Source organism: Phyllobates terribilis, unplaced genomic scaffold, assembly GCF_046119375.1.
Source record: "Phyllobates terribilis strain yellow unplaced genomic scaffold, ASM4611937v1 Scaffold_11__3_contigs__length_659146591, whole genome shotgun sequence".
Lineage (NCBI taxonomy): Eukaryota > Metazoa > Chordata > Amphibia > Anura > Dendrobatidae > Phyllobates > Phyllobates terribilis.
Window position 1 is genome coordinate 266,302,857 of NW_027362771.1, and position 144,179 is coordinate 266,447,035.

Sequence of the window (144,179 nt, forward strand, 5' to 3'; positions counted from 1 at the left end):
ATATCTGGTTTGTTATAAAATTGAATAACCGTCTCCTGTACTTCAAGCCTAGAACTAAGTGTTTGTTTCTTTGGTGTTTCCAAATTTAAACCTATGTCTGCAACAAGTTTTGCAAGCACTGATTTCTTTTTTGAAGGAGATTTAGGTAGTGCATTACAGGTTTTTTTAAAAGCCTTTCCATATGCCTGGGGCGAGCGATAAGTTCCACTTGAAGTTGATGGGACTGCAGTGCTGGTAGTATGTTCCCTTACATTATCTGATTTGTTTCTCTTCCTGTATTTAGCCTTCCTTAACCTCTCTTTCCTTCTCAAAATTTGTAGATCAACTGTATTTTGATTTTCCTTTTCTAGTTTACGTTTTTCTCGCATTCGAAGTTTATTGCTCTCGCACTTTATCTGCATTTCTTATCCTGTACTGCTTAGCCCTTTCTTTGTCACTGACATTATTTATTTTCCCCATGCTCTGAAAAATACAAACCAATTAAAACTACTTTTATATTATCTTAAAAAAATTAGAATATTACAGAATACCTTTGGGTTCCCTTACACGCATCAACCATCGGCAGAAATTGGTGCTGCCGGCGATTGATGCGTTATCTGCCTGTTAGTGTGCGCTCACACACCTGGCACTGAGCGATAAGTCGCTCAATCGACTTGTGCTGCTGCTAATCAGTTGCTCTTCGGGGGTGTTGCTATGTTAGCTAAGAGCCAACAAGCCATAGGACCTTTGGTGATGTCATGGATCATGTGAGCGATTTGATTGGCTCAAAAGGGTCATGTGCCGCTTTCAGCCAATGAAATCGCTCATGTGACCCGTGACATCGCCAGGTCCTCCAGCCTCTTAAGAGCTAAAAGCACGGAGAGTTCTGCTGTCGATTATATCTTCTAAAAAAAAAATATCGCCCAACAACCCATCCCATTCATAATGAGATAAGACACACTTGTGATTTTTTGGCTCTGCGTCAATGGAGAGAAAAAAAAAATCATCAGCGTGTCCTATCTTTCGGCTAGAATCGCTGCCCCTGTGCTAACACAATTTGAACAATTTACTGAAAAATCACCAGAAAATTGTCAAAACCCAGAGATCGCATGCGATAAAGCGGTGTGAAAATCGCAATCACCTGTGTACATTAACCCTTAGAGCGTGAGTACCTGATATCTTAATTCCACAACTTTGTAACATCGAGACAGCGGCTTGTTGCAGCCTGTAAGGGCTAAAACACACATGTATTTTCGGTTCGTCCGAAAATCGGGAGCATGTCCGAATTTAATTAATTCGTCCGAAAATACATTTTGAACTCTGTTTAACCCCATTCAAACACATGGGTTTGAATGGGGAGCTATTCTTCACAGAAATTTGCATGCATTGTTAATTAATGATGCAAAATTCTGACACACTCAGGGCAGTGTACAGAATTTGTTTTAGCCCTAATCCCCTTGAAATCCATAGGTTTCAATGGTGTCCGATAGTGCGCCGAAATTCGGTCCGAATTTCTGATCGAAAATCGGAACACACTTCGCCAGTGTGTTTTAGCCCTAAGGGTGCCCTTAGTTACTTATCCACCTGAAACTTTCCTCTTTGTTCAGATTTCCTCCAAAAAAAAATAGTTAATCAGTTGCAATATGGAAAATAAAATAACAATATAACCATATAGGCAGACGACAACTGATGAAGATAAAATTTCTCATCCATCATACATGAAATGTCTCATGTAGGTAGTGTGACAACTGAAGGGAAAAAAATGTCCCGTGCATCACACACAAAATGTCCCGTGCATCACATTCACAATTAGTCATTTTTTAAGTGTATATTTAGGAATTTTTTAAAAAAGGTTCAAGCAATATCAAGAAAAACTATCATTGCAGTCCAAGGCTGAATATGGCTGTGAAAAGCTTCTTCAAATCACAGAAGTAATGAATTAAGGCAAGTAATAAGCTTCTTGCTCATTTCTCTGAGTCCCGTGCATCACGCATATTTTATGTATTTTTTAACATTCCTTTTTTGATATAAGAATTTTTCTTTTCCTTAAAATGGAATAACAGGAAGGTGTAAAAACTAGTAAAAGTGATTAATCAGTAGACATAAAATAATCTAGGATGTTATATTCATTTAATTACATGTGAATGTCCCGTGCATCACGCAGAGAATCACCCACATGCGTGCACACACAATATCACAGACACACACATACACACAATCTCACACAAACACATTTACACATTTTCTTACACTCTCTCTCATACTGTCTGACACAAACACTCTGTCACACACACTGACATGCTCTTTCACACACTCGTACACTCATGCACACACATTTTCTCACACTCCTACACACAGACACAAACACATTCTCTCACACATATACACACTTTCCTACACACAGTTACATGCTGACACACTCTCACACACTCCTGCACACACACACACACACCTATACCCTCTCACACACCTACACAAACACTCTCTCACACACAAAAACTCTCTCACACACATCCTGACACACATTCTTTCTCTCACACACTCCTACACACAGACACGCTCCCTCCCACATACAAACACATTCTCTCACACAAACACACTGTCATTCACACACACACTCACACAAACACTCACACTCATGAACACATTCTCACTCAAAAATTCTGCACTCTGTCAGACACAGGCACTCACACTCTGACTCAAACACACTCTCATACACACACTGTCATACACACACTCATCTCACATTCTCACTCATAAACACATTCTCACACACAGACATACTCTCTATCACACACACTCACACAAACACCTACACTCTCATAGAAACACGATCACACATACTCTGTCACACGCTCACACCTACACACACATTCTCTCACACATATTCTCACACACACTCTCGCACATAGCTACACATCCCCATTGAAAATAGTAGCTTCAGCAGAACACTGTAAACTTCATGTCATGCATGAACAATTTTAGCTTAGCGTTTTCCTATCATTGCTGCATGGAATTTCTATTCCATGTCTGGCAGAGTTTACCTAAACCACTAGATGGCAGCTGTGTATAATATAACCCTGATTCAAACCATGTACAATATACATCAGGTCCAGCACTATATACTCTGAAAATAAGCATTATATACTCTGAAATAAGTATAGGTAGAGAAGAGAACATCCTAAGCACTGGACCATAGGTCCTTTGTGTGGTGGCCTAGATATATCTGTACACAATTGATTAGTACATATGGTCTTAGCTGTATACTATTATCACTTAGGTGAATAATTGAGAACCAAAAGAACCTGTTTAGGCTCAGCAGTTTTCTCACAACAATGCAGCCATGTTAATGACAGACTTTGCAAACGTGGATAATATGAATGGATGCTACATAATGCAGAGAAGTTTATACAAAACAAAAATTTAACAAAAAAAAAGGAATAGAAAAAATAATCTTATTTTTTTCGACTGCTTATAATAGAAACCTTGTATGAAATTTTCATGATCGTTAAAAAATAGCTCTCTTCTGAACCAGGATCAAACACTAGAATGAATACTCACAAATTTATTGAAATGTGTTGCCAAAAAAGGTATATCACTAAGAGATATTTTGTCTTCTAGTTTATTTGTAGAAAAGAAACCCAATAGAACATGGCTTTCACAAAGTTTTTTTTTACATGTGGCAGCGAAGATACAATGTTTGGAAATATTAATCACATTGTTCCAAATAAGGTAATTAGTTGCTAGATGCTTTATATATATCATATACAACAGCTCAAAAATGGCTACTGGGTTAAAGAGATTCTAGCTGAATTGAATTGAAATGAAATATTTATTGAATCAAAAAAGATAAAACCACATACAAAGAATAAGAAACAGGGCAGGAAAAGTCACCGACTGATACAGAAGGAGAGAGGACTCTGCCCATGAGGGCTCACAATCTACATAAAACTACCAGTGTCTCAGGAGCTGCCAAACATTTTATCGATGTTCATAACAAGAACCTACAGTTTAATACCTTTTATTGCTTTGAAAAGATCAATAAACCGATGAGAGGAAGAGACTGGGTAAAACTTGTTCATAAAAGAGAAGTAACCTGGATTTTAAATCTGAACACCAGGATACCTAATGGGTTAAACTGGAAAACAGATTTGTTCTGTATTTATTGAAGTTATTCATGTTTATATTTTTCTGTATATTTTTTTTGCATTCTGATTATATACCATTTTGTAACATTGGAGTGTGTAATCCATTAATGATATACAGTGGGGAAAAAAAGTATTTAGTCAGCCACCAATTGTGCAAGTTCTCCCACTTGAAAAGATGAGAGAGGCCTGTAATTGACATCATAGGTAGACCTCAACTATGAGAGACAAAATGAGAAAACAAATCCTGAAAATCACATTGTCTGATTTGGAAAGAATTTTTTTTTAAAATTTTGGTGGAAAATAAGTATTTGGTCAATTACAAAAGTTCATCTCAATACTTTGTTATATATCCTTTGTTGGCAATGACAGAGGTCAAATGTTTTCTATAATTCTTCACAAGGTTGGCACACACTGTTGCTGGTATGTTGTCCCATTCCTCCATGCAGATCTCCTCTAGAGCAGTGATGTTTTGGGGCTGTCGCTGGGCAACACGGACTTTCAACTCCCTCCAAAGGTTTTCTATAGAGTTTAGATCTGGAGACTGGCTAGGCCACTCCAGGACCTTGAAATGCTTCTTACGAAGCCACTCCTTCGCTGCTCTGGCGGTGTGCTTGGGATCATTGTCATGCTGAAAGACCCAGCCACATTTCATCTTCAATGCCCTTGCTGATGGAAGGAGATTTGCACTCAAAATCTCACGATACATGGCCCCATTCATTCTTTCATGTACACGGATCAGTCATCCTGGTTCCTTGGCAGAGAAACAGCCCCAAAACATGATGTTGCCACCCCCATGCTTCACAGTAGGTATGATGTTCTTTGGATGCAACTCAGCATTCTTTCTCCTCCAAACACGACGAGTTGTGATTCTACCAAACAGTTCTACTTTGGTTTCCTCTGACCATATGACATTCTCCCAATACTCTTCTGGATCATCCAAATGCTCTCTAGCAAACTTCAGATGGGCCCGGATATGTAATGGCTTAAGCAGGGGGACACGTCTGGCACTACAGGATCTGAGTCCCTGGCGGCATAGTGTGTTACTGATGTTAGCCTGTGTAACGTTGGTCCCAACTCTCTGCAGGTCATTCACTAGGTCCCCCCGTGTGGTTCTGGGATTTTTGCTCACCGTTCTTGAGATCATTTTGACCCCACGGGGTGAGATCTTGTATGGAGCCCCAGATCGAGGGAGATTATCAGTGGTCTTGTTTGTCTTCCATTTTCTAATTATTGCTCCCACAGTTTATTTCTTCACATCAAGCTGCTTGCCTATTGCAGATTCAGTCTTCCCAGCCTGGTGCAGGGCTACAATTTTGTTTCTGGTGTCCTTCGACAGCTCTTTGGTCTTCACCATAGTGGAGTTTGGAGTGTGACTGTTTAAGGTTGTGGACAGGTGTCTTTTATACTGATAACAAGTTCAAACAGGTGCCAGTACTACAGGCAATGAGTGGAGGACAGAGGAGCCTCTTAAACAAGAAGTTACAGGTCTGTGAGAGCCAGAAATCTTGCTTGTTTGTAATTGACCAAATACTTATTTTCCACCAAAATTTGAAAAAAATTTCTTTCCAAATCAGTCTCTCATAGTTGAGGTCTACCTATGATGTCAATTAAAGGCCCCTCTCATCTTTTTAAGTGGGAGAAATTGCACAATTGGTGGCTGACTAAGTACTTTTTTCCCCACTGTATTTTTGTCATGGAGTTATTGTTTTTGAGGAACATGCTGTAATAATGTGATTTATCATGCACACATGTGAACTTCATTCCTGAATGGCTCATGGTTAGTACGCATGCTCTATAAGACCAATCATTCTCTCTGTCCATGATTAAGGGTGGTAACTTATGAAAGGAGTATGACGTGTACCTATTATAATTTTTTTTAAATAAAGAAATTGATTTTATTTGTTGGCACATTTTCTGAAAATTTTTCATGATTTGACTCTGAGCCAGTGAGGAATCTAGAGCACCCATCACACAAGGGACACATACTTAGCTTTGTGGGCATAACATGCTGTTACAAATTCATTTTTCTTACGGCACAGTCAGACGGCCATGTAAAGCTGACTAAGATCAGACTGCAATGCTCAGACTTGGATGCGGCTCTCCCAACCCGAGCGTGACAGCTGCGTAGAAATGTAAGACTCTGTCAAGCTTGGGTCAGGAGAGCCGCAGGTCAGACCATACATTGTGGTCCAATCTCGGTCCGATTTATACTGCCGTCTCACTGCGCCCATATGCATACACTTTTATCAGTAACTGCATAAAATGGAACAACTCTTATATATTCTTCTATGTACCATATTAGCACACATGTCCGGATAAATGCAAGCTTTGTGTATTCACGTACTAAATTTTTTTGCTCATGAATATAGTCAGGTCTTTCCTTTCTTTAGGCCAAAATGTTATGTGGAGTTGCTGGAACAATAAACAAAGTTTAACTGGGCATTTATACTATTATTTTACATAGAGGAAGATAATTTATAATTAGAGACAGAATTATGCGACACTAGTCTGAGTTAGTGGCCTCGGTGCTACTGTCTTATGCATTATATGGAGAAAAGTAATGGCACACACTTATCCATCATTGAATTTTGGTTTTGCAGTTGGTCCCATTGCCATAGATGTATAAGATTTAGCCCTGGGTCATGCAGTCTGCCTTTACTAACATTTGTGAAAGAATCTGTCACTCTAAAGAGCTCAGTTAATAAGGGCCTGTTACTGTAATAGGATGTCACTGTTGTAACCAGTGTAACACTCTAGATGCATTGTAGGACGGCATGGCCGTGACATAGGCAAAAACAGTCCATATAAGGGGAACCTGGGGCTTTATTTTCAGCCAAAGTGTAGCAAACAATAAAGCAAGCAAAAAAACAACAAAGACTTGCCTGGCTAAGCTCTAACTAATACATCATACCTCTGACTCGCGCTACCAGGGATATGTGCAGGCTTGGCTTTCCAGTAACTCGTATTTAGCTATTTAACCGCCGTGCATACCCTTCTCAGAAGTACACCATATTACTCTGGAGACTGTCCCCTTCTGAAGGTTTTCTTCAGCCTTTTATGTATCTGTAATGAGGCGATCTCCCTCAGCTAAGTGGTCTAAGGCTATGTGCGCATGTTCAGGATTTGAATGCAGAAAATTCCTTAAGGTTTCTGCATCTCTTGGCAGGAAAAACGCTGCAGAAAAAAACTTGCATTTTGCCGCGATTTTGATGCGTTTTTTCATACATTTTTTTATGCGTTTTTGTACAGAAATGAATGCTTTTTGGAGCTAAATAAAGATATTTGAAAAAAGAAACGAGGGACATCGCTTTAACTCTGGATTACCTTCAGACCTGGGGTGAGTATATTGATTAATTTAAATGATTAAAGAATGTGTCTGTTGTATTTCAAAAAAAGTGTTTTACTCTGTGTTTGTGTTCATTTAACACTTTAGGCTACGTTCACACACTGCGTATTTGCTGCTTTTTTTTACGCGCGGGTATTTTCCTGCAGTTTTACCTGCGTTTTTTTTCGCAGGTAAAAAAAACACCTCCATTCACACACTGTGTTTTTTGCTGCGTTTTTTTACGCATGCGTTTTTTCCTGCAGTGTACACTACAAAGACAGACAAAGTTTGTTGAAAAAAAAAAGTGTCATTGATGGTAAAATAGTGGGATTTCCGATTCCTGTTTTCCCTAGGCCTGCCCCCGTGTGACGTCACATCCTTAATTTCTCCTGCACCTCCGTAAAAAAAAGCGCTGGAATTACGCAGTGTGCGAACACCGCTGCGTAATTCCATCGCTTATAATGGGCACAATATGGGAGAAAGCGCAGGCCGCGGTGCGTAAAGAATTGACATGTCAATTCTGTACGCAGCTGCGATTTCGCGCTGCGCAAAATTACACAGTGTCTGAACGGCAAAGTGAATTTCCCATTCACTTTGCCGGCAGACACAAGGCACATTGCGTATTTTGAAAAAGTGTGCGCAAAAAAGCGCGCAAAAATACGCATTGTGTGAACGTAGCCTTACTTAGGTTTAGGTTTTTCATCACTAAACAAAAGAGCTAGGTGTCAGCTAATCTCATAAACCTTAATCTCGTCAGCATTCCCATTCATGTCATTTCTGAGGCAGATGAGAGCTGCTATTTTTAGCCTAGGAAGGTGCGATTAGGCAAACATGATCCCTGGCTATTAATAACAGTTCATAGCTGTTTGTTTAGCCACTAGGTCCCCACGATCAGAAACCAGCAGCGCTTTGGACGCAGCGTATGTATTTTAGCTGCATCCAAAACGCTGTGTTCTGATGCCGCACTTTTGTTGTCAATACATGCGAATCCACCACATGTAATGACACTTCAATCGGTCAAAATCTGAGACTAGCGTCTCCGCTATAGAAATTGACATGCTGCGAGTGAGTTTGGGTATGTGCCCACGATCAGGAGCCGCTGCGGGTTTGAAGCTGCGTGTTTATGCAGAGTCAAACCCGCAGCGTCAAGATGTTACAGCGTAGTGGAGGGTATTTCTAGAAATCCCATGTCCACTATGCGTACATCTGAGGCCTGCGATCATCAGTGGACACTGACATGCAGCACTTTTTTCAGCACTGCAGCATGTCAAATTCTCTTGCGGAGTCGCTAGTCTCTGCAACAGAAATTTGACCACTACAATGTATTGAATGTGGTAAATCCCCATGATTCAATGAACATATATGGATTTACCTGCGTTCAGTAGAACGCAGCGTTTTGGACGCAGCAAAAATATGCTCCGCCCCAAGCGCTGCTACGTCCGTATTTTGGGCACATAGCCTAAAATGAAAAAAATGGCATGAGCTCCCGCGTTATTTCACATCCAGTAGAGGAAAATATTAGTAGCCGGGGAAGGGGCCATTAGCCAAAAAAGTTCCCTGGCTATAAATAACAGCCCACAGCTATTTGCTTAGCCTTTACTGGCTAGGTTACAGGGTAACCCCAGAAAAAATTGATATAGGGTCCCCCTATAAAATCTAACCAGCAAAGGCTAAACAGACAGCTGCGGACTGATATTAATAGCCAGGGAAGGGGCCATGGATCCTGGCCCCTTTCACTGCTAATAATATCAGTTCTCAGCAACCCCAAAAATGGTGCATCCACTCTTCCCACTGCCGTGTAGCGGTGGCGAGTGGGGTAGTAAGGTTGGGGGTTCATGTCAGCCTTGTATTGGCCCACCAGGTAGACCCATTGTCTCCGGTATGGGGGGTCTTTGTGAACCTGCCTGTCAATTTATTGATTTTTATTTACAGAAGTGTTTAGAAACTCTCCCCTCATTTGTGAAGGATACCACTGACATACTCAAGAGACTTGAGGGGATCACACTGAACGACGATATGTGGCTTGTCACCTGCGACGTGGAGTCCCTTTACACGTCAATATGCCATGACCACGGGATCAGGGCTTCAAGATTCTATTTAAGCATGACCAATTTGGACCCTGACCTAATTACGTTTATTGTGTCATTACTTCAATTTGTTTTGACGCATAACTTTTTTGTGTTCAAGGACCGCCCCTTCCTACAGCTTCAGGGGACGGCAATGGGGGCCACCTGTGCACCCTCATATGCTAATCTTTTCCTGGGGCTGTGGGAGAGGGATACGGTCCTTGGCATACCGGGTCACGAACATGTGATCTCGTGGTCAAGGTATATTGACGACATACTTTTTGTATGGCAGGGCTCCGCGTCGCAGCTTGACTTAACCAGCTCAACATCAATAACATTAATGTCAGGCTCACTTGGAAATATAGCCAGGCCAAAATTGATTTCCTCGACCTACTAGTCACTAAGTCTTCCGACGGTACCATTAGTACAGATGTTTTCAGGAAAGAGACATCTGTGAATGCACTCTTACATTTTGAGTCTTCACTCCCACCTAATTTGAAAAAATCTATCCCAGTCAGTCAATACTTAAGAGCACGCCGTATTAGTTCGGATAATACACGGTTCTGTGCTCAGGCAGCGGAATTATCTCATAGATTTACTAACAGAGGCTACAAATACCGGGATATCTGTAGAGGCTTCAACCGTGCCAAAGGAATTAACAGACAAACTCTCATCATGGGACAGGGCAAGAAAAAACCCCCCTTAACACATGCTCCTCCAAGATTTATCACTACCTTCAACACCAACTAGAAGGATATCAAGGGTATTCTACTTAAACATTGGTCAGTACTACGTACTGATAGGAGTCTACAATATGAGCTCCCAAGATACCCTTCTATTACATGGCGTAAATCGCGTACATTGGGGGACATACTCTGCAATAGCCACTATGTACCACCTAGAAGTAAGTTCCTGTTCGATAGCCCGGGCCCCCCCTGGGGCTGTTCTCCCTGTGGTGGTTGCTCAATATGTAAATACATTCCAAGGACTAAGTCCTTTTCAAATTACAAAAATGATAAGGTCTTTAAAATTATCCATCACGTTACATGTGAGACTGAGGCAGTAGTATACCATATAAAATGCCCATGTGGGCTTATATATATCGGTATGACCTCGAGAGCACTAAAAATAAGGATACAGGAACATATCCGGGATATCAAAAATGCAGCAAGATGTATTGAGCCCCAGTTATTAAAAACTATCCCCAGACATTTTTTTGAACAACATAGTTGTAACCCTAAGGGTCTCACGGCCTGCGGTATTGACCGCATCTACATTGGGATTAGGGGCGGAAACATAAAACAGAAACTACTTAAAAAAGAAACCAAATGGATGGTTACATTGGATACGCTTGAGGCCATCAGTTTCAAGTCTTTTTTGTAAATTCCTCTGAGTGCTTTTTTGTTTTAACCGCGGGAGCTATGTATGTTTTTATGGTTTTCTGTGTTTGATGCTGATTTGGATTTTGTTTATTAAATTTTTTCTAGTGTCAGATCCCCTTTTTGTCATGATTCCACAAGTGAATAGCCATTGGGAGAAGATAACTTATACGGTCCGTCTGTACCTCTTGGATCAAGCATTTCGACCGACCTGTCTTTTGCACAAGCACCTATAAAGAAGAATCTCACTGTCCCCATGAATGTGCCTGGACGATTATTTTGTATATTATGTCTGTAATTTACATTACCACTATTGGTCTCGATGTACGGTTTTTGTGTATGTATAGATACATACGTGCGGGAGAATATAGCTATTGTGGTCAGGGATGAAGATATTTAATCTGTGGATTGATGTTCCTGCACATACGGTGCTGATACAGAGACTCTAGCAATACTTTTCTAGTTGTGCGGGAATATGCCATTACTACATCTAGATATGACTATAGCTGGGTGGGGGATAGAATTGTTCCCGCACTCACAGTATTTGTATGTCTACCCTTAGTAGGCGTACATTACCATATGAACGTTTATGTAGGATTCAGTATTTATTATATTTGGATCGATTTGGTAGTTCATCCTGTTATTATTATTACGTCTTTATATTTTTGTTACCTTTTTCTGATACTATATCATTTCGGATCACATTCAGGCCAGCGTAACTATAATTATGATTCATTATTCTGAAGGCCGACATCTGCCATTTACCGCAGATATGGCATTTTCACTATACTTTTCTGATCCGATATGATGTTATCCCTTATAATTCTGACGATGCTGTCACTTGTGACTTATGATCCCCTGTGAATATTATCAAGATGTAATCATCAGTTTATAACTTTTACATATCACGTGCGCTGTACTATTTCATAGAATTTTCTGTATAGATGTCGGCATGGTTATGGCGTAGTTTTGCCGGTTCACAATATGTTTTCGTCACTTTTTCTTTCTTTTTTCTTTCTTTTTTCATTTACTGACAAATGTAGATTACATCCATGTGGGCATTGGTGTGCTTTGCTGTCTATACTCACCCAGACCTGACTTCTTCTCCCCCTTAGCGCAGACGCGCCTCGCACATGCGCTGTCCGAGCCGTGTGGCGTCGCTGGCCGGGCAGGTTGCCGGGGTGACGGGGGGGGAGACGCATCGCGTCCTCCTCCTCGTCATCCCCTGCTCGTGCCGGCCGGCCGCGCCACTGGGCGGGACAACATGACGAGTCGCGCGCCGATTCGGTCGTGGCTCTGACTCCCTCATTTAAATAGCTCCTGTTTTTAAACTTTAACCACGCCTCCTGACGAAGCCGGAAGGTGAAACGCACGTCAAGGCCACTGCACGGGTCCCACAGACACTCTGCTTCATCTGCGAGCATGGCACAAGGTAATTCCCTCACTCTGTACCCTTTTTAGTTGGTCACTTACATGTACAGGGATCCAACATGACTGCACATTATGAGCTTGACTTATTGCTGGCATCTAATCCAGCTGTCATTTAAACGCTTAGTATACATAGGGTCTTGCCTTATTACCTTTCTTTATGCCTTGCTCTCGCTGGATGGGACCTTTCTGTGTCTCTAAAACCTCTTTAGTGTGATAGATCCTCTATCACCTTTTTCTACATCACCATAGCAGCACCTTTCTCTACTTCATACTTTTTAGATGAATTGTATTTATGTCATATATTGATATTATCTTGAATAAAGTTTACTTCTTTATAAAAAACTGACTCCACAGTTTGTTTGGATTCCCATTAGATTTTAACCTTTCTATGGTGCACTATTAGTGGATCATCTAGATCTGGGAATATTTTTCTTGTTTTTTTTTGACTATTTTGGACGGATTTCACCTTTGAGTGATTCCCCTATAGGTTTATATATTGGCGGCTGACATGAAGCCCAGGTTAGTATAAGACGCCCCCAATACTAACCCCGTAGTAAGGTTTTTGATGTTTTTTCAAATAAAGACACAGCCAGAATAAAGTCTTTTATTTAAATAAAATTGCACACGGTTTTAATATTTTACTTACAATTAAAAAACACCTTATACTCACCTAATGCCCAATCCCTGAAGCCCTTGTCTCCTGTAAAAAAAAACCAACCATATCCCTCACCTGTCCACCGTCATGACGTAATCCCAGTGTCCCAGGACGACCCGGGTAATTTCTACAGCAGTCACACCATGAATCACTGATGTGACTTCTGTAATTACTCCTGTCAGTGTACATTGCCGCGCTGCTGGGGCTGAGTTCACCAGAGTTCATCAGCTGAAGATCAGCTGATAAGCTCCGGGGCCCTCACTTACTGCATAAGAGTTGTGGGGGAAAATTCCCATGCAGCACCGATGCTGTAAGTGAGGTCCGAGAGCTCGTCAGCTGATGAACTTCGGTGAACTCAGTCCCAGCAGCGCAGCGATGTACACTGCCAGGAGCGATCGCGCTGCTGTCAGTGTACCGCCAGGTGATCGGGTCGCCGTGGGACATCGGGAGGACAGGTGAGAATAAAAGGTGTTTTTTATTTTAATATAGATTTTTACTTTTTTTTTAAACACCACACAGACGACGGCTGAGGAGGCTATTTTTCCCTTTAGCCGCGCCTGCGGCCGTCGAATGATGGGAGGAGTAGTCTTCCCCGGGTACCATACTTTGTACATTTTTGCGACGTTTTTGACTTATTAACTTGAATTGAGTCAGTCAAATACCTGCGTTTTTGCTGCGGATTTGACTGACTCAATTGAAGTCTATGGATGAAAAATGCTGCAGAAACGTACAAAGAATTGACATGCTGAAGATTTAAATGCAATGTCAATCCTGGCAGGAAAACTCCTGATCATATGCACAGCACTTCAGGATTATCATTACATTAGCTGGCACACGGATTGCCTAGCATTTTTGGTGCATTTCCATAGCGAAAATGCATCTAAAATGCACAGTGTTCACATAGGCTAAGCCTCAAGTACTACCTGTACTGGAGTGGGAATGATGAGTCCTATTCCTCACTCCAATAAAAACCAGCCCGGAATTACAATGAATAAAACGGCTTAGCACCTTACCTGCTGCACCAACCTATACTACCCAGCTTTTAATATCTCGCCCAGCTTAACTTTCTGGGAGAGATTTACACTCCATACAGTATCCTCCGTGTCAGCCGCCTACACCAGTCAGTTCATGACATTTCTTCCCTCCTAAATATTCCATGATCTAGAGGCATACCATAGGTGCAACCTGTACAGCAACATGGGTGCTCAAGTGGTAAGAGGGCCACATCCACCTCCAAAGTAGTAATCACCTTTTGTCACAGACTCAAATAAGGGCACATATATTGTTCTTGCACAGGGGCTCTGTGTCCACCACAGTGATCTCCTGTGAGTGGTATTATTGGAAAGTGGAAGTATTTAGGAACCACATCAATTCAGCCACAAAATGGAGACCATATAAATATACAGAACGGGGTCACCGAATGCTGAGGTGTATAGGGTATAAAAGTCGCCAAAGCTTGCTGATTCAATAATTACAGAGCCCAAACCTCCTCTGACATTACCACTAGATCAAAAAGCGTGTGCCGGGAATGTCATGACATGGTTTTCCATGGCCCAGCAGCGGCATGCTAGCCTTATACTACCATGAACAATGTCAAGTGTTGGAAGGAGTGGTGTAATGGAATCTACTGCTGGACTCAGGAGTAGGGATGAGCGGGCCCAGTTAAAAGTTTGGTGTTCGTACCGAACAGTTACTGTTCTGTGCTAAACGCCGAAAACTGACTTTCCCCGGAAGGAGAGAGAGAGAGCAAAAGAGAGAGATTTTCTGGTTAAAAAGCCCGCGTCCCCAGTTACTGTCCGGTGCTAAATACTGAATACGGACTTTCCCCGGAAGTCTGTTGCAATGTTCGGAGAGAGAGAGAAATTTTCGGGTTTAAAAGTCCAGGTATCCATTGTTTTCAATGGAATAAAGTTTGGGTCGGGTACCAGAACCCAAAATTCCACCGGTCCGCTCATCCCACTCAGGAGCAGTGGAAACATGTTCTGTAAGTGTGGAAGAATCATACATGTCTATCTGGCAGTCTGATGTGCGAATCTGGGTTTGGCAAATGCAATGGATAACATTACCTACCTGTCTGAATTGTGCTACCTGTAAAGTTTTCTGGAGGGAGAATAATGCTATGAGATTGTTTTGCAAAAGTTGGCCTCTGCGCCTTAGTTACAGTGAAAGGAAATCTTAAAGTTTCAACATGCCAACACATTTTAAACAATTGTATGCCAACAACTTTGAAGGAACAGTTTGCGGAAAGTCTTTTTCTGTTTCATGACTCTGCCCCAGTGCAAGAACCCTAAAAGGCATGGTTGGGCAAGTTTGGTTTGGAAAACCCTGACTGGCCCACACAGAGACATGACACCAACCCCATCAGAGATTGTAAGCCAGACTCTCTTGTCCAACATCAGTGTCAGACCTCATAAATGCTCTTCTGGATAAACAGTTAAAAAATTCCAACAAACACCAAAATCTTGCAGAAAACCTTCTCAGAAGAATGCAAGCTGTAATAGCTGCAAAGTGGTGTGGAAGAGGTGGCGGCATCTCCACATTAATGCTTGTGGATATGGAATCTCCTGTAATGTGCTTGTGTCCAAATAGTGTATGTTACTGTCAATACTGCAAAAGTTAAAAACTAATGACAACTCCAAGGGAAAATGTCTTCCTGTCCTTACTCCAGTGTAGAAAATGAAAGCTAAAATGTGAGTGGTTCCTATGGACAACGCCACCTTTTTCTCATTCAGTCCCCTATCTGTACCCTGCTCCTTTAAAATGTAGTGCAGGGGTATTATCTAATCTTAAACTTGCAGTTTCTTGAACTTTGATCTATAAGCTGGATAGGATTTTCTGTTATCGCTAAAGTTAATGGTAATTCTATAATTATTAGTCAAAGTGCAAAGAAACACTATAAAAGGAACTGTTGGCTTTAAAATCAATCATCCCACAGCATTGTCTGGATTCTCCCCTACAACAAAACACCATGTGCTGCAACGCAAAATGCTGGCTAATAGCGGGATCAGTAATCGGGGGACTGCTGGCTATTCTTGGAGGGATCCTCTTCCCTGTTGGAGATATCATTATTAAAGGAGAAATAGACAAGGTACAGTAACTCCATCAGGCATAATGAAGCTGTGATGCTTTTCCTTAATACCAACACTATTGCTATAAAATCTTTTAAATCCTGATTTTCGGTAATTATATTATTTTGTGGGATCTTAGGTGAAATAAAATAGCATGCATTATACAAAATGTACTAAGCCATTATATTAGGACATTTATGTCAAGTCCCACTAACACAATTCTGAAAAGCATACAATGTATTACATAGAACAGTTTTCTGTAGAGAAGTAAATATATTTGCCATTGACTTTCCAAGCTGATTTCATAGTACAGCCGTTGGTGTTGTATCCATGTAATTTCTTGTCTGTGCTTTTTTTCACTTTTTCAGATTGTCTCCTTCAGGAAATTGAGATTTTTGGCTGTATTCATACATGATTGTTTTGTGTGATTTTTTTTTAGTTAAAGCCAGTGGTGAATAGGAAAAAAAGGCCATGTACAAAGGGGAAACTTGGGTTTTTTCACATAGTATTTCACTATCCTTTTCATATATCAGTCTGATTTTTTTCAAACTGAACCGATCAGTGGGTTTCTATCATGGTTAGGCTGCGTTCACCTCTGCATTATCAATTCCATTTTTCTGTTCCATTATAGAAGCAGAAAAACAAAATTCATGCACGGGACTGATCCATTACATGACAGACAGCACCTCATGGACCCAACCGACCATAATTGTGTTCATCAGGTTTCTGACATAGTGCCTGTTATTTTACTGGGATATTGCAGCAGGAAATCCGGTTACATGATTAACTGAGCTTTATTACTGATTTATTCTTTTGGTATTAGCTTCCTGTCATACAGATTTGTTTAATTATGGCTTTATTACCCCTGTATTTGCTTTGTTGTTATATTATTCCCATTCTAATGGATTGCAGTCTTCCTTTGTGTTAGTTAAATCGTATCTATTTGACTACATGTATACGACTGACCGAGTGCTGTCTGTGAAATAAATTGACCTCACACTGACCAATCTTATTCAATTAGGCTGTTCAAATGACGGTTGTCATAGATGGACCAAATGTCCATGTGAATAAAATTGCAGCACATACTATTTTCTTCTGTATTTCAGATGAGACTCGCCTATTCAAGTCTATGGGCGGGCAAATAAAATCGGATCCCATATGGATCATCAGTATTTCATCCAATTTTTATAACTGAAAACTGTATTTGATCTTGTAAAATGTATTAACTGCTGATGTATAAAAACGGATGTCATATGAATAACAATACAGATGTAAAAAGCAGACATATAAATGGCATACAAATTATAACACGGATGAAAAATCATCCATTTTTCCGCGATGAAATTCCGACATTTTTATTATACGCACATGTGAATTTAGTTTCAGAATTAGTAGAACAAGTCTTTTTTTCCCCAGAAAAAGTGACACCTTTGCTAGATGGTTAATGTCTGGTATTGCTGCTTAACCTGTATGTGGATGTGCTGTGATACCAAACATCACTCCTGGAAAACAGTGACGGTGTTTCTGAAAATCAAAGTCAGACTAGATTTTTCAATTTCAACAAAATTCTTCTAACATGCTTCACATAATAAACAGGTACAGGTGGTTTATTTAAAAGATGGCTAGCACGGTGGCCCAGTGGTTAGCACTGCAGCGCTGGGGTCCTGCAAGGAGTTTGTATGTTCTCCCCATGTTTGTGTGGGTTTCCTCTGGGTTCTCCGGTTTCCTCCCACACTCCAAAGACCTACTGATAGGGAATATAGATTGTGAGCCCCAATGGGGACAGTGCCCATAATGGCTGTAAATTGTCAGAATTGTAAAGCGCTGCGGAATATGTTGGCGCTATATAAATAGAAAGAAGAAGATGCATTTTGTTTCTGTAAGTTTTTATGTTTTTGGAGACAGTAGGCTGAGAACTTTCATAAGTCACCAACTTTGAGGCTATGTTCATGTGTTGTGTATGCTGTACCAATACATACATATATTCCACTCCTAAATCTATACAATGCGTATTGTATCGAGAAACTTGCCGAATGGCATCACATCTGTTTAATAATGTGTCAGAGTTTTAACCACTGTTTTATTATTTTATGAAAATTCACATATAGCATTTTTGTTGAAATCTGCCATTGTAGTGTTTCATGCAAATTTTATTTAGCTAAAGCCAGACATGAATGTAGAAAGAATAAGAAGAGTGTATGTTTCTTTTATATTCCACTTTCCTATATACCTCTGGATTTGGCTCAAAGAGCGGCATCAGGAAACTGCAATGGAATTTTTCCAAAAAACGCTGTTTGAAGTTAGTGCTACCCTAAGCTAAGTTGCTGAGAACGAGCTTGTTAGTCACAATTATTAAAAACTAATAAAATGTTGTTATGCAAAGGAGAAGCACATGTGGAAGAGATTTGGAGTAGGTGTAACATGTGTTTTAGATCAGTCTCCTAACGCTGTAATGTAGAAACTATAATATTAATAACAAAGAACAGTAAGCACAAAGCCTTTACACTGTAAAAGTAGCACCACATGATGAGTGCAATACTACATACATTTTTTGTGGCTGAGCTCAATTAAACTAATCTCAGTTTTTACTAATTATTTCATTACAAATTGGGTACGAGTCATGAAATGTATCAGTGATGTGGACATTGGAGAGCTAATGCCATGGTAGTTGGACAAGGACCGCTATGGTGAGAATAGTTACACAATGATTTATTGATAAATTGCAAAGACACAGATGCTTCTGTTGCTCTACCATCAAAGATGCAACGCTAATTGCAATAAACCTTATGTTTTATTAATTTTTCACGTGTCATGTTTTAGTTCTGGACTAGGACCATCAACAGATCATTGTGGGTTTTTTTTTGGTTTTTTTTATAACTGGCCCGGTTTCGGACTCAAATACTTTATGAAAAACAAAGGATTATTATTGCAATTACCCTTTGTTGCATCTCTAGTGACAGTGATGCAGAATCAACAACATCTCTTTTTCAATTGTCTCTTTCTTATCTAGTTAAACCTGTCCAGGCCCGACAAAAGATCGACGGCAGAACTCATACTGGGAAGAATTATACTGTACATATATGTCTAAATGCTAGGAAGGATCAAATCTGCAGAGATCAGAGATGCAAATCTCTCAGATGTATAATCCTAGTTATTCATTGCAAACTGAAAATTCCTTATTATGCTCTAGGGTCTCTCCCGACCTCTGAGCCAAATAAATGTAGGATGTAAAAAAAGATACCTCACCGCTCAACTAACTCGCCATGCACGCAGCTTGTCTTCTGGTCCTCTGCTCCACTTCTTTCTACCTTCCCCTGTAGCACACATCCTCTTCTGCCTTCGTCACTCAGGGACAGGGCGTTTGGTATGAGCCAGTCTCTGAGGTCACTCTGCGACAAGCCTCTTCAGTTTACATCATAATGTCATGACGTTAAGACGTGCATTGCCTGAGGCTTAGCACCAGCAGGACATCACTACATGCACCTTCATGGCACATAACGCAGGGACATCATAGGCCTTCTCAAATGCTTGCCCTGGAAGACCCGGCCCAGAATGCAGAAGATAGAAGAGGATGCGTGCAATAGGGGAAGGATAAAAGAAGAAGAGCGGAGAACAAGTTGGTGGGCTGTGAGGAGAATATTATTTTATTTAACCTTTTGTCTGCCCTCTGTGGTTCAGCATAATGGTGGCCACTATCTTGCTGAATTTGCCAGGACCAAACTGCAAAAAATCTGTATTCTGGTGAATATGAATTTCTGTAAAATTCAAGGAGCATTCAATTCCACATAAATAATTGTGCTCAGTTCTACTAAAAACCATTGCACTGTAGGTGAGTGCATCTACAGATAACTGTGCATGTTACCTTTCTGAGAGAGCGTTTTCTTCTTTTGTATGTTTGCATTGTATTCCTGTGTGATATGACAGACAGGAGACTAAAGTCTACCTCAGGTTTCGGTGTTTGTCCTGCTGCGCACATTTTCCATACTACCATACTTAGCACTCGTTACAGCAACACAGAGATAAAGAGAGATGTAAAGTACAGCTGCGGCTTCCTCCTTTCTCTCCTCTCTCGCTGTTTGCTGGATTATTGGAGATGAATTTGCTGGAGACTGCGGGGGAAGGGTTTCGGTCAGAGCTTTAACTCGGAGAAACTGGAGGCATAAAAAAAAAATCCACAGGCTTCTGCAAGGTGCATAAGATGATGCCTCTTTCTCCAATAATGTACAGCTCTGGCAAAAATTAAGAGACCACTGAATAGTTTTCTATTGGAAAAACTGGTGGAAAGCATGCCAAGACGCATGAAATCTGTGATTAAAAATCATGGTTAGTCCACCAAATATTGATTTCTGAACTCTTCCTGAGTTAAAACGTGAGTAATCTGAGGTCTGAAAGCACTGTTTCTTTTTTAGTATTTTGAAGCTTTATCATTTGCTGCAAATAAATACAAAATTTTTAGCTTTGAATTTCGGAGACATGTTGTCAGTAGTTTATAGAATACAACAACAATGTACATTTTACTCAAAAATATACCTATAAAAAGAAAAATCAGAGAAACTGAAAATTTTGAAGAGGTCCCTTAATTTTTGCCAGAGCTGTATATTGCAAAGTTTTGTAGTTTTGCATGCACTGTCATATTTCATATATAGTCCACCTTCACTTCCGCCAGATGTAAGACTGACCACACCGAATTGCCAATCCCTGGCCTGTTTTCTGTTACATTAACTATAATGTGCACACAATGTGTGAACAGAACCTCAGTGCTAAAATAAAATGTCTGCTGTACCCATGATTATTAGCGAGTATTAAGTATTTCTTTGTTTTTCACAGGAAGCTGTTATTGAAGAAGGAACAATTGCCTATGAAAACTGGGTAGTGCCCGGAAGTCCTGTTTATAGGCAGTTTTGGATTTTTCACGTTTTAAACCCAGATGACGTTCTAACTGGAGGAAAACCTAAATTACAGCAAAAAGGTCCATACACATATTTGTAAGTACACTTGTAAACTTATGCAGATTTTTATTATTTGAGAAACTGTTTTTGAAAATCACCATAGAAAATCCTTCTCAGGAACCATAATGAGGGTCTACATGTGACCAAACAAGAGACATTCCACCTTTTCATGCATTTCCCACATTTCAAGTTCAGAATCTGTAGGACATATAATCTACTGTTGATAATTGTGTGTTATGATAATTGTTTTTTTTTTCATTTTCACAATTTTTTTTCAAAGGGTCCGTCATGTACCAAAGTCTAATGTGACACAGAACAATAACCACACGGTGACGTTTTATCAGCCAAATGAGGCCGTATTTCAGCGAGATAAATCTATTGGATCTGACGACGATAAATATACAGTGCTGAATCTTGCTGTTGCTGTAAGTAAGCAATTTCCTTTAAGAACATCGAAACCTGTAAATGCCGTATGGAAACTGCTAAATTTTAAGATTTTTTTAATATAAAATATGCACCTTGTTGGAAATATGTTTATAATCAACAGCTAGATTCTGACTATTCATTCACTTCAACAAATTAATCTGTGCAAACTGTGTAGGGAATGTCGAGGTCTGTATAAAAAAATCCCTGACCCCTAGAACAGTATAATCGGAAAATAGTATGTTTTTTCTTTTTTAAATAAAATCCATTGTCATATGCCTATTGACTAATGCAGTGTACTCAAGATACTCATTTTTTAATACATTGATTGGATGCGTTACAGAGACAGCAGTTCTCTTGTACACTCTCAGTCTGAACAAACAAGGAAATAACCAAATATAGGCTCATTCATACATCTGAAAGTCTTCTCGTATGCTAAAAACGGTTCAAGTTTCAACAGTGTTTCTCATCAGAGTTTCTTCAGAGTTTGGTATGTGTATCGGTTTTTACCATCAGTTTGGTCAGAATTTTATCAGTTTTTCTTGGTTGAAAAAAATTGATGAAAGTTTCTCAAGCGTTTCCTATCAAACAGTTTGTGAAAACTGGACAGCACATGGAGTGCTGGCCGATGTAATTAAAGGGGTACTTTTTTTAAGTTGCCCAATGTATTCAACATGTGGGCATAAGCATCTCTGTAAATACCTTGTGTTGCAGATACTGCCTGTGAGTGGCGCTATCACTGGCTGCTCACAGGCATCACGTGACCCCCGGCTGCAGCCAACACTGACATCCGCTGATGGCACGACAAGTCCAGGATGCAGCCGAGGGATCCTCTTCCGCGTTCCACCGGTGGCTGCTGGGTTGTGGGCGGGGCTATTCCCCTGCGTCACACCTGGCATTTACCGCGCTATCTGCCTCTCCTCATTCATTGGGAAAGCGCACGGTGGATGCTGGGTGTGACGTGGGAATAACCCGGTCCACAACCCAGCAGCCTCCACGGGGATCCGAGCGCTGAGTCACACCTCAATAGACGGGACATCAGCACGGGGTCACGTGATGCCTATGAGCGGCCACCGACAGCCCTGCTCACAGGCTGAAACAGCAACACAAGGTGTTTACAAATATACTTATGCCCACATGCTGAGTACATTGGGCAATTTAAAAAAAAGTGCCGGACAACTTCTTTAAGGACCCACAGACTTGTAATTGTCATTTTCATCCAAAACTCTGATCAACATTAGACATACCTCTGTGATTTTTTTGTGAACCACTCGGTGTGAGGAAAAAATTGGGCATGTGAACTACTCTCTAAACTATCATAGGCATGAGTGCTATCTGTGAAAAAATGGTCCAGGAAACAAAGTAGACTTCATATAGTTTTATTATCAACGCGTTTCGAAATCTTCAAACTTCTTCATCAGGATATAACCATGTACAAACTGTTTGCATGTGTTTATATCCTGATAAAGAAGTCTGAAGACTTTGAAACACATTGATAATAAAAACCGCATCAAGTCTACTTTGCTTCCTGGACCATTTTTTCGGATCTCCATCAGCACCGCAGATGACCTATCTACTGGTTCTCTTCTGGTGTTTACAAGACTTTTTAACCACACTTATCCAACTGTGAAAAAATATGGAATCAATCAAAAGGGTATGATGATACACATGACGGCCAAAAGGCTAATGCAACAACAACCTGCCCATAATATCCATGTGGCTTGTACTTGTCTCCAGTTTGACAACGTAAACAAATGTGCCAAAACAGACCTGAAAAGTTAAATGTCTCAATTTAGTGTAATAGCTTCTTTTCAGATTTTTGGTTAAGTTTAGATTAATTACTTATGCCCAAAATAGGCAATGTAACAACAAATCCTAGGATTCAGGTGCACAGATTTCAAATGCGACAACAACCCACAGTATAATACCTACATAAAAAATCTAGGAGTATGAAGCCATGTATAAATTCAATACATTTTATTAAATAGACAACAAATCACATATTATATAAAAAATGAGGGGCAAAACAGGGGGTGGGGGTGATGTTATTGCAGAATACATCTGACCCAGGGCATTGGTGTGTAGATGGTAAATAAATATTCAAATTGATTCACCAAAAATATATGTTTAAATTTCATACCATCAACACATAAAGGAGTATATAGTCAATGCTATTAGTGTTCATATAAGGCATATAAGACCTTAAAAGAGGATTCCACTGGGCAGAACAAAGTATGGGAGACAGAGTAATAAGCACTTAATCAGACAAGTATGTCACATGTATGTCACATGTGGATAAATCAATCCTACAGGACAGTAATGACATTTTCAGATACTAGATGATCAAATCTAAATTATTACATCTAAATGCTGTTGTACCATCAATAATAATACACTTTTGCTTACCAGTCCTGACCCTGGGTAAATATGCTACTCTGGAACTACTTAAAGGTTGATCTCTGCATGCTTTGAGAAGGATCATGGGAAACATACATGTGATTATTGATACCTAATCTGGGCTCTGATGTGTATTAGTGATGGTACAATAGCATTTAGATGTAACCATTTAGACTTGATCATCTAGTATCTGAAAATGTTATTATTGTCCTGTAGGATTGATTTATCCACATGTGACTTACTTGTCTAAGTGCTTATTACTCTGTCTCCCATACTTTGTTTTGCCTAGGGGAATCATCTTTTAAGTTCTTTGAGCCTTATATGCACACAAATAGCATTGACTGTTATAACTTCGCCGTCGTACAGGTCCTTGAGGGGAGATATGTACCATCGAGGTTGGTAGCTTTGGTGATGTAAGCCCGGGAAAGCATGCTCCAGAACATATAGTGCTGAGAGAGTTAATAGGGAGTATCAGGGCCAGGTATTACGAGCAGTCAAAGAGATGGATGGGAGTGGCTGCTCACATATCCCCACCCTGGGGGCAGATAAAATGAAGACCAAGTGTTTCATTCAGTGTCTGAGACTGGAGGTGTGGAGACCTCCAGGGTGTTTTGGTTAAAGGATACTGACCTGAGCGGGTTCGCCCGCACTACTGTATGGACTGTTTATTTTCTGTTTTTCACTCTGTGCCGGAAAAGGCTGTCTTTTGTTTGCTTACGCTGAGCGGTTTATGCAGTCATAATAAACCTGCCGGGACATTTTAATGAAAACCGTTTCCTGTGCTTACCTCAACCGCAGCTGAGTGAGTACAAAACCCTTCACTGTATAGCCCTTTATGTGTTGATGGTATGAAATCTAAACATAGATTTTTGGTGAATCAATTTGAATATTTATTTACCATCTACATACCTATACCCTTGGTCAGATGTATTCTGTTATAACACCCCCCCTCCTGTTTTGCCCCTCATTTTTATAGTATATGTGATTTGTTGTCTATTTATTTAATAACATTTATTTAATTTATACATGGCTTCATACTCCTAGATTTTCTTTGGAGGTATTATTTAAGTCTTGAAAAATGAAGATAATCCAGCTCAACGAACCGTGAATAGGATTTTATTCACACAACGTGCATGATAGAGGACATGATTAGCAATACAGCTAAAAGAAATGTGACATCAACGCGTTTCGGGTGACAGCCCACCCTTAGTCATTATTTAAGTCTATTAGGAGAGCCTTTGATTCTTTAGGTCTAATGATGGGTATTAACCCACAGTATAGTTATGGAGTGTACGGTTGCCAAATTGGGCTACTAAGATAGATATGCAAAACGTTAAAAACTTTATATGTCTAAAAAAAATGCAAAAAAAAATTTTTTGGTTTGAATTTTCTCCTCCCAATCCAAAATCTTACGTAATCCTAAAAAGCTACATTGCTAGGGAGAATAGAAAGGAAGATGCTGCAATTGGTGGAGAAATGTCTTTTTCTATAGTGTATGTAAACTTCTGGTTTCAACTGTATGTAACTATGAAAAAGTCAGCAGCATTGTTGTGGTATGTGTAGTTGACTAGTAAAAGAGTTATGCAAAAATTAAAATGTGTCCTTTTTTTAAAAAATATTAAATAACACCCCGTTGACCAAAAAAGATGTGACAGGAAAAGCTAAGTAGGTTCACGTTCCAAAAGCAAGCTCCTTCAACAGGCCACTGTATTCTGGTTGGCATGTACAGACGTAATATTGTACTATAACAACAATTGTGTAAAAAATTAAATTAAAACTAGCATCCTTTGTAAGGTAGACAGTTGCATTTAAATTTCTGAATTGTGAAGATTGTTCTTTTGTCTGAAAAACGAAACACCCTGCCTTTACAAACAGAAAAATACAAAGAAATGCAAAAAAAAAAAATGTTGCTTATGGAAGCACACCTTCTATGACACACAAGCCTTGGTTTTAGTATTTTTCTTCATTAAAAAATTAGAGCTGAGGGGACTTACTTGCCCTCTATTTTTTTTGTAGTGCATCAAGAATGAAAAAAATAAGAGGTGTTGTTAAGGTGCTGTATTGCTGTATAACACGGATTACATCAACTCACAGTAACATAACTCTACAGGTCCAGCACCTCCCTATCATTTGAATTTATGTATTATTATTCATAGACTGAGACTACCATTCAAATTTTATATGTTTTTCAGCTCTGCTGTTTTAGACCATACTGTTATTTTATGCTTTTCTATCCCTATGTGGAATGCTGTGCGCAATGACTTCCTATCCCTAGGCTGTAAAAACCTAAATTCTCTGCTGGTTTTCTTGTACACATCTTTTATACTCCAGTGAGTCCCCTGTTTGGCACAGTCACACATATATCAATGTGAGCCCGCTCACTGGTAGATGCAACCTTCAGCAAAGTATGAAATTTCGTCATCATTTTTTTTTGCTACAGTTATATGAAAAAGTTTGGGCACCCCTATTAATATTAAGCTTAATGTTTTATAAAAATTGGTGTTTTTGCAACAGCTATTTCAGTTTGATATATGTAATAACTGTTGGACACAGTAATGTTTCTGCCTTGAAATGAGGTTTATTGTACTAACAGAAAATGTGCAATCTGCATTCAAACAAAATTTGACAGGTGCATAAGTATGGGCACCCTTATCATTTTCTTGTTTTAAATACTCCTACCTACTTTTTACTGACTTACTAAAGCATTTTTTTTTGGTTTTGTAACCTCATTGAGCTTTGAACTTCATAGCCAGGTGTATGCAATCATGAGAAAAGCTACTTAAAGTGGCCACTTGCAAGTTGTTCTCCTGTTTGAATCTCCTCTGAAGAGTGGCATCATGGGCTCCTCAAAACAACTGTCAAGTGATCTGAAAACAAAGATTATTCAACATAGTTGTTCAGGGGAAGGATACAAAAAGCTGTCTCAGAGTTTTAATCTGTCAGTTTCCACTGTGAGGAACATAGTAAGGAAATTGAAGAACACAGGGACAGTTCTTGTTAAGGCCAGAAGTGGCAGGCCAAGAAAAACATCAGAAAGACAGAGAAGAAGAATGGTGAGATCAGTCAAGGACAATCCTCAGACCACCTCCAGAGAGCTGCAGCATCAACTTGCTGCAGATGGTGTCACTGTGCATCGGTCAACTATACAATGCACTTTGCACAAGGAGAAGCTGTATGGGAAAGTGATGCGAAAGAAGCCGTTTCTGCAAGCACGCCACAAACAGAGTCGGCTGAGGTATGCAAAAGCACATTTGGAGAAGCCAATTTCTTTTTGGAAGAAGGTCCTGTGGACTGATCAAACCAAGATTGAGTTGTTTGGTCATACAAAAAGGCGTTATGCATGGCGGCAAAAAAACACAGCATTCCAAAAAAAACACTTGCTACCCACAGTAAAATTTGGTGGAGGTTCCATCATGCTTTGGGGCTGTGTGGCCAATGCCGGTACCGGAAATCTTGTTAAAGTTGAGGGACGCATGGATTCCACTCAGTATCAGCAGATTCTTGACAATAATGTTCAAGAATCAGTGACAAAGTTGAAGTTATTCAGGGGATGGATCTTTCAGCAAGACAATGATCCAAAACACCGCTCCAAATCTACTCAGGCATTCATGCAGAGGAACAATTACAATGTTCTGGAATGGCCATCCCAGTCCCCAGACCTGAATATCATTGAACATCTGTGGGATCATTTGAAGAGGGCTGTCCATGCCCGGCGACCATCAAACTTAACTGAACTGGAATTGTTTTGTAAAGAGGAATGGTCAAAAATACCTTCATCCAGGATCCAGGAACTCATTAAAAGCTACACGAAGTGACTAGAGGCTGTTATTTTTGAAAAAGAAGGATCTACTAAATATTAATGTCACTTTTCTGGTGAGGTGCCCATACTTATGCACCTGTCAAATTTTGTTTGAATGCAGATTGCACATTTTCTGTTAGTACAATAAACCTCATTTCAAGGCAGAAACATTACTATGTCCAACAGTTATTACATATATCAAACTGAAATAGCTGTTGCAAAAACACCAATTTTTATAAAACATTAAGCTTAAGATTAATAGGGGTGCCCAAACTTTTTCATATAACTGTATCCGTGCGAATCTTGTCAATTATTTTAATTTGCCGGGAACTGAGTTTTTCAGGAAATTCAACTCAAAGTTGATTCATAGGGTATCGATTTGATCATCTCTATGTAATACCCATAAACTATGTTAATGTGTTTGTGGCAGAAAGGATGAAGATGAGACTGATTTCTGCCACAGATATGCCAGTTATTTGCACATGGTTTAGCCATAGTGTGAGTCAATGGAACTAATCCATGACTATTCCATGGGGAATCAATGTAAATTGTGGATCTTCAATTCTACAGTGTTTTTATTAGTCCATGCTATTTTTTCTTCTGTTTGTGAACTTACGTTAGCTTCTGAATGTTGATGTATTCTGGTAAGATTTATGTGACAGATCCACACCTAAATACTAATTGAATCCTGCCCATGTGAACATGTAATTAAAATGTTGCCTTTGTCATGCATCCCTTTCTTGCCCACAGCAGCCTTCTTCTTGCCTCATCATTTCAGTATAATTCTCCAATCAGTTTCTGTTACACAACCTCGTCATCATCATCAAGATTTACTTCCATCTATTCTCTCCATCTAATCTAGTCTCTTTCTCCACTCCTGTCATATGTAACCCTGAACATATATTATGCTCACATGTACAGTTAAATAAAGTACTAATACACTGAATATGTTTTAGGCTGCACCTAATATGTTTCCAGAAATTCTGTCATTGGTGAATATATTTATTACTCGATCAAATTCATCATTGTTTCAAACAAGAAGCGTCAAAGAGATCCTATGGGGTTACACAGATCCTTTCTTGGAACAAATACCAGATGGTATTATAGCAGACAAAAAAACTGGAGTATTCTATCCGGTATGTATGAATTAATAATATAGACTGGGGTTGTAAAAATCTATCTATAATAGAAAATGCAAAGTTAGCCAGAACTTTCCAGGTGCTACAATTACAATACATAAAAGAAGCATCAAAAAGATGCATGTGGTACGATATACTGTATTGAAACGGCTAATTATTTTAAATCGTAGTTATAGTTATCATACGTTAGAGATAATTCAAACTGACTTTGCTGTGTTCGTTAGGCGAATATGTCAGGAAATCTCTCAGTTAACTCATCAAATATTACGCGATTATTCCATTCATCCAAAGGATGGCAAAGAGTGTCATTTACTCTCAAATGGCAATGGAGATGCACATTGGGAATTCCTGAAGTATACCTTCAATGAGTAGTGTGAATAGAAGGTTCTTATCGCACATTTTAACTATATTTAATAATACAATAATATTAATAAAAAACCATGGACAGATATTTATACATTACATCTTTAATTTCATCTGTAATCTTAGCCAAAATGATGGCATACAGACTCCTTGGAGATGATTTTTAAATCTATGGATTTTCAAAGTGGAATTCTTCCTTTCATTGTATAGGGTGATGTTTGCTGGGATTCTAAATCCAGTGTGCAACATTGCATACTCACCAAAATGGTCCAAAGAAAAACAATCAGGGGTGAATCAGGATCTGTCAGTCTTTAGGTTCATTGATGCACTTGGGGAATGATATCTAGACTGTCAGGTCCAATCCAACAGAAGAGCTACCTTATCACAAATTGTTGAAAAAAATAATTCTGCGTGTGATAGACAGGTGTCCGAAGACACAGTGCATCACAGTTTTCTGCATAGAGGGATTGCACAGTATTTATCAATGGCAGAGGCTTTTTTCAGCAGGATAATAAACCCTGCCACGTTGTAAAAACTGTTGAGCAATAGTTTGACATACAGTTCAAATCGCACATCTATGGGATCTATTGGAAAAGAATTTACAGAACTTAAAGGATCTGCTGCTAACATATTGAGGCCCCTACACAATATTAGAGGAGTGTAAAAATAGTATAAATATAGAGTATAAATTATTAGATAACTACAGTAAAAATAGTAAACCAAAGCCTACAAGAATAAATATTTTTTATCCTCTACTAATAATTTCTCCACTTTCTGTATGAACTCCTTATTAATTTACAAGATATCTACTTGTAGTCATTTAATAGGAGCCTCCATTCTTGAATTTCACAAGTAGGAATCTGTCCTGGTTATATTATGCTTAGATAGGTACAGAGCTCAAAACAGTTAGGTCATGGCTAAATGTGGCTGAATTTCCTTTGCAGATCCTGCCACAAATCCTTGGTGAATCTGTGGCATTCCACAAGTAAACTGCACAGTAAAGCCCCGTCACACTAAGCGAGATCGCTAGTGAGATCGCTGCTGAGTCACAAGTTTTGTGACGCAACAGCGACCTCAGCTGCGATCTCGCTATGTTTGACATGTAGCAGCGACCAGGCCCCTGCTGTGAGATCGCTGGTCGTGTTGAAATGGCCTGGACCATTTTTTGATCGTTGAGGTCCCGCTGGGTAGCATGCATCGGTGTGTTTGACACCTTACCAACGACTTCGTTGGCGACTCAGAACTGAGACACATAGGCGTGCATTTGCGTTGCATCGTTATACAGGTCGCTACGGGTCGCCGTATCGTTGCTGCGTCGTTGGGAAGATCTGACTGTTTGACATCTCACCAGCGACCACATAGCGACGCAGCAACGATCCCTGCCAGGTCGTATCATTGTCGGGATTGCTGTAGCGTCCCTTAGTGTGACGGTACCTTAAATCTGCAGTCTGTGTATCCATCACAGAATCAGGACAGATCGTATTCACCAGAAATAAAGAGGGGTTTCCCCTTTTCAACTATTTGTACAAATTTGTCCTTGCCCAGATAAAAATAAAAAAATCAGCTGGTAATTATGCTCCCGGGGTCCAGCGTTGTGTCTCCACTGCTGCTGTAGTGATTGTGTATAAGCTGCAATGGTGACATTGTTATGCACACGCCCGGGCTGAGCAGCGTGTGCGTGTGATTGTAGTGATTCCACTGGACCATGAACCGGAGAGTGCCTGGAGGGGCGTGACTAAGTATCTGGCCGATCCGACCAAGATGGCACGACGGCATACGACGCCAGTGCACCAGGGAGAAACCGGGCAGAGGGACCAGGTGCTACTCCAGGTCAAACTCCGGACACGGGGGTTGACCCACACAGGGATTACTGGATCAGGCTGGTTAGGCTGGCGCACAGACTGGGGGGTATAGGCAGGCACGACTGGTATGCAGGCAGGCGGGTAAAGGCAAGCGCAGCTAGAGTGCAGACAGGGAGGCACTAGCAGGTAGGAACACAGGCGGGATAGGACCCAGTACACACTGGGACTCAGGAACAATACAGGTAGAGGGGTACAGGCAAGCACAGCTAGAGTGCAGACAGGGAGGCACTAGCAGGTAGGAACACAGGCGGGATAGGACCCAGTACACACTGGGACTCAGGAACAGGCAGGTTAGGCTGGCACAGACTGGTGGATATAAGCAAACACGGCAGGTATGCAGATGGGTGGATACAGGCGAGTATGCAGGCAGGGAGGTACTGGCCGAAAGGACGGGCTGGAGCACAGAAAGGTTAAGACCCAGTACAGACTGGGTCACAGAACCGCAGATGCGGTAGACAACCACAGCAGAGAGGGAACGCCCGAAGCGGTGGGCAAGAACAGAGCAGGACGGGGCTGCAGGAGCAGCGAGCACAAGCAGGGCAGGACAGGACTGCCGGAGCAGCGGGCAGAAGCAGGGCAGGACAGGACTGCCGGAGCAGCGGGCAGAAGCAGGGCAGGACAGGACTGCCGGAGCAGCGGGCAGAAGCAGGGCAGGACAGGACTGCCGGAGCAGCGGGCAGAAGCAGGGCAGGACAGGACTGCCGGAGCAGCGGGCAGAAGCAGGGCAGGGCAGGACAGGACTGCCGGAGCAGCGGGCAGAAGCAGGGCAGGACAGGACTGCCGGAGCAGCGGGCAGAAGCAGGGCAGGACAGGACTGCCGGAGCAGCGGGCAGAAGCAGGGCAGGACAGTACTGCCGGAGCAGCGGGCAGAAGCAGGGCAGGACAGGACTGCCGGAGCAGTGAGCAAGGAGTCAGAGCAGGCTAGAACCGCCGGAGCGGTAAGCAAAGGAGTCAGAGCAGGCTAGAACCGCCGGAGCGGTGAGCAAAGGAGTCAGAGCAGGCTAGGCTGAGTAGGGGGGACAGGGCTCTGTTCACACGGAACAGACAGGAAGGGAAAGGCAGAGCCAGACACCCACAGGGTACTTGCAGTGAAGTAGCGAGTGGACCACAAACTCACAAACGGGAGTACAGAGACAACAAGCAGGAGTTAGGTATGAGTTCAGACTCTGCAGAAAAAGGAAGGGAACGGACATAGAGGCAAAACAGGTAAAGGATAGGAGAGAGTTCAGACTGGAACTGAGTGTACGGAGGAGACCGACACTGCAGCGGGATACAGGAGCGGGTCTGGGAATACGGCACCCAGAGAGGCAGGACGAACAGGCAAGGAGCGTGTTCAGACAGGACAGACAAGATACAGGAACAGGTCTAGGTAATCGGCCCCTAGAAGGCAGGAGGAACAGGCTAGGAGCGTGTTCAGACAGGCCTGGAAATACAGCCTCCAGGATAGGCAGACAAGAGAACACAGAACGGGACCTGGCACCTTCAGAGTGCAAGCACACACTGAATGAAACACTATGCTCAGGCAGGGATAGATGGGCGCAGCTGAGCTATATACCAGGTGACAGACAGCAATAGGCTGAGGACGCACAAGGGGTGTGACCCACAGCAGGTACAAAAAGCAGGAAGTGATCGGGCGCCGCCCTTAAGCAGCAGAAACAGACACAAACAGACAGCATGGAGGGAAGCCAGAGAGACATTCTGGACAGGAGATCAAGTGCGCGCTCTTGCACAGTGGGAGATGGACCACTATGCAAGGACGCCGCCAGGTATGTTACAGTACCCCCCCCTTACGCCCCCTCTTCTTCAGGCCTGCCAGAATCTTCCGCAGGGAATTCGAGGGCCAATTCTTCACTTCGAAGAGATCACTTCCACTGTCCACCGGAAAAACTGGTCTCCTCTGGGTAGCTAGGATGCTACCTCCCATCCAGCCACCCTTAGCAACAGACGAAACGGGTGGAGTACCAGGAACAGCACACAAGGAAGTCTCTTTCCACATATTTTCAGGTGGCACCCCAGAGGGTACAGGAGACAACTGGAAGTCCTCCACCGGGTTGGAGGGGGACAGAGACTTGGGGGTAATCTCTGCTTCGAGGTACATCTTGTCAAGCTCACAGGAAGAAATAGACGGGTTATCAGGTACATAATGAGGAAAAGTCACTGTCTCTTTGTTTTCTGGTGGTACCCTGGAGGATTCAGGAAACAACTGGAGGTCCTCCGCCGGGTCAGAAGAGTGCAGAGGCTCAGAGAAAACATCTGCTTCAGAGTACACTAGGTCGGACTCACTGGACGAAGCAGGCGAGGTATCGGGTACCGAGTATAGGAAAGTCTCTGTCCATTCTCCACCAGGTGGCACCCCGAAGGGTTCTGGAGACAACTGGCGGTCCTCCGCCTGGTCAGAGGGGTGTAGAGACTCACGGGTAACCTCTGCTTCAGAGTACACTAGGTCGGACTCACTGGACGAAGCAAGCGAGGTATCAGATCCAGGATATAGGAAAGTCTCTGTCCATTTACCACCAGGTGGCACCCCGAAGGGTTCTGGAGACAACTGGAGGTCCTCCGCCTGGTCAGAGGAGTGTAGAGACAAGGGAGTAACCACTGCTTCAGAGTACACTAGGTTGGACTCACTGGACGAAGCGAGCGAGGTATCAGGTACAGAGTATAGGAGAGTCTCTGTCCTTTCGCTACCAGGTAGCACCCCGAAGGGTTCAGGAGACAACTGGAGGTCCTCCGCCTGGTCGGAGGGGTGTAGAGACTCGGGAGTAACCTCTGCTTCGGAGTACACTAGGTTGGACTCACTGGACGAAGTGAGCGAGGTATCAGGTACAGAATATAGGAGAGTCTCTGTCCTTTCGCTACCAGGTAGCACCCCGAAGGGTTCAGGAGACAACTGGAGGTCCTCCGCCTGGTCGGAGGGGTGTAGAGACTCGGGGGTAACTACCACTTTGGGGTACCCATTGTCAGGCTCACAGGACGAAGCGGACAAAGTATCGAGTACCGGGTGTAGAGAATTCTCTCTCCATTTGTCATCGAGTGGTATCCCGGAGGATTCAGGAGGCAACAGGGGGTCCTCCGCCAGGTAGTAGAGGTGCACAGACTCTGAGGTAACCACAGCTTTGGAGCATCCTTGGACATGCACACCGGTTAAAGTGGGTGAAGCATCTGATGCCGGGTGCAGGAAGTTCTCCTGTGTGGAGTCTGGATGGGCAGAAGTCTCTTCGGGCAGGAGAACTGGTGCACTACCCACGCACATTACCCGTTGGGGCTTCTCCGGGATACAGGGAGATGAAGCTTCAGTAGGGACTTCAAGGTTGGGGTCAGGAGGTCTCAGGGAGGACAGACCCTGGCGTGACGGCTTGCCTCTACGTCTAGCACGTCTGGACTGCCTCTTGAGGTTGGGAGAAGTATTCCGGAAAGCGTAGTCACCCTGTGAGGATTCTGGGTGGGCAGTAGTCTCATTGGGCTGGAGGACTATTGCGCTACCCACACACATTACCCATTGGGGCTGCTCCGGGATATTGGGAAGTGAAGCTTCAGCAGGAGCCTCCGGGTTAGGATCATCGAAGACCATTAGAAAGGCCACCAGGAAGGCCATTAGGTCCAGGAGGATCGGATCCTGTGTTTCATATAGGGGGTTGATCCATTCCAAGGCATCACCCGCCAGGTAAGACATAATGAATGCCACCTTAACCCGATCGGTGGGAAAACATAGAGGGTAGAACTTGAAGTGTAGCATGCATTGCTCCACAAATGCACGACTTTGTCTAGGATCCCCATAATAACGTAGCAGATCCGCGGGAACGAGAGCAGATAGATCCATCTGGACGGGTGCGTAATTCGCCTGGAACTCAGCTAAAGGAAAAAAAAAATATTTATTTATTTATTTTAATGCATGTATTCGCTGGAAAACTTCTCAGAGAGCGAAGGCCGTGGGGCTCAACGGGAACCATGGCCTGAGCATGCTGTTATGCACACGCCCGGGCTGAGCAGCGTGTGCGTGTGATTGTAGTGATTCCACTGGACCATGAACCGGAGAGTGCCTGGAGGGGCGTGACTAAGTATCTGGCTGATCCGACCAAGATGGCACGACGGCATACGACGCCAGTGCACCAGGGAGAAACCGGGCAGAGGGACCAGGTGCTACTCCAGGTCAAACTCCGGACACGGGGGTTGACCCACACAGGGATTACTGGATCAGGCTGGTTAGGCTGGCGCACAGACTGGGGGGTATAGGCAGGCACGACTGGTATGCAGGCAGGCGGGTAAAGGCAAGCGCAGCTAGAGTGCAGACAGGGAGGCACTAGCAGGTAGGAACACAGGCGGGATAGGACCCAGTACACACTGGGACTCAGGAACAATACAGGTAGAGGGGTACAGGCAAGCACAGCTAGAGTGCAGACAGGGAGGCACTAGCAGGTAGGAACACAGGCGGGATAGGACCCAGTACACACTGGGTCTCAGGAACAGGCAGGTTAGGCTGGCACAGACTGGTGGATATAAGCAAACACGGCAGGTATGCAGATGGGTGGATACAGGCGAGTATGCAGGCAGGGAGGTACTGGCCGAAAGGACGGGCTGGAGCACAGAAAGGTTAAGACCCAGTACAGACTGGGTCACAGAACCGCAGATGCGGTAGACAACCACAGCAGAGAGGGAACGCCCGAAGCGGTGGGCAAGAACAGAGCAGGACGGGGCTGCAGGAGCAGCGAGCACAAGCAGGGCAGGACAGGACTGCCGGAGCAGCGGGCAGAAGCAGGGCAGGACAGGACTGCCGGAGCAGCGGGCAGAAGCAGGGCAGGACAGGACTGCCGGAGCAGCGGGCAGAAGCAGGGCAGGACAGGACTGCCGGAGCAGCGGGCAGAAGCAGGGCAGGACAGGACTGCCGGAGCAGCGGGCAGAAGCAGGGCAGGGCAGGACAGGACTGCCGGAGCAGCGGGCAGAAGCAGGGCAGGACAGGACTGCCGGAGCAGCGGGCAGAAGCAGGGCAGGACAGGACTGCCGGAGCAGCGGGCAGAAGCAGGGCAGGACAGGACTGCCGGAGCAGCGGGCAGAAGCAGGGCAGGACAGGACTGCCGGAGCAGTGAGCAAGGAGTCAGAGCAGGCTAGAACCGCCGGAGCGGTAAGCAAAGGAGTCAGAGCAGGCTAGAACCGCCGGAGCGGTGAGCAAAGGAGTCAGAGCAGGCTAGGCTGAGTAGGGGGGACAGGGCTCTGTTCACACGGAACAGACAGGAAGGGAAAGGCAGAGCCAGACACCCACAGGGTACTTGCAGTGAAGTAGCGAGTGGACCACAAACTCACAAACGGGAGTACAGAGACAACAAGCAGGAGTTAGGTATGAGTTCAGACTCTGCAGAAAAAGGAAGGGAACGGACATAGAGGCAAAACAGGTAAAGGATAGGAGAGAGTTCAGACTGGAACTGAGTGTACAGAGGAGACCGACACTGCAGCGGGATACAGGAGCGGGTCTGGGAATACGGCCCCCAGAGAGGCAGGACAAACAGGCAAGGAGCGTGTTCAGACAGGACAGACAAGATACAGGAACAGGTCTAGGTAATCGGCCCCTAGAAGGCAGGAGGAACAGGCTAGGAGCGTGTTCAGACAGGCCTGGAAATACAGCCTCCAGGATAGGCAGACAAGAGAACACAGAACGGGACCTGGCACCTTCAGAGTGCAAGCACACACTGAATGAAACACTATGCTCAGGCAGGGATAGATGGGCGCAGCTGAGCTATATACCAGGTGACAGACAGCAATAGGCTGAGGACGCACAAGGGGTGTGACCCACAGCAGGTACAAAAAGCAGGAAGTGATCGGGCGCCGCCCTTAAGCAGCAGAAACAGACACAAACAGACAGCATGGAGGGAAGCCAGAGAGACATTCTGGACAGGAGATCAAGTGCGCGCTCTTGCACAGTGGGAGATGGACCACTATGCAAGGACGCCGCCAGGTATGTTACAGACATCATGTCTACAGCGCTGCAGCTTATCACTGAGCTCATCAACCCATACCATCTACATCGGCAGAGCCACCAAGTTCCTTAAAGCCGTGAGAAATTGATACAAAAATGTTAGAAAAATGATATAACTTTTTATTGCAGAAAGAATAACCTTTATGGACTGGAACTGGAATTACATCATTTATGCACTTTATCAGATGATTATACACTGCATTAATATTTATTGTCTATAGTTAGTAGAACAAGTATAATTAAGTATTTATATGTTTGGTGTGCAAGTATTAATGTGCAGTTCATAACACTGATTTAATATATATATATATATATATCTTCACATGCATAGTACAATGGAACTGCAGATGGCCCTTATGTCATTAATAATGGAAAAGATGACATCAAAAAAGTTGCCTTAATTACCAGATACAAAGGACAGAGGTATTTTAATTGATTTGTTGCATTTTTTTTGTTTGACTTTTATTATTAAAATAAATAATACCTATATTAACTATACTGGCAATACTCTCACGACCGGTATACATTGTCTTATTCCTAATGTCCAAAATATGTAATGTAGTATATTAGCAAAGTGCCCAGTAGCCAGTTGTGCCTAGGAGGTCTGCTTCTTAGTAATCAGTGTTAAATTTAGTATTATTGAAAGGCACATTTCTGAGTGAGATTAAAAAGAATGAAGAAGTGAGGTCCCGAGGGCAGTACTCATTAAAACCTAAAGGTGGTAAATGATGTTCTCCTCTGTATGCCCCTTTAAAATGGTTTTCCACTGTAACAAAACTAGTCGGCCAAATGCTTTATGCCACATGCACACGTTGAGTATTTGGTGAGTTTTTTATCTAAGTATTTGTAAGCCAAAACCAGGAGTGGATAGAAAATGCAGAAGTGGTGACGTGTTTCTATTATACATTTCCTCTGACTGTTCCACCCCTGGTTTTGGCTTACACATACTGATGTAAAAAACTCACCAAATACTGAACGTGTGCACGTGGCCTTATACAGTGGGGAAAAAAGTATTTAGTCGGACACCAATTGTGCAAGTTCTCCCACTTAAAAAGATGAGAGAGGCCTGTAATTGACATCATAGGTAGACCTCAACTATGAGAGACAAAATGAAAAAACAAATCCTGAAAATCACATTGTCTGATTTGGAAAGAAATTTTTTTCAAATTTTGGTGGAAAATAAGTATTTGGTCAATTACAAACAAGCAGGATTTCTGGCTCTCACAGACCTGTAACTTCTTCTTTAAGAGGCTCCTCTGTCCTCCACTCTTTACCTGTAGTACTGGCACCTGTTTGAACTTGTTATCAGTATAGAAGACACCTGTCCGCAACCTCAAACAGCCACACTCCAAACTCCACTATGGTGAAGACCAAAGAACTGTCGAAGGACACCAGAAACAAAATTGTAGCCCTGCACCAGGCTGGGAAGACTGAATCTGCAATAGGCAAGCAGCTTGGTGTGAAGAAATCAACTGTGGTGTAATAATTAGAAAATGGAAGACATACAAGACCACTGAGAATCTCCTTTGATCTGGGGCTCCACACAAGATCTCACCCCGTGGGGTCAAAATGATCTCAAGAACGGTGAGCAAAACTCCCAGAACCACACGGGGGACCTAGTGAATGACCTGCAGAGAGCTGGGACCAAACGTTACACAGGCTACCATCAGTAACACACTACGCCGCCAGGGACTCAGATCCTGCAGTGCCAGACATGTCCCTCTGCTTAAGCCATTACATACCCAGGCCCGTCTGAAGTTTGCTAGAGAGCATTTGGATGATCCAGAAGAGTATTGGGATAATGTCATATGGTGAGATGAAACCAAAGTAGAACTGTTTGGTAGAAGCACAACTCGTCATGTTTGGAGGAGAAAGAATGCTGAGTTGCATCCAAAGAACACCATACCTACTGTGAGGCATGGGGGTGGCAACATGATACTTTGGGGCTGTTTCTCTGCCAAGGGACCAGGACGACTGATCCGTGTACATGAAAGAATGAATGGGACCATGTATCGTGAGATTTTGAGTGCAAACCTCCTTCCATCAGCAAAGGCATTGAAGATGAAACGTGGCTGGGTCTTTCAGCATGACAATGATCCCAAGCACACTGCCAGGACAATGAAGGAGTGGCTTAGTAAGAAGCATTTCAAGGTCATGGAGTGGCCTAGCCAGTCTCCAGATCGAAACCCTATAGAAAACCATTGGAGGGAGTTGACAGTCTGTGTTGCCAGCGACAGCCCCAAAACATCACTTCTCTAGAGGAGATCTTCATGGAGGAATGGGCCAACATACCAGCAACAGTGTGTGCCAACCTTGAGAAGACTTACAGAAAACGTTTGACCTCTGACATTGCCAACAAAGGATATATAACAAAGTATTGAGATGAACTTTTGTAATTGACCAAATACTTATTTTCCACCAAAATTTGAAAAAAATTTCTTTCCAAATCAGACAATGTGATTTTCAGGATTTGTTTTCTCATTTTATCTCTCATAGTTGAGGTCTACCTATGATGTCAGTTACAGGCCTCTCTCATCTTTTTAAGTGGGAGATCTTTCACAATTGGTGGTTGACTTAATACTTTATTTCCCCACTGTACATGCAAAATAACAAACACAGAAGATGCGCACCCTCCCCGGGTCCAGCTGGGTCTACAACGCTGCTCTGGTGTTTGTCTTTTGGCTGCACATCACCACTGTACCAATCACTGAACTCAGTGGCTCTGCCATTATAGTGGCTGTGCTGATGTGAATGGAAATATGCATATAAGTTGTAATTAGACATGAGTGAACCCGAACTTAAAAGTTTGTTCCGGACACTGTTTCTGGTGCCAATCTCTGGACACTGACTTCTCCCGGAAGTCCATTTCAATGTTCGGAGGTACGGGGGAAGGAGAGAGAGAGAGATAGAGGAGGCAAGTGGGAAATGATTTACTGGCAATGTTTGGTGCCAGAGTGGAAGTCTGCAGTGCAACTTTATGAGGCACCTGTGAGACCTGGTGTTGGCTCAGAGAAGGAGTGGGTCTGAGCTTGTCCCCCGAGGAAGCAATAAGTGGGCTAGAATCTGAGTGGATTGGTATTATACCTGATGGAAGTTTATAGATGGGTATACTGAAATTCTTGCATTGACCAAGAGTTTGTGTGTGCTATGGTGTAACAAAGCCTAGGTATCATCCCAAAAGATTTGAGCGGGCTGAGGGAAGGGTCCTGTGTACTTATTCACTGTACTGGACTTAAGTGAGGTCAAAACTGAGAGATACAGGTATGTGGTCTGTGTGATTGGTTTAGTCCTGAGAGGAAATGAGTCAGTGAGAGCTGTGTGAAATTTTTAGCCATGTGGGAAACCATAATGAGTCCAAAGTTTGACTTAGTGAAGGGGTTAACCATAAAAATCTGTCAGACACTCTCAGACAATCCTGGTGTAAACACCTTGTGGTTGACCAAACCAACATTGCACAGACATTGATGAAAACACACTAAAGAGAACTGCAAGGTTAAGGTTGTCAGTATTTAAGTACTTTGGCCTTAGAGAGTAACCGTTGTTTTAATTTTTATTTCATAAATCAATAGTACAGATGAAAATAAGCAACTTTGTAATATATGTTATCAGAGAAATCTGCTTCTTTCTCTGCCAGGACTGATCAGTTATTATCAAAATTCTCAATTCTGAGGTACAATGTATATTCAGTGAATCTCCCATTACTGAGATAGGAGATGGCAGCTGCTACTGATAAGATTCTATGTAGGAGGGAGGAGTGAGGAGCTAAAAGCAGAGCTGCGCCCTCCTCCTCCACCTCCTATTTACATAGGAGATGGTAACTACTACTGAAAAGATTCTATCTCCATAATGGTAGAGTCCGTCTTCACTGAATACAGATTTTACCTCAGAATTGAGACTTTTGATAATGACTGATCAGTCCTGGCGGAGTAAGAAGTACATTTCTCTGAGATATATTACAAAGTTGCTTATGTTCAAGTGTATTATTGATTTATAAAGTAAAAATTAAAATGACAGTTATTCTTTAAGTTTATTCTGCAACCCTCAAGCTTATTGCACCACTTCGAGTGTTTGCAACCATCAGGCATGTGTGCCTCTTCTGTGGTGAACAACAGTTCACTATGTTCTGTGACCATTCTGTAAGTGTAATTTCCTAAGTACTGTAGGTGTACACTTCCTGGCCTCTCATGGTATATTCAGTAGCCACTTACTCTTAACTAGTAGCATATACTATTATGTTTAAAATGAGTACTAAAAATGTGTTACTAAGTATGTGAGGTCTTGTTGATGTTGTATTGCATGCATAAAACATTTCCCGATAAGCCTAGCATATTAGCATATATGATACTAGCATCCTTTGTTTGCTCATTTATTGAAAACAATGCCCATTTATTGCCAATGCCCACAGTGCCTATTTATTGGAAACCAATAAAATATGTTCTATTACAAGGCATCTAGGATATGTTGTCTTGTGGTATGAACAATAGTAATTCTTAGATGGCTAGAAGTTTCTGTATGCTGCTAGTGTTTTGCACTGGTTTTACTACGATATAGCTATGTGTATAGAAGTGTTTTCCATTGTAAGGCTACGTTCACACACGTTGGGTTTTGCAGCTTATTTTGCTGCAGATTTTTATGGAAATTTTCAGCTGCGTTTTGCAGTACCAGCTAAGTGTATGAGAAACCAGAATTCTCTGTTCACACATGTTGTTTTTTTGCTGCATATTTTGGGACTTGGTTGTGTTTGTGGAAAATAGAGCATATCACTTCTTTTCAGCGTTTATGCAGCAGAAAAGGAACTTGCGTTTTTGCTGCGTATTTGCAGCTTTTTTTCAGTCATATGATGTAATGGGTTGTCAAAAAATGCAGCAAAAAGCGCACCAAAACCTGTGTTTTTAACGCCGCTGTTTTCCTGCCAGAGAAAAGTTAGCAGATTTGAAGCAGAAAAAAACACGTGTGTGAACATAGCCTTAAGGGTTATGGCTACTCATCTGACTCAAACTGATTTTTTTTCAGCACACTGTCCTTCTGGCAAGATAACTACTGTGATATGATAAATGGGACAGGTATGTGTATCAAAAATCTTGATGTCTAAATTTAGTGACAAAACACCTGAGGACAGTTTAGATAGTGGCGAGGAGAAATAATATGCCTCCTTTAATCAGTCTTGGCATCTCTCCTCTTAGAAACAGATTTGCAGTGAACAGCAACGTAAAAAGAATTGAGACCTCCAGTGGCTGTCACTTTTCGTAAACCAAGTGATTGGCGCTTTTGTTTTTTAAGTTTTTATTTTACTTTTCTTGCAGACATGAGTTATCACATTTTGTCCTCTCATTCTATTCATCAAATCAGAAATGACTCGCATACCCTGATTCTTTTGAGGCTTTTCTCCAGGCTTTTTTTCTGTATATACATGAGTGTTTAGAGTGTTTGAACTGCGCTGTCACAAAGTGTCCATATCTTGACGTCGTACTTTGCTAGCTTTCTCGGTATACATTGTTTGAATGGGCACCTACCTCGGAATGCCACAAATTGTTCCCCCACAGTGACATTTTCACCAGTATTGTATAATTTTGGAAGAATCTCTATCCATTTATCCCAAACGTCTCTAGTTATTAGAGGATTATCTGATGTTAGTAGAGGACAATTCTCCTGCCTGGGCAGAAGGCTGCAAGTTCCAAATTACATTTTTGTTTTTAAACTGAATTGCTTGCATCGGACTAGTTGTCTAATTGTGCCTCATCAGATCCAACTTCAGAATCAGAATTCTCGTAATCACTTTCCCCGCCACTTATGTGCTCCTCATCTTCGGACACTTTCTCCACTTTCTCCAGTTGGATATCTTCTTCAGAATCTGAGGCTTTGGCAAACTTTTACAATTCAGCTTCACTCAATGAACGTCTTCGCCACATTTTTATTCAACTTTCCAAATAATGGACACTCACGACTTTCACGGGGGAAAATCAGCGTTGTAGGATAAAATGGTACTATATAAATGAACAACAATAATAATAATAATAAAATAGCAACAAACACTAACCAGTGTAGCAACAATAAGAGCTTATATACTACAGCGAAGCAGTACTGTACTCAAAGCCCATCCATCTGCAGTAACTTGCTAATGTATCGAGCGCACAGACTTGCAGGAACTGGAGCAATCGTTAAACAATTGCAGATGCAATAAATAATCCACAATGATAATATAAATCGTTTATGTGACTGAAAATCTGGCGGGAGATCTGTATAAAACACTATCAGGTCTTATTGACCCGAACAGTATATATGTAACAATCATTATTTCATCCAAGAAGAGTTTAAAAAAAACATTAATAATAATAGCAACACTTACCCATAAACAAACTCACCTAACCATGATTTGCAGATCCTCATAATAAATAATCTGCAGCTTCACAAACTTTTTTTCAGGTCAAATAGACCTGAACCAGTACAGCAGGGTTAAAGAGTGAAGTCCTTCTAGTGGACTTTCACTCTTGCTAATGGGGGGTTCCACTGTGGGATTCCACTCCATGACACCTGCATCTCTTTATGAAATGAGTCTTTTTAGTTTTTTTTCTGATCTTGTTGAAGCCATAATTTAGAGATAAAACAACATATGCTTTATTCAACAGGTACAGAATGTCATGAAGCATGACGGCAATTTGCATGATTGCATATTCCCCCATCACCCATAATTTGCATAGTGCCCCCAGAACTAGCTCTTGTCATCACAGATATGAATTCATTTATGATCCACATGAAGCCTTAGGCCAACATGGTCACGTTTTGTGATTACTTGGGAGAAATAAGGCTTGAAGTTAGAAAATGAATGCTGGCATAGAAAACCTGGCAATTTGCACAGAATCAGGGGTCTAGGCTTTACTAGTACAAGAGAGTCAGGGGTCTAGGCTTACTAGTATAGGAGAGTCAGGGGTCTAGGCGTTGCTAGTACATCTGTTTTGTACAGCTATGAGTAAAGCTCTTAAATACAGTGAACAGAAATCAAAGTCTGTTAGGGCAAACATTACATTCTTGAGGAATGAAACCATCAAACATTGGATTAAGCTGAGAAATTTTGATGACAATTTAACATATGCTTTTGATTTTTAAAGCGCACCTGTCAGCAGGATTGTGCTCAGTAAACTACATACACTGCCACGTGGGCGCCATTACACTGATTAAAATGATACCTTGGTGGATGAAATCCATTCTGTGGTTGTTGGGTAATCTTTACTTTCAGTTTGGAGATAATGATAAGCTCGTGCTTCGGGGAGGCCTGTGGGGGGGCCCTACCTGGTGCTCTGCTTACTTATTCAGCTATATACTCTTATGACAGCTCACTGATCGTTCAGTGACCTGCCTCCTATTTAATATAATGCATCTAGTAGTGTGGGGTTAGGTAAAAAAAAAAGTTTTAATCAAGCAAAAATGGCCGCGGTGCCCGCACATGTTCTGTAGCAGCTATCGCTTGCCGATAGATGCTACTGCACACGCGCCACGGCCATTTTGTTGGAGCAAAAAAAATATTTTTTTGCTTGATTCAAGCTTTTTTTAACTAGCCCCACACTGCTAGATGCATTATGTAAAATAGGAGGCAGGTCAGTGAACGATCAGTGACCTGTCATGAGAACATATAGCTGAATAAGTAAGTTGAGCACTAGATAGAGCTCCCCCCCAACGGGCCGCCCCAAAGCACGGGTATATCATTATCTCCAAACTGAAAATAAAGATTAAACAACAACCACAAGACGGATTTCATCAACCAAGGTATCATTTTAATCACTGTAATGTTGCCCACCTGGCAGTGTATGTAGTTTACTGAGCACAATCCTGCTGACAGGTGCGCTTTACACAATTACCTGTTAAGAGATCTAGATTGCAATTTATATGAAAAATTACAAATATATTATAGAAGGAACTATTAAATTATTTGTAAATAGCCTAGATTGAAAGCATCATGGGGAACAGAAGAAACCTTTTTGATAGCATTTACTGTATTTAATATGTACATTTTTGTAAAACAGATGCAGCTTCTTTTCCTCCATTTGTGGACAAAAATGTTCGTCTGTTTTTCTTTTCATCAGAAATCTGCAGGTAAGAAATATAATGTATCTTAATATTTTTGAAGGTGATGAACACAGAACCCATTTGCTGAAGATATAACAAGCCATGCATTTTCCTTGTATCAGCTGTTGCAGGGAAAACAGTGACATAAATCAATGATTCAGATGAATAATCTGCATTTATAAAATGTAAATTATGACTTTAAGAAGGATGGATTTTTTTGTCAAAAGGGAATCTGTCAGTAAAATCAACCCCCCCACACCAAATGGAGTATATTGGCATTAGGCATGCAGGTTATTGAAATATAAATCCATAAACACCTTTATGTCTTCTGTTTCTGCAATCCCAATAAATTATCCTTTTCATTCACATACAAATGATGCATTAAGTACTCTGGGCGTGGCATAGCACTTAAGGACACTGTGCCTCCCCAGCTCGTTTCCCTGCCCAGCACAAGCCTCTTTTATACACAAAACACATACAATATTAAAGTTTTCATCAAAAATGCATCAATTTGCATATTTAATTTCCCAGAGGAGCAGGCAAGGCATTTAAGTTTCCTCATACTGGCATGCAAGACCTGGCATGTCACTCTCCACAAGGAGAAACCTTTCCCCTTAGATCCCAGCCTTAGCCTCTCTCCCACTCAAATCAAATCTCATGTTTTGCACTGATGAGGGGCAGTACCCCGAAACACCGTGTCTACAAACTGAGATTCTGATTTGGCTTTTATCCTAAGTCATATTTCAAGGCTCATTAAAGGATCGATATTAACTTGTATGACTGCTACATTCCAGTAGGTGGCACTAGAGTTCTAGACCTCTTCCTCTCTTGTGAGACAATTTGCATATTTAATTTCCCAGCGGAGCATGCAAGGCATTTAAGTCTCCTCATACTAGCATGTCACCCTCCACAAGGAGAAACCTTACCCCCTTAGATCCCCACCAAAAATTCATAAAACACATTTAAGGTACATAAACAGTACATCAAAGTAATATAGAAAATCAAATAAGCACTATAGTCAGCCTCCTTTAGAACATCAGGGCAGCCCCTGTTGTCTGTTGTATCTTACAACACCCATATTTTGAGAGTAGACTTAGGCCCTGGATGAGTAAACTTCGGTCCCTTTCCTTTGTACAAAACATACCTACATACCCCATAATCACTATGGATTACAGCATCACAGGGGTTAAAAGCAGTTTTCTTAGTTTCTTGCCATTGCCACAGGGTTGTGGTTGAAGATACAGTACTAGTATCCAACTCTACAAGCAAAAGTTTATCCACTATTACTGTATACAAGGGCTTGAAGCTCTATTCTACTGCCATGTATTAAGTTTTGGCTTTATGCTTATAGAACATTTAAGGCATCAGTATGGAAATATTGGCTTTCTAGATGAACTTCATCAGATGTAAATATTTCTAAACCATACGTTTTGTAACTTTAACAGATCCATATATGGTGAATTTGAAAAAGAATATACGCTAAAAGGAATTAAGCTGTATCGATTTGTAGTGCCACACACAGCTCTAGCCTCTCCATACGACAATCCAGACAACCATTGTTATTGCACAGATAAAGTTATTTCTAGAAACTGTGATGCTGCTGGTGTGTTGGATCTTCGAGCATGCCATGATCGTAAGTGTAGTGATAAAATGTGCTGTGAACTGTCAAAACAACTTGCAATATATCCAGGATATTCCTAAATTATTGTGTTTGAGCAGCAAGTCAATGGGTATTCACTTGGTCACAGGTTTATTGCGTATTTTCCCCATTAACTTCAATAGTTAGGTCAAAATATGCAATAACATGTATGAATGCAGATTTTAAACCCACTGATTTTTCTTTTTGCTTCTTTCCAGGATCCGCAGGAAAATCTGCACCAAACAGCACATTTTGGTATAGATTTACTCAGCGGATTTTAAAGCTACTTTACTCAGATTTAGGGCTCACTCACACGAACGATGATTCTCTCGGATTAGTTATGGTAATGACACTTGGCTCAAATCTAATCAGAGTTTGAGCCAAGTGTCATCTTGCTGTAATCCAGTTTTCTTGGATGAGAAAATCACAACACAGGTGTGGAAAAGAACTTAATTTCTCCGTTATCTTTGTGCGCGTACATCAGACTGCACTCGGATGTGATCTGAGTGCAGTCCAATGTTTTACACGCACCATAGACGTGTATGGGTGCACATGATCTGATTTGAGGAGCCGCAATTTTTTTTCTCATTCCGAGTCAGCATGAGAAAAAAAACAGCAGATCTGCACAGCCTCATAGTACACCATTGGGACGAGTGTTATCCAATAAAACACTGGATAGCACTCGACCATGTTATACGCTCATGTAAAAGTGTACACCATAAAAGTTGCATGCAGATTTCTTTTGGATTTCACGCCTCTACATTAAAGGGGTGAAATCCATTATGGAAAACACAAATCTGCAGTTCACTTTCTAGATGGAAATCTCAACCTTTTTTTAAATCACTGATAAAATGTAAAATGATGCAGATTTTGCAAATAGATGTAATAAACCATTAACATATCACTTCCTCTATTTTAGAAAAGCCTATATTCCTTTCCTTACCTCATTTCCTGTTTGCAAGTGACTTCATTTTGGAATCCCTTGATGGTTTGAATCGCAATGTGGAAGAACATCAGACATTTGTCGATGTGGAACCAGTAAGTTGAATTGCTATATATTATATGCTTCATTTTCACTGCAAATTCTCACTTTAAAAATTGTTTGTGCTCCAATAAATAGTATTCTAGACTAGAAATATAGAATTAGGAGCTAACATAATAAAACCTATAAAATATAAAAATAATGTATGTGATAACATAATATTAATATGTAATAATAAAGAATACTTATGAGTGCTTTAAACAGGGGCACACATAGAAATCATGGAGTCCCATAGCAGAAGTTCTAATTGCGCCCCCCCCCTTCCCCAAATAAGAATAAATAATAATTGTCAGGGTCACAGAAGAGCATATCTCACAACTTTCCAGCATTTACTGCTGAAGTTCTAGATTCCTCTTTCATTGACCCCATAAAGTATAATGCCAACAAAAGTGCACTCCCAAACACGGTATGATACACCTATGGTGAATTCTTCCACATTAGCCTCCACATGCACAGTATAATGACCCTACTGTACCCACCTCAGCTTCCAAGGCAAAGTATGGTGACCCCAGCACAGTATGATCCCCCAACTGTGACCCCCACACATCTCTTCATGCAGTATAATGGGCCTACATACAGTATAATGGCCCCACACCTCTCCACACTGTATAATGGTCCGCACTAGCCCTCCAAACAGTATAATGTCCTCCACACAGTTTAATTGCTTGCATACAGTATAATGGCACCCACTTATCCCTTCAATTATTATAATGGCCCAACATAGCCTTCCATATAGTATAATGGCCCCATATAGTCTTTCATATAGTGTAATGCACCCCCATAATCCTCCGTATAATGTAATGTACTCCCCATGGTCCTCCATAAAATATAATGCACTCGCCATGGTCCTCCATAAAATAAAATGCACTCCCTATGCTCATCCATAAAATATAATGCACTCCCCATGGTCCTACATACAATATAATGCACTCCCCATGATCCTCCATACAATATAATGCACTCCCCATGGTCCACCATACAATATACTGCACTCGCCATTGTACTCCATACAATATAATGCACTTCCCATGGTCCTCCATACAATCTAATTCACTCCTCATGGTCCTCCATACAATATAATGCAACCCCCATGGTCCTTCATACAATTTAATGTACCCCCCATAGTCCTCCATACAATATAAGGCACCCCGCATGGTCCTTCATATGATATAATCTATCCCTCATGATCCTCCATACAATATATTGCACTCACCATAATCCTCCATACAATATAATGCACTCCCCCCATGCTCCTCCATACAATATAATGCACCCCAAGCTCCTCCATACAAAATAATGCACTCCCCCTGGTATTCCATACAATATAATGTACTCCTGGTCCTCAATACAATACAATGCACCCCCATGTTCCTCAATACTCTTATAGCCACCAGTCACTGATTTTAAATAAATAAATACAATACTCACCTCTCCTCGTTCCAGCTGATGCTCCTGTCTCCTTAGCGTGTGGTGTGAAGCTCTGCACATCTCAGTACTGTGGGCGCACTGTAATGACATCACCATGGTTGCTGCACTGAGATGTCAGACGCCGAGGAAGAATAATGGGGGGGGAAGCATCTGCTGACGTTCCCTCCTCCATTATCATTTCTCTCGCTGACGGACAGAGGGGGGCCCGATGCGGGTGCTGACAGGTGGAGGGGGGGCTGGTGCAGGCGCTGACACCGGGTCCCCCCTCGGCTCACGGACCCCATAGCAGTCGAGTAGCCTGCCGCCATTGGCGGTATACCACTGGCTTTAAGGAAACCGCTGAGCAAAATACGCCACAGACAGGATAGTATAGGATGTATAAATACCTTTGCAGAGGTAAAAAGGTTAGACGGTGCTGCAATGGGGACTAGAGTTGGCATCCTCTCCGATAGCATGCCCATTCAGCCTTGATTGGCATCCTTCTCGGCACAGCGAGTGCCGCTGAAAAGTTCAGTTCAATCCAGGTATAACAGTACTCAGAATGTAAATTGAAGGCACATAATGGTGCACTGAACCATCAGTCATACGCAGATACAAGATAGTTTTTTATGCCAACTTATCTACTAAAATCTAGACTACGGGGATGATGTTCATAGGGGCTAAGTCCCCTACATACTGTATGTGTAAGTGGTTTAGTTAGCAGTTTGGTGTGACAGACTTCTTTTAAGGGCACATACTCATATGTGAGGAAAAAAACGTTCCGATTTCTGGACCGAAAAAACGGACGAGTGCCATGTGAGTGCTATGCGATTTTCTCACCTAGCATCTGTATGACATCCGTATGATATCCGTATGCAATGTGATTTTAACATGGGCTTGTACATACAGTGGTGGCCAAAAGTATTGGCACCCCTGCAATTCTGTCAGATAATACTCAGTTTCTTCCTGAAAATGATTGCAATCACAAATTCTTTGATATTATTATCTTCATTTAATTTGTCTTCAATGAAAAAACACAAAAAGAATTGTCCTAAAGCCAAATTGGATACAATTCCACTCCAAACCTAAAAAAGGGGGTGGACAAAAGTATTGGCACTGTTTGAAAAATCATGTGATGCTTCTCTAATTCGTGTAATTAACAGCACCTGTAACTTACCTGTGGCACCTAACAGATGTTGGCAATAACTAAATCACACTTGCAGCCAGTTAACATGGATTAAAGTTGACTCAACCTCTGTCCTGTGTCCTTGTGTGTACCACATTGTGCATGGAGAAAAGAAAGAAGACCAAAGAACTGTCTGAGGACTTGAGAAACCAAATTGTGAGGAAGCATGAGCAATCTCAAGGCTACAAGTCCATCTCCAAAGACCTGAATGTTCCTGTGTCTTCCGTGCGCAGTGTCATCAAGAAGTTTAAAGCCCATGGCACTGTGGCTAACCTCCCTAGATGTAGACGGAAAAGAAAAATTGACGAGAGATTTCAGCACAAGATTGTGCGGATGGTGGATAAAGAACCTCGACTAACATCCAAACAAGTTCAAGCTGCTCTGCAGTCCGAGGGTACAACAGTGTCAACCCGTACGATCCGTCGGCATCTGAATGAAAAGGGACTGTATGGTAGGATACCCAGGAAGACCCCACTTCTTACCCCGAGACATAAAAAAGCCAGGCTGGAATTTGCCAAAACTTACCTGAGAAAGCCTAAAACGTTTTGGAAGAATGTTCTCTGGTCAGATGAGACAAAAGTAGAGCTTTTTGGGAAAAAGCATCAACATAGAGTGTACAGGAAAAAAAAAGAGGCATTCAAAGAAAAGAACACGGTCCCTACAGTCAAACATGGCGGAGGTTCCCTGATGTTTTGGGGTTGCTTTGCTGCCTCTGACACTGGACTGCTTGACCGTGTGCATGGCATTATGATGTCTGAAGACTACAAACAAATTTTGCAGCATAATGTAGGGCCCAGTGTGAGAAAGCTGGGTCTCCCTCAGAGATCATGGGTCTTCCAGCAGGACAATGACCCAAAACACACTTCCAAAAGCACTATAAAATGGTTTGAGAGAAAGCACTGGAGACTTCTAAGGTGGCCAGCAATGAGTCCAGACCTGAATCCCATAGAACACCTGTGGAGAGATCTCAAAATGGCAGTTTGGAGAAGGCACCCTTCAAATATCAGGGACCTGGAGCAGTTTGCCAAAGAAGAATGGTCTACAATTCCAGCAGAGCATTGTAAGAAACTCATTGATGGTTACCGGAAGCGGTTGTTCGCAGTTATTTTGGCTAAAGGTTGTGCAACCAAGTATTAGGCTGAGGGTGCCAATACTTTTGTCTGGCCCATTTTTGGAGTTTTGTGTGAAATGATCCATGATTTGATTTTTGCTTCATTCTCTTTTGTGTTTTTTCCTTGCAAGCAAATTAAATGAAGATAATAATACCAAAGAATTTGTGATTGCAATCATATGTGAGTGAGATATATATTCTGTGTTTTGCATGTGTTGATTACTGTACATGTATTTTGTTGGTAAATTAAATAATTTAAAAAAAATGGCGTGGTGTCCCCCGTAATTTTATACTCTAGCAGAGGTTAAGCAGACAGCTGGGGCAAGATGTTTTTAGCCTGGGAAGGTGGTAATACCCATGGAGCTTCCCAGGCTACTAATATCAATCCCCAGCTGTATACTTAGCCTTTACTGGCTATTAAAATGGGGGACCCCCAAAAAAATTGATGTGGGGTCCCTCTATTTTAACAGCTAGCAAAGGCTAGACAGACAGCTGGGGGCTGATATTAATATCCTAGGAAGGGGCCATGAATATTGGCCCCCTCCGAGGCTAGAAACAGCAGCCCTCAGCCGCCCCAGAAATGGCGCATCCATAGGATATGCAAATTCTGGCACTTAGCCTCCGCTCTTCCCATTGCCCTGTGGTGGTGGAAAGTGGGGTTATAGGGTTGGGGTTGATGTCAGCTTATAATGCCAGCTGACATCAAGCCCAGGTTAGTAATGGAGAGGCGTCTATAAGACGCCCCCATTACAAACCCCATAGTGAAATGTGAAATAAAAATACCCACACCGTGTATTAAATATTTTATTTGAAATAAACACACAGACTCCTTTATTATTCTAAAATAAACCCTACTTACCATTACGCCCATTGCCTCTGAATCCTATGTCACCTGTAATAAAAAATAAAATAATAAACCAACCTCATCCTCACCTTTCCGACGTGAAGAACATAATCCATGTGTCCCGCAATGGGTCCGACTCTGCTAGATCTACAGTACAGACCAAAAGTTTGGACACACCTTCTGATTTAAAGATTTTTCTGTATTTTCTTGACTATGAAAATTGTACATTCACACTGAAGGCATCAAAACTATGAATTAACACATGTGGAATTATATACTTAACAAAAAAGTGTGAAACAACTGAAAATATGTCTTATATTCTAGGTTCTTCAAAGTAGCCACCTTTTGCTTTGATGACTGCTTTGCAAACTCTTGGCATTCTCTTGATGAGCTTCACCGGAAATGGTCTTCCAACAATCTTGAAGGAGTTCCCAGAGATGCTTAGCACTTGTTGGCCCTTTTGCCTTCACTCTGCGGTTCAGCTCACCCCAAACCATCTCGATTGGGTTCAGGTCTGGTGACTGTGGAAGCCAGGTCATCTGGCGTAGCACCCCATCACTCTCCTTCTTGGTCAAATAGCCCTTACACAGCCTGGAGGTGTGTTTGGGGTCATTGTCCTGTTGAAAAATAAATGATTGTCCAACTAAACGCAAAACGGATGGAATAGCATGCTGCTGCAAGATGCTGTGGTAGCCATGCTGGTTCAGTATGCCTTCAAATTTGAATAAATCCCCAACAGTGTCACCAGCAAAGCACCCCCACACCATTACACCTCCTCCTCCTTGCTTCACGGTGGGAACCGGGCATGTAGAGTCCATCCGTTCACCTTTTCTGCGTCACACAAAGACACGGTGGTTGGAACCAAAGATTTCAAATTTGGACTCATCAGACCAAAGCACAGATTTCCACTGGTCTAATGTCCATTCCTTGTGTTCTTTAGCCCAAACAAGTCTCTTCTGCTTGTTGCCTGTCCTTAGCAGTGGTTTCCTAGCAGCTATTTTACCATGAAGGCCTGCTGCACAAAGTCTCCTCTTAACAGTTGTTGAAGAGATGTGTCTGCTGCTAGAACTCTGTGTGGCATTGACCTGGTCTCTAATCTGAGCTGCTGTTAACCTGCGATTTCTGAGGCTGGTGACTCGGATAAACTTATCCTCAGAAGCAGAGGTGACTCTTGGTCTTCCTTTCCTGGGGCGGTCCTCATGTGAGCCAGTTTCTTTGTAGCGCTTGATGGTTTTTGCAACTGCGCTTGGGGACACTTTCAAAGTTTTCCCAATTTTTCGGACTGACTGACCTTCATTTCTTAAAGTAATGATGGCCACTAGTTTTTCTTTACTTAGCTGCTTTTTTCTTGCCATAATACAAATTCTAACAGTCTATTCAGTAGGACTATCAGCTGTGTATCCACCTGACTTCTGCACAACACAACTGATGGTCCCAACCCCATTTATAAGGCAAGAAATCCCACTTATTAAACCTGACAGGGCACACCTGTGAAGTGAAAACCATCTCCGGTGACTACCTCTTGAAGCTCATCAAGAGAATGCCAAGAGGGTGCAAAGCAGTCATCAAAGCAAAAGGTGGCTACTTTGAAGAACCTAGAATATAAGACATATTTTCAGTTGTTTCACACTGTTTTGTTAAGTATATAATTCCACATGTGTTAATTCATAGTTTTGATGCCTTCAGTGTGAATGTACAATTTTCATAGTCATGAAAATACAGAAAAATCTTTAAATGAGAAGGTGTGTCCAAACTTTTGGTCTGTACCATAGATGGCAGGCTGCATAGTAGCTGGATGCGACTATCTACTTTGCCATCCTGCAGAGACACTGAAGAGACACTGAAGAGCGCGTGCTTGCGCTCCTTAGTGACTCGCGGTGCCGGCATCTAGCTGAGCTGAGTTCATGTCATATGAATTTTATAGGTAAAATTGCAGGATGGCAGGCTTAGCGATGCTTAGTGGGGTAGCTGAGGGCTGGTGTTTCCAGCCTGAGAGGGGGCCAATATTCATGTTCAATATCAGCCCTCAGCTGTCTGCCTAACCTTTGCTAGCTGTTAAAATAGGGGGACGCCACATTAATTTTTTTTTGGGGATCCCCCATTTGAATAGCCAGTAAAGGCTAGGTATTACTCCCTTCCCAGGCTTAAAATATCTGCCCCAGCTGTCTGCTTAACCTCTGCTAGAGAATAAAATTACAGGGGACCCCACGCCATTTTTTTTTTAAATTCTTTAATTTAACAATAAATGACACGTACAGTAACCAAATCAGTCACGGTACTAATTATATATGTCACTGACATCTTTATATCTAACTATTCTATGTCTGTATATATCTTTTCTTTTTATTCTATAATGCTGGGTACCTCTGTGTTTTTACAGTACGCGGATGAAGAATTGTCGGGTTTCAAGGAGATGGGTGCGTGAAAATCGGACGGCACTCGCATGGTCTGAGTGCCGTGCGATTTTTTTCACGCACCCATTGACTTGCATTGGCGAGTCTCGTCCGAGACACGTGGCCACTCGCAGCATGCTGCGATTTTTTTCTCAGTCCGATTTCAGCCGAGAAAAAAATCGCAGATGAGATTTCACTCATTGATTAACATTGGTCCGAGTGTAATCCGATGTTTTATCGGATTGCACTCATCCAGTTTCCTCGCATATAAGTATAAGCCCTAAGTAAAAGAGTCATGTAATACTTTATTTGCATTTTCTTAACAGTGGGAAATTGTTTTCCTCTATTTCAGATTACAGGTTTTACTATGCATTTTGCAAAGAGATTGCAAGTCAATGTTTTTTTTAACCGCACAAGTGAAATCAAGTAAGTATACCTACAGTGTGCTTCATGTTGGAGTTAATTTCTTTATTGTAATTTTATACTTTGGCCATTTTTTCTTGTAGAACAGAAGGGGCTTTAATGTTGCACCTGAAACAGTATATATTCATTGCTTAGAGAATCCCTCCCGTGGAACTTTTTTCCCCCTAAACCTGTGTGTGTGTGTGTGTGTGTGTGTGTGTGTATACACACTGCTCAAAAAAATAAAGGGAACACTTAAACAACAGAATATAACTCCAAGTAAATCAAACTTCTGTGAAATCAAACTGTCCACTTAGGAAGCAACACTGATTGACAATCAATTTCACATGCTGTTGTGCAAATGGAATAGACAATAGATGGAAATTATTGGCAATCATAAAGACCCACTCAATAAAGGAGTGGTTCTGCAGGTGGGGACCACAGACCACATCTCAGTACCAATGCTTTCTGGCTGATGTTTTGGTCACTTTTGAATGTTGGTTGTGCTTTCACACTCATGGTAGCATGAGACGGACTCTACAACCCACAGAAGTTGCTCAGGTAGTGCTGCTCATCCGGGATCGCACATCAATGCGAGCTGTGGCAAGAAGGTTTGCTGTGTTTGTCAGCGTAGTGTCCAGAGGCTGGAGGCACTACCAGGAGACAGGCCAGTACACCAGGAGACATGGAGGGGGCTGTATGAGGGGAACAACCCAGCAGCTGGACCAGTACCTCCGCCTTTGTGCAAGGAGGAACAGGAGGAGCACTGCCATTGCCCTGTAAAATGTCCTTCAGCAGGCCACAATTGTGCATGTGTCTGCACAAACGGTTAGAAACCGACTCCATGAGGGTGGTATGAGGGCCCAACGTCCACAGATGGGGGTTGTGCTTATAGCCCAACACCGTGCAAGACGCTTGGCATTTGCCACAGAACACCAGAATTGGCAAAGTCGCCACTGGCGCCCTGTGCTCTTCACAGATGAAAGCAGGTTCACACTGAGCACATGTGACAGACGTGACAGAGTCTGGAGATGCCGTGGAGAGCGATCTGCTGCCTGCAGCATCCTTCAGCATGACCGGTTTGGCAGTGGGTCAGTAATGGTGTGGGGTGGCATTTCTTTTGAGGGCCGCACAGCCCTCCATGTGCTCGCCAGAGGTAGCCTGGCTGCCATTAGGTACCGAGATGAGATCCTCAGGCCTCCATTGGTTAATAAATTTGATTTCAATTGATGATTTTTGTGTGATTTTGTTGTCAGCACATTCAACTTTGTACAGAACAAAGTATTCAATGAGAATATTTCATTCATTCAGATCTAGAATGTGTTAATTGAGTGTTCCCTTTATTTTTTTGAGCAGTGTATATATATACATTTTCACCCACTCCTGGTTTTGTCTTACAAATACTGATGTAAAATACTAACCCAATACTGAACGTGTGAACACGGCCTAAGTGTGTTAATATAATCATCTATCGCTGTCTCCTCCAGTGCCATCCTGTTCTTCTTCTGAGTCATGTGATGGTAAATCAGATAATCCAAATTACTCTATGCTCTGTGTGAGCTGGAAGGTTTATTTGTACAAGGTAAGCTTATGGAGCCTTGTTCTGACGCTCCTTAAGCTTATTGTGTAAAAGCAACTTCTGGCTCACACAGAGCGCAGTGTGACCCGGAGAGTCTGCAAAGTGTTGTCGTCACTCAGAAGATGACCAGAACAGTGGTGGATACCGGAGAAGGCGGCAATAGGTGAGTATTTTAACACACTCACACTACTGTACATTCATACGCGGTGTACACAATAATTAGACAATTTGTATTTTTGATGATTAATTTTATTATTGAACAACTACAGCGCTGTCAGACAATCCATAAGGTTAATCCCGAAACCTAAATATTTAAGGAAGGTTTTGTCTTCCTTAGGAGAATATCTATGTGTGCAGAATTTTTGACAACTATTAGTATGCAAAATTATTATACAACTAAATGAATTAAATAAATGTTCCCATCTCAATTGTTTTATTTTCATCTGTTAAAGTGAGAATAATAACCAACCAACTCAAAATGTAAAATTTCTGACATTTAAAAAACATCATTGACCAATATAGCCCGCCCCCCACCCCCATTCTTTTTCAATAATAGTCATAATCCATTAAATCTGTCAGTTTTTTAATCTGTTAACAAACAACTTTTTGGGCATTAGCAAAAACAGCCTCCCAGACACTGTTCAGAGAGGGTGTACTGTTTTCCTTCACCATAAATCTCCCGCTTAAGAAGGGCCCAAAATTTCTCAGTAGGGTTTAGGTCAAGTGAGAAAGGAGCAATGTCATTATTATTTCATATTTAAAGTCTTTACTGGTTAGCCAAGCAGTGTAGTCCTTTGATGCCTGAGATGGAGCATTGTGCTGCATAAAAATCAAAAATTTTTCTTGAAAGATGGAGACTTTTTTGTCCCACTGCTGGAAAAAAGTGTCTTCTAAAACTGTCAGTAGGTTTAGATGTTGAATTTAAGTCCATCTTCATACATAAAAAAGTATAACTAGCAAATCTTTAATAATACCAGCCCATAGCAGTACTCCACCTCCACTTTGCTGGCATCTGAGTTACTGCTGACTGTGCCCTTTACTGATCTAGCCATGGGTCCATCTATCTGGTCCATTAAGAGTCGCTCCAATCTCATCAGTCCATAAAACTGTCGTTAGATATTTCTTGGCCCAGTCTTGACGTTATAACTTATATGTCTTGTTCAGTGGTGGTCGGGTTTCAGCCTTCCTTACCTTGACCATGTCTCTGAGCACTGAACACCTTGTGCTTTTGTGTCTTGCTCAGTGTTGGTCGGTTTCAGCTTTCCTTAGCTCGGCCATGTCTCTGAGCACTGAACACCTTGTCCTTCTGTGTCTTGCTCAGTGGTGGTCGGTTTCAGCCTTCCTTACCTCGGCCATGTCTCTGAGCACTGAACATCTTGTACTTCTGTGACTTGCTCAGTGGTGGTCGGATTTCAGCCTTCCTTACCTTGGCCATGTCTCTGAGCACTGAACACCTTGTACTTCTGTGTCTTGCTCAGTGGTGGTCGTTTTCAGCCTTCCTTACCTCGGCCATGTCTCTGAGCACTGAACACCTTGTACTTCTGTGTCTTGCTCAGTGGTGGTCGGTTTCAGCCTTCCTTACCTCGGCCATGTCTCTGAGCACTGAACATCTTGTACTTCTGTGTCTTGCTCAGTGGTGGTCGGATTTCAGCCTTCCTTACCTTGGCCATGTCTCTGAGCACTGAACACCTTGTACTTCTGTGTCTTGCTCAGTGGTGGTCGTTTTCAGCCTTCCTTACCTCGGCCATGTCTCTGAGCACTGAACACCTTGTACTTCTGTGTCTTCCTCAGTGGTGGTCGGTTTCAGCCTTCCTTACCTTGGCCATGTCTCTGAGCAATGAACACCTTGTACTTCTGTGTCTTGCTCAGTGGTGGTCGGTTTCAGCCTTCCTTACCTTGGCCATGTCTCTGAGCACTGAACACCTTGTACTTCTGTGTCTTCCTCAGTGGTGGTCGGTTTCAGCCATCCTTACCTCGGCCATGTCTCTGAGCACTGAACACCTTGTACTTCTGTGTCTTCCTCAGTGGTGGTCGGTTTCAGCCATCCTTACCTCGGCCATGTCTCTGAGCACTGAACACCTTGTACTTTGGTGTCTTGCTCAGTGGTGGTCGGTTTCAGCCTTCCTTACCTCGACCATGTCTCTGAGCACTGAACACCTTGTACTTCTGTGTCTTGCTCAGTGGTGGTCGGTTTCAGCCTTCCTTACCTCGGCCATGTCTCTGAGCACTGAACACCTTGTACTTCTGTGTCTTGCTCAGTGGTGGTCGGTTTCAACCTTCCTTACCTCGGCCATGACTCTGAGCACTGAACACCTTGTACTTCTGTGTCTTGCTCAGTGGTGGTTGGTTTCAGCCTTCCTTACCTCGGCCATGTCTCTGAGCACTGAACACCTTGTACTTCTGTGTCTTGTTCAGTGGTGGTTGGGTTTCAGCCTTCCTTACCTCGGCCATGACTCTGAGCACTGAACACCTTGTACTTCGGTGTCTTGCTCAGTGGTGGGCGGGTTTCAGCCTTCCTTACCTCGGCTATGGCTCTGAGCACTGAACACCTTGTACTTCTGTGTCTTGCTCAGTGGTGGTCGGTTTCAGCCTTCCTTACCTCGGCCATGTCTCTGAGCACTGAACACCTTGTACTTCTGTGTCTTGCTCAGTGGTGGTCGGTTTCAGCCATCCTTACCTCGGCCATGTGTCTGAGCACTGAACACCTTGTACTTCGGTGTCTTGCTCAGTGGTGGTCGAGTTTCAGCCTTCCTTACCTCGGCTATGTCTCTGAGCACTGAACACCTTGTACTTCTGTCTCTTGCTCAGTGGTGGTCGGTTTCAGCCTTCCTTACCTCGGCCATGTCTCTGAGCAATGAACACCTTGTACTTCTGTGTCTTGCTCAGTGGTGGTCAGTTTTAACCTTCCTTACCTCGGCCATGACTCTGAGCACTGAACACCTTGTACTTCTATGGTCTTGTTCAGTGGTGGTCGGTTTCAGCCTTTCTTACCTCAGCCATGTCTCTGAGCACTGAACACCTTGTACTTCTGTATCTTCCTCAGTGGTGGTTGGTTTCAGCCTTCCTTACCTCGGCCATGTCTCTGAGCACTGAACACCTTGTACTTCTGTGTCTTCCTCAGTGGTGGTCGGTTTCATCCTTCCTTACCTCGGCCATATCTCTGAGCACTGAACACCTTGTACTTCTGTGTCTTGCTCAGTGGTGGTGGAGTTTCAGCCTTCCTTACCTCGGCCATGTCTCTGAGCACTGAACACCATGTACTTCTGTGTCTTCCTCAGTGGTGGTCGGTTTCAGCCTTCCTTACCTCGGCCATGTCTCTGAGCACTGAACACCTTTTACTTCTGTGTCTTCCTCAGTGGTGGTTGGTTTCAGCCTTCCTTACCTCGGCCATGTCTCTGAGCACTGAACACCTTGTACTTCTGTGTCTTCCTCAGTGGTGGTCGGTTTCAGCCTTCCTTACCTCGGCCATGTCTCTGAGCACTGAACACCTTGTACTTCTGTGTCTTGCTCAGTGGTGGTGGAGTTTCAGCCTTCCTTACCTCGGCCATGTCTCTGAGCACTGAACACCATGTACTTCTGTGTCTTCCTCAGTGGTGGTCGGTTTCAGCCTTCCTTACCTCGGCCATGTCTCTGAGCACTGAACACCTTGTACTTCTGTGTCTTCCTCAGTGGTGGTTGGTTTCAGCCTTCCTTACCTCAGCCATGTCTCTGAGCACTGAACACCTTGTACTTCTGTGTCTTCCTCAGTGGTGGTCGGTTTCAGCCTTCCTTACCTCGGCCATGTCTCTGAGCACTGAACAGCTTGTACTTCTGTGTCTTGTTCAGTGGTGGTCGGGTTTCAGCCTTCCTTACCTCGGCCATGTCTCTGAGCACTGAACACCTTGTACTTCTGTGTCTTGCTCAGTGGTGGTGGAGTTTCAGCCTTCCTTACCTCGGCCATGTCTCTGAGCACTGAACACCATGTACTTCTGTGTCTTCCTCAGTGGTGGTCGGTTTCAGCCTTCCTTACCTCGGCCATGTCTCTGAGCACTGAACACCTTGTACTTCTGTGTCTTGCTCAGTGGTGGTGGAGTTTCAGCCTTCCTTACCTCGGCCATGTCTCTGAGCACTGAACACCTTGTATTTCTGTGTCTTGCTCAGTGGTGGTCGGTTTCAGCCTTCCTTACCTCGGCCATGTCTCTGAGCACTGAACACCTTGTACTTCTGTGTCTTGCTCAGTGGTGGTGGAGTTTCAGCCTTCCTTACCTCGGCCATGTCTCTGAGCACTGAACACCTTGTACTTCTGGGCACTCCAGAGAGGTTGAAGTTTTGGAATATGACAGAACTGGAGGATAATGGGTTCCTGGTCGCTTCACCTTTGATTTTTCTCAAATCTCTGGCAGTTAATGTGTGTCTTTTTTTCGCAACACGGTTTTTGTCACCCTGTTGACCATTTGCTTCAAACCTTTTGACGGTTCTGTGATCAGGCCCCAATTTCTTAGTAATTTGAAGAGGGCTGCATCCCTCTTTCACTTCACAAATACACATCGCCTGATATACTTTAAACTAATAAGCATTCAAACTTATAAAGCTTGTAGTTGTAAAATATGCATACAAATTATATGGTCAAAATACTCGCCTAATAACTATGCACACAGTGTATATACACAGGTTTAGGGGAAAAAGTTAATGAGAGCAATTCTTTAAGATCCATACAGGGGAAAAATTAGGAAGGAACAATCTGTAATGTAATTAGTTTAACCAGACATATTTATCCCAAAAAAGAATCCATACACTTTCCCCTGTATAGCAACAACAAATCGTGTATTTTACCCAACTTGCATCAGCACTATAATTTCCAAGAATAAAGGTTACTATTTTTTCCTTTTCTTTCAATATTATATGATATTGTTATATTATTATTTGGTTTTATAACTGTCATGTAAAATGCATTCCTCTCGCAAAAGGTTGGTTCCAGGTGGTACTAAAGGGTTGAAATTAGATTTTTTTATTCCATAAGATTTTTTTGTGTTTATTATTGTTATTATTTTATTCATATTTACTTTTTTTTTATTAGGGTCTGGGGGAAGCTGAGATAACATAATCTTACCCTAGCATTCTTTTGTATATGGATAACAGATGATAGTACTCTAGTGCTTGTTGACCATTGCTGTTAAGGTACTTTTACACAAGCCTATCAGCAGCACCAAACAAATAAAAGTCCTAATGTCAGCGACAAATCATAAGATGTGGTGGAAATCTAAAAGGTGCCCCCAGTAACAGAAACATATATGGTTAGAATATAACAGACATCAATGGAAGATAAATAAGGAATATTACCATAAGAGATTGGGGACCTCCCTCACTAATGTGGCTTTCACATTCAGCGTTTCATCTGCCTTCATGAGACTTACAATTATATTTGATTATTTTAGTAAATAAGGAATCGTTTTGTTCTGTGTACAATTATTGTCGGTTTCATTGCCAGTCTTGATTCATATTGGTAGATGGAGGCCATTTTTGATCGATGTAAATATTATCATTTATACATATCTTTCTAATATGTGCTTTATTTCATGTCAGATAGAATTGTTTCCATTCCTAATTACTTTTTCCACCTTTCACAGCATTCTGGCAAACCTTCAGTCAGAATTTGTGTTTCCGGTATTGTGGTTAAATGAGGTAAGCACGTGAAGACTTTATACTTGGAACAAAATAGCATAGTGTATTTATTTCTATTCTTCTAACTAATACTCACCCCTGAAAAAAAAACATAGTAAAAATTCTATGCAGCCATGTTGTTATGTTTATAGCTCAGGAAACCCTGGAGAAAAACTAATATGGTAAAGCTGCCTATTTGTAGAGCAATTGAAAGGGGAATTATTTCATTACTTCTAATGGCAACCATACACATTGGGTTAACGTTGTCCGAACCCAGCTGACAGTCTAATGTATAGGGGGGCTCCAACAGATGAATAGCGATCCTTTTGCGATTTAGAGATAAGTCGCCACCAGTGATGTCTGGCAGTGGGTGGTTCATAGAGAACACAGGAGCGCTCAGTAGAGCAAGTTCTCCTGGGGATGGGACAGTCGGGTAAGAAACCATTATTCACCTTACAACTATCTAAAGTGTACGGGAGGCTTATGAAAGGTGAAAGATAAGCCCTATGGGAACAGTAATTAAAGGGATTGTCCGGTCAAAACCGATAAGTGTGCAGTCACTCTGTGCTACTGCAGACTTATGAATCCCCCCAGCGCAGGCACTGTGCTCTGCAGGCACTAAATTTTAGTTTTAATAGTTAGATTTAAATAGACTGGCAATAAATAATGTATTTGCCTTTTTTCATGCTGTAGCTATATATTTTTTATTTAGACAGTTCACCAAGGATTGAGTGTCTTGTGGCAGCTGAAATGAATGGGAGTCCATTATGGGAGAAATGTAATAGATTTTTATAGTCTTCAAGAAGCGATGAGTACAGCCCCTTCCCCAGAGACCAGGGAATTGCATACATACTGTAGTCTTATCTGTGTATATAGTTTATAGCAGAGGTCCCCAACCTTTTTTGCACCAGGGACCGGCTTTAAGCAAGACCAGTTTTCCACGGCCCGGTGGGGGTGGGGGCGGGGCTTTGGTCATATGGGGGTGGGGTTATGGAGGGGTGGAGCTGTATGGGGAGGATGCTGGCGGGACCTCGGTGTACAGCGCTGCTAAGTAGCAGCATTGTACATTGAGCGTCAGTGTATACAGCGCTGCTGCTTAGCAGCGCTACACACTGAACACCGGTACCGGGAGCCGCGTCACTGAAGCCAGTCTGCTGCCCCAGCACGCCCCACATAACATGTTCTGCCGGGGGCGTGTCAGTGAGGAGAGCCTGCCGCCCCACCCCGTCAGGAACACACCATGCTGTGCAGGAGGGCCGCGTCACTAAGACCCGCCCGACGCCCCACCCCGTCAGGAACACACCATGCTGTGCAGGAGGGCCGCGTCACTAAGACCCGCCTGACGCCCCACCCCGTCAGGAACACACCATGCTGTGCAGGAGGGCCGCGTCACTAAGACCCGCCCGACGCCCCACCCCGTCCTGCATAATGTTCTCTGCTGTCAGCGGCGCCGCGGACCGGCTGAAAAACCCCAACGGCCCGGTCCTGGTCCGCGGACCGGCGGTTGGGGACCTCTGGTTTATAGTGTTGCTATCCTACCTTATCTGGTCCCTGAGCAATACAATAAAGTTGTTGATAACTCATCCAACCTGTAGAAGTTTATAGAGAACAGGAAGTATCAGCCTGTTGTGCCTGCTCAATTGGGCAGATGAAAACTGCAATATTTCAAGATGTTTCAGTCATTGCTAAAAAAAAATTACCTTTTGAATTCTAAGTGACTTTCAATTGCCACATACTGACTATATATATATATATATATATATATATATATATATATATATACAGTGCCTACAAGTAGTGTTCAACCCCCTGCAGATTTAGCTGGTTGACACATGCGGAATTAACTTGGCATTGTGACATTTGTACTGTAGATCAGCCTGGAAGTGGGAAATGCACTGCAGCAATTTTTTTTTTTTTTTTTTTTTTAAAGCGTAAAAAGTTAATTCAGAGTGTCATTTATTATTCAACCCCTCAAACCACAAGAATTCTGTTTGGTCCCCCTAAAGTATTAAGAAGTAGTTCAGGCACCAAGAATAATGAGCTTCACATGTGTGGATTAAAGATCTCTTTTGCCAGCCTTTTCTGACTATTTAAGACCCTCCCCAAACTTGTGAACAGCACTCAGACATGGTCAACATGGGAAAGACAAAGGAGCATTCCAAGGCCATCAGAGACAAGATCGTGGAGGGTCACAAGGCTGGCAAGGGGTACAAAACCCTTTCCAAGGAGTTGGGCCTACCTGTCTCCACTGTTGGGAGCATCATCCGTAAGTGGAAGGCTTATGGAACTACTGTTAGCCTTCCACGGCCAGGACAGCCTTTGAAAGTGTCCTCCCGTGCCGAGGCCAGGCTTGTCCGAAGAGTCAAGGCTAACCCAAGACAACAAGGAAGGAGCTCCGGGAAGATCTCATGGCAGTGGGGACATTGGTTTCAGTCAATACCATAAGTAACGTACTCCACCGCAATGGTCTCCGTTCCAGACGAGCCCGTAAGGTACCTTTACTTTCAAAGCGTCATGTCAAGGCTCGTCTACAGTTTGCTCATGATCACTTGGAGGACTCTGAGACAGACTGGTTCAAGGTTCTATGGTCTGATGAGACCAAGATCGAGATCTTTGGTGCCAACCACACACGTGACGTTTGGAGACTGGATGGCACTGCATACGACCCCAAGAATACCATCCCTACAGTCAAGCATGGTGGTGGCAGCATCATGCTGTGGGGCTGTTTCTCTGCCAAGGGGCCTGGCCATCTGGTCCGCATCCATGGGAAGATGGATAGCACGGCCTACCTGGAGATTTTGGCCAAGAACCTCCGCTCCTCCATCAAGGATCTTAAGATGGGTCGTAATTTCATCTTCCAACAAGACAACGACCCAAAGCACACAGCCAAGAAAACCAAGGCCTGGTTCAATAGGGAAAAAGTCAAGGTGTTGGAGTGGCCTAGTCAGTCTCCTGACCTTAACCCAATTGAAAACTTGTGGAAGGAGCTCAAGAATAAAGTCCACATGAGACACCCAAAGAACCTAGATAACTTGGAGAAGATCTGCATGGAGGAGTGGGCCAAGATAACTCCACAGACCTGTGCCGGCCTGATCAGGTCTTATAAAAGACGATTATTAGCTGTAATTGCAAACAAGGGTTATTCCACAAAATATTAAACATAGGGGTTGTATAATAATTGACCCACACTTTTATGTTTAAAATTTAATAAAATTCAACTGAGCAACATAACTTTTTGGTTTGTAAGATTTAAGCTTCTGTTCATAAAACCTACTCTCGTTTGCAGTTTGAAGGCTCTAACTTATTTGCATCTTATCAAACCAGCTAAATCTGCAGGGGGTTGAATACTACTTGTAGGCACTGTATATATATATATGAAATTTTACTTTTCAGTTGCAGAGTTGTCTAAAAGTGACTACATGTATATGTCTCTGCTTTGTTTTCTTCCAGACCGCCATGATTGGTGACGATTCGGCAAATACATTTAAATCCAGTGTAACTACCCCAATGAATGCTTTAGGGATTATACAGATCGTATTTCTCTGCCTTGGGGGTGTTATATTCCTTGCCTGCTCCATAACACTTTGTGTCAAAAGTTGTAGAGGAAAGTGAGTATAAAATGAGGTTACTTTCTTTACAAATTTGTCTGGATTGTAATGAATACAAACACAAATTGATCTAGGAGATGTAACCAGCTGCTCTTGTGGTGTCAGGATGGATAACATGTAAGATAAAAGGTACTTCTTCTGCTTTTCTGTGGTCAAAATAGCTAAACCTAAGTTTCCATGTTAATTAAACAAATAGCGGCACTAAAAGACCACTGATCGCTAAACTTTTACCGATTGGCAGTCATTTAAAGAAATTGTCCACTACTTTATATGAACCCCGCAATGTATCCCCCCGGGGCCCAGAAGTGTTTTTTTAAATACCTTGCAGTACCTTTTCTGCCTCTGAACGGCGCTGTCGCTGGCTGCTCAGAGGCATCACGTGACCCGTCACTGATGTCACGTCAAGTGAGGCGTGACTCAGCGCTGGGGTCCCCGCGGTGGCTGCTGGGTTGTGGGCGGGGTTATTCCCCTCGTCACACCCAGCATCCACCGCACGTTTTCCCAATGAATTAGGAGAGGGAGAGCGCGCAGTGTATGCCGGGTGTAACGTGCGGGGAAACCCACAACCCAGCAGCCACCGGTGGAACGCGGAAGAGAGAGACCCCCGGCTGCAGCCTGGACTTGTTGTGATGTCAGCGGATGTCAGAGCCGGCTGCAGCCGGGGGTCACGTGATGCCTGTGAGCGGCCAGTGATAGCGCCACTCACAGGCATTATCTGCAACACAAGGTATTTAGAGAAACACTTATGGGCCCTGGAGGAATTGGGGGATCATATAAAGTAGTGGACAACCCCTTTAATAGTGTGTTTAGATTGTTCAGTACAAATAGGCTGCCATTGTTCTCGGCCTCACAAGCCCTGTTACACAGGACAATGTGCTGCCAAAAACAATGATTTTTAACCACTTACTAACATCCGCCGGACATGTACGGCTCAAATCGGTATCAGATGTATAGAGTGGGGTCACGTGAACCCGACCAACACCCAGCAGATAATGGCTGTGACACACAGCCAGGACCTGCCTCTAACAGCCACAGGTGGAGCGGAGCCCATGACTGTTAACCTGTTAAATGACACTCTCTCACAGCATCATTAACAGCTCGCCAGCATTGGGACACATTTTGTAACATGATCGCGGGCACCGATGGGTTGCTATGACCTGTTGAAGACCTGTGCTTGTCATCATGGAGCTCTTTTGTAGCCCAGCCTATAGCTAATCTTCAAAGGAAACTGTGTTTTTAACTATATGCAGCAATACTGTGGTATTGCTGTATATCGTACAAGCGATCAGCTGATCACAGGTTCTTATCTCCTTGGGGGACTAAAGAATAAAGTAAAATGTTTAAAAAACATTAAAAAAACTTTCCAATCATTCCCTTTCTCTCCCATTACAAATTAAGGCAGTACATTTAAAAAAAAAAAATACACATTTGTTATCGCTGCATACATAATATAAAAATTCGATCTGCTAAAATATAAAGATAATTAACCCAATTGGTAAATACCGTAAACAGAAAAAAATTTAAAAAATGCCCAAATTGCTTTATTTTTAGTCACCACAATACCACAAAAAATGCTTTAAATAGTAATCAAAATATCATATCTATCCCAAAATGGTATTAATAAAAACATTGTCTCGCCCCGCAAAAAATAAGCCATGAAATGTTAAGGGTCTCAAAAAATGGTGACACTTGATTTTTTTTCACCACTAGAATAATTTAAAAAGAGATGGAAGTTAGATTACGGCGTTATCAATCTGATGAAGAGAATCATGATGCCAGGTAATTTTTACTGCACAATGTACGCCATAAAATCAAATCCTGTTTTTTTTCGCAATTTCAATTTTTCATTTTTTTTCTCGGTTTCCAGAATGTTATGTGGTAAAATGAATAGTGTGATTCAAAAGTACAACTAGTCCCTCAAAAAGCAAGCCCTCATACGTCTAAGTGGACAAAAAAATAAAAAGATTATGAATCTAGAAAGAAGGGGAGGAAAAACGACAACGCAAAAAATTAAATTGGCCGCTGCGGAAAGGGGATAGGCAAGTGTAAAATTCATATCACCTGACGAACGAGCGTTATGCTCATTCATTAGACGATCGTCAGCATGTCTACATTATTATTAATGATTAATCTTTCAGTGTATGTTCACCTTAATGTAGAACCTCTTAGATATTTCTCTAATTCTACATATGGGTTAGCTATGTATTACTTACTACTCTTTTTACTTATATATGTTTATGGCCAAAGGTCTACAACATTCTTATGACTTGAGAGTCAGAGTTTCAGATTGTACTACTGAACTTAGTGTGAGATATAGTATCTCTCAGATTTACTACACTTAGCAGACTACAATCTATCTTCTATGCAATAAGAATAAAGGTATGTTCACTCGGGATTGAACTGCTGCCAGGAAAATTTCTGCAACAATATAGCCAGAAATTGAGGAGACATCAGCAACAGCAAATTCTGTGGCTAGTGGAAATTCAAAAGAAAAACAATCTATATTTACCTGTTATGTCTCTATGGTCTTCTGCTACTCTCTGTACAACATAGCCACCTGTGATTACATCATTCTCATCCCATGTGACCACTGCAGCCTGTGATTATGACGCGCCCCCTGGGCCAGTGCTGTTTGGGGATTACCCGGAGCCGGATCAGATGGGGGTTGTAGTCTCCGAGTGGCGGCGACCCGGTCCGTGCCCAGGGTGTCAAACTCAGTGTGTGGCAGTCTTTACAGATGTTGTTAAATGTTCTTAGTGTCGACTACGCCACCCGTTGATTTGCGGTCAAAAGGCCGCCGCTGCAGAAGGGTCCGCTGAGGCTGGTGGTATGTGTGCAGCTCTGGTAGTATAACCCCCAACGGGAGGGGTATAGCCTCAGGGGGTCAGATGTAGAGGATGGTGGTTGTGAAGGTGCAGGATGATTAAGCAAGGAGACTCAGAGTCGGGCTGTGCAGTTCAGGGGTTTTTACTTACGGGTGTTCTTATGGTCACTCTGGCCTGAAGCGACCACCCGAGCCGTGCTGCGTCCACCAGGTCCTGGACTCGGCCAACCCCCAAGTAATTCTGGAGCGTGGTCCTGAGCTCCTGTCTGACTTTCCCTCTCTTCTGGCCGTTCTCACCAGGGATCCACCTATGTCCGGCTCCCTCAGGTCTCTTGGTGGGTACACCTCTTCTGGGTTCCCTGACCCTATACCTGGTATGCCTTCCTAGTGGATTTAGTGAGGGTCGTGGCAGATCCTGCCCACGACCTCCGGTCTCTGGCTAAGGTGTGCTTTGGCCTCTGCCAGCTTGGGATCCGGTACCCTGGGTGCCAACCCTTCACCCTGCTGTTTGTATTCTGGGGTCTTGGGGTTCCTTCTTCTTCTCTCTGGGTCCTTCTGACTCCTCTCTCTCTCTCTCAGACTTGGCCTTGGAGCTGGGCCCAGCCGGAACCACAACTCCCTGTCAGCCCTTCTGGCTGAGCTTCTCTGCTCTGCTCCTCTGACTCACTCTACAAAAGACTGACCCTGATCTAAGATGGTGCCCACCTTATATACTCCCTCTATGTGTGAGCTCAGGTGACCAGCACCCAATGAGCTCCTAGCCTTACCCAGACTGCTCTCCCTATCTGCCCCTACACTACTGGGATGTTCCACCCCCCTCCCACTCCAGCCAGGGACAGACACTGTCGTACCTGCACATAAACTGGTGGGAGTACCGTCGTTCTGTCCCCCGGAAATGGGATGTATGTAGTGCATGCAGCCTACTAGCTCAGTTCCACACTCCATCCTTACCCGGGAGTGGAATACCACACCTCTGGCTTGAGGTGTAATACCCCTGTAGCAGCCGAATCCTCAGGGTGCTACAATTACATCTCATCCCATGTGACCACTGCGGCCTGTGATTACATCTCATCCCATGTGACCACTGCAGTCTGTGATTACATCTCATCCCATGTGACCACTGCAGTCTGTGATTACATCTCATCCCATGTGACCACTGCGGCCTGTGATTACATCTCATCCCATGTGACCACTGCAGCCTGTGATTACATCTCATCCCATGTGACCACTGCAGCCTGTGATTACATCTCATCCCATGTGACCACTGCAGCCTGTGATTACATCTCATCCCATGTGACCACTGCAGCCTGTGATTACATCTCATCCCATGTGACCACTGCAGCCTGTGATTACATCATTCTCATCCCATGTGATCACTGCAGCCTGTGATTACATCTCATCCCATGTGACCACTGCGGCCTGTGATTACATCTCATCCCATGTGACCACTGCAGTCTGTGATTACATCTCATCCCATGTGACCACTGCAGCCTGTGATTACATCTCATCCCATGTGACCACTGCAGCCTGTGATTACATCTCATCCCATGTGACCACTGCAGCCTGTGATTACATCTCATCCCATGTGACCACTGCAGCCTGTGATTACATCTCATCCCATGTGACCACTGCGTCCTGTGATTACATCTCATCCCATGTGACCACTGCAGCCTGTGATTACATCTCATCCCATGTGACCACTGCAGTCTGTGATTACATCTCATCCCATGTGACCACTGCAGTCTGTGATTACATCTCATCCCATGTGACCACTGCAGCCTGTAATTACATCTCATCCCATGTGACCACTGCAGCCTGTGATTACATCTCATCCCATGGGACCACTGCGTCCTATGATTACATCTCATCCCATGTGACCACTGCAGCCTGTGATTACATCTCATCTCATGTGACCACTGTGGCCTGTGATTACATCTCATCCCATGTCACCACTGCAGCCTGTGATTACATCTCATCCCATGTGACCACTGCAGCCTGTGATTACAACTCATCCCATGTGACCACTGCAGCCTGTGATTACATCTCATCCCATGTGACCACTGGAGCCTGTGATTACATCTCATCCCATGTGACCACTGCAGCCTGTGATTACATCTCATCCCATGTGACCACTGCTGCCTGTGATTACATCTCATCCCATGTGACCACTGCAGCCTGTGATTACATCTCATCCCATGTGACCACTGCTGCCTGTGATTACATCTCATCCCATGTGACAACTGCAGCCTGTGATTACATCTCATACTATGTGACCACTGCAGCCTGTGATTACATCTCATCCCATGTGACCACTGCGGCCTGTGATTACATCTCATCCCATGTGACCACGGCGGCCTGTGATTACATCTCTTCCCATGTGACCACTGCAGCCTGTGATTACATCTCATCCCATGTGACCACTGCAGCCTGTGATTACATCTCATCCCATGTGACCACTGGAGCCTGTGATTACATCTCATCCCATGTGACCACTGCAGCCTGTGATTACATCTCATCCCATGTGACCACTGCGGCCTGTGATTACATCTCATCCCATGTGACTACTGGAGCCTGTGATTACATTTCATCCCATGTGACCACTGCAGCCTGTGATTACATCTCATCCCATGTGACCACTGCAGTCTGCGATTACATCTCATCCCATGTGACCACTGCGTCCTGTGATTACATCTCATCCCATGTGACCACTGCGTCCTGTGATTACATCTCATCCCATGTGACCACTGCAGCCTGTGATTACATCTCATCCCATGTGACCACTGCGGCCTGTGATTACATCTCATCCCATGTGACCACTGCAGCCTGTGATTACATCTCATCCCATGTGACCACTGCAGCCTGTGATTACATCTCATCCCATGTGACCACTGCAGCCTGTGATTACATCTCATCCCATGTGACCACTGGAGCCTGTGATTACATCTCATCCGATGTGACCACTGGAGCCTGTGATTACATCTCATCCCATGTGAACACTGCAGCCTGTGATTACATCTCATCCCATGTGACCACTGGAGCCTGTGATTACATCTCATCCCATGTGACCACTGCTGCCTGTGATTACATCTCATCCCTTGTGACCACTGCGGCCTGTGATTAAATTTCATCCCATGTGACCACTGCTGTCTGTGATTACATCTCATCCCATGTGACCACTGCAGCCTGTGATTACATCTCATCCCATGTGACCACTGCAGCTTGTGATTACATCTCATCCCATGTGACCACTGCGTCCTGTGATTACATATCATCCCATGTGACCACTGGAGCCTGTGATTACATCTCATCCCATGTGACCACTGCTGCCTGTGATTACATCTCATCCCATGTGACCACTGCAGCCTGTGATTACATCTCATCCCATGTGACCACTGCTGCCTGTGATTACATCTCATCCCATGTGACCACTGCAGCCTGTGATTACATCTCATCCTATGTGACCACTGCAGCCTGTGATTACATCTCATCCCATGTGACCACTGCGGCCTGTGATTACATCTCATCCCATGTGACCACTGCGGCCTGTGATTACATCTCTTCCCATGTGACCACTGCGGCCTGTGATTACATCTCATCCCATGTGACCACTGCGGCCTGTGATTACATCTCATCCCATGTGACCACTGGAGCCTGTGATTACATCTCATCCCATGTGACCACTGCAGCCTGTGATTACATCTCATCCCATGTGACCACTGCTGCCTGTGATTACATCTCATCCCATGTGACCACTGCAGCCTGTGATTACATCTCATCCCATGTGACCACTGCAGCCTGTGATTACATCTCATCCCATGTGACCACTGCGGCCTGTGATTACATCTCATCCCATGTGACCACTGTGTCCTGTGATTACATCTCATCCCATGTGACCACTGCAGCCTGTGATTACATCTCATCCCATGTGACCACTGCGGCCTGTGATTACATCTCATCCCATGTGACCACTGCGTCCTGTGATTACATTTCATCCCATGTGACCACTGCGGCCTGTGATTACATCTCATCCCATGTGACCACTGCAGCCTGTGATTACATCTCATCCCATGTGACCACTGCGTCCTGTGACTACATTTCATCCCATGTGACCACTGCAGCCTGTGATTACATCTCATCCCATGTGAACACTGCAGCCTGTGATTACATCTCATCCCATGTGACCACTGCGGCCTGTGATTACATCTCATCCCATGTGACCACTGTGACCTGTGATTACATCTCATCCCATGTGACCACTGCAGCCTGTGATTACATCTCATCCCATGTGACCACTGCGGCCTGTGATTACATCTCATCCCATGTGACCACTGCGTCCTGTGATTACATTTCATCCCATGTGACCACTGCAGCCTGTGATTACATCTCATCCCATGTGACCACTGCAATCTGTGATTACATCTCATCCCATGTGACCACTGCGTCCTGTGATTACATCTGATCCCATGTGACCACTGCAGTCTGTGATTACATCTCATCCCATGTGACCACTGCAGCCTGTGATTACATTTCATCCCATGTGACCACTGCAGCCTGTGATTACATCTCATCCCATGTGACCACTGCAGTCTGTGATTACATCTCATCCCATGTGACCACTGCGTCCTGTGATTACATCTCATCCCATGTGACCACTGGAGCCTGTGATTACATCTCATCCCATGTGACCACTGCGTCCTGTGATTACATCTCATCCCATGTGACCACTGCAGCCTGTGATTACATCTCATCCCATGTGACCACTGCGGCCTGTGATTACATCTCATCCCATGTGACCACTGCGGCCTGTGATTACATCTCATCCCATGTGACCACTGCAGCCTGTGATTACATCTCATCCCATGTGACCACTGCAGCCTGTGATTACATCTCATCCCATGTGACCACTGGAGCCTGTGATTACATCTCATCCCATGTGACCACTGGAGCCTGTGATTACATCTCATCCCATGTGACCACTGCAGCCTGTGATTACATCTCATCCCATGTGACCACTGGAGCCTGTGATTACATCTCATCCCATGTGACCACTGGAGCCTGTGATTACATCTCATCCCTTGTGACCACTGCGGCCTGTGATTACATTTCATCCCATGTGACCACTGCTGTCTGTGATTACATCTCATCCCATGTGACCACTGCAGCCTGTGATTACATCTCATCCCATGTGACCACTGCAGCCTGTGATTACATCTCATCCCATGTGACCACTGCGTCCTGTGATTACATATCATCCCATGTGACCACTGGAGCCTGTGATTACATCTCATCCCATGTGACCACTGCGTCCTGTGATTACATATCATCCCATGTGACCACTGGAGCCTGTGATTACATCTCATCCCATGTGACCACTGCTGCCTGTGATTACATCTCATCCCATGTGACCACTGCAGCCTGTGATTACATCTCATCCCATGTGACCACTGCCGCCTGTGATTACATCTCATCCCATGTGACCACTGCAGCCTGTGATTACATCTCATCCTATGTGACCACTGCAGCCTGTGATTACATCTCATCCCATGTGACCACTGCGGCCTGTGATTACATCTCATCCCATGTGACCACTGCGGCCTGTGATTACATCTCATCCCATGTGACCACTGCAGCCTGTGATTACATCTCATCCCATGTGACCACTGCAGCCTGTGATTACATCTCATCCCATGTGACCACTGGAGCCTGTGATTACATCTCATCCCATGTGACCACTGGAGCCTGTGATTACATCTCATCCCATGTGACCACTGCAGCCTGTGATTACATCTCATCCCATGTGACCACTGGAGCCTGTGATTACATCTCATCCCATGTGACCACTGGAGCCTGTGATTACATCTCATCCCTTGTGACCACTGCGGCCTGTGGTTACATTTCATCCCATGTGACCACTGCTGTCTGTGATTACATCTCATCCCATGTGACCACTGCAGCCTGTGATTACATCTCATCCCATGTGACCACTGCGTCCTGTGATTACATCTCATCCCATGTGACCACTGCGTCCTGTGATTACATCTCATCCCATGTGACCACTGGAGCCTGTGATTACATCTCATCCCATGTGACCACTGCTGCCTGTGATTACATCTCATCCCATGTGACCACTGCAGCCTGTGATTACATCTCATCCCATGTGACCACTGCTGCCTGTGATTACATCTCATCCCATGTGACCACTGCAGCCTGTGATTACATCTCATCCCATGTGACCACTGCTGCCTGTGATTACATCTCATCCCATGTGACAACTGCAGCCTGTGATTACATCTCATACTATGTGACCACTGCAGCCTGTGATTACATCTCATCCCATGTGACCACTGCAGCCTGTGATTACATCTCATCCCATGTGACCACGGCGGCCTGTGATTACATCTCTTCCCATGTGACCACTGCAGCCTGTGATTACATCTCATCCCATGTGACCACTGCAGCCTGTGATTACATCTCATCCCATGTGACCACTGGAGCCTGTGATTACATCTCATCCCATGTGACCACTGCAGCCTGTGATTACATCTCATCCCATGTGACCACTGCGGCCTGTGATTACATCTCATCCCATGTGACTACTGGAGCCTGTGATTACATTTCATCCCATGTGACCACTGCAGCCTGTGATTACATCTCATCCCATGTGACCACTGCAGTCTGCGATTACATCTCATCCCATGTGACCACTGCGTCCTGTGATTACATCTCATCCCATGTGACCACTGCGTCCTGTGATTACATCTCATCCCATGTGACCACTGCAGCCTGTGATTACATCTCATCCCATGTGACCACTGGAGCCTGTGATTACATCTCATCCCATGTGACCACTGCTGCCTGTGATTACATCTCATCCCATGTGACCACTGCAGCCTGTGATTACATCTCATCCCATGTGACCACTGCGGCCTGTGATTACATCTCATCCCATGTGACCACTGCAGCCTGTGATTACATCTCATCCCATGTGACCACTGCAGCCTGTGATTACATCTCATCCCATGTGACCACTGCAGCCTGTGATTACATCTCATCCCATGTGACCACTGGAGCCTGTGATTACATCTCATCCGATGTGACCACTGGAGCCTGTGATTACATCTCATCCCATGTGAACACTGCAGCCTGTGATTACATCTCATCCCATGTGACCACTGGAGCCTGTGATTACATCTCATCCCATGTGACCACTGGAGCCTGTGATTACATCTCATCCCTTGTGACCACTGCGGCCTGTGATTACATTTCATCCCATGTGACCACTGCTGTCTGTGATTACATCTCATCCCATGTGACCACTGCAGCCTGTGATTACATCTCATCCCATGTGACCACTGCAGCTTGTGATTACATCTCATTCCATGTGACCACTGCGTCCTGTGATTACATATCATCCCATGTGACCACTGGAGCCTGTGATTACATCTCATCCCATGTGACCACTGCTGCCTGTGATTACATCTCATCCCATGTGACCACTGCAGCCTGTGATTACATCTCATCCCATGTGACCACTGCAGCCTGTGATTACATCTCATCCCATGTGACCACTGCAGCCTGTGATTACATCTCATCCCATGTGACCACTGCAGCCTGTGATTACATCTCATCCCATGTGACCACTGCAGCCTGTGATTACATCTCATCCCATGTGACCACTGCTGCCTGTGATTACATCTCATCCCATGTGACCACTGCAGCCTGTGATTACATCTCATCCCATGTGACCACTGCAGCCTGTGATTACATCTCATCCCATGTGACCACTGCGGCCTGTGATTACATCTCATCCCATGTGACCACTGTGTCCTGTGATTACATCTCATCCCATGTGACCACTGCAGCCTGTGATTACATCTCATCCCATGTGACCACTGCGGCCTGTGATTACATCTCATCCCATGTGACCACTGCAGCCTGTGATTACATCTCATCCCATGTGACCACTGCAGCCTGTGATTACATCTCATCCCATGTGACCACTGCGGCCTGTGATTACATCTCATCCCATGTGACCACTGCGTCCTGTGATTACATTTCATCCCATGTGACCACTGCGGCCTGTGATTACATCTCATCCCATGTGACCACTGCAGCCTGTGATTACATCTCATCCCATGTGACCACTGCGTCCTGTGACTACATTTCATCCCATGTGACCACTGCAGCCTGTGATTACATCTCATCCCATGTGACCACTGCAGCCTGTGATTACATCTCATCCCATGTGACCACTGCGGCCTGTGATTACATCTCATCCCATGTGACCACTGCGTCCTGTGACTACATTTCATCCCATGTGACCACTGCAGCCTGTGATTACATCTCATCCCATGTGACCACTGCAGCCTGTGATTACATCTCATCCCATGTGACCACTGCGGCCTGTGATTACATCTCATCCCATGTGACCACTGTGACCTGTGATTACATCTCATCCCATGTGACCACTGCAGCCTGTGATTACATCTCATCCCATGTGACCACTGCGGCCTGTGATTACATCTCATCCCATGTGACCACTGCGTCCTGTGATTACATTTCATCCCATGTGACCACTGCAGCCTGTGATTACATCTCATCCCATGTGACCACTGCAATCTGTGATTACATCTCATCCCATGTGACCACTGCGTCCTGTGATTACATCTGATCCCATGTGACCACTGCAGTCTGTGATTACATCTCATCCCATGTGACCACTGCAGCCTATGATTACATTTCATCCCATGTGACCACTGCAGCCTGTGATTAAATCTCATCCCATGTGACCACTGCAGTCTGTGATTACATCTCATCCCATGTGACCACTGCGTCCTGTGATTACATCTCATCCCATGTGACCACTGGAGCCTGTGATTACATCTCATCCCATGTGACCACTGCGTCCTGTGATTACATCTCATCCCATGTGACCACTGCAGCCTGTGATTACATCTCATCCCATGTGACCACTGCGGCCTGTGATTACATCTCATCCCATGTGACCACTGCGGCCTGTGATTACATCTCATCCCATGTGACCACTGCAGCCTGTGATTACATCTCATCCCATGTGACCACTGCAGCCTGTGATTACATCTCATCCCATGTGACCACTGGAGCCTGTGATTACATCTCATCCCATGTGACCACTGGAGCCTGTGATTACATCTCATCCCATGTGACCACTGCAGCCTGTGATTACATCTCATCCCATGTGACCACTGGAGCCTGTGATTACATCTCATCCCATGTGACCACTGGAGCCTGTGATTACATCTCATCCCTTGTGACCACTGCGGCCTGTGATTACATTTCATCCCATGTGACCACTGCTGTCTGTGATTACATCTCATCCCATGTGACCACTGCAGCCTGTGATTACATCTCATCCCATGTGACCACTGCAGCCTGTGATTACATCTCATCCCATGTGACCACTGCGTCCTGTGATTACATATCATCCCATGTGACCACTGGAGCCTGTGATTACATCTCATCCCATGTGACCACTGCGTCCTGTGATTACATATCATCCCATGTGACCACTGGAGCCTGTGATTACATCTCATCCCATGTGACCACTGCTGCCTGTGATTACATCTCATCCCATGTGACCACTGCAGCCTGTGATTACATCTCATCCCATGTGACCACTGCGGCCTGTGATTACATCTCATCCCATGTGACCACTGCAGCCTGTGATTACATCTCATCCTATGTGACCACTACAGCCTGTGATTACATCTCATCCCATGTGACCACTGCGGCCTGTGATTACATCTCATCCCATGTGACCACTGCGGCCTGTGATTACATCTCTTCCCATGTGACCACTGCGGCCTGTGATTACATCTCATCCCATGTGACCACTGCGGCCTGTGATTATATCTCATCCCATGTGACCACTGGAGCCTGTGATTACATCTCATCCCATGTGACCACTGCAGCCTGTGATTACATCTCATCCCATGTGACCACTGCTGCCTGTGATTACATCTCATCCCATGTGACCACTGCAGCCTGTGATTACATCTCATCCCATGTGACCACTGCAGCCTGTGATTACATCTCATCCCATGTGACCACTGCGGCCTGTGATTACATCTCATCCCATGTGACCACTGTGTCCTGTGATTACATCTCATCCCATGTGACCACTGCAGCCTGTGATTACATCTCATCCCATGTGACCACTGCGGCCTGTGATTACATCTCATCCCATGTGACCACTGCAGCCTGTGATTACATCTCATCCCATGTGACCACTGCAGCCTGTGATTACATCTCATCCCATGTGACCACTGCGGCCTGTGATTACATCTCATCCCATGTGACCACTGCGTCCTGTGATTACATTTCATCCCATGTGACCACTGCGGCCTGTGATTACATCTCATCCCATGTGACCACTGCAGCCTGTGATTACATCTCATCCCATGTGACCACTGCGTCCTGTGACTACATTTCATCCCATGTGACCACTGCAGCCTGTGATTACATCTCATCCCATGTGACCACTGCAGCCTGTGATTACATCTCATCCCATGTGACCACTGCGGCCTGTGATTACATCTCATCCCATGTGACCACTGCGTCCTGTGACTACATTTCATCCCATGTGACCACTGCAGCCTGTGATTACATCTCATCCCATGTGACCACTGCAGCCTGTGATTACATCTCATCCCATGTGACCACTGCGGCCTGTGATTACATCTCATCCCATGTGACCACTGTGACCTGTGATTACATCTCATCCCATGTGACCACTGCAGCCTGTGATTACATCTCATCCCATGTGACCACTGCGGCCTGTGATTACATCTCATCCCATGTGACCACTGCGTCCTGTGATTACATTTCATCCCATGTGACCACTGCAGCCTGTGATTACATCTCATCCCATGTGACCACTGCAATCTGTGATTACATCTCATCCCATGTGACCACTGCGTCCTGTGATTACATCTGATCCCATGTGACCACTGCAGTCTGTGATTACATCTCATCCCATGTGACCACTGCAGCCTATGATTACATTTCATCCCATGTGACCACTGCAGCCTGTGATTAAATCTCATCCCATGTGACCACTGCAGTCTGTGATTACATCTCATCCCATGTGACCACTGCGTCCTGTGATTACATCTCATCCCATGTGACCACTGGAGCCTGTGATTACATCTCATCCCATGTGACCACTGCGTCCTGTGATTACATCTCATCCCATGTGACCACTGCAGCCTGTGATTACATCTCATCCCATGTGACCACTGCGGCCTGTGATTACATCTCATCCCATGTGACCACTGCGGCCTGTGATTACATCTCATCCCATGTGACCACTGCAGCCTGTGATTACATCTCATCCCATGTGACCACTGCAGCCTGTGATTACATCTCATCCCATGTGACCACTGGAGCCTGTGATTACATCTCATCCCATGTGACCACTGGAGCCTGTGATTACATCTCATCCCATGTGACCACTGCAGCCTGTGATTACATCTCATCCCATGTGACCACTGGAGCCTGTGATTACATCTCATCCCATGTGACCACTGGAGCCTGTGATTACATCTCATCCCTTGTGACCACTGCGGCCTGTGATTACATTTCATCCCATGTGACCACTGCTGTCTGTGATTACATCTCATCCCATGTGACCACTGCAGCCTGTGATTACATCTCATCCCATGTGACCACTGCAGCCTGTGATTACATCTCATCCCATGTGACCACTGCGTCCTGTGATTACATATCATCCCATGTGACCACTGGAGCCTGTGATTACATCTCATCCCATGTGACCACTGCGTCCTGTGATTACATATCATCCCATGTGACCACTGGAGCCTGTGATTACATCTCATCCCATGTGACCACTGCTGCCTGTGATTACATCTCATCCCATGTGACCACTGCAGCCTGTGATTACATCTCATCCCATGTGACCACTGCTGCCTGTGATTACATCTCATCCCATGTGACCACTGCAGCCTGTGATTACATCTCATCCTATGTGACCACTGCAGCCTGTGATTACATCTCATCCCATGTGACCACTGCGGCCTGTGATTACATCTCATCCCATGTGACCACTGCGGCCTGTGATTACATCTCATCCCATGTGACCACTGCAGCCTGTGATTACATCTCATCCCATGTGACCACTGCAGCCTGTGATTACATCTCATCCCATGTGACCACTGGAGCCTGTGATTACATCTCATCCCATGTGACCACTGGAGCCTGTGATTACATCTCATCCCATGTGACCACTGCAGTGTGATTACATCTCATCCCATGTGACCACTGGAGCCTGTGATTACATCTCATCCCATGTGACCACTGGAGCCTGTGATTACATCTCATCCCTTGTGACCACTGCGGCCTGTGGTTACATTTCATCCCATGTGACCACTGCTGTCTGTGATTACATCTCATCCCATGTGACCACTGCAGCCTGTGATTACATCTCATCCCATGTGACCACTGCGTCCTGTGATTACATCTCATCCCATGTGACCACTGCGTCCTGTGATTACATCTCATCCCATGTGACCACTGGAGCCTGTGATTACATCTCATCCCATGTGACCACTGCGGCCTGTGATTACATCTCATCCCATGTGACCACTGCGGCCTGTGATTACATCTCTTCCCATGTGACCACTGCGGCCTGTGATTACATCTCATCCCATGTGACCACTGCGGCCTGTGATTATATCTCATCCCATGTGACCACTGGAGCCTGTGATTACATCTCATCCCATGTGACCACTGCAGCCTGTGATTACATCTCATCCCATGTGACCACTGCTGCCTGTGATTACATCTCATCCCATGTGACCACTGCAGCCTGTGATTACATCTCATCCCATGTGACCACTGCAGCCTGTGATTACATCTCATCCCATGTGACCACTGCGGCCTGTGATTACATCTCATCCCATGTGACCACTGTGTCCTGTGATTACATCTCATCCCATGTGACCACTGCAGCCTGTGATTACATCTCATCCCATGTGACCACTGCGGCCTGTGATTACATCTCATCCCATGTGACCACTGCGTCCTGTGATTACATTTCATCCCATGTGACCACTGCGGCCTGTGATTACATCTCATCCCATGTGACCACTGCAGCCTGTGATTACATCTCATCCCATGTGACCACTGCGTCCTGTGACTACATTTCATCCCATGTGACCACTGCAGCCTGTGATTACATCTCATCCCATGTGACCACTGCAGCCTGTGATTACATCTCATCCCATGTGACCACTGCGGCCTGTGATTACATCTCATCCCATGTGACCACTGCGTCCTGTGACTACATTTCATCCCATGTGACCACTGCAGCCTGTGATTACATCTCATCCCATGTGACCACTGCAGCCTGTGATTACATCTCATCCCATGTGACCACTGCGGCCTGTGATTACATCTCATCCCATGTGACCACTGTGACCTGTGATTACATCTCATCCCATGTGACCACTGCAGCCTGTGATTACATCTCATCCCATGTGACCACTGCGGCCTGTGATTACATCTCATCCCATGTGACCACTGCGTCCTGTGATTACATTTCATCCCATGTGACCACTGCAGCCTGTGATTACATCTCATCCCATGTGACCACTGCAATCTGTGATTACATCTCATCCCATGTGACCACTGCGTCCTGTGATTACATCTGATCCCATGTGACCACTGCAGTCTGTGATTACATCTCATCCCATGTGACCACTGCAGCCTGTGATTACATTTCATCCCATGTGACCACTGCAGCCTGTGATTACATCTCATCCCATGTGACCACTGCAGTCTGTGATTACATCTCATCCCATGTGACCACTGCGTCCTGTGATTACATCTCATCCCATGTGACCACTGGAGCCTGTGATTACATCTCATCCCATGTGACCACTGCGTCCTGTGATTACATCTCATCCCATGTGACCACTGCAGCCTGTGATTACATCTCATCCCATGTGACCACTGCGGCCTGTGATTACATCTCATCCCATGTGACCACTGCGGCCTGTGATTACATCTCATCCCATGTGACCACTGCAGCCTGTGATTACATCTCATCCCATGTGACCACTGCAGCCTGTGATTACATCTCATCCCATGTGACCACTGGAGCCTGTGATTACATCTCATCCCATGTGACCACTGGAGCCTGTGATTACATCTCATCCCATGTGACCACTGCAGCCTGTGATTACATCTCATCCCATGTGACCACTGGAGCCTGTGATTACATCTCATCCCATGTGACCACTGGAGCCTGTGATTACATCTCATCCCTTGTGACCACTGCGGCCTGTGATTACATTTCATCCCATGTGACCACTGCTGTCTGTGATTACATCTCATCCCATGTGACCACTGCAGCCTGTGATTACATCTCATCCCATGTGACCACTGCAGCCTGTGATTACATCTCATCCCATGTGACCACTGCGTCCTGTGATTACATATCATCCCATGTGACCACTGGAGCCTGTGATTACATCTCATCCCATGTGACCACTGCGTCCTGTGATTACATATCATCCCATGTGACCACTGGAGCCTGTGATTACATCTCATCCCATGTGACCACTGCTGCCTGTGATTACATCTCATCCCATGTGACCACTGCAGCCTGTGATTACATCTCATCCCATGTGACCACTGCTGCCTGTGATTACATCTCATCCCATGTGACCACTGCAGCCTGTGATTACATCTCATCCTATGTGACCACTGCAGCCTGTGATTACATCTCATCCCATGTGACCACTGCGGCCTGTGATTACATCTCATCCCATGTGACCACTGCGGCCTGTGATTACATCTCATCCCATGTGACCACTGCAGCCTATGATTACATCTCATCCCATGTGACCACTGCAGCCTGTGATTACATCTCATCCCATGTGAGCACTGGAGCCTGTGATTACATCTCATCCCATGTGACCACTGGAGCCTGTGATTACATCTCATCCCATGTGACCACTGCAGCCTGTGATTACATCTCATCCCATGTGACCACTGGAGCCTGTGATTACATCTCATCCCATGTGACCACTGGAGCCTGTGATTACATCTCATCCCTTGTGACCACTGCGGCCTGTGGTTACATTTCATCCCATGTGACCACTGCTGTCTGTGATTACATCTCATCCCATGTGACCACTGCAGCCTGTGATTACATCTCATCCCATGTGACCACTGCGTCCTGTGATTACATCTCATCCCATGTGACCACTGCGTCCTGTGATTACATCTCATCCCATGTGACCACTGGAGCCTGTGATTACATCTCATCCCATGTGACCACTGCTGCCTGTGATTACATCTCATCCCATGTGACCACTGCAGCCTGTGATTACATCTCATCCCATGTGACCACTGCTGCCTGTGATTACATCTCATCCCATGTGACCACTGCAGCCTGTGATTACATCTCATCCTATGTGACCACTGCAGCCTGTGATTACATCTCATCCCATGTGACCACTGCGGCCTGTGATTACATCTCATCCCATGTGACCACGGCGGCCTGTGATTACATCTCTTCCCATGTGACCACTGCGGCCTGTGATTACATCTCATCCCATGTGACCACTGCGGCCTGTGATTACATCTCATCCCATGTGACCACTGGAGCCTGTGATTACATCTCATCCCATGTGACCACTGCAGCCTGTGATTACATCTCATCCCTTGTGACCACTGCTGCCTGTGATTACATCTCATCCCATGTGACCACTGCAGCCTGTGATTACATCTCATCCCATGTGACCACTGCAGCCTGTGATTACATCTCATCCCATGTGACCACTGCGGCCTGTGATTACATCTCATCCCATGTGACCACTGCGGCCTGTGATTACATCTCATCCCATGTGACCACTGCGGCCTGTGATTACATCTCATCCCATGTGACCACTGCGTTCTGTGATTACATCTCATCCCATGTGACCACTGCGGCCTGTGATTACATCTCATCCCATGTGACCACTGGAGCCTGTGATTACATCTCATCCCATGTGACCACTGCTGCCTGTGATTACATCTCATCCCATGTGACCACTACAGCCTGTGATTACATCTCATCCCATGTGACCACTGCGTCCTGTGATTACATCTCATCCCATGTGACCACTGCGTCCTGTGATTACATCTCATCCCATGTGACCACTGCTGCCTGTGATTACATCTCATCCCATGTGACCACTGCTGCCTGTGATTACATCTCATCCCATGTGACCACTGCTGCCTGTGATTACATCTCATCCCATGTGACCACTGCGTCCTATGATTACATCTCATCCCATGTGACCACTGCAGCCTGTGATTACATCTCATCCCATGTGACCACTGCAGCCTGTGATTACATCTCATCCCATGTGACCACTGCGTCCTGTGATTACATCTCATCCCATGTGACCACTGCTGCCTGTGATTACATCTCATCCCATGTGACCACTGCTGCCTGTGATTACATCTCATCCCATGTGACCACTGCAGCCTGTGATTACATCTCATTCCATGTGACCACTGAAGCCTGTGATTACATCTCATCCCATGTGACCACTGGAGCCTGTGATTACATCTCATCCCATGTGACCACTGCAGCCTGGGATTACATTTCATCCCATGTGACCACTGCTGCCTGTGATTACATCTCATCCCATGTGACCACTGCAGCCTGTGATTACATCTCATCCCATGTGACCACTGCAATCTGTGATTACATTTCATCCCATGTGACCACTGGAGCCTGTGATTACATTTCATCCCATGTGACCACTGCTGCCTGTGATTACATCTCATCCCATGTGACCACTGCAGCCTGTGATTACATCTCATCACATGTGACCACTGCGTCCTGTGATTACATCTCATCCCATGTGACCACTGCAGCCTGTGATTACATCTCATCCCATGTGACCACTGCAGCCTGTGATTACATCTCATCCCATGTGACCACTGCGGCCTGTGATTACATCTCATCCCATGTGACCACTGCGGCCTGTGATTACATCTCATCCCATGTGACCACTGCGGCCTGTGATTACATCTCATCCTATGTGACCACTGGAGCCTGTGATTACATCTCATCCCATGTGACCACTGCGGCCTGTGATTACATCTAATCCCATGTGACCACTGAAGCCTGTGATTACATCTTATCCCATGTGACCACTGGAGCCTGTGATTACATCTCATCCCATGTGACCACTGGAGCCTGTGATTACATCTCATCCCATGTGACCACTGCAGCCTGTGATTACATCTCATCCCATGTGACCACTGGAGCCTGTGATTACATCTCATCCCATGTGACCACTGGAGCCTGTGATTACATTTCATCCCATGTGACCACTGCTGCCTGTGATTACATCTCATCCCATGTGACCACTGCGGCCTGTGATAACATCTCATCCCATGTGACCACTGGAGCCTGTGATTACATCTCATCCCATGTGACCACTGCGGCTTGTGATTACATCTCATCCCATGTGACCACTGGAGCCTGTGATTACATCTCCATCCCATGTGACCACTGGAGCCTGTGATTACATTTCATCCCATGTGACCACTGCTGCCTGTGATTACATCTCATCCCATGTGACCACTGCAGCCTATGATTACATCTCATCCCATGTGACCACTGCAGCCTGTGATTACATCTCATCCCATGTGACCACTGCAGCCTGTGATTACATCTCATCCCATGTGACCACTGCAGCCTGTGATTACATCTCATCCCATGTGACCACTGCGGTCTGTGATTACATCTCATCCCATGTGACCACTGCGGTCTGTGATTACATCTCATCCCATGTGACCACTGCAGCCTGTGATTACATCTCATCCCATGTGACCACTGCGGCCTGTGATTACATCTCATCCCATGTGACCACTGCGGCCTGTGATTACATCTCATCCCATGTGACCACTGGAGCCTGTGATTACATCTCATCCCATGTGACCACTGCGGCCTGTGATTACATCTCATCCCATGTGACCACTGCTGCCTGTGATCACATCTCATCCCATGTGACCACTGCTGCCTGTGATTACATTTCATGCCATGTGACCACTGCGACTTGTGATTACATCTCATCCCATGTGACCACTGCTGCCTGTGATTACATCTCATCCCATGTGACCACTGTAGCCTGTGATTACATCTCATCCCATGTGACCACTGCGGCCTGTGATTACATCTCATCCCATGTGACCACTGCAGCCTGTGATTACATCTCATCCCATGTGACCACTGCGGCCTGTGATTACATTTCATGCCATGTGACCACTGGAGCCTGTGATTACATCTCATCCCATGTGACCACAGCAGCCTGTGATTACATCTCATCCCATGTGACCACTGCTGCCTTTGATTACATTTCATGCCATGTGACCACTGCGGCCTGTGATTACACCGCATCCCATGTGACCACTGGGGCCTGTGATTACATCTCATCCCATGTGACCACTGCAGCCTGTGATTACATATCATCCCATGTGACCACTGCTGCCTTTGATTACATTTCATGCCATGTGACCACTGCGGCCTGTGATTACATCTCATCCCATGTGACCACTGCGGCCTGTGATTACATCTCATCCCATGTGACCACTGCAGTCTGTGATTACATCTCATCCCATGTGACCACTGCGGCCTGTGATTACATCTCATCCCATGTGACCACTGCAGCCTGTGATTACATCTCATCCCATGTGACCACTGCGGCCTGTGATTACATCTCATCCCTTGTGAGCACTGCGGCCTGTGATTACATCTCATCCCATGTGACCACTGCGGCCTGTGATTACATCTCATCCCATGTGACCACTGCGGCCTGTGATTACATCTCATCCCATTTGACCACTGTTGCCTGTGATTACATCTCATCCCATGTGACCACTGCAGCCTGTGATTACATCTCATCCCATGTGACCACTGCAGCCTGTGATTACATCTCATCCCATGTGACCACTGCGGCCTGTGATTACATCTCATCCCATGTGACCACTGCTGCCTGTGATTACATCTCATCCCATGTGACCACTGCAGCCTGTGATTACATCTCATCCCATGTGACCACTGCTGCCTGTGATTACATCTCATCCCATGTTGACGCGCCCCTGGGCCTACTTAGTGTAGCGTTGCGCACGCGGGGACTACCCGGAGCCGGGCCTGTTGGGGGTAGTAGTTTCGTGGCGGTGACCCGGTCCGTGCCCAGGGAGTCAAACTGTGTGGCTGAGTATTAGCAGTAGATGTTGGACGACTACGCCACCCGTTGAATGCAGCTATGGAGCTGCCGCTGCAGGGCAGACCGCTGAGGCCGGTGGTACGATTGTGCAGCGTAGATGGTATAACCCCCAACGGGAGGGGTATGGCCTCAGGGCAGCTGACGTGGATGATGGGGGTAGCAGGAACCACTCAGAGACGATGCGGTGTAGTTCAGGGTCTTTACTGGTGATAAAGATAGACCCTCCCGGAGTACTGGCTAGCGATCGGGGCCTGGTCAGTCTTTGAGCAGATGGGATCTCCCCTGGCCAGGCGGAGTTGTAGGCCTCCCCAACTAATTGTACTCTTCTGGCTACCTTGCTAGAGGCGGGTAAAAGTAGCCCACGTCCCTGAGTGTACCGTGTGGTGCTCACCCGTATGGCCGGTGACTCGGGGCCTTCTAGTGGCTTCCGCTCCACGACGGCGGTGCTGGTCCCACGCGTGTGACCGTGCCTTCGGGTTTCTTGGCCAGAGGACCTGAAATCCCCTGCCGGGCGGTTTCTGCTGCTGGGTCTGGGTTAATCCCCACAGCCTCGGACTCCGGGTCCGGTGGTAACTCTTCAATCAGGACGAGCTCTTCAGCTGCCAGCCCCTGATTCCTTTTAGAACGACTTCCCCAGAGCTCCTGATCTCTCTTTCCTATAGCTGCTTCTCTTCTTCTCAACTCTTCTCACTAACCCTGCCTCAGCCAAAGCTTTATATAGGGGAAGTTCTTCCCCTCCCAGGACTGGGCAGGAGGTGTGGCATGCATAGGATTCCTGACCAAGAGACCTCCCACCTGCTCTCAGACATAACATTGCTATTACTGTGGAGACCAGACCCCTGGGGTGCCACATTCCCCCCTAGTGAAAGTTAGTACTCCGGGACTAAACATACTTTTGTAAACATAACAAGGTGCAAACAATAACATTCCAATAGAGACAACACATAAGGTGGTCACGGCGTGTCCGCAACCGGGTGTAACTTTTGAGGAAAACAAGGGTGTCCATTTCACCAACACAGGGAGACGTAACCAGGTAGGGGTCTGTCCTGCCCCGAGTCCTTAACAGTCTTTCAGTCCGTCCTGGGTTACGCTCCAACTATATACACAAAGGATTCCCGGTAAATCCACCAAAGACTCCTACAAATAACTAGAAACACATAATTATACACAAGCAACAAAAAACAGGTAAACATTAATAAAATAGCTTGAACATTTAGATCCTCCACCGTATGGGCAGCTGGCCTCTAGTGACCCTAGTGGACCTACGGAGCTGGTTGATTGGTCCTGAGCTACAGGGTATAGGAGCTGTCAAGGGTAAACTGGGCAGCCGTCTACGGACTCTTTGGCTCACTAGGGGTATGGCAGGCTCACTATAAGCAGAGGGTTGATTTTCCTGGTCTGCTTGTGTGGGGTCTTCTGCCTCCTGGACCGGCTGTTCTTCCAGTTCTACCTGCGTCTCCGTAGGCACTTGGGATGCTGGTTGGAGGAACGTGAGGACAGGTACCACAACAGCACCATTGACTTGAGTCCAAGACCGAGGGAAGTCTCCGAGCACAGTACTAACCATATCTTCCCTTTCCTCTACGGGTCGAGGGTCCTCTTGTTCCTCTTCAGGGTTCCGTAGCTGTTCAGGACACTTCTTCAGGTGATCCCGGGATACAATGGCTGTGGTTTCCCCTCCGTCTTTACTGATTGTACAAATCTTTGGGTTGTCGTGGCTTGAGGGCAGTACGGTGTACGGGTCCTTCTCCCACTGGTCGTCCAACTTGTGGAGCCGTCTTTTCCTCTTCAAGACCTGCTCTCCGGGCACCAGGGGAACAGCGGGAGCATACTGGTTGTAAGTTTTCTCTTGTCTTTCCCTAGCTTGACAGAGACTTCGCTCCACGCTCTCCTGTACTTTCCGGTACTGCTGCTGCCTCTCTGTGTCCCAGTCTGCTTCTGGTGAAGTGTCCTCGGGTGTCAGGACTCCCATCTCCAGATCAACAGGAAGCTTACCAGGTCTTGCCCTCATTAGGTAAGCCGGGGTACAGTTGGTGGAACCTACAGGGATGTGGTTGTATAGGTCCACCAGGTCGGGCAGCTTTTCAGGCCACAGACTACGTTCTTCCAGGGGCAATGTTTTCAGAAGATCTATCACCACCTGGTTCATTTTCTCACAAAGTCCATTAGTTTGCGGGTGATAGGGTGTTGTTCTAATCTTCCGGCAGCCATACAGGGTGCAGAACTCCTGGAAGACTTCCGCTTCAAAGGCAGGCCCCTGGTCCGTCAGCACCTGCTCCGGGTATCCATGCGGACGGCAGAAGTGCTGCTGGAAGGCTCTAGCTGCTGTGTGAGCCGTTAAGTCCTTGACGGGGACGACAACCAAGAACCGGGAGTAGTGATCCACGATGGTTAACGCGTAGACGTAGCCACTTCTGCTTGGGGTCAGTTTTACATGATCCAAGGCTACCAGTTCCAACGGCTGTCTGGTGATGATGGACCGCAGGGGAGTCTTCTGGCTGGCACGGTCCCTCCTTCTTAAGTTGCATGGGCCACAGTCTCTGCACCACCTCTCGATGGTTCCTCTCATGCCTACCCAATGGAACCGCCCGCGCAGCAGGAACTCCAGCTTCTTCCATCCGAAGTGCCCAGCTCCGTCGTGGTATGCCTCCATCACCATAGCTGCGTCTCTTCTGGGCACCACTACTTGCCAGATTAGTTCATGCGTCCGGGAGTTAACCATTCTGCGGCACAACTTCCCCTTGTAAAGGAACAGTCGACTCTTCTCAGCCCACAGTTGCTTGGCTTCCTCCGGAGCGTCTGGGTCAAGGCGTGCATCTGGCCGAGTCAGCATCTCCTTTACCAGTCGGACGGCAGGGTCACTGTCTTGCGTCTCCACCCAGTTGTAATGAGGTAAGGGGTTGAACGTAGCGGTTTGCTTACTTCTTACACGGTGGGAATACTGGATAGTCCCATGACGGTGGAACGCGGGGAGCTCAACTTCTTCCAGTTCCTCTGAATCTTCCCCCTACGTCCGGTAGGTTTGGCATCCTGGACAGGGCGTCTGCGTTGGTATTGGAGCGTCCTGCCCGGTATTTGATTGTAAACTCATAGTTGGACAAGCGGGCCATCCATCTCTGCTCTAGGGCACCGAGTCTTGCAGTGTCCAGGTGTGTCAACGGGTTGTTATCCGTGTACACGGTGAACCGGGAAGAAGCGAGGTAGTGCTTAAAGCGTTCGGTGACTGCCCACACCACTGCCAGGAACTCTAGCTTAAATGAGCTGTAATTCTCAGGGTTTCTTTCGGTGGGTCGCAGTTTTCGGCTGGCGTAAGCAATTACCCGTTCTTTCCCCTGCTGGATCTGGGATAGTACGGCTCCTAACCCGATGTTACTGGCGTCGGTGTAGAGGATAAAGGGCTGGCTGTAATCCGGGTACGCCAGGATTTCATCCCCCGTGAGGGCCATCTTCAGCTGGCGGAAGGACTCTTCTTCCAGCTTCTCCCATCTGAAGGGCGGCTTCTGGTTCTTGGCCTTCCTGGACTGGCCTATCAGGAGGTCCTGCATAGGAGCTGCCTTTTTGGTGAAACCGGGAATGAATCTTCGGTAGTAGCCTACCAACCCGAGGAACTGCCGCACTTCCTTTACGCTGGAGGGGCTTGGCCATTCCTTGATTGCGGTGATCTTATCAGGGTCGGGAGCCACTCCGTCAGCACTCACCACATGTCCCAGGTACTGCACCTTTGGTTTCAGGAGGTGACACTTGGAGGGTTTCACCTTTAGGCCGTAGTTTGCCAGGGCTTCGAACACTTCTGCCAGGTGTTTCAGGTGGTCCTCGTAGGTCTTGGAGTAGACGATGACATCGTCCAGGTATAACAGGACCGTCTCGAAGTTTCGGTGTCCCAGACAGCACTCCATCAACCGTTGGAAGGTTCCGGGTGCGTTGCAGAGTCCGAACGGCATGCAGGTAAACTCGCTAAGTCCCATCGGGGTGGTGAATGCGGTCTTCTCCCGGTCCGCCTCTGCTACAGGAACCTGCCAGTACCCGCTAGTGAGATCCAAGGTGGAGAAGAAGTTAGCAGATTTTAAAGCAGCCAAAGACTCCTCTATTCTTGGTAAGGGGTACGCATCTTTGTGTGTGATACGGTTAGTTTTCCGGTAATCTACACACATTCTCATGGTGTTGTCTTTCTTTTTAACCAAGACTAGTGGAGCTGCCCAGGGGCTACAGCTATCCCTGATTACCCCAGCCTCCTTCATGTCTCTAAGCATCCCCTTGGCGTGTTGGTAGTGTGCAGGGGGTACGGGTCGATACCTCTCTTTTATGGGAGGATGGTCTCCCGTGGGGATGTGGTGTTCTACCCCCTTGACTCGCCCGAAGTCTAACGGGTGTTTACTAAACACTCTCTCGTACTCTCAAACCACCCGGTAGACTCCCTGTTTCTGGTGGGAGGGAGTGGAGTCAGTACCCAAATGTAGTTGCTGACACCAATCCTCCATTATTTTCGTAGAGCCGTTACCTTCCTCCGGGTGAGATGGAGGCAAGGGTTCCACAGACTGTATAGAATTTTGGTTGATAGTATATAATTTGGCTAGCGTGGCATACCGGGGCAGGTATACTTCCCTTTTCCCGATATTTATTATACGAACGGGCACCCTCCCATGGCGTACATCAACTACCCCCCGTGCTGTCAAAATGGTGGGCCTACTGTCTGAGTAGACTGGTTCTACCATGGCCTGGTAATCTCTACCTCTCAGACCAATAGCTGCCCGGCACCAAATCATCATTTCACTTTTCGGGGGCATGGCAATAGGGAAAGGGTCACACATTCTTACGCTACCAATCTCACCACCGGAGAGTTCCACCTGTTGCCGTCGCATCAGTGCCCGGATCTCTTTCTGGAGCACTCGCTGCTGGCCGGAGCTGGCGTTCTTGGCAACCTGCTGTAAAATGAAAATCACCTCTGCAAGACAATTTTCAATCACATTAGTTCCTAGCGTTATCTTTGGGTGACTCTCGCGCTTGTCAATGTCTACAATGATCAGTCCCTGTGCTGCCAGTTCGACTCTACTGATTTTAATGGTCATTTCTTTAAATCCGATCTGTGGCACGGGCTGACCATTACTGGCGATGATACTCAAGTCGTCGTCTGGATAGCGGGTTATATCCGAGTCATTCCAGTACTGCTTGAAGAGCACGTACGGGATGGTGGTGACCTGTGACCCGGTGTCCAGTAGGGCACTCATAGGAATGCCATCCAGTACCACAGGCAAGACTGGACGTCCTCCCACATATTTGTCGCGCCAGCTCGATGGGCCTGGTGATCTTTTTCCTGGGGGTTGGCCCTCTACCCCAGGTTGTGCCAGTTTAAAGGACAGTACCTTGCCATATGTCCGGGTTGATTGCAGCGGCGGCAGATGGGTTGTCCGTCCTCGTTGTATCGGTCGCTGGGTCTTCCTCTGGCCGGTGGGGTCCTCCTTGGTCGACGCCACGGGATGTCCTCCGGTCCGGATGTGAGCTGGATCTTCCCTGGAGTGGAAACCTGTAAAGACTGCACAGTTCGGGTTAGCGCAGCTACGCTTTTAGCTAGCTCTTGGACCTGATGGTGCAGGTCTGGAGCCGGGTCATTGTTCAAAGCCTGCGCATCAGCTCCCACAGGCCCTGCCGACAAGGGCGCCGCCTCCTGGTGGTAAGCGGTAGTAGGGCGCCTGTGGGCCACAACGCCACCCGGTGCCGGTTCTCGGAGCACCCGAATGGCTCTGTCCTTGAACTGTGCAAAGTCTAGATGAGGATCCTGTAAGGCCATTGCCCGCAACTGGGTTCGGTGGGCATTGCAATATAGTCCCTCTATAAATTGTTCGGTCAACAGCCTGTCCTCATTTCTCACGCCGTCAGGGTCGGTCTTCTTAATGGCTCTCAGGGCCTCTTGTAGGTTTAGTGCATAGTCCCTTATACTCTCATGTGCTCGCTGCTTGCACCCATAGAATTTAAGCTTAATCTCGGCTGAGGTGCGGGTATCAAAGGTGTCCCTCAGCCGGGTTAGTATCCCCGCGACAGTCCTCCTCCCAGGTGGCCAGGACTTTACCTCCCTTTGGGCTGCCCCGGTTAGTTGGGCCACCAGGATGCTCACTTTTTGCTCCTCTGTGAGGGGGTACACCTTGAAGAGGCTATCCAGCTTTTCTCTAAAGTCATTCAGGGTATGTGACTCCCCTGAGTATTGGGGTAGCCAGGCTGCTCCCGGGATATAGGGCATGGTAAAAGGCATGACTGCAGCAGCGCTGGCACTGGCGGGGGTTGAGGCAGTGAAGCTCTCCTCCGTATCCGACATCTTCCTCCCCCCTAGTGGACCGTGGCCTACCTTGCTATGATCCTCTTCCGTAGGCTGCGGCTCCGCAGTGGATCGTCAGGGTTGAGGACCTTCCGTCGCGCTCCTATGACGTCGGCGTCTGCTGGGCTCCTTCCAGGACCTTACGCAACGTCCGGACGTGAGGCGGGGCTTCAATTCTCGCGCGCTTTCGGAGTCCACGCCCCTCTTCTTCCTGCGCGGCGTCTTCAAGATGGCGTCCAACGGCGGGAAAACTTCGCGGATGGCGGGAAGAAGGTAGAAGATGGCGCCGGATGGCGGGAAAACTTCGCGGATGGCGGGAAGAAGGTAGAAGATGGCGCCGGATGGCGGGAAACCTCCACGGATGGCGGGAATCTTCACCACTGGTAAGTTTGAACAGTCTTTTTCAGGCACGCAGTACCCGGTGGTTGCGGGCACGAGATCCTGCCGACTACGCCAAAAGCTGACGCGCCCCTGGGCCTACTTAGTGTAGCGTTGCGCACGTGGGGACTACCCGGAGCCGGGCCTGTTGGGGGTAGTAGTTTCGTGGCGGTGACCCGGTCCGTGCCCAGGGAGTCAAACTATGTGGCTGAGTATTAGCAGTAGATGTTGGACGACTACGCCACCCATTGAATGCAGCTATGGAGCTGCCGCTGCAGGGCAGACCGCTGAGGCCGGTGGTACGATTGTGCAGCGTAGATGGTATAACCCCCAACGGGAGGGGTATGGCCTCAGGGCAGCCGACGTGGATGATGGGGGTAGCAGGAACCACTCAGAGACGATGCGGTGTAGTTCAGGGTCTTTACTGGTGATAAAGATAGACCCTCCCGGAGTACTGGCTAGCGATCGGGGCCTGGTCAGTCTTTGAGCAGATGGGATCTCCCCTGGCCAGGCGGAGTTGTAGGCCTCCCCAACTAATTGTACTCTTCTGGCTACCTTGCTAGAGGCGGGTAAAAGTAGCCCACGTCCCTGAGTGTACCGTGTGGTGCTCACCCGTATGGCCGGTGACTCGGGGCCTTCTAGTGGCTTCCGCTCCACGACGGCGGTGCTGGTCCCACGCGTGTGACCGTGCCTTCGGGTTTCTTGGCCAGAGGACCTGAAATCCCCTGCCGGGCGGTTTCTGCTGCTGGATCTGGGTTAATCCCCACAGCCTCGGACTCCGGGTCTGGTGGTAACTCTTCAATCAGGGCGAGCTCTTCAGCTGCCAGCCCCTGATTCCTTTTAGCACGACTTCCCCAGAGCTCCTGATCTCTCTTTCCTATAGCTGCTTCTCTTCTTCTCAACTCTTCTCACTAACCCTGCCTCAGCCCCAGCTTTATATAGGGGAAGTTCTTCCCCTCCCAGGACTGGGCAGGAGGTGTGGCATACATAGGATTCCTGACCAAGAGACCTCCCACCTGCTCTCAGACATAACATTGCTATTACTGTGGAGACCAGACCCCTGGGGTGCCACAATGTGACCACTGCGGCCTGTGATTACATCTCATCCCATGTGACCACTGCAGCCTGTGATTACATCTCATCCCATGTGACCACTGCAGCCTGTGATTACATCTCATCCCATGTGACCACTGCGGCTTGTGATTACATCTCATCCCATGTGACCACTGCTGCCTGTGATTACATCTCATCCCATGTGACCACTGCAGCCTGTGATTACATCTCATCCCATGTGACCACTGCAGCCTGTGATTACATCTCATCCCATGTGACCACTGCGGCTTGTGATTACATCTCATCCCATGTGACCACTGCTACCTGTGATTACATCTCATCCCATGTGACCACTGCAGCCTGTGATTACATCTCATCCCATGTGACCACTGCAGCCTGTGATTACATCTCATCCCATGTGACCACTGCGGCTTGTGATTACATCTCATCCCATGTGACCACTGCGGCCTGTGATTACATCTCATCCCATATGACCACTGCAGCCTGTGATTACATCTCATCCCATGTGACCACTGCTGCCTGTGATTACATCTCATCCCATGTGACCACTGCTGCCTGTGATTACATCTCATCCCATGTGACCACTGCTGCCTGTGATTACATTTCATGCCATGTGACCACTGCGGCTTGTGATTACATCTCATCCCATGTGACCACTGCTGCCTGTGATTACATCTCATCCCATGTGACCACTGTAGCCTGTGATTACATCTCATCCCATGTGACCACTGGAGCCTGTGATTACATCTCATCCCATGTGACCACTGCGGCCTGTGATTACATCTCATCCCATGTGACCACTGCAGTCTGTGATTACATCTCATCCCATGTGACCACTGCGGCCTGTGATTACATCTCATCCCATGTGACCACTGCAGCCTGTGATTACATCTCATCCCATGTGACCACTGCGGCCTGTGATTACATCTCATCCCTTGTGACCACTGCGGCCTGTGATTACATCTCATCCCATGTGACCACTGCGGCCTGTGATTACATCTCATCCCATGTGACCACTGCGGCCTGTGATTACATCTCATCCCATGTGACCACTGCTGCCTGTGATTACATCTCATCCCATGTGACCACTGCTGCCTGTGATTACATCTCATCCCATGTGACCACTGCAGCCTGTGATTACATCTCATCCCATGTGACCACTGCGGCCTGTGATTACATCTCATCCCATGTGACCACTGCTGCCTGTGATTACATCTCATCCCATGTGACCACTGCAGCCTGTGATTACATCTCATCCCATGTGACCACTGCGGCCTGTGATTACATCTCATCCCATGTGACCACTGCTGCCTGTGATTACATCTCATCCCATGTGACCACTGCGGCCTGTGATTACATCTCATCCCATGTGACCACTGCAGCCTGTGATTACATCTCATCCCATGTGACCACTGCAGCCTGTGATTACATCTCATCCCATGTGACCACTGCAGCCTGTGATTACATCTCATCCCATGTGACCACTGCAGCCTGTGATTACATCTCATCCCATGTGACCACTGCGGCTTGTGATTACATCTCATCCCATGTGACCACTGCTGCCTGTGATTACATCTCATCCCATGTGACCACTGCAGCCTGTGATTACATCTCATCCCATGTGACCACTGCAGCCTGTGATTACATCTCATCCCATGTGACCACTGCGGCTTGTGATTACATCTCATACCATGTGACCACTGCTACCTGTGATTACATCTCATCCCATGTGACCACTGCAGCCTGTGATTACATCTCATCCCATGTGACCACTGCAGCCTGTGATTACATCTCATCCCATGCGACCACTGCGGCTTGTGATTTCATCTCATCCCATGTGACCACTGCGGCCTGTGATTACATCTCATCCCATATGACCACTGCAGCCTGTGATTACATCTCATCCCATGTGACCACTGCAGCCTGTGATTACATCTCATCCCATGTGACCACTGCAGCCTGTGATTACATCTCATCCCATGTGACCACTGCAGCCTGTGATTACATCTCATCCCATGTGACCACTGCGGCCTGTGATTACATCTCATCCCATGTGACCACTGCAGCCTGTGATTACATCTCATCCCATGTGACCACTGCAGCCTGTGATTACATCTCATCCCATGTGACCACTGCAGCCTGTGATTACATCTCATCCCATGTGACCACTGCGGCCTGTGATTACATCTCATCCCATGTGACCACTGCAGCCTGTGATTACATCTCATCCCATGTGACCACTGCAGCCTGTGATTACATCTCATCCCATGTGACCACTGCAGCCTGTGATTACATCTCTTCCCATGTGACCACTGCGGCCTGTGATTACATCTCATCCCTTGTGACCACTGCTGCCTGTGATTACATCTCATCCCATGTGACCACTGCAGCCTGTGATTACATCTCATCCCATGTGACCACTGCAGCCTGTGATTACATCTCATCCCATGTGACCACTGCAGCCTGTGATTACATCTCATCCCATGTGACCACTGCAGCCTGTGATTACATCTCATCCCATGTGACCACTGCAGCCTGTGATTACATCTCATCCCATGTGACCACTGCGGCCTGTGATTACATCTCATCCCATGTGACCACTGCGGCCTGTGATTACATCTCATCCCATGTGACCACTGCGGCCTGTGATTACATCTCATCCCATGTGACCACTGCAGCCTGTGATTACATCTCATCCCATGTGACCACTGCGGCCTGTGATTACATCTCATCCCATGTGACCACTGCGGCCTGTGATTACATCTCATCCCATGTGACCACTGCTGCCTGTGATTACATCTCATCCCATGTGACCACTGCTGCCTGTGATTACATCTCATCCCATGTGACCACTGCAGCCTGTGATTACATCTCATCCCATGTGACCACTGCGGCCTGTGATTACATCTCATCCCATGTGACCACTGCTGCCTGTGATTACATCTCATCCCATGTGACCACTGCAGCCTGTGATTACATCTCATCCCATGTGACCACTGCGGCCTGTGATTACATCTCATCCCATGTGACCACTGCTGCCTGTGATTACATCTCATCCCATGTGACCACTGCGGCCTGTGATTACATCTCATCCCATGTGACCACTGCAGCCTGTGATTACATCTCATCCCATGTGACCACTGCAGCCTGTGATTACATCTCATCCCATGTGACCACTGCAGCCTGTGATTACATCTCATCCCATGTGACCACTGCAGCCTGTGATTACATCTCATCCCATGTGACCACTGCGGCTTGTGATTACATCTCATCCCATGTGACCACTGCTGCCTGTGATTACATCTCATCCCATGTGACCACTGCTGCCTGTGATTACATCTCATCCCATGTGACCACTGCAGCCTGTGATTACATCTCATCCCATGTGACCACTGCGGCCTGTGATTACATCTCATCCCATGTGACCACTGCTGCCTGTGATTACATCTCATCCCATGTGACCACTGCGGCCTGTGATTACATCTCATCCCATGTGACCACTGCAGCCTGTGATTACATCTCATCCCATGTGACCACTGCAGCCTGTGATTACATCTCATCCCATGTGACCACTGCAGCCTGTGATTACATCTCATCCCATGTGACCACTGCAGCCTGTGATTACATCTCATCCCATGTGACCACTGCGGCTTGTGATTACATCTCATCCCATGTGACCACTGCTGCCTGTGATTACATCTCATCCCATGTGACCACTGCAGCCTGTGATTACATCTCATCCCATGTGACCACTGCAGCCTGTGATTACATCTCATCCCATGTGACCACTGCGGCTTGTGATTACATCTCATACCATGTGACCACTGCTACCTGTGATTACATCTCATCCCATGTGACCACTGCAGCCTGTGATTACATCTCATCCCATGTGACCACTGCAGCCTGTGATTACATCTCATCCCATGCGACCACTGCGGCTTGTGATTTCATCTCATCCCATGTGACCACTGCGGCCTGTGATTACATCTCATCCCATATGACCACTGCAGCCTGTGATTACATCTCATCCCATGTGACCACTGCAGCCTGTGATTACATCTCATCCCATGTGACCACTGCAGCCTGTGATTACATCTCATCCCATGTGACCACTGCAGCCTGTGATTACATCTCATCCCATGTGACCACTGCGGCCTGTGATTACATCTCATCCCATGTGACCACTGCAGCCTGTGATTACATCTCTTCCCATGTGACCACTGCGGCCTGTGATTACATCTCATCCCTTGTGACCACTGCTGCCTGTGATTACATCTCATCCCATGTGACCACTGCAGCCTGTGATTACATCTCATCCCATGTGACCACTGCAGCCTGTGATTACATCTCATCCCATGTGACCACTGCAGCCTGTGATTACATCTCATCCCATGTGACCACTGCAGCCTGTGATTACATCTCATCCCATGTGACCACTGCAGCCTGTGATTACATCTCATCCCATGTGACCACTGCGGCCTGTGATTACATCTCATCCCATGTGACCACTGCGGCCTGTGATTACATCTCATCCCATGTGACCACTGCGGCCTGTGATTACATCTCATCCCATGTGACCACTGCAGCCTGTGATTACATCTCATCCCATGTGACCACTGCGGCCTGTGATTACATCTCATCCCATGTGACCACTGCGGCCTGTGATTACATCTCATCCCATGTGACCACTGCTGCCTGTGATTACATCTCATCCCATGTGACCACTGCTGCCTGTGATTACATCTCATCCCATGTGACCACTGCAGCCTGTGATTACATCTCATCCCATGTGACCACTGCGGCCTGTGATTACATCTCATCCCATGTGACCACTGCTGCCTGTGATTACATCTCATCCCATGTGACCACTGCAGCCTGTGATTACATCTCATCCCATGTGACCACTGCGGCCTGTGATTACATCTCATCCCATGTGACCACTGCTGCCTGTGATTACATCTCATCCCATGTGACCACTGCGGCCTGTGATTACATCTCATCCCATGTGACCACTGCAGCCTGTGATTACATCTCATCCCATTTGACCACTGCAGCCTGTGATTACATCTCATCCCATGTGACCACTGCAGCCTGTGATTACATCTCATCCCATGTGACCACTGCAGCCTGTGATTACATCTCATCCCATGTGACCACTGCGGCTTGTGATTACATCTCATCCCATGTGACCACTGCTGCCTGTGATTACATCTCATCCCATGTGACCACTGCAGCCTGTGATTACATCTCATCCCATGTGACCACTGCAGCCTGTGATTACATCTCATCCCATGTGACCACTGCGGCTTGTGATTACATCTCATACCATGTGACCACTGCTACCTGTGATTACATCTCATCCCATGTGACCACTGCAGCCTGTGATTACATCTCATCCCATGCGACCACTGCGGCTTGTGATTTCATCTCATCCCATGTGACCACTGCGGCCTGTGATTACATCTCATCCCATATGACCACTGCAGCCTGTGATTACATCTCATCCCATGTGACCACTGCAGCCTGTGATTACATCTCATCCCATGTGACCACTGCAGCCTGTGATTACATCTCATCCCATGTGACCACTGCAGCCTGTGATTACATCTCATCCCATGTGACCACTGCGGCCTGTGATTACATCTCATCCCATGTGACCACTGCAGCCTGTGATTACATCTCTTCCCATGTGACCACTGCGGCCTGTGATTACATCTCATCCCATGTGACCACTGCTGCCTGTGATTACATCTCATCCCATGTGACCACTGCAGCCTGTGATTACATCTCATACCATGTGACCACTGCTGCCTGTGATTACATCTCATCCCATGTGACCACTGCAGCCTGTGATTACATCTCATCCCATGTGACCACTGGAGCCTGTGATTACATCTCATCCCATGTGACCACTGCTGCCTGTGATTACATCTCATCCCATGCGACCACTGCGGCTTGTGATTTCATCTCATCCCATGTGACCACTGCGGCCTGTGATTACATCTCATCCCATATGACCACTGCAGCCTGTGATTACATCTCATCCCATATGACCACTGCAGCCTGTGATTACATCTCATCCCATGTGACCACTGCGGCCTGTGATTACATCTCATCCCATGTGACCACTGGAGCCTGTGATTACATCTCATCCCATGTGACCACTGCAGCCTGTGATTACATCTCATCCCATGTGACCACTGCAGCCTGTGATTACATCTCATCCCATGCGACCACTGCGGCTTGTGATTTCATCTCATCCCATGTGACCACTGCGGCCTGTGATTACATCTCATCCCATATGACCACTGCAGCCTGTGATTACATCTCATCCCATGTGACCACTGCAGCCTGTGATTACATCTCATCCCATGTGACCACTGCAGCCTGTGATTACATCTCATCCCATGTGACCACTGCAGCCTGTGATTACATCTCATCCCATGTGACCACTGCGGCCTGTGATTACATCTCATCCCATGTGACCACTGCAGCCTGTGATTACATCTCATCCCATGTGACCACTGCAGCCTGTGATTACATCTCATCCCATGTGACCACTGCAGCCTGTGATTACATCTCATCCCATGTGACCACTGCGGCCTGTGATTACATCTCATCCCATGTGACCACTGCAGCCTGTGATTACATCTCATCCCATGTGACCACTGCAGCCTGTGATTACATCTCATCCCATGTGACCACTGCAGCCTGTGATTACATCTCTTCCCATGTGACCACTGCGGCCTGTGATTACATCTCATCCCTTGTGACCACTGCTGCCTGTGATTACATCTCATCCCATGTGACCACTGCAGCCTGTGATTACATCTCATCCCATGTGACCACTGCAGCCTGTGATTACATCTCATCCCATGTGACCACTGCAGCCTGTGATTACATCTCATCCCATGTGACCACTGCAGCCTGTGATTACATCTCATCCCATGTGACCACTGCAGCCTGTGATTACATCTCATCCCATGTGACCACTGCGGCCTGTGATTACATCTCATCCCATGTGACCACTGCGGCCTGTGATTACATCTCATCCCATGTGACCACTGCGGCCTGTGATTACATCTCATCCCATGTGACCACTGCAGCCTGTGATTACATCTCATCCCATGTGACCACTGCGGCCTGTGATTACATCTCATCCCATGTGACCACTGCGGCCTGTGATTACATCTCATCCCATGTGACCACTGCTGCCTGTGATTACATCTCATCCCATGTGACCACTGCTGCCTGTGATTACATCTCATCCCATGTGACCACTGCTGCCTGTGATTACATCTCATCCCATGTGACCACTGCAGCCTGTGATTACATCTCATCCCATGTGACCACTGCGGCCTGTGATTACATCTCATCCCATGTGACCACTGCTGCCTGTGATTACATCTCATCCCATGTGACCACTGCAGCCTGTGATTACATCTCATCCCATGTGACCACTGCGGCCTGTGATTACATCTCATCCCATGTGACCACTGCTGCCTGTGATTACATCTCATCCCATGTGACCACTGCGGCCTGTGATTACATCTCATCCCATGTGACCACTGCAGCCTGTGATTACATCTCATCCCATGTGACCACTGCAGCCTGTGATTACATCTCATCCCATGTGACCACTGCAGCCTGTGATTACATCTCATCCCATGTGACCACTGCAGCCTGTGATTACATCTCATCCCATGTGACCACTGCGGCTTGTGATTACATCTCATCCCATGTGACCACTGCTGCCTGTGATTACATCTCATCCCATGTGACCACTGCTGCCTGTGATTACATCTCATCCCATGTGACCACTGCAGCCTGTGATTACATCTCATCCCATGTGACCACTGCGGCCTGTGATTACATCTCATCCCATGTGATCACTGCTGCCTGTGATTACATCTCATCCCATGTGACCACTGCGGCCTGTGATTACATCTCATCCCATGTGACCACTGCAGCCTGTGATTACATCTCATCCCATGTGACCACTGCAGCCTGTGATTACATCTCATCCCATGTGACCACTGCAGCCTGTGATTACATCTCATCCCATGTGACCACTGCAGCCTGTGATTACATCTCATCCCATGTGACCACTGCGGCTTGTGATTACATCTCATCCCATGTGACCACTGCTGCCTGTGATTACATCTCATCCCATGTGACCACTGCAGCCTGTGATTACATCTCATCCCATGTGACCACTGCAGCCTGTGATTACATCTCATCCCATGTGACCACTGCGGCTTGTGATTACATCTCATACCATGTGACCACTGCTACCTGTGATTACATCTCATCCCATGTGACCACTGCAGCCTGTGATTACATCTCATCCCATGTGACCACTGCAGCCTGTGATTACATCTCATCCCATGCGACCACTGCGGCTTGTGATTTCATCTCATCCCATGTGACCACTGCGGCCTGTGATTACATCTCATCCCATATGACCACTGCAGCCTGTGATTACATCTCATCCCATGTGACCACTGCAGCCTGTGATTACATCTCATCCCATGTGACCACTGCAGCCTGTGATTACATCTCATCCCATGTGACCACTGCAGCCTGTGATTACATCTCATCCCATGTGACCACTGCGGCCTGTGATTACATCTCATCCCATGTGACCACTGCAGCCTGTGATTACATCTCTTCCCATGTGACCACTGCGGCCTGTGATTACATCTCATCCCTTGTGACCACTGCTGCCTGTGATTACATCTCATCCCATGTGACCACTGCAGCCTGTGATTACATCTCATCCCATGTGACCACTGCAGCCTGTGATTACATCTCATCCCATGTGACCACTGCAGCCTGTGATTACATCTCATCCCATGTGACCACTGCAGCCTGTGATTACATCTCATCCCATGTGACCACTGCAGCCTGTGATTACATCTCATCCCATGTGACCACTGCGGCCTGTGATTACATCTCATCCCATGTGACCACTGCGGCCTGTGATTACATCTCATCCCATGTGACCACTGCGGCCTGTGATTACATCTCATCCCATGTGACCACTGCAGCCTGTGATTACATCTCATCCCATGTGACCACTGCGGCCTGTGATTACATCTCATCCCATGTGACCACTGCGGCCTGTGATTACATCTCATCCCATGTGACCACTGCTGCCTGTGATTACATCTCATCCCATGTGACCACTGCTGCCTGTGATTACATCTCATCCCATGTGACCACTGCAGCCTGTGATTACATCTCATCCCATGTGACCACTGCGGCCTGTGATTACATCTCATCCCATGTGACCACTGCTGCCTGTGATTACATCTCATCCCATGTGACCACTGCAGCCTGTGATTACATCTCATCCCATGTGACCACTGCGGCCTGTGATTACATCTCATCCCATGTGACCACTGCTGCCTGTGATTACATCTCATCCCATGTGACCACTGCGGCCTGTGATTACATCTCATCCCATGTGACCACTGCGGCCTGTGATTACATCTCATCCCATGTGACCACTGCGGACTGTGATTGACTGTAGAAGTCATATGGACTAGACATCATCATTGAAGGCTGCGTTATAGAAAGACCAGCGAATGACCAGCAAGGAAGCCACAAAGTGCTAGGGGGAGTGTGTGTGTTTTTTTATGATTATTTTAAACCTTATGTATTGTTAGGAGAGCTGCAGGCCTAGGGATTTTGTCTCCTCTGTTGATTTCAATGAAATGATTCTCAACATAAATTGACATGCTGCGGACATAAAATCTCCACCACAATTTATATGTGGATTCTTTCCAGTATTTTTTTTTACATCATATAGATGTGAACATACCTTAATTGGTGGGGAATAGGAAATTTGTAGGTGGTGTTAAAGAATGTATGAGAAGTAAGGAGGAAATACAAGGTCAAATTCATCAAGAAATTACCTTTGTAGGTGACAATAATTTGAACTTGTTTAGTTTAAGCTAGGTTCTCACCATATTTGGAGTATCTTAAGTAATAAACTACTGAAGTATAAGTCTAACATGGTCTTAAAAGGTAATTAACTAGATATGTGCCAGAAAAGTAAATGAGGACATGTGTACGGGCAGACGAATGCAGTTGTATATCAGCTGCCTACGTTCAGTAGACCATTTCAATAAATATGGTGTGAACCTAATGTTCCTGACCTTTCTACAGGAAAATGTTGATATAAGTTACAACTAATATGACGCACCAAATTCTCTTCTCTTTTACCATACGTCTTTCCTGGCATAATATATTTAGAGGCAATATAGGACTGATACGTTATGCCTGTCTCTCAAGCACAGAACAGGGTCTTGGGCCCAATGCAGCTTACGCTCTTTGCAAACTATACATCTATATTTAATGTTACAGAGCAGATAAAATGTACTTTCCACTTTTAAACTTTAAAGAAGCACTCCCAGCAAAATTTGTATCCTCTTAATATATTACAATCATCATATTATATAGCATTATGTACTTACAATTTCTCATTTTGCCCTTCTACCCAGTTAATTCTTCTGTTTTCCATTATGACTATGACATCGCATGATTAAAAATTGAGTAGTTGAATCCTTCTAAGCTCTATGTAGAAACAGGAGGTCAATTTTCCCTATATGAGTCATAAATCACTGCAAAACTTCCTGGGAGGAGGGAGCAGCTGGGTCAGGTGTTGAAGAGGGGAATGATAAATGCAGGGACAAGAGACTTCCTGTTTCTACATAGAGCACATAAAAGAGAAGAATTAGCAGGGTAGAAAGGTAAATTAAGCAATTGTAAGTACACAGTGCTATGTAATATGATGATTGCAATATATTAAGAGGATAAAAACTTTTGATGGGAGTGATTCTATAAAGGGGTTCTCTAGTGAAGATATGTTTATCACTTATACAAAAGATAAGTGATAATTTAGACATAGTTGGGCGTCTAATAGAGTCCGACTGCAGCTCCATTTATTTGCTATAGGGCTGCTGAGTGATTTGCTCAGCATTTTCTGGCTGCCTCATAGAGAATATATGGAAAGACGGTCAAGCATGCACACTGCCGTTCCATTCTAACTGGAGTAAAAGGTACCCGTTCTGCCGATCAGTGCAGGTCCCAGCAGTCAAACCCCCACCAACCTCTAAGTTATCACCTATCCACTGGATAGGTGATAAATTATCTTCACCTGAAAACTCCTTGAAGGTATTAATACTAAATGCTTTTCTTTTTTTCTTCAGGAAGGTGTAAACAAGTACCATAACTGTTGATATGACGGAAACCTGAGAGAAAATTCCCAGCAGATAAATGTTAATAGAAGAAATGAAGAAGAAAAAATAAGCTACTCCACTATAACATGTAGTCCCAAAATATCAAAGAGAATATGTCATTCCAGCTATACACACGTCAATATATATTCATAGCCAAAATGTATATTTGTATATGGTCTAATGAATAAATGGGACAAGTATGATAACTGTGTATTATATTGCAATGTGTTGTTTTGTAACTGTACCATAAATATAGCTATGAATAATACACTATTATATTTGCACATTATGTTTGAAATGTCTTTTAGTGCATTATGCAATACAGCTGTATGTTAACGTGAAGGAATTTAAAAATTTGGATTAAAATGTAATGTGTTTGTATGGTTTATAACAGATATTGAGATATACTTTGTTCATGTCATGTAATATAATACATTCTTTCATTTATATTTATTCAACTTGAGTGATTATATTAATTTATCGGCCTATCTTTTAACATGCAAGTTATACACATTTAAAAAAATGAACTTATCTCATGCGTCACTTTGGCAGTCTGCAGAATAATAATTTTATTATTGTCCTATATTACTTTAAAATAAGATTACATTTTAAATATTTGGTTTATTTGTATTTCAACTTTTCTTTGAAGGGAATCTGTCACCAGGTTTTTGTTACACCACCTAAAAGCAGTATAATGTAGGGTTAGACACTTTGATTCCAGTGATGTGTCAGTTACTGTACTGTGTGCTGTCATTTTTATGAAATCACTGTTTTTTCTGCTGCAGATCTACTAGTTCTCTGAAAGCTGAGCTCCGTATAACTGTCCACACCACTGGCAGCTTTCTGTGTACACTCTGCATAGGCAGAAAACTGCCAATTTGTTGTGGGAGAAGGGTTATGCAAAGATCAGGAATATAGAGGACTAAATGGCAGCAGGTTTACTAGACCTTTAGTGATAATCTACTACTGATTAAACAGTGATTTTATCCAAACTGAAATAAGCAGCCCAGAAAGTGACACATTGCTGCAATCAGGGTCTCTGTACCTACATTATGCTGATCTCAGATTAGATGGCAAAAACCTGGTGACAGATCTGTTACATTGTAAGGAGTCACTCTTTAACCCACACAAGTGATACCACTAGCTCACATCAACCCTTGATTTTTTTTTCTTCAAAGTTCCAATGCATACTGTTGTGCAACTGGGTAACACAAAGTCCAATCTAATACCTGAATTTGCAAAACTGTAACAGATCAATAATTGCTCTAGAGAATCAAACATCTTTGATTTAAATATAATTTTTCTAGATTGTTTCAAAAAAGTTGACTATTATAACACTGCATACAACACAGTCTTAGGCCCCCTTTACATGTCTGTTCACATGCTGCTCTCAGTGAGACCCGGCGGCTCTGATGAGCGTTATTGTCATTATCCGGCGCTTGTGAATAGCTGTAACTTTACTGCTATTCACAGTCACCGGAGCCAGATTCGTGGAACGTGGATTGACAAATCACAGCTCACATCGACCCCAATACCATTACCCCACATCAGGACAATCGGGAAGAGACAGGCCAAGCGCCAGAATTGGCCCATCTAATCTAATGGATGTCCCAATTCTGGGGCGGCTGCGGGCTGGTATTTTTAGGCTGGGAAGGGCCCAATATCCATGGACATTCCCAGCCTGATCATATCAGCTGACAGGTGTCTGCTTTACCTTTGCTGGTTATCAAAAATAGGGGGGACATCACAGCATTTTTTTTCATTTATTTATTTATTTACAAAGGGGTAAAAAAATGAGAATTACTTATTTAAAATTATTTTGTTCAAGATCTTGAAAACATTAATACCCTTCAAAATACTGTCCATTATATGATATGCACTTGTCCCAACGTTTTTTCCACTGTACAAACCATTTTTTATATTCTTCTGAACTAATGTTGCTAGGTGCCTCCAACTATTTTTTTTAACCTCTTCTATGTACTGAAAACGCTTTCCTTTTAGGTTTTTCTTCATTCTTGGGATTAAAATAAGTCACATGGGGCTAGATCGGGTGAGTAAGGGGGGTGAGAAACCGTTGTCATGCCGTTTTTCGGCAAAAAACTGCTTGATTTTCAATGCTGTGTGGGCAGACGTGTTGTCATGATGAAGCAGCCAGTCCCCTAATCGCCAGAATTGAGGCCGTTTTTTTTCACTGCCTCACACAATCACTTCTGCACTTGCAGATAGTAATGTTGGTTAACTGTGGTGCCCCGAGGAACAAAACAAACCATCATGGACTTCAAATTTGATTTCAATTGACGTGCTTTTTTTCGTCGGGGCAATGCAGCTGTCTTCCACTGGCTGGACTTCTGTTTTGTTTCAGTATCATAATTATATATCTCACGGATATCTATCTATCTATCTATCTCTAACTTTGCACATCTAACACCTGAACATCTGTCATTTTGCTTCTGCATTCTATTCCAGTACGTGTCACACCAATAGTGCACACGAATGACACACATGGACACAGATAACACCGGTACTGTTTTTTCCAGTACCAGAATCATCAGGATGCGTGAAGGGGGCCTTAAAGTATTAGAAAACTAGAAATAAAAAAAATAAAACATAAAAATTAGAAAAATAATAAATGCTGAGGCCAGTATCATTTGTAACTCTCAATGTAGCAGAAAGTTAAAATACATACAGTATATGTCATTTAATAAAGTATGACACACCCACAAAGATTATCTGAAACCTGACATAATGCTCTACAGCAAGATGAATGAAAATTTTGCTAACAGAGCTATCAGTCGTGTTTTTACCCATTGTACAAATGTCATAAAACCATTCCCCAGGAATATAAAAAGTTAGAGAAAGGAAAATGTAATTATATATACATTTATAACTACCTTAATTACCAAATTGTGCCTCTTTTTTCTATGGAGCTAATCACTATAGAATTAAAATTGTTACACAATCGGAAAGCTGTCCTAGAACGTTAATAGGACAGGTGACTGTGAGCATGTGCAGTAGGAAGTTCTGCCCCTACTGATGGGTGGAAAGTTGATCTCCAGTGGATATTGTGATCTGTTACCAGAGATGGCTGGAGTCTTGTGGTAAGAGGAGGCTGCTCACACTGCTGTCCATCCCTGAGTTGTAAGCGGAGAAAACTTGTTTAGCAAACTGATAAGCTATCTCCAGGTCACAGCTGCCGCTGAGGGGTGTAACTTCCTACTGCACATGCTCACTGTTACTAGTCCTATTAACATCTCGGACTGGTTTCTGTCAGTGCCATGTGGCCAGTTACCGCCCTAGATAAAACTAGTTATTTGGTAATGAAAGGTATTTAGGAATGTATTTATAATGATGATGCATAGTAAATTTCCTCCTGTTCCAAGACCAGTGGAGATCACTATAGTGGCAGTGCTGGTGACTTGTCCTGTAGAGATGACATAGCAGTAAGTAATAGGGTAACTTAAGTATCCAAATGGTATTTCCATTGCAACAGGGTAGGTAACATACATAATGATCTATGACTTGGGCTAAACATCATTTTAATATATACAGTGCTGGCCAAAAGTATTGGCACCCCTGCAATTCTGTCAGGTAATACTCAGTTTCTTCCTGAAAATGATTGCAATCACAAATTCTTTGGTATTATTCTCTTCATTTATTTTGTCTTCAATGAAAAAAACAGAAAAAGAATTGTCCTAAAGCCAAATTGGATATAATTCCACACCAAACCTAAAAAAGGGGGTGGACAAAAGTATTGGCACCCTTTGAAAAATCATGTGATGCTTCTCTAATTCATGTAATTAACAGCACCTGTAACTTACCTGTGGCACCTAACAGGTGTTGGAAATAACTAAATCACACTTGCAGCCAGTTAACATGGATTAAAGTTGACTCAACCTCTGTCCTGTGTCCTTGTGTGTACCACATTGAGCATGGAGAAAAGAATGAAGACCAAAGAACTGTCTGAGGACTTGAGAAACCAAATTGTGAGGAAGCATGAGCAATCTCAAGGCTACAAGTCCATCTCCAAAGACCTGAATGTTCCTGTGTCTTCCGTGCGCAGTGTCATCAAGAAGTTTAAAGCCCATGGCACTGTGGCTAACCTCCCTAGATGTGGACGGAAAAGAAAAATTGACTAGAGATTTCAACGCAAGATTGTGCGGATGGTGGATAAAGAACCTCGACTAACATCCAAACAAGTTCAAGCTGCCCTGCAGTCCGAGGGTACAACAGTGTCAACCCGTACTATCCGTCGGCGTCTGAATGAAAAGGGACTGTATGGTAGGATACTCAGGAAGACCCCACTTCTTACCACGAGACATAAAAAAGGCAGGCTAGAGTTTGCCAAAACTTACCTGAGAAAGCCTAAAACATTTTGGAAGAATGTTCTCTGGTCAGATAAGACAAAAGTAGAGCTTTTTGGGAAAAAGCATCAACATAGAGTGTACAGGAAAAAAAAAAGAGGCATTCAAAGAAAAGAACACGGTCCCTACAGTCAAACATGGCGGAGGTTCCCTGATATTTTGGGGTTGCTTTGCTGCCTCTAGCACTGGACTGCTTGACCATGTGCATGGCATTATGAAGTCTGAAGACTACCAACAAATTTTGCAGCATAATGTAGGGCCCAGTGTGAGAAAGCTGGATCTCCCTCAGAGGTCATGGGTCTTCCAGCAGGACAATGACCCAAAACACACTTCCAAAAGCACTATAAAATGGTTTGAGAGAAAGCACTGGAGACTTCTAAGGTGGCCAGCAATGAGTCCTGACCTGAATTCCATAGAACACCTGTGGAGAGATCTCAAAATGGCAGTTTGGAGAAGGCACCCTTCCAATATCAGGGACCTGGAGCAGTTTGCCAATGAAGAATGGTCTACAATTCCAGCAGAGCATTGTAAGAGACTCGTTGATGGTTACCGGCAGCGGTTGTTCGCAGTTATTTTGGCTAAAGGTTGTGCAACCAAGTATTAGGCTGAGGGTGCCAATACTTTTGTCCGGCCCTTTTTTGGAGTTTTGTGTGAAATGATCAATGATTTGATTTTTGCTTCATTCTCTTTTGTGTTTTTTCCTTGCAAGCAAATTAAATGAAGATAATAAGACCAAAGAATTTGTGATTGCAATCATTTTCAGGAAGAAACTGAGCATTATCTGACAGAATTGCAGGGGTGCCAATACTTTTGGCCAGCACTGTATAGCATTAACCACAACTATATATTTTTATCTTTTAAGATGCAGATACAGTATATGGTAGCAACCTTTTTTTTGATGATGAGCTACTGCCTTAGCCCGTACATAGTGAATCAAGTGTACTGTGCCAACTACACCCTGTGTACATCATGCACATCGGCCCACCAGGGGATACACCTGTTCCCCTGAGGCCCAGTCTGAGCCTGGACTCGGCTGTAGGTACACTTTGGAGCACATTTACTTATTCAGATACCATTGTAGAATCCTAATGTAGCATCTACTACATTCGCCATACATTGTATTTGGTGTTAAAGAGCAAAACAGATAAAAAAAACTTCAATAGTCCAGCAGCAGAGAATATAATGAGAAAGCCAGGTCTTTTCTGAATATAAGTCATAATTACTATACAGTATGTAGTGAAAAATGGACAAGGGGTGGGGGTACATAAAAATTTTATTTATGCTGAAAAGTAGAACAACCGCATCATTGCTTAAAACTGTAATCAAATCCAACAGGGAAGCAAAAAAAAACCCTCCTTGCTAAATCTGATTAACTTTGCGGCAAACAAAGGTGCAAGAACTAAATGTGCTACATTTTGACTACTGAACATTAGTTGTTAATTCTGGTGTGTTGCTAGAGAGTTATTTTCAAAGTAAGGCTTTGTTCCCTTTCTATTGTTATGTACAGTTGGACTGTGTGTTAACTTTTTTTTTACAATCAGATCAATATGAAAAAAAAAAACAGTCCATTAAAACAGAGATAGGAAAAGCTGAAGTTAACACAGCTGCAAATAGCTTTTAGTTCTAGGCAAAATACAGATACAATTCTTACAATATGATTCTCCTGTTTATTGCTTTCTTTACAAACAAATTCCAATTCTACCTCTATGAACACATTTTAGCATCAATATAGGGATATTTTCCATCTATATGCAAAAACACTTTATAGCTATAATGACAATATCAGGTAATTTGTTGACTTTCAGAAAAGATTTTGTTTTTCCTTATGTTGTACTGTGTTACTCTAGCAACCCTTTCTCTGTTCCATTGTTCAACATGTTCCATATTGAGCACAGAGCTTGATGGTTATAATACTAGAAACCATTGAGCTTGGTGGTTGCAGAGTAATAGGAACAGACTTTTTCCATGTAAAAGTAGGAAGTTTCCAACAATAACAAATACAGCCTTCTCTGGACTTCTGCAGAACTAATAAGACACACCTCGCACTGTCTCACTGATTCAGAACACTAGCTAACACTAGATGTCTTCCTAGCTGTTCCAGGCCATGGAAGACATCCGACTAAGGCTGTGTGCCCACGTAGCATTTTTCAAGCGTTTTTGATGCGGAATTTCCGCAGCGTAAACGCTTGAAAAACGCTTGGTAACACGCACCCCATGGTCCCCAATGGGATTCCGCAACTTCTATGCACATGCTGCGGATTTTTCCGCAGCGTTTATGCCGCGTTCAAAAATCCGCAGCATGTCATTTAATTTTGCGTTTCCGCAAGCAGAATTGCCTTTGTTCAATGCATAAAAAACGCAAGGCAATTCCGCATGTGGAAAACGCGTGATAAACGCGCGAAAAACGCGCGATAAACGCGTGCGGAATTCCGCATGCGTTTTCCCGGGAGAGGACTTGCATTTATGCAGCAGAAATTTTCTGCTTCATAAATGCAACGTGGGCACATAGCCTTAGGCCATAACTCACTCAAGATCTCAGGCCATAGTAGTGCTTGTCACCTCCAGCCACAGCTTTTGCCACTGTCTCCGGACAAAGCACCACTTAGCAATCAGTCCACAGTCCATCTCCCTTCACATATAGGCCATTGTCTCTGTTGTTGCCTCAGACCTCACTCTTGTCATATGGCAATACTGTCTGTAATGAGATTGCTTATCAGTTTCTTCAGGTCAGTTCAATGTGTATTAACCCAGGGTCATCTATTTTCTGGTCATGGCATTCCTCCAATTAACTGAGGTTGCCTGCAAGTAGTCATCAGGAGGCAGTTTATAACAGCTTGCATTTCTAGAACGCCTGTTTTATACGCTGGACCCACCTACAGTTGTATGGAACTTGTACCCTCCACACACAATAATGCTCTATTCAAAGAAACAATGCCCACAGCAGGTTATAGCCAGAACAGCATAAACAGAATATGATTCAGGTTGATCTACTACTTCACCGAGCTAAATAATTTATTTTAAGGGTATGTCTTCAGCAAGGGACTGTGGTGATGCTTCTCTGTCAAGACCTTTACAAATAAAAATGAAGAATGACAGTACACACATAGAATTGCTGAAAAAATCCAACACTGCTAACTTTATTATTTAGGTCAGCAGAGTTTATATTAGTTGTCAGGTAACACAAATGATGTTAATATCTTCCAACCAAATATTAGCTAAGACAGTGGGCAACCCTTTTCTACTTTTATGTGATATATATATATATATATATATATATATATATATATATATATATACAACTTTATGCTGGGATTGTAAGATCACTTCAGAGTGGCATGCCATTATGAATGCAAATGACATACACAGCCAAGAGTCATTCTTTTGACTAACAAGAAGTTTCCTACTTTGAAATGCTTTGGTAATATGTTCGTCATAGTAAGATGTTCATATCATCACACAAAACAGTACATTTTGACAAACTTCCTCTTGGCATATGAGTGGGTTTAGTTTATGGCATACAATTTTTATACAAGTTATAAATTATGCAAAAAAAGAAAGAAGGGGTATTTTAATAGTTGACCCAACGTGCGTTTTTTTATATGGTCTTGAAGGTTGTCTTGAATCCACTACCCTGTAGAAAAGAGGTCAAGCTTATCCTACTTGGGTGTCTATCAGACTAGCATGAAAAGAAAGATGCAACTAGCAGTTTTTCCTAATACTAATGCAACACTACAAGCTGTGCGATATTAAAGCAGAACTTCTGGGATAGATTTTACATGACAGCAGTCCTTATAAATCCGTAGCCTAAGCTCTGAATGTAGAACATCAGTGACTGGATGTTCACTGTAACCAAATGATTATTTTACATCTACTAACATTTCTTTTTATAACATATTTACTATTTAATGTCGCAACCAGTTATAAATCTTATCTAACCCCATACATTTTTTTGAAACAGCTGAAAATCATATAAAATATCAAGAGCCCATATCCAGAACAGGGGCGTAACAGTACCTCCCCCTCTTAGGGTCCCTGCTAAATGCATCAGTAACCCATAGCAATGCTGTTGTTGTTGCTGTGCATTTGGGATTCATGGTCTTGGTATTCTGTTAGGCTCACTAGGTGACATGTATCCTGAAAGTCCGGGTGAGCACACGGGCCACAAGCGTTGGTGTATCAGGCAGTTGAGGTACGTGCTAAAAGAGTAGCAAGGGTCCTGGAAGGTGGACAGGAGATGTCTTGAAAGCCACAGGCAGACACATAGTTGAGGTCTTGGAAGACCAGGGACAGGTAGCACACAGAATTCGAGAGCAATTAGAAAAGTCTAACTAGAAAGTTTTAATACCAAGACACACGTGTGTCCTGGAAGGCCCTACTCCAGGCCATCTGCAAAGCCAGATGTGGAGCACAACAGAGTTCAGCGAACTGGGGTGAGAGGAGCAAAGCTTGGATCCGTAACAGGTGTGTAACAGACATGCATCAGAGGCACTAATAGGATACTCTCTGGCAGTCTACTAAAATATCCTGAAAAATTTTCACAGTATATGCTTTTTTTCCAGTAGAATGATGGGCACCATGATAGAAAACCAACCAACCCCATTAAAATCAATATAGTCTGTCAGACACCATTGGAGTCCATCATGTGAAGAATCTACCACTGCTGTTATTTTTGTTTTTCTGTTCATATTACAGAACAGAAAAAGGAAATACAAGCACAGATGTGAACCTGAATCACTGAGCTCAGCGGCACTGCTGTATAGGCTCGTGGATGTGACATCATCCAGTTAACACACCTCCGGACTGATATGATTGGCTACAGGTATAAGGGCTGTATTTGTGATTTAATTAGATACGGATTGATATGACATTATATATTAATCTATGCTGCAGTTTGTCAAAAACTACAAACTGCTTTTGTACCCATTGTCCCCGATTCCACCGCTGAGTCTACACTGAAGCTCTAACGTCACGTCAACAAGGCGGTAGCCAATCAGTGAGCTCAGCGACTTTGAGCGGTATGTTTAATTTACAGTAGCATAGAAACTAAGCTCACTGATTTGCTGCCGCACTTTCGATGTGATGTCACCACCACATCCAAGATCAGACATCAGGAGCAGTGTTGGAGACTTGCAGGTGTACCTGGGGACAGTGAGTACAGCGTGGTTTGTTGCTTTTTAACAAATTGCAGCTGGTCCAAACTTTATCTGAAAAGGGGGCAACACATTTAAATACATTGATAGCAAATAAACCTCTTTATATCAGCATATTCTTTATTTTCTACAGTCAAAATACATATCTTTATTAGTGATGAGCGAATGTGCTTGCCACTGCTCGGTACTCGCCCGAGCATAACGACAAGCTCGGCAAGTATTTCCGGGTGGTAACTCGGGTCCCCGCCCAGCATGTTTGGTGCTCTTTAGATTGGGATTGGTTGTGGGCATTACAGTGATTGGCTGGCCACACAGCGTCATCAGGTCTATATAAGACCTGGCGCCACTATGCTCATCACAGTCTACCCCGGAACCAGACAGAGTAGGGAGAGCTGCTGCTGAGTCAGGGAGAAATTTGCTTGTTTATAGTTAGTAAAAGTATTCCATAGCATATCTATATATCCATCTGAGCTAACAGTCCTTCTGAGGACTAATCCAGCTGCATATATTCAGTGGTGATAGCAGAAGTTAGGCAGGCAGGCAGGCAGTGTATGTGGCAGATTGCAGTGCATATAATGCAAGAGGGTCCATAGCACGTTCCTGCTGCTGCTGTTCTTACATATATTTGTAGCCATAGCCCCATATATCGGGCCAGGGCAATTTTTTTTTTATTTTAATCCTGGTTACTTGCTTAAAAAGCAATCCAGAGTACATCATTTTTCTGCTCCATTTGCTTGTTAGCACTGCAGAATACAGCCAGATCTGTTCCATATTTCAATGATAAAAATCCAGAAGTTTTGAACTGAACGTGGAAAATATTGACCTCCTTTTCCATTCTGTTGCAGTGTGTCGTCAAGCTATTCACACTAGCTCTCTGTGAAGAATAGTATTAGTAAATTACAGACCTGCTATTTAAAACCGTGGTTCTCTGTCAGAAATATCACATATAAAAGAGTTTCAAAATCAGCCATTTCTGCCTTCCATTTTGTTGCAGTGTGTCGGTCAAGCTATTCACACTAGGTCTCAGTGAAGAATAGTATTAGTAAATTACAGGCCTGCTATTTAAAACCATGGTTCTCTGTCAGACATATCACATATAACAGCGTTCCAAAATCAGCCATTTCTTCCTTCCATTTCGTTGCAGTGTGTCGGTCAAGCTATTCCCACTAGGTTTCTGTGAAGAATAGTATTTGTAAATTACAGACCTGCTATTTAAAACCGTGGTTCTCTGTCAGAAATATCACATATAAAAGAGTTTCAAAATCAGCCATTTCTTCCATTTTCTTTCTGTTGCAGTGTGTTGGTCAAGCTATTCACACTAGGTCTCTGTGAAGAATAGTATTAGTAAATTACAAGCCTGCTATTTAAAACTGTGGTTCTCTGTCAGACGTATCACATATAACTGTGGTTCAAATCCAGCCATTTGTAATGAACATAGAAAATATTGTCCTCCATTTATAGATTGTAGCAGTGTTTCAGTGGACAGCATTTTACAGCTCCATTTGCTTGTTCGCAGAATACAACCAGATTTTTTTAGTTTTATTCATTACTGTATTGTGGAAGCAGAGGAACTTTTATCAATGATCAGACGCACGTTATCCATATGACTGCCGTAATAATACAGAAATTTTGTGGACCGTGGCAAATAATCCACTCCATTTAAAGTCAGCCACCTGTCTTTTGTTGAACCAATTGACACTTGGCCGCTGACAAATACCATACTATTAGGGAGACTGCCTGAAACCGTGGCCATCAGACGTTATCCCATATGACTGCCCTAATAATTCAGCAATTACTGTGAGTGTGTCAAATATTTCCCTCCATTTAAAGTATTGCAGTTGTGGGTTCAAACCTATTCACAGTTGGCCGCTGACAAATAGCATATCTGTGAACAATGTTGTGAGAGTATTACGATACTTTTGCGGACTGACAAAAAAAAAAACATAGAAAAAACAAGCTAAAATAGAAAAAATGTTAAGAAGCATTCTTTCCAGGGTAATGGCTTGAATATAAGACCAAAGAAATAAAAAAAAGAAAGTTATGGACCATGGAAGACATTTATGCGACCAGAATGAACACTCATCTGTAGCTGGTGATGATATAGCTGGTGATGATACCACCTAGCAGCACTTGTCCCTATTGTAAATTCATCTAACAGCGTTATCGAAAGGGAATAGAATAGATTTTACATTTTTTTGGGCACCAGCAGCACACAGTATAAGGCAATAATACCTGACTGGATCAGTGTAATATGCTATCCATACTGCGATACCTCACCTGTAAAAGAATTCCAGATAAGACAGTTAATATTATAGAATATAGAATCTATTTGAATTGTTCTTCCCATTATTAAGGAGTGTGTCTCCTATAGTGTTATTGCATATGCAGCAATTTCAAGGGCTGCCAAAAATTAGGGCAAACTCCAATACACATTTGAAGAGACGTAAAAAAAAAAAAAAAACACAGTAGAATCTTTTTAGCATAAAAAACAGACTCCCAATGTAACCTCAATGTAATCACATTGTTCAGCTCCTGCACCTCCTCCTCCAGTTCGGCCTCCATATCCAAAATGTCCACATCAGTCACAAGCTGGAAGCACTGCAGCACTGCCTTTGCCAAGCGGCAACAGGCTGTGCTGAATCTAATATGCCTAATGCTTACGTGACAAACAGTCCACCGCTGCAGAGTTGTTGAAAGCTGTAACACAGCAGCCTGATCTGTGGCTGTCACTGCTGAACATACAGCCAGGCATGGTCATGTGTGACAATGGGCGGAACGTGGTGGCGGAGAAATGACAGCCGGAGTAGATACAGTTTCTCTCTATGCCAGTCCTTTCACCGAGCTAAAGAATATGGCTCTGGTGCAATGCAACTCTCACCGAGATGCAGTGTCAGACTGAAAAACATTGGACCCACTAGAGGATTTGATTCTGAGGGCCCACCTTTCTCCCCCGCTCAAGAGCCGTATAGCAGCTGCAAAGTTTGTGCTATCATGAACTCTCCTGATAGAGAATCCTCGGGTGGGCCCTTCCAACCCTGCCGCGAAGCAGCCCTGGCTAAGAAAAGGCTGTGGGAAGGTTCCTGGACACTCTATGACTGCTTTTTACTGAGGGGAAAACTCACGCAAACACGAGGAGAACATGCAAAATCCTTGCAGATGTTGTCCTTGGTGAGATTTGCAAGGCTTCAGTGCTAACCACTGAGCCACTGTGCTGCTCTCCCTGTTCTCCCTCTGTTATCTAACATGCTGGAGAAACTTGCACCTACTGCCACTCAGTATCTTCAGCTCCTTTGTGAGAACCTCAGCTCCTTTGGGCAGAAGAAAAGGAAATTGTGGATAGCTTCGCTACTGGTACTGGGGGTACTGCTAATACCATGGTGTAACTGCTAATACCATCGCGTCATGCAATAGTTCACTGAAAATATTCCAGGCTGGTTGGAGCCAAGCTGATTCCCATAAAATAGTACCAGCAGCAAGCTAAGGAGATGGTGGTCTCTATCATCATCACAACCTAATCTCAGCACTATGAACTCTCCTGAAGGAGAAGCCAGGGCCCAACAGAGGATTCTCCAGTTCTCTGGTGGGCCCGTCCAAGCCTGCCGAGAAGCAGCCCTGGCTAAGAAAAGTCTGTGGGAAGGTTCCTGGACACTGTATGGCTGCTTTTTTACTGTGGACTGGCTCCAGCAATCTATAAGATTGCAATCTATGATCCCTTCACTGGCTCCCCATTGGCCAGAGGCTTCAGTTCAAAACTGTAACCATGACATGCAAAGCCATCCACAACCTGTCTGCTCCATATATCTGTGACTTAGTCTCCCGGTACATACTTGCACGCAACCATCCTCACAAGATCTCCTTCTCTACTACCGTCTTCTCTCCTCTTCCCACAATTACATACAAGATTTTTCCCGTTCATCACTTCTGCTCTTGAACTCTGTACCCCAACAAATCAGACTCTCGCCTACTGTTGAAACCTTTAAAAGGAAGCTGAAGACACACCTCTTCCGACAAGCCTACAACCAGCAGTAACCCTTGCTCCACCATACCGCTGCACGACCAGCTGTACCCTCACCTACTGTATCCTCCCCCATCACTTATAGACTGTTTGTGCGCCCTCACAGGCAGGGTCCTCTCTGCTCTTGTACCAGTCAATGACCTCTTTTCACACGTAAAGCGCAATGGAATAAATGGCGTTATAATAATAAATAATAATAATACTACTTGTACTCTGGGTCAATTGATGGCACTTTCCTGGTGACTGCCCCTAAAGTGATGTGTTTTGACAGCTTTTCGTCCCGTTTGAAGGTGTTGTGTATACGTTTGGTTTTGACACCCATTGAATCCAATGGCGTTCGGCAATGTCTGGCAAATATTTGACAATTACATTGCCGAATATTGCAAAAACGGAGATTGTAATCTGAAACGAATATTGAAATATTCACTTGTCTCTAATCAGAAACACCCTTAAAAAAATTATGTGGGTGTTGCATCCCGGTCTCCCTGGTGATATGGTGGTGGAGGATGTGGAGGAGGAGGAGGGCGACATAAAATAGAACAATTCCTGAAGGGTATACCCATGTCTGGTTGTGAAGGGGTGCATGGGAATAGACCCCCCCAAAAAACACTGGATTTGAGTTTATGTTTGATGCTATCATCTGGTGGTGTTGAGAAGTCTGGCCCAATCCAGCCCTTGTTCATTTTTATAAGAGTCTGCCTGTCAGCATTTTCAGTTGACAGGCGGATGCGCCTATCAGTTTTATCAGTTATAATGCCCCCGGCGGCACTAAAAGCCATCTCTGACAAAATGCTAGCGGTCAGGACCTCCAAGGTGTAGAAAGACAGTTCATGCCACGTGTCCAGCTTGCATCTTCCAAAACTTTTCCCTCCTTGTCAGAGTACCCCGTGTATCAGGGCCTGGGCGCTGGGAGGGTCTGAGAAAACTGTCCCAGACCTTTGACAGCGTTCTCCTGCCTCTGCCGCATCTGGTTTGTGTCTCCCTCACTTGTACTCCTTGGTTGTCCAATGAACTGTCTGAATGTGACCTCTGCTGCCAGCGTTGTCAGATGGGAATTTTTTTTTTGTTATAATTCTTCAACAAGAACCTGAACTTAATATCTCCAAAAATGAACTCCTTCGGTTTCCTCCCTCTACTAACCTACCTATACCTGACTTTGCAATTTCCTTTAGGTGATGCCACCATAACTCCCACTCGGCACACCTGCTATCTTGGAGTCATATTTGACACACAACTTTCCTTTATCCAATGTTCAAAATCACTCACTCGCTCATGTCACCTGCACCTTAAAAACTGCTCCAGAAGTCGACCTTTTCTCAACTTTGATACTGCAAAAACTCTTAGGCTGTGTGCCCACGATGCGTTTTTAATGCGTTTCTGCAGCGTTTTTGCAGCTGCGGAAACGCATTAAAAACGCATGGTAGAAGGGCAGCAATGTTCCCCAATGATAATCTGCATGTGCTGTGCACATGCTGTGGAAATTTCCGCTGCGGATTATCATTGCGGAAAAAAACGCAGCACAACCAATTATTTTGCGGAAATGCTGCGTTTTCGCCGCCATTGACTTGCATTAGATCGCGCCAATTCTGCAAGACTGCATCTGTACTTGCGTAATTGGTGCGTTCTAATGTGCGGATGGTACCCGGGTGTAGATGAGAGGAGAGTCTCATCCACACCCAGGTACCATTAAAAAATCTGTAAAAAAAGAATAAAATAAAAAAAATATATATATTTACCTTCTGGCGGCCCGCGCTGCGCTCCTCCTTGCTTCCCGGCACTTTGCAGTGGATTGAAGGACCTGCGCTGACATCAGAGTCATGTGACGGGTCACGCGACGCTGACCTCGGCAGGTCTTTCAATCCACTGCAAAGTGCCGGCACCAAGCGAAGCAAGACAGCGCGGGCATGAAATGATCTCGATGGTCCAGATGGATGGAGTGGAGGATGGCTAGTTGATGGACACCCCATGCAAACACGGCTACAGCACCAACAAGGAGGAGGTGGAGTAATGTTTTGGGCTGGAATCATGGGGAGAGAGATTGTTGGCGCTTTTAGGATCCCTGAAGGGGTAAAGATGAACTCCATAATGTATGTTGAGTTTCTCAAACAGCACTTCCTGCCATGGTTCAAGATGAAGAACCGTGCATTCCGCAGCAAGATCATTTTCATGCATGATAATGCCCCGTCTCATGCTGCACATAACACATCTGCATCTCCGGCTGCTGTGGGCATAAAAGGGGACAAACTTATGGTGTGGCCCCCATGCTCCCCTGACCTCAACCCCATTGAGAACCTCTGGAACATCATCAAAAGGAGTGTCTATGATGGCGGGAGGCAGTTCACATCTAAGCAATAGCTCTGGGAGGGTATTCTGTCCTCATGCAAAACAATTGAAGCAGAAACTATCCAAAACCTGACAAATTCAATGAATGAGAGAGTTCAGAAGCTCCTTTCGAACAAGGGGTCCTATGTGCAAATGTAACATCACCTAGAATAAAGTTTTGAGTTGAAAACTGTTTGATTTCAGTTTGTAATAACCTGCTAATGCTTATAATTTCAAAAATGACCATTTTTTTGTTCTTTATTAAAATAAAAAGGTTGAAAACTCTGCTGTGCATAATAATTTGGAACATGCATTTTGAGTGCAGTTTGAGTGTTTTATTTTTTAAAAAATATACTGTTATCATAGGCAGTTTGTACAAAAACCTTTCAATTGTACTCTAATAGTTATTTGACTGGAAAATTACAATGACTGCAATTCATATAGGTAATTTGGGAAAATCTGAGAAAATATTATTTGCATAATAATTTGGAACACAGTGTATTAACTCAGTGGAATGAGTCAGTGAGATGAACCATCCCTGGCCACATTTACTTGTCCACATGTTTGTGGTTAAGCGGTCCTTCCCAGTAAGTGCACTGGGGAGGGCACAGGTAATGTTCTGGGATCAGCGCTTGTCAAAGGCGGAGACGATACCGGGAGAAATAGTCGCAGCTGGTGACCGAATATGGACACCCGGCGGTCGCCGCCATGAGGTTGTGGAAAGTTTCCGCCTCCATAAGCCTAAAAGGAAACATTTCAAGTACAAGCAGTCCAGAAATGTGGCAGTTTAGTATTGCGGCTGGCTGCAGCTGCATACTTGCACTTGCATTCCAAGTAGCAGAAAACTAAGTAGATGGTGGCCTCATCATCATCACAATCTGAAAGGTTTGCACTATGAACTCTCCTGAAGGAGAATCCAGGGCCCACCGGAGGATTCTCCGGTTCTCTGGTGGGCCCGTTCAACCCTGCTGAGAAGCAGCCCTGGCTATGAAAAGTGTGTGGGAAGGTTCCCGGACACTCTATGGCTGTTTTTTTTTTACTGTGAGCTGGCTCCGTCGGTCCCTGGCCACATTCACCTGTCCACGTGTTTGTGGTTAGGTGGTCCTTCCCAGTAAGTGCACTGGGGAGGGCATGAGTAATGTTCTGGGACCCGCGCTTGTAGAAGGAGGCAGGCGATATTGGGAGAAATAGTGGTGGCTGGGGACCAAGTATGGACACCCGGCCGTCGCCGCCATGAGGTTGTGGAAAGCTTCCGCCTCCATGAGCCTAAAAGGCAAGCATCCAGAAATGTGTCAATTTAGTATTGCAGCCTATGGGTGGGTGGCTGGCTGCATACTTGCGCTTGCATTCCAAGGACTGTGGTAGGGACAACTGAACTTTGCAAAGGGACAAGGACGTGGACGGTGATAGTTGCAAGTCTGCAACAACAGTTGCAGGGCGGGAGGCATCTTCGCATGCGCCATGGACAGGGGATTGGCGTGCACGCACAACAGCGGAAGGGGCAGTGGTGTCACGCGCAGACACTATTTCTGGACCTTTGTGTTCGGCCCAGCTAGTCGTGTGCTTTGCCTTCATGGGCCTGAGCATGCTGGTGATGGTCAGGCTGGTAGTTTTGTGCTCTTACTGATGCTGGCCTAGCAGATGTTGCAAATGGCCTTTTTGGGGTTATCTAAACAGTCTTTAAAAAAGAATCAGACTCGGGAAGACCTAACAGTTGTACTGGCAGCTTCAGTCGTGTTGGTGTTTCCGGGAGCAGTTGCTCGCATTGTGTCTGTGACCACCACACTGCTTGTTCCTGCCTGTTGTGGAGCTACGCCTCCCTCCCCCTGTGTGCTGATGTCCTCGCTCTACTTGTCCCCTCGCCAGGTTGGGTTAGTGACTTCATCGTCCATTGCTTCGTTTTCCACTTGCGCACCCTGGTCTTCCTACTGACTTTCTGTCCATTGTGTCTCATCATTATCCACTTCTTGTGACAGTAATTGCATTTTCCCACCATCACCTTCGGGTGAACATGGCTGCTCAAATCACTACGTGCAATCTTCTGTTGCCCTGCTCGAAGCTGGCCGGTCGAGAGTCCCGAAGTTATCGATGGAAACGTGAACAGCTCTTGGGGTAACCCTGGACTATAATCTCTCCTTCAAACCACATATCCAAGCTCTTTCCACTTCCGAGCGAGAGGCCAGAATCTATAAATGGAAAGATGAACAAAACAGCTCTTTGAAGTGTCCAAGTGTGGGATCAGTTGTCTCAGGGGACTCGGAATGGTGGGAGGAAGGAGGATCAGGGTGAGGAAGATGGCGACTCCAAGTAGAAAAAATCTCCCTGATCTGTACATTCCTCAACCACGAATATGCAAAAACACTAGTGCACGCACTCATCATCTCCCTTCTCGACGGCTGCAACCTCCTGCTCTCTGGCCTCCCTTCTAACACTCTCGCATTCTTCCAATCTATCCTAAATTCTGTTGCCCGACTAATCCACCTGTCCCCTTGCTATTCCCTGGCCCCTCCTCTCTGTCAATCCCTTCAATGGCTCCCTATTGCCCAGAGACTCCCGTTCAAAACCCTAACCTTGGCATGCAAAGCCATCCACAACCTGTCTCCTCCATACATCTGTGACCTAGTCTCCGGGTACTTACCTGCACACAACCTCCTATCCTCACAAGATCTCCTTCTCTAGTCCCCTCTTATCTCCTCTTCCCACAATTGCATACAAAATTTCTCCCATGCATCCCTCCTTCTCTGGAACTCTCTACCCCACCATTTCTGACTCTCGTCTACTGTTGAAACCTTCAAAAAGCACCTGAGGACCCTCCTCTTGTGACATGTGTACAACCTGCAGTAACCCTCGCTCCATCATACCGCTGCATGACCAGCTCTATCCTCACCTACTATATCCTCAACCATCCCTTGTAGACTGTGAGCCCTCATGGGCAGGGTCCTCCCCTCTCCTCTCCTGTACCAGTTGCTGTCACATTTTTGTTCAAGATTATTGTAATTGTTTTTGCGATGTATACCCCTTTTTCACATGTAAAGCACCATGGAATGAATGGCGATAAAGTAATAATAATAATGTGATCCAGGCTCACATCTACTGAGACAGGACCATGTGGAACACAGGGTGGGGGTGGCAATCTGACTGGAAACTTTATCTGCTATCCAACCAACAACCTTTTCACACTGCTCTGGCTTCAATAGTGGTGTTCCCGGGGTCTCCTAGAAATTAGGACAGGAAGTTCGACATGACGTGGGTGTTTGTTGTACTCCCTCAGCAGGCACAGTTTCATCTTGCCCACGGCCTCTGCATGCACTATCACCATCACCATAACGTCCACTTCCCCGTCCCTTGACACACACCTTGCCCATTTTAAATGGAGTTTAAGATTTCTCACGGTGCCAAAAATGTCTGTATTATTACCACAGTAATATAGGATCATGTCTGATGAGATGACCACAGTTTTAGGCAGTGCCCTGGGAGTCAGAAGTGTTTCCAGGGGTCTTCTCCATGCAGTTCCTATATCACACACCACATGGCCAGATAAGGCAGTAAAATGTTAAAATGACATTTCCTGGTGAATACATTTTTCATGGTTGAAAGCAATGCAAAAGTGCAAAAACGCATCAAAAATTCTACATGTGAACATAGCCCAAGATGTGGTGGAGCATTTTTGTTTTGGTTCTTTGTTTTGCCTTATATACAAGTCATTACTCTGGAAAGTATGTTCCTTAACAAATTTCCCAGGAAAATTAATTTTGATTTTGTTTTTGTATGTTTTATTGTTGACAGCAGTGACCTGGGAGTTAGAAATGCTCCCAGGGGTCTTCCACATGCTGCTCCCATGTTAGTCATTTGAGCACTGTTCCCATCGATTTGGGCAATTTTTAGACCCCCTGCAGACCGCCGGGGGTGGCCGCCAGAAAAATGTTCGAGTTTCCCATAGACGTACATTGGGCTCGTTACTTGGACCGAGCACTCGAGCATTCCAATTTGCTCGACCTGAGCAACGAGCACCCGAGCATTTTAGTGCTCGCTCATCACTAATCTTTATGCCCTGAACAGAGTTACTATAGTACACATTATACAATGTCATAAGTTTGCTTCATATCAAAGGAGTCAAAGGCTAATCCGTTATCTGATGTCTCATTTTGAAGTCACATTGGACTAACCTTAATTTCCACTGTAATTATAGATAAAAAAGAGTTGATATAAAGTTCAAAACATAATTAGTTTCTACATAACCAACATAGATAGCACATTTAAAGAGCAAATATCAACAGGTTTTCTTTATATAAAATAGAACATTAAGTTTTATCAAAGAATGCTTTTATAATTGTCTGTTTAGATAAACCTAAATATTGCAGTTTACACAATAGGAGATAAGATCTGAACTGCATTCTATGTTTCTCTGCCTGCATTTAACTTTAGACTTTTAAGCTGAAATTCTGATCTCAGGATGATAGATCTGTTTGTGCAACATTTGCATGCACAACCATACAGACATTTCTAGTTGGGTCTATTGGTTACAGATGGCAGCATTATTTATTTTTTTCCATTACTAGTCTAGTACAATTTCACCTTTCGAAAGATTTAGATACTTATAGAACTCACTTGTACTTCGGAGATCATCTTTATTTTTCATTTCCTTCTTCCTCATTCTTTTTTCTCATTTCTCTCCTAACTCCACTTTTAATTTCTTTTTTTCCCTGCTGATAGGAGTTTATTAAGCATTTTAATTTAGTTTTTTTCCATATGTTAGTGTAATTGTATTTTAAAATACATAGGGACTATGTATGTTAACACTGCCCAAAGATTTTATATGGCATTTAAATGACAAGTGTATTCCCCTATTTTACGCTTGGAATTTTTTTCTGTGAAAAAATGTATGATGTGCAATATAAAAAAAATATTGTACTACCGTGTTAGCCAGAAAAATCTATGTAACTACTTTCATGAAAATATGTACATGAAAAAATGTATAAAATTGGATTTCATACACTGCTCAAAAAAATAAAGGGAACACTTTATATAAGTAACACAGTAACACAGAATATAACTCCAAGTGAATCAAACTTCTATGAAATCCAACTGTCCACTTAGAAAGCAACACTGATTGACAATCAATTTCACATGCTGTTGTGCAAATGGAATAGAAAATAGATGGAAATTATTGGCAATTATCAAGACACCCTCAATAAAGGAGTGTTTCTGCAGGTGGTGACCATAGACCACATCTCAGTACCAATGCTTTCTGTCTGATGTTTTGGTCACTTTTGAATGTTGGTTGTGCTTTCACACTCGTGGTAGCATGAGACAGACTCTACAACCCACAGAAGTTGCTCAGGTAGTGCAGCTCATCCAGGATGGCACATAAATGCGAGCTGTGGCAAGGTTTGCTGTGTCTGTCAGCGTAGTGTCCAGAGGCTGGAGGCGCTACCAGGGGACAGGCCAGTACACCAGGAGACGTGGAGGGGGCCGTAGGAGGGCAACAACCCAGCAGCAGGATCGCTACCTCCGCCTTTGTGCAAGGAGGATCAGGAGGAGCACTGCCAGAGCCCTGCAAAATGACCTCCAGCAGGCCACAAATGTGCATGTGTCTGCACAAACAGTTAGAAACCGACTCTATGAGGGTAGTATGAGGGCCCGACGTCCACAGATGGGGGTTGTGCTCACAGCCCAACACCGTGCAGGACGCTTTGCATTTGCCACAGAACACCAGGATTGGCAAAGTCGCCACTGGCGCCCTGTGCTCTTCACAGATAAAAGCAGGTTCACACTGAGCACATGTGACAGACGTGACAGAGTCTGGAGACGCCGTGGAGAGTGATCTGCTGCTTGCAACATCATTCACCATGACTGGTTTGGCAGTGGGTCAGTAATGGTGTGTGGTGGCATTTCTTTGGAGGGCCGCACAGCCCTCCATGTGCTCGCCAGAGGTTGCCTGACACTGCCATTAGGTACCGAGATGAGATCCTCAGACCCCTTGTGAGACCATATGCTGGTGCGGTTGGCCCTGGGTTCCTCCTAATGCAGGACAATGCCAGACCTCATGTGGCTGGAGTGTGTCAGCAGTTCCTGCAAGATGAAGGCATTGAAGCTATGGACTGGCCCGCCTGTTCCCCAGACCTGAATCCAATTGAGCACATCTGGGACATCATATCTCGCTCCATCCACCAACTGTCCAGGAGTTGGCGGATGCTTTAGTCCAAGTCTGGGAGGAGATCCCACAGGAGATCATCCACAACCTCATCAGGAGTATGCCCAGGCGTTGTAGGGAGGTCATACAGGCACGTGGAGGCCACACACAATACTGAGCCTCATTTTGACTTGTTTTAAGGACATTGCATCAAAGTTGGATCAGCCTGTAGTGTGTTTTTCCACTTTAATTTTGGGGGTGACTCCAAATCCAGGCCTCCATTGGTTAATAAATTTGATTTCCATTGATGATTTTTGTGTGATTTTGTTATCAGCACATTCAACTTTGTACAGAACAAAGTATTCAATGAGAATATTTCATTCATTCAGATCTAGGATGTGTTATTTGAGTGTTACCTTTATTTTTTTGAGCAGTATATATATACAAGTAGCATGAAGCAGAATGTATGCGCGCCTCGTGTTTGTGGGTTGGTGTGAGCCAGGATCATGGTGGCTTTGCTCCTCCTGCTGGCACAGTATAGTGGTGGTCGCCTTGCAGTGCTCCACCTAATAGAGCAGGGACCCTCTACAGAGCTACTGTGTAACATAGCAGTGGGCTTATACATTTTCATCAATATGTTCAATATGTTAACTTGAAACCCCATGTTCAGTTTTGAGAATTTTGCTTAGCTGCAGCAGATTAATGTATAATATTTGGATGTGTGGTTCACGTCTTTTTACTATCGTTATAGAATATTATATAGTCTGTCCCTTCAATTTTTTTTTGTTTTCCTTGGTACCAGCGCTCCACGCATTTAGACCTATTTTAAATTAGCAAGAAATAATTATATTAATAAAAGGGTTCCGTCTATTGTGTTCTTAGTTCATTACCTGAGACCACATGGAAGATGTTTTTTAGATCAAGTTCACTAGGTGTTGGCGCTGTTTAATGGAGTGACTCAGAGCTGTGATAGCTTTGCCTCATAGCATGGGTGCTGTGGGGCACTTGGGTTACTCCCCCTGCTGGTGCAGTGTTGCAGCAGCGCTACTCCTAATACAGTAGAGACGCACTGCATAGGTTCACAGTGCTGTGACAGTCGACTTGTACATCCTGGTCAAAATGATCCTCAAGATTAGCTCTGATAACTTTGCTTAGCTGCATTAGATCAATGTATAATATTTGGATGTGCAGTCCATGCCTTTTTTCTATAGTTAGTGTATAAAGTCCAGTTATATGCCAGTTGGCTAATGGGAGAACTTTGTTCTTTGTGTAATAAAAAAAGAAACAATTCTGCCTGTTACAATTAATATATCAAAGCCCAAGGACACTGAACTCAATTAGCCAAGTTTACATAATCCATTAATAAAACTTGCACAAAAATGATAATTATCAAATTACTCTAATTGCCCCTGATATTTGACAATAGTTCTAACATACCTGGCGGCGTCCTTGCATAGTGGTCCATCTCCCACTGTGCAAGAGCGCGCACTTGATCTCCTGTCCAGAATGTCTCTCTGGCTTCCCTCCATGCTGTCTGTTTGTGTCTGTTTCTGCTGCTTAAGGGCGGCGCCCGATCACTTTCTGCTTTTTGTACCTGCTGTGGGTCACACCCCTTGTGCGTCCTCAGCCTATTGCTGTCTGTCACCTGGTATATAGCTCAGCTGCTCCCATCTATCCCTGCCTGAGCATAGTGTTTCATTCAGTGTGTGCTTGCACTCTGAAGGTGCCAGGTCCCGTTCTGTGTTCTCTTGTCTGCCTATCCTGGAGGCTGTATTTCCAGGCCTGTCTGAACACGCTCCTAGCCTGTTCCTCCTGCCTTCTAGGGGCCGATTACCTAGACCCATTCCTGTATCTTGTCTGACCTGTCTGAACACGCTCCTAGCCTGTTCCTCCTGCCTTCTAGGGGCCGATTACCTAGACCTGCTCCTGTATCTTGTCTGTCCTGTCTGAACACGCACCTTGCCTGTTCGTCCTGCCTCTCTGGGGGCCGTATTCCCAGACCCGCTCCTGTATTCCGCTGCAGTGTCGGTCTCCTCCGTACACTCAGTTCCAGTCTGAACTCTCTCCTATCCTTTACCTGTTTTGCCTCTATGTCCGTTCCCTTCCTTTTTCTGCAGAGTCTGAACTCGTACCTAACTCCTGCTTGTTGTCTCTGTACTCCCGTTTGTGAGTTTGTGGTCCACTCGCTACTTCTCTGCTAGTACCCTGTGGGTGTCTGGCTCTGCCTTTCCCTTCCTGTCTGTTCCGTGTGAACAGAGCCCTGTCCCCCCTACTCAGCCTAGCCTGCTCTGACTCCTTTGCTCACCGCTCCGGCAGTCCTGTCCTGCCCTGCTTCTGCCCGCTGCTCCGGCAGTCCTGTCCTGCCCTGCTTCTGCCCGCTGCTCCGGCAGTCCTGTCCTGCCCTGCTTCTGCCCGCTGCTCCGGCAGTTCTGTCCTGCCCTGCTTCTGCCCGCTGCTCCGGCAGTCCTGTCCTGCCCTGCTTCTGCCCGCTGCTCCGGCAGTCCTGTCCTGCCCTGCTTCTGCCCGCTGCTCCGGCAGTCCTGTCCTGCCCTGCTTCTGCCCGCTGCTCCGGCAGTCCTGTCCTGCCCTGCTTCTGCCCGCTGCTCCGGCAGTCCTGTCCTGCCCTGCTTGTGCTCGCTGCTCCTGCAGCCCCGTCCTGCTCTGTTCTTGCCCACCGCTTCGGGCGTTCCCTCTCTGCTGTGGTTGTCTACCGCATCTGCGGTTCTGTGACCCAGTCTGTACTGGGTCTTAACCTTTCTGTGCTCCAGCCCGTCCTTTCGGCCAGTACCTCCCTGCCTGCATACTCGCCTGTATCCACCCATCTGCATACCTGCCGTGTTTGCTTATATCCACCAGTCTGTGCCAGCCTAACCTGCCTGTTCCTGAGTCCCAGTGTGTACTGGGTCCTATCCCACCTGTGTTCCTACCTGCTAGTGCCTCCCTGTCTGCACTCTAGCTGTGCTTGCCTGTACCCCTCTACCTGTATTGTTCCTGAGTCCCAGTGTGTACTGGGTCCTATCCCGCCTGTGTTCCTACCTGCTAGTGCCTCCCTGTCTGCACTCTAGCTGCGCTTGCCTTTACCCGCCTGCCTGCATACCAGTCGTGCCTGCCTATACCCTCCAGTCTGTGCGCCAGCCTAACCAGCCTGATCCAGTAATCCCTGTGTGGGTCAACCCCCGTGTCCGGAGTTTGACCTGGAGTAGCACCTGGTCCCTCTGCCCGGTTTCTCCCTGGTGCACTGGCATCATATGCCGTCGTGCCATCTTGGTCGGATCGGCCAGATACTTAGTCACGCCCCTCCAGGCACTCTCCGGTTCATGGTCCAGTGGAATCACTACAATCACACGCACACGCCGCTCAGCCCGGGCGTGTGCATAACAGCATGCTCAGGCCATGGTTCCCGTTGAGCCCCACGGCCTTCGCTCTCTGAGAAGTTTTCCAGCGAATACATGCATTAAAATAAATAAATAAATATTTTTTTTTTCCTTTAGCTGAGTTCCAGGCGAATTACGCACCCGTCCAGATGGATCTATCTGCTCTCGTTCCCGCGGATCCGCTACGTTATTATGGGGATCCTAGACAAAGTCGTGCATTTGTGGAGCAATGCATGCTACACTTCAAGTTCTACCCTCTATGTTTTCCCACCGATCGGGTTAAGGTGGCATTCATTATGTCTTACCTGGCGGGTGATGCCTTGGAATGGATCAACCCCCTATATGAAACACAGGATCCGATCCTCCTGGACCTAATGGCCTTCCTGGTGGCCTTTCTAATGGTCTTCGATGATCCTAACCCGGAGGCTCCTGCTGAAGTTTCACTTCCCGATATCCCGGAGCAGCCCCAATGGGTAATGTGTGTGGGTAGCGCAATAGTCCTCCAGCCCAATGAGACTACTGCCCACCCAGAATCCTCACAGGGTGACTACGCTTTCCGGAATACTTCTCCCAACCTCAAGAGGCAGTCCAGACGTGCTAGACGTAGAGGCAAGCCGTCACGCCAGGGTCTGTCCTCCCTGAGACCTCCTGACCCCAACCTTGAAGTCCCTACTGAAGCTTCATCTCCCTGTATCCCGGAGAAGCCCCAACGGGTAATGTGCGTGGGTAGTGCACCAGTTCTCCTGCCCGAAGAGACTTCTGCCCATCCAGACTCCACACAGGAGAACTTCCTGCACCAGGCATCAGATGCTTCACCCACTTTAACCGGTGTGCATGTCCAAGGATGCTCCAAAGCTGTGGTTACCTCAGAGTCTGTGCACCTCTACTACCTGGCGGAGGACCCCCTGTTGCCTCCTGAATCCTCCGGGATACCACTCGATGACAAATGGAGAGAGAATTCTCTACACCCGGTACTCGATACTTTGTCCGCTTCGTCCTGTGAGCCTGACAATGGGTACCCCAAAGTGGTAGTTACCCCCGAGTCTCTACACCCCTCCGACCAGGCGGAGGACCTCCAGTTGTCTCCTGAACCCTTCGGGGTGCTACCTGGTAGCGAAAGGACAGAGACTCTCCTATACTCTGTACCTGATACCTCGCTCGCTTCGTCCAGTGAGTCCAACCTAGTGTACTCCGAAGCAGAGGTTACTCCCGAGTCTCTACACCCCTCCGACCAGGCGGAGGACCTCCAGTTGTCTCCTGAACCCTTCGGGGTGCTACCTGGTGGTAAATGGACAGAGACTTTCCTATATCCTGGATCTGATACCTCGCTTGCTTCGTCCAGTGAGTCCGACCTAGTGTACTCTGAAGCAGAGGTTACCCGTGAGTCTCTACACCCCTCTGACCAGGCGGAGGACCGCCAGTTGTCTCCAGAACCCTTCGGGGTGCCACCTGGTGGAGAATGGACAGAGACTTTCCTATACTCGGTACCCGATACCTCGCCTGCTTCGTCCAGTGAGTCCGACCTAGTGTACTCTGAAGCAGATGTTTTCTCTGAGCCTCTGCACTCTTCTGACCCGGCGGAGGACTTCCAGTTGTTTCCTGAATCCTCCGGGGTACCACCAGAAAACAAAGAGACAGTGACTTTTCCTCATTATGTACCTGATAACCCGTCTATTTCTTCCTGTGAGCTTGACAAGATGTACCTCGAAGCAGAGATTACCCCCAAGTCTCTGTCCCCCTCCAACCCGGTGGAGGACTTCCAGTTGTCTCCTGTACCCTCTGGGGTGCCACCTGAAAATATGTGGAGAGAGACTTCCTTGTGTGCTGTTCCTGGTACTCCACCCGTTTCGTCTGTTGCTAAGGGTGGCTGGATGGGAGGTAGCATCCTAGCTACCCAGAGGAGACCAGTTTTTCCGGTGGACAGTGGAAGTGATCTCTTCGAAGTGAAGAATTGGCCCTCGAATTCCCTGCGGAAGATTCTGGCAGGCCTGAAGAAGAGGGGGCGTAAGGGGGGGGGGTACTGTAACATACCTGGCGGCGTCCTTGCATAGTGGTCCATCTCCCACTGTGCAAGAGCGCGCACTTGATCTCCTGTCCAGAATGTCTCTCTGGCTTCCCTCCATGCTGTCTGTTTGTGTCTGTTTCTGCTGCTTAAGGGCGGCGCCCGATCACTTCCTGCTTTTTGTACCTGCTGTGGGTCACACCCCTTGTGCGTCCTCAGCCTATTGCTGTCTGTCACCTGGTATATAGCTCAGCTGCTCCCATCTATCCCTGCCTGAGCATAGTGTTTCATTCAGTGTGTGCTTGCACTCTGAAGGTGCCAGGTCCCGTTCTGTGTTCTCTTGTCTGCCTATCCTGGAGGCTGTATTTCCAGGCCTGTCTGAACACGCTCCTAGCCTGTTCCTCCTGCCTTCTAGGGGCCGATTACCTAGACCCGTTCCTGTATCTTGTCTGACCTGTCTGAACACGCTCCTAGCCTGTTCCTCCTGCCTTCTAGGGGCCGATTACCTAGACCTGCTCCTGTATCTTGTCTGTCCTGTCTGAACACGCACCTTGCCTGTTCGTCCTGCCTCTCTGGGGGCCGTATTCCCAGACCCGCTCCTGTATTCCGCTGCAGTGTCGGTCTCCTCCGTACACTCAGTTCCAGTCTGAACTCTCTCCTATCCTTTACCTGTTTTGCCTCTATGTCCGTTCCCTTCCTTTTTCTGCAGAGTCTGAACTCGTACCTAACTCCTGCTTGTTGTCTCTGTACTCCCGTTTGTGAGTTTGTGGTCCACTCGCTACTTCTCTGCTAGTACCCTGTGGGTGTCTGGCTCTGCCTTTCCCTTCCTGTCTGTTCCGTGTGAACAGAGCCCTGTCCCCCCTACTCAGCCTAGCCTGCTCTGACTCCTTTGCTCACCGCTCCGGCAGTCCTGTCCTGCCCTGCTTCTGCCCGCTGCTCCGGCAGTCCTGTCCTGCCCTGCTTCTGCCCGCTGCTCCGGCAGTCCTGTCCTGCCCTGCTTCTGCCCGCTGCTCCGGCAGTTCTGTCCTGCCCTGCTTCTGCCCGCTGCTCCGGCAGTCCTGTCCTGCCCTGCTTCTGCCCGCTGCTCCGGCAGTCCTGTCCTGCCCTGCTTCTGCCCGCTGCTCCGGCAGTCCTGTCCTGCCCTGCTTCTGCCCGCTGCTCCGGCAGTCCTGTCCTGCCCTGCTTCTGCCCGCTGCTCCGGCAGTCCTGTCCTGCCCTGCTTGTGCTCGCTGCTCCTGCAGCCCCGTCCTGCTCTGTTCTTGCCCACCGCTTCGGGCGCTCCCTCTCTGCTGTGGTTGTCTACCACATCTGCGGTTCTGTGACCCAGTCTGTACTGGGTCTTAACCTTTCTGTGCTCCAGCCCGTCCTTTCGGCCAGTACCTCCCTGCCTGCATACTCGCCTGTATCCACCCATCTGCATACCTGCCGTGTTTGCTTATATCCACCAGTCTGTGCCAGCCTAACCTGCCTGTTCCTGAGTCCCAGTGTGTACTGGGTCCTATCCCACCTGTGTTCCTACCTGCTAGTGCCTCCCTGTCTGCACTCTAGCTGTGCTTGCCTGTACCCCTCTACCTGTATTGTTCCTGAGTCCCAGTGTGTACTGGGTCCTATCCCGCCTGTGTTCCTACCTGCTAGTGCCTCCCTGTCTGCACTCTAGCTGCGCTTGCCTTTACCCGCCTGCCTGCATACCAGTCGTGCCTGCCTATACCCTCCAGTCTGTGCGCCAGCCTAACCAGCCTGATCCAGTAATCCCTGTGTGGGTCAACCCCCGTGTCCGGAGTTTGACCTGGAGTAGCACCTGGTCCCTCTGCCCGGTTTCTCCCTGGTGCACTGGCGTCGTATGCCGTCGTGCCATCTTGGTCGGATCGGCCAGATACTTAGTCACGCCCCTCCAGGCACTCTCCGGTTCATGGTCCAGTGGAATCACTACAATCACACGCACACGCCGCTCAGCCCGGGCGTGTGCATAACAATAGTCTACACCATTATTAATTAACTTACATCTGTCATCATACCACTGATCTGCTTGAGTATGCAAATATCGGAAAGTAGATATTTGCAAAGAATGGAGCAATTGTATGGCAACTTTGTTTTAGAACTGATGAAAAAAAAGTATTTTCGGGTACTTCTGTCCATAAAATGAAACTTTTTATTAGAAATTCATTTAAAAACAAGTACACTACACCATTAGTCATAGAATGACTAATAAAAAGATTAATTTTTTGAATGGAAGTGCCTGAAAATCCTTTTTTCTTTGTCGGTTCTACAATAGCTGAGCTTCACCAGCAGGAAGTGGCACCCATTCATTAACTTTCCATTGTATACCAAACAATATTGGCATGGTGAGCTTCTTTATTTCTTTTTTTTCTACAACTTTGTTTTACTCTGTTTAAAAGACATATGCCTAATGCAGTATATAATCCTGCTATTGTACAGAATACATTTATAAACCGTAAAGCCTATCTTGTATGGAAGTTACATTTTTCATTATTATTATTATTATTATTATTATTATTATTATTATTATCACCACAGGTTTCTGTTGCATTGCAAACAACAATATCTTGTAACATTATACAGAATATGTGCTGGTGGAGGAGGAGAAGACGCAAAATATCTTCTCACCTATTTGAATATACTTGATACTTGATTATTGCACTTAAACATACTGGCTGATGACCGGATCATGCAGCTTTATATGAAAATCCCTATTTATTACAATTGCCAGACCTGAACTAACAAGCTCTTTTTACCTATTGTGTCCCCCCATTTCCTTGTAGAATGTAAGCAGGACCCTCACTCCTAATGTAACTGTTTAAACTTCTTACCTTGTATTGAATTTATTGTCTGTATATGTCCCCGCTTAATTGTAAATTTCTGTAGAATATGTTGGTGCTATATAAATAGAAATTATTTTTATTACAATTATTATTATTATTTGTAAAGGCTAAGCTGATTTTGTCTGGCAAAGTCTTTCCTCGGTCACTTATCTGCAATTAACATAACAGGGAACTTTAAGATCCTGGCTAGTAGATTATGCAGAAACAACAATTCTAGTTGACTGGTCTCTGAATGTTGTGAATTTTTATCAGATCACACAGAGGTGGTTGATTTTATTGCTTAGAATAATTCCAGGCTTTTGACCTTCTGCTATCTTTACTAGGAGGACAATCCTTTTGCAGAAGTTGTTATGACAATTCAATGGTATCTATTCATATAGTTTTTGTTCACCAATATCTATTCAGGGAATGCTATCTAAGGCAAAGTAAGATTAAGTATCTCTAACTGCCATCATTTTATTGACCTGAAAGTAATGTTTTCTCAGCTGATTCTTATTATTAAAGATCAATTTTTTGATACTTCTCTTTAGGCAAGATATGGTCTCATAGGAAAGCCAAATGTACCCTAACCTCAGCCCCATGAAACTGACATAGAGGCTATCCCTCATAGGAACTCTGAGAAAGACCAAAATCTCTGACGTTACAAAGAGCTTTTCCACTATTAGATCTGAATTTTTGCACTAATGTCCAGTTCAGGGTCTATTTATCCTCTGTCTGCTGCACATACAGTTTTGAAGGTCCTTTCAACAGGGCTTTGAGAAGGATCTCAGACAACCATAAAAGTCCAGGTTGCAGCATTGTCTGTATTCTTTGGGATTCAGTTTGTTTAAGAGCATTCTCCAGACTTAAGGCCCCGTCACACATAACGAGATCGCTAGCGAGATCGTTGATACGTCACGGGTTTTGTGACGCAATAGCGATCTCGCTAGCGATCTTGTTATGTCTGACAGGTAGCAACGATCAGGCCCCTGCTGTGAGATCGCTGATCGTTACAAAGCTTCCTGGACCATTCCTGGGTCGTTGCGCTCCCGCTGGGCAGTGTGCATCGCTGTATTTGACACCTTATCAATGACCTCGTTAGCGATTCAGAACTGAGACACGTAGGCGTGCATAAATTGGATTTTTCCACGCCCCCTCGTCCCCGATTGGTGGTCGCTACAGCGGTCTCATTTTCCTCCGTGCATAAAGAAGGCAACAGAATAGCGATTCCATCCTTTGTTTCTGACCTCGTGCTGGATTGCAGATCCTAGCAGAGTTCTCCGGGCTGTTGATATCCGTTCATTCGACTGAGTCCTGATTTTGCGGATCGTTAAAGCGACCAAGGCCGCCCAATCAGAGCACAGTAGCGTCGACCAATCGGAGATGAGGGGCGCGGAAAAGTAATTTTATGCACGCCTTTGTGACACAGTACTGTCCCTATCAAGGTGTGGATCGTTGAAATAGCTGCTGTGTGAAAGCGTCCCAACGACCGCCGAGATCGTTAGTTAGATCGCTGGGGCGGCCGAAATCATTGGGAAGTTCTGCATGTTTGACAGATCCCCAGCGATCACGAAACGACTCTCCAGCGATCCCAAAACCGTGACATAATAACGATCTCGCTAGCGATCTCGTTATGAGTGACGGGGCCTTTAGGCTGTGTGCCCACGATGCGTTTTTTAAGCGTTTCTGCAGCAGCAAAAACGCTTAAAAAACGCATGGTAGAAGGCCTGCCATGTTCCCCAATGATAATCCGCATGTGCTGTGCACATGCTGCGGAAATTTCCGCTGCGGGTTATCATTGCGGAAAAAAACGCAGCACTATCAATTATTTTGCGGAAGTGCTGCATTTTCGCCGCCATTGACTTTCATTGGAACGCATCACTGGATCTGTACATGCGGAATCCAAACGTTTCAATGTGCGGATGGTACCCGGGTGTGGAGGAGAGGAGACTCTCCTCCGGACCCAGGTACTATAGAACCTGTAAAAAAAAGAATAAAATAAAAAATTAACATAAACATTATACTTACCTTCTGATGGCCCCCGTTGTGCTTGTCTTCACTTGCCGGCAGATCGCGGTGGACTGAAGGACCTGCGCTGACATCATAGTCATGTGATGGCAGGTCCTTCAGTGCAGTGTACCGCGAGCTGCCGGCAAGCCAGGACGGAGCGAAGCGAGACACTGGGGGCCATCGGAAGGTAAGTATAGATTTATTTTTTTATTTTTTACCATTCTTTAAGGTCACAGTATATAAATCCATGCCATTTGCATGGATTTATATAGTGTGACCAAGTTGTCAAGCACTTTCCAAGTGATGCTAAAATCGCTTGGAAAGTGCTTGACCACCCGCATGCGGAAATGCATGTGAAGAACGCTTCACATCCGCATGTCCCTGGCAGGAAAAACACATGTACAATCCGCATGTACAATCCGCATGTACAATCCGCATGCGTTTTTTCTGCCAGGAAGATGCAGAAATGCTCAGGAAAAATCCGGAGCATTTGTGCATCGTGGGCACATAGCCTTATTCTCCTAGCTCTACGACCAGTCTCGTCTTGAGATCCTTCCCTAGTAATTAAAAAGTTCATTAAAAATGAGCACCTTCTGACCCATCTCTCTCAGAAGGTAACTTTTGTCCTAGCACTTACTTTTTCAGAAACACATGTTCCTTCCTGACAAGATATTGTCCATTTTCCTCCCATCTTTCAAGCTGAAAGTACCATTATATAGACATGAACCAGGTTTTTTTTCCAGTGCTTTTTCAAGAGAGCACTTTTCAATAAAGCTGCTGTAAGGGAGGTTTACGATAAGGAATGTAAAGTTGCTTTCCCTTCGGGAGAACAGAATGTCCTCCCTAATTATAAGACAATGTTAATGTAATGCATAGAAAAAGTATGGGATTTAGGAGCCCAATTCATAGTACATTGGTCACTAAGAATCTCAACTGAACAATCAGAATTTCCGATGTGCTGCTTAAAGACCTAAGGAAAACAAATTTACAAGCTAAATTATAAGCTTTTAAGGAACCAAATCTTCCATTGTCAAATATTTGTGAGGTGGTAGATTAGAATCACTAAAAAAGCATAAAATGCAAATATTAATTTCCCAATATAATATTAATCTCAGAAGCAGACATTTCATATGTGAAATTTTTGGAGCTTTTCCCATGCTTTCTTTTTTCATTTTTTTTATATAAAAATGACCAAAAAATATTCTGAAACACAATAAAAACACTATGTGTAAACATACGTTGCAGATTAAAGAGTCGTTTTCTATTGATCAGCGTAAAAAATCTAACTCAATCTATTGTTTTTCGATGTTGTTATACACTAACACATTAGAGAGGCATTATCAATATATATTGGCCATAAATTCCTAATACCTCTGTATATGTAATCTCCAGTCCTCACAAAACCTTATTCTCTGCTCACCTCATTTCCGCACCTCCCATCATAGCCTCCAAGATATCATCCATAGATTCCCTCATACTCTGGAAACTATTACCCAAGCGCATCAAACTTTTCCTCACCATCAAAAGCTTCAAAAGCAACCTTTAAACTTACTTCTGCAAAGAAAAGATTAGAAACTGCAAACAATCTGTCTCCAGTACACATCTGTAGTTTACCCTCATCAAATGTAACCCTTACCTACTGTAGTATATTCACTCGTTCCTTTGTAGATTGTGGGTAGATTATCAATAATAGTAATAATAATCATATAATATATTTTGTCACTTTCACTTATAATCAAACAGTGTATTTTCTAGCTGTATCTACTTTAGTAGATATAGTGGAAAAAAAAGTCTACACACCATTGTTAAAATGCCAGGTGTTCTCAAGTAAAAAAATTCATACCAAGAAGAATCATTTTATTTTCCACCTTTAGGCTGGCTGCAGACGAGCGTATAAGAAATCGTCTGAATTTCATCCAGAAAACTCAGATGACTTTTTTTTTCAAATTTTCATCCGTGTATCTGTGTGACATCTATGTGATGTCCGTGTACTCTGTTTTCAGACATCTACACTAAAAAATGTACATGATCAAATACGGTTTCTTAGGTTTATAATAGAAATATATCTGTAATAAATCAGATGCCACTCAGATATTCCATGCAGGATCTGATATTTTTTATACACCCATACATTTGAATGGCTGAATCCAAGTTTTCTAGATGAAACTTGGACAATTTCTCATATGTTTGCCTGCAACGGCCTTAATGTCCCCTATAATCTATACAAATTCATTTAAAAACAAACTAAAATAATATTGAGGAGAAAATAAAAACAACAAAACTAAAATAATGTGGTTGACTAAGTGTGAACATTCTTTTATAATTGGGTATGTCGTTGTATTCAGAATTAGCTAATGAAATTTAAACTCATATTAATTAGTAGTCAGTAAACAGCTGCCATCATTTAAAGTGATTCTGATTACAGCCCATATAAAGTATAGCTGATTTAGTAGGATTTTCCTCACTTTTACCTTGTTGGATTTGTAAGCAAAAACCATGGTCCATAAACAGCTTACAACTCAGCAAAAGGATCTAATTGTTGAAAGTTAACAAAAGAAGCATACAAAAAAATGCCAAGGCATTGGATATACCATGGGACACTTTGAAGATGGTGATGAAGAACTGGCCTAAGTTTGGCACAACAGTGACATTATCTAGAATTGGATGTTACTCAAAAATTCATGAAAAGACAAAAAGAAGAATGGTCTGGGAGGCTGCCAATAAGCCTACAGCATCATTAAAGGAGCTGCAGGAATTTCTGGTAAGTACTGGATGTGTATTGCATGTGACAGCAATCTCCCATATTCTTCATATGTCTGGCCTGTGGGGTAGGGTGGCCAGACAGAAGCCTTTTCCTACAAAAAATAACATCCGAGCCTCACTATATTTTGACAAAACCTACAACAAGTCTGCCAAAAGCATGTGGGAAACGTGTTATGATTGGATGAGACCAAGGTTGAACACTTTGGCCATATATCTAAAAGGTATTTTTGGTGCAAAACCAACACTGCGCATCACCAAAAGAACACTATACCCACAGTGAAGCATGGTGAAAACAGCATTATGCCTTAGGACTGTTTTTCAGCAGCTAAAACTGTGGTTTTAGTCACGGTGGAGAGAATTATAAACAGTTTCAAATATCACCTACTTTTGCAACAAGACATTCAGGACTCTCCTAAAAAGCTGAAGATTAATAGGAATTTCACCTTTCAGTACCACAATCACCCTAAGCATACCTCTAAATTAACAAAAGAATGGCTTCACCAGAAGACAATCAAGGTTTTGGAATGGCCCAAACAGAGCCCAGACCTGAATACAATTATAAATCTGTGAATTGACCTGAAGAGGACTGTACAATGGCAGATGCCCTCACAATCTGACAGATGTGGAGTGCTACTGCAAGTAGAATGGACAAAGATTCTGAATGTGCCATGCTAATATACTTCTACCCCCCAAAAAATGAATGCTTTCATAAATTCAAAGGGTACAAAGTTTAGTTTAAGGGTGTGCATATTTATGTAACTGCATTATTTTTATTTATTTTTATTTTATTTTTATTTTTTCATCCAAAAAGATATCTGTGTATTTTTTAATTGAATTGTACAGATTATGGGTGACATTAAAGGTGCAAAAAGTTCTGAAATTCTTCTTCTTGATATAATTATTTTACATTACAAAACCATGAATTTTAAAAAGGGTGTGTAGACTATTATATCCACTGTATAAATGAAAATATTAACTTCATAACTTTAGATTTATGACAAATGGCTAACAACCAAAGTGATGTGAAATTACAGGCATGCAAAAGGTAAGATATGATATAAGAGATATAAGAGATGCTAAATGTCAAGGAAAACTGGCTGTTCCAATGAACATGATAAATACACGTGTTAACGGAATGATGGCTCTTGGGGTTGTCTCAGACATTTCCTCAGTATTACAGAAACTCATCAAAAATCTAATTATATCCCTATCCTTAAAATACACCACCTGTCCCCGTAGGTCTAGTGCACACATTATGCCTTAGGAATATTGAATTTGCAATGCAGTTTCATGTAACTTTAAACGACATTTTGTCCATAGTGATAGAACATGCCACAGCAGTAATCGGACAATATCGCTGTTTGACTTTCTTTCTTCATAGAAGCAATATTACTAAGGCAAGTACTGACATTTGGAGACTTTAATTGGTAAGTATATTAGAACCTTTTTTATCTTTCAATTTCTTGTTTCTAGTCGGTTTCACACGAGAAGAAAATAGGCACATTTTTACATAGTAGCATAGTAAGAATTAAAGAAATACATCCACTTCTCTCTAACACCTTGCAATGTCGATTGAGGGAAAGACAAAAAATTCCATTGGGCAAAATCCATTCTTTATCATCTTAGGGAAAAAAAATTACATCAAAATGAAAATAAATATCTGGATTAAAAAACTATTTCCAGTATGCTAGTAACCATATCCAGTACAGACCAAAAGTTTGGACACACCTTCTCATTTAAAGATTTTTCTATATTTTCATGACGTTGAAATTTTAATATAATAAGATGCATAAGATGCAGTAAGAGACCGTAGACATGTAAATGCTGTTTTTATTTAGCAACTCATTTCGAAGCACACCTGCTTCTTCCTCAGGACAAACCACAATAATCATATAATATAATCATATAAATTCCTCTAGCACAGAGTTATATAGTCTTAATGCTTTCATCGTAATTTGCAGGTGTAAAAACGTTCTTTAGTTTAGACGTATTGGATGAATTTTTGTTATTGTGACTCATGAGAGCAAGGCTGGTTTTAGACAAAGTGTGGCCTAAATGGTAAAATATTGTACCAACAACAGAGTAACATTGAGTTGATTCCCAATGTAGTGTGTAAGAGACCTGCAGAGATAACCAACAAGGCTTCCAAGGGTGTTGATAGGCTCAATAATGATTATAGATATTATGATTTATGCAAATACACATTTATCAAATAATACCACTTACCCAGTAACCAATATTACCACCCT

The 144,179-nt window shown here is 44.9% G+C and overlaps 1 protein-coding gene across 1 annotated transcript; it reads left to right on the plus strand.

The window, feature by feature from the left end:
* The first annotated feature begins 15,886 nt into the window (after nucleotides 1-15,886).
* On the plus strand, nucleotides 15,887-107,434 carry CD36 (CD36 molecule (CD36 blood group)). Its single transcript, XM_073652308.1, has 13 exons — nucleotides 15,887-16,071; nucleotides 20,879-21,036; nucleotides 21,281-21,425; nucleotides 28,576-28,755; nucleotides 37,280-37,371; nucleotides 41,962-42,011; nucleotides 44,967-45,036; nucleotides 46,455-46,642; nucleotides 47,568-47,686; nucleotides 54,984-55,057; nucleotides 62,219-62,273; nucleotides 65,703-65,860; nucleotides 106,952-107,434. Exons 1-13 carry the CDS (start codon nucleotides 15,952-15,954, stop codon nucleotides 106,959-106,961), a joined length of 1,419 nt encoding a protein of 472 aa, XP_073508409.1. The 5' UTR covers nucleotides 15,887-15,951; the 3' UTR covers nucleotides 106,962-107,434.
* The last annotated feature ends 36,745 nt before the right edge of the window (nucleotides 107,435-144,179 follow it).

Excerpts from the sequence above, each read along its gene's own strand:
- CD36 (XM_073652308.1), top strand. The coding sequence starts at position 15,952 with ATGTGCTGCAACGCAAAATGCTGGCTAATAGCGGGATCAGTAATCGGG. Across the intron at positions 16,072-20,878 it reads TTAAAGGAGAAATAGACAAG|GAAGCTGTTATTGAAGAAGG; the intron begins GTACAGTAACTC and ends TGTTTTTCACAG. Across the intron at positions 42,012-44,966 it reads TGATATGATAAATGGGACAG|ATGCAGCTTCTTTTCCTCCA; the intron begins GTATGTGTATCA and ends TTTGTAAAACAG.